Here is a 105,755-nt window from a genome sequence, read left to right on the forward strand (position 1 = left end):
AACTGTCAAACGACCGGTCGCTATGACACGCACTGACCACCAGGGGGAAGATGCTCAATGCAGGAGCTGCCCCCAGCCTGCAGGCCCCAGGCCAGCCAAGGCAGGTGCAAGCTGACCCCCCCCCCCACCCTCCACCCCCTGCCATCGCCCCACAGAGGGAGGCGACTGGGCAGCACCAGGCTGGCCAAGGCAAGTGCCAGCAGGGGCCCCCCAATCACCCACCGGTCTTCCCACAGATTAGCCCTGATCACTGGCCAGGCCTAGGGACCCTACCTGTGCACGAATTTCATGCACCGGGCCTATAGTTGTAAATATGAAGTGTTTTAGAAAGATTATTGATAGGGACTGTCATTAAAAAAAACTATACTCAAAAAAGTGAGTATAGAATGGAGAAAATATTTTCAAATCAAATATCTGATAAAGTCTATCCAGAATATATAAAGAACTCTTAACTCAGCAACAAAAAGATGAACCCAATCGAAAAATGAGCAAAGGATCTGAGTAGACCTTTCTCCAAAGAAGTCATACAGATGGCCAGCAAGTACATTAAAAGATGCTCAACATCATTAATTATTAGGGAAATTCAAATCAAATTCAAAATGAGATTTCACTTTACACCCAGTGTGATAGTTATAACAGAAAAAAAAAAAAGGAAAATAAGTGTTGGCCAGGATGTAGAGAAATTGTAACCTTCTTACATGGCTGATGGGGATGTAAAATGGCACAGCCACTTTGGAAAACAGCTTTGCAATTCCTCAAAAAGTTAAACATCTGTTACTAGCTACTGGATATTCTACATGCAATTACATTTTTAAATGCACACCCGAGAAATGAAAACATTCAAAATAACCACCAGATGGCACTGTTATTTAAATATTCAAAATATAATACCACAAAATGTTAACAAAATTGTGATAAATTATAACCTGATTTGGATTAAGGCAAAAATAGCATGAGGTCTCTGTAGGACTCCCATAAAGGGGAAATAAAAAGAGGTATTCATTTGAAATTCCTTAAAACTGCATCATTAAAATAGTACATGATACTCTACTTCATTTTTATATTATTTAAATTATCATAAAATAGTCAAGCTTGTCTTCACTTTGTGACTCCTAAAGTCTATTAAGTTTAACTCTCCAATATTAAAAAGTAATTCTCAGATACATAGGAAATTGAAAATGCCAGCTTAAATTGAAATATCAAAAGTTAAAACATTGAAAACTTTAATATTAAATTATCACAAAAGGACTCTTGTAGAAGAAAAAGACTCTTCATACCCTGGCCCCTTGTATAAAAATATACTTTTTAAGTGTATAATGAAGTACCATTCACATTTGTTGACCATAACCCACGTAAGGAAATACATTTTTATCCAGACCCAAAATCCAGTTTTCTATTCTATTTTAATCTCTTATATCTTATCCTGTTCTTTTTAAATTGATCATAACCTAGTAAATTATTTTGATGACTCATTAATGGATCGTAACCTACCCTTTGGAAAGTATTGCTTTAGCCCAGCTGGCTTGGCTCAATAGTTAAGCATCCACCTATGAACCAGGAGGGGGCATGCAGGAGGCAGGCAATCAGTGATTCTCATCATTGATGTTTCTCTCCTCTCTGAAATCAATAAAATTATATTTCAAACAAATAAACATTGCTTCAGTGTGTTGTAATTTTTGAACTTGTCTTTTAAGATATCTTAGCCCTCTCCAGTCAAATATAAAATTACTAATTAATGGTCAGAGGCCAATAGGATGTGACTAAGAGCAGGTGGAGGCTTTCAATGGCTTTGAATGTCAGGGATCTCAAAACTTTCCATTTCCTTCATCCACAAAACAGCCCACCCTAGTTCAGAAGCTTAAATGGGGAAATCCTCGGGATTTAGAAGGTATGACAGTTGTTTCTGATAATGTACCAAATCTTCCTCATAGGACTCCTAGTTTGCCTTTTGTTGCTCAATGAATTATTGCCAGTCATTATTTAATAACTAACTATTGGATATGAACCTCACTGCTGTATTTTAATGTCTACATATATCTGGTAATACATCATTCCAACAATCTAGAGTTAATCATTGTTAATAGTTTGGCATATATCCTTTAAGATTTTGACATTTTTATATAGATGTTGATCATTTTTAAAGCATAGGGGAGATATCTATAATAAAAAAAGCATAATATGCTAGACTGGACATCCTTCCGGACAACCTTCTGGATGAAGCCAGGGCTGCGAGGGAAGCCTGGGTCCCGGGTGCCTACCAGCAGCCAGAGGAAAGCCCGGGTTCCAGGTGCCTGCTGGTGGCCGAAGGGAAGCCCAGGTCCTGGGTGCCAGAGAGAAGTGGGTGCTGGCAACCGGGGAAAGGCCTACTCTTGCACGAATTTTGTGCATTGGGCCTCTAGTCTATATAATAAAAGCCTAAGCAACCGTTATGGCAGAATGACCAGAACAACTGGTCGCTATGATGTGCACTGACCACCAGGGGGCAGACACTCAATGCAGGAGCTGCTCCCTGGTCGTCAATGCGCTCCCACAGGGGGAGCTCTACTCAGCCAGAAGCCGGACTCACGGCTGTTGAGTGCAGCAGCAGTGGCAGGAGCCTCTCCCACCTCCGCAGCAGCACTAAGGAGCAGGGAGCTGAGCGGTAAGGAGCGAGGGGTCTGTGACAGGGCACAGGCCAGGCTGGGGGGAACCTCAGTGCACAAATTTCATGCACGGCCTCTAGTATACTATGTTGTTTTGGAACTGCTTTTATTTTACTCTGCTTCATAGACATCTTCCCAAGTTTACACCTAAAAGTTTATCTTAACGATAGGTGCATAGTTTTCTTTTATAGGAATGTACTCCATATTAATTTTACCATTGTCATATTTGATGGACATTTAAGGTATTTTAAAATTATCTTTATGATAAACAACATTGCAATAAAAGTGTTTGTGCATATATCACTCTTTGCTAATCATATTACATTTCCTTAGAATATGTTCCGGGTTTGCTCAGAAGATATACACATTTAATACTCTTTAGCTAAAGATTGTACCAATTTACACCAAGATTTCTCAACCTTGCCACTATTGACCTTTTGGGTTGGATAATCCTTTGTTGTATAAGTCTAAAAGTGTACCGTAGTGTGTTTAGCAGCATTCCTGGACTGTATCGACTATATGCTATTATTTTTTTTATTTATTTATTTATTTATTTATTTATTTATTTATTTATTTATTTGCCTTGTTAATCCTCATCCAAGGATATTTTTTCATTGATTTTTAGGGAGAGTGGGAGAGAAAGGAAAAGACAGATAGAAACATTAATGTGAGAGAAACACATGGAATGGTTGCCTCCTGCACGTGCCCTGACCAGGGCTGGGGCCGGGGAGGAGCCAGCAACCAAGTTATGTGCCCTTGACTGGAACTGAACCCTTTGGTCTGCAGGTCGACACTATCCACCAACCCAAACCAACTAGGGCTCCACTATATGATATTATTCCCCTCTCCTAGTTTTCTTTGTTCAGTGTGGTAAAATATACATAACATAAAATTTACCATTTTAACTATTTGTAAGGGTATATTTCAGTAGCATTGAGTACATTCACACTTGTCTAACCAACACTATCATCTATCTCCATGCCTTCCAGTTTTAACAACTAAAAATGTCTCCAAAAATACTAAATGTTCCCTGGAAGGCAAAATTGTCCTGGTTGTTTACACCATCACAGAGTTGAATGAGAAAGCCAAAATGTCAATATCATTAAAAAAGGAGGAGGAGGAGAAGGAGCAGGAGGAGGAGGAGGAGGCGGGGAGGAGGGGCTAAGGATCTGCAATAGATTAAAGGAGACTAAAAAGACATTACAATTAAATGCAACACATGATCTTGTACTGGATCCTGTATAGAAAAAAAATTGGTATGTTAACACAATCAACAAATTGGAATATTTACTAAATTAAAATATTGTGTCATTGATAAATTTCCTGAATTTGATAACTGTAATGTGGTTATGTAAAAGAATGTCTGGGTTCTTAGTATGAATATGAAGGGGTAAAAGGAAGTGAATATGTACCAACTCTCAAAAGTGTGTGTGTGTGTGTGTGTGTGTGTGTAGAGGGAGAGAGGGTGCTAAAACAGGTGCTTTGGGGTAAAGATATACGAAATCTTTAATTATTACAATTCTTCTGTAAACTTGAATTCAAACTAAAAAGTTTTGTTTTAAGTGAATGAGAATGCTTATTGCTGAGACTATAGATTGTCTGCTCATGCTTTTCAACTCTGGTTCCCTGCTAATTTTGTTCATCAATGCTTCAGAAAAGGTAGCCATAACTACGGCTCCAGATAACATATTAATTAGTCTAGGTCAGTGGATCTCAAACTTCAGTGTCATCTGAAGAGCTTTGCAAAAAATGGATTAATGGGCCTGACCTCTGGAGTTTCTGGTTCACTAGGTCCTGGACAATACAGTTGAAGAATTTGTATTTCCAACAAGTTTCCAGGTATTGTGAATGCTGTTGGTTGGGGCACATAAAGGTGTTGGCCAGAAGTACCCAGCCTTGCTTGCAAATTGGAATCACTTAGGGATCTTTAAAAAATTCTGATGCCTGGATCTTACTTCCAGGCATTCTAATTAAATAGGAAGTAAACTCCCAGGTATTTCTAATACTCAGCCAAGATGGAGAATCACTGATCTTGGTCAATGTCATCTCATTCCCCTTGTCAATGCCTTGTTCAGAAGTGGGTGTATTATCCAGTGTGACAAATGCTGGGAAAAGTTTTCTTACCTCTAAGAAAGACCACAGAATTGTCACTTGTAGATGTTATTTCTGTATATGATGCTTGGAACTGCTGCATCTATTCTGCAACTATAAGAGGAAGTAGCCTTCCCCTTTCCTATAGCTCTTTCAAAGGTAAATTTTCTCCTAGAATATACATGAAGGAAAGGTTGGGGTTGGGGGCAGCTGTCTCAGAACCCTCCTGCTAGTTTTCTAATACACTCACTGCTCCAAGGTACACTGTGGGTTTTCCTCACTTTGAGGATGGCCATATCTTAGAATTCCAGGAAACATTTCCCTCAGTAGACAAACCAATCCCTTGCATGAGGGCTCGCAGGAGAGTGGGTGTGTGGATCATGCTACGTTTCCCTTTTTTGCTCTGTTGGTTCATTTACTGCTGCACCATTCCCACGCAACTCTTTGCCAATGAGATGAGTTGAAGCTTACAAAAGTGAATTAGTATACATCACTGATTTTTAATCATTGTGCTGCAAGAACTTTTAAAACATACAATACCTGACTATTTAGTTAGGGGCACTGACCTCTTTTCCCTTAGATTGTCAAATAAAAAAATGACAACAGTCAACACAATAGCTGCCTGGTGTGAATTAATCAAAATTATACCTTTTTGTTGTTGGATGGACAAAAGTATATTTCTGTTATGCCACAGAGTTTTAATTATTAGTTTATGTGTGCCATGGGATGAAAAAGGTTGAAAATCGCTGCTATAGCTATAAAAAATTAACTTTACATGACAACTGCTATGTGAGAGACTACTATTTGCCTACCTATTATACATTCTTCACTTCTTACCAACATCTATTATTAGAGGTGGCACTATGCCCAGTAAAAACACTGCATCTCCCAGCCTTTCTTGCAACTAGGAGTGACCATGTGACCAAATTATGGCTCTTGAGACATAAGTGGAAGATTTTGGACTTCTAGGGAAGCTTCTTTAGAAAAGCTTCTAACCATTTTGTGAGCTTAAGAATTAAAGCCATAAAAAAAAAAAATGAAAGCCATATGCTCACATAATGGAACAAAAAGCAATTGGCATCTTTGATGAACATGGAATGTCATAACAACCCTGAAACCACTACTTCTAGAATTTTGCATGAAATAAAATTTTACCTAATTTAAGGCACTATTATTTTTAGTTTTCTGTTATATGTATCACAATCTAACCCTTAATGATACTCAAGGCAAAAGTATAAAAAATTATATAAACCATTGCAGGGGTCCCTCCTGAACGTAATACCCAAGTCTCTACTTTGCTCTGGCTTCATCTGCTTTCATCTCTGCTTTCATGCCTGAGAGCATGAATTTTGTTCAAATTTCCTTCTTTAAAATGCGCTTTACTATCTCCACCCCTTTTAGGAGATCCCATACTCCACTCACACATCGATTGGTTGCCTCCTACGTGAGTCCCAACTAGGGCCCAGGCTGGGGAAGAGCCTGCAATGAAGGTAAGTGCCCTTGACCCAAAATGAACCTGGAATGCTTTGGTCCGAAGGCCTGATGTTCTTTTCACTGAGCCAAATCAGCTAAGGCTGAATTATTCATTCTATTTAGACTATGGCTTTAGCAAGAGAGTCCAAGGTGGGTGTGGTTGCTAAGCCCAGTGCCCTTGGACATATTTCCACCTAATTCTTCCTGGTGTCCTCACTTAATAGTAACTTTTATGTCAAAGTTCCTCTGCTCACTATAAAAATAGCATTTTAGCCCTAGCTGGTTTGGCTCAGTGGATAGAGCATTGGCCTGTGGACTGAAGGATCCCGGGTTCGATTCCAGTCAAGGGCATATGCTGGGTGTGGGCTGGATCCCCAGTAGGGGGCGTGCAGAAAGCCAGCCAATCAATGATTCTCTCTCATCGATGTTTCTATCTCTCCCTCTCCCTTCCCCTCTGAAATCAATAAAAATATATTTAAATAAATAAATAAATAATTAAAATAAGTAAAAGTAGCATTTTATTTTGCAGAACAATGTCAGTCTTCTTTTATCTTCTAGCTTTCAAACTGTTCCTACCACCAGGCATTTTTAAAAAAGAATTTAAAAAAGGGCATTCAAAGTTAGCTTAAGAATCAGGTCCATGATTGAGCCATCTCTTAATGGCCACTACTTTGCTATACAAAGATCAAGCTTTGGAATTACCCCCATGTCTTTACTCTGTGCCAAATTATTCTTGAAGGTGTCATCCTCCTACTAACCTCTCCTAAATTAAATTTTATTGTTGAAAGTATTACAGATGTCCCCTGTCTTTCCCCACTAAATTAAATTTTTGATTAAGGTTTCAGACTCCCACTGCTCTCGTTGGAGAGGCTACATAAAGACTTAGGATCCTCTGACACAGTAATCCTCTACCTCCATGAGTGAGGAATGGGGTAGGAATGGGGAGGAGATGTGCTTTTCTAGTTAAATTAATAACATATTCTCACAAATGTTCCAGGTTGTTCTTTAGCTTTGTTTTTCTGTGACTGACCTTTTGCTTATTTGCCTGTTCAAGGTTAGGTATTTGCCTTCCCTGTGGGCTCATCAGTTATGGTAAACATTTTTTAGAACCATATTGGGGAGGGATAATAGCTCTATCCATTTGTCTGTCATCGCCGGAACCTTTCCACTGACTTTGTAGACTGTGATCTGCTTTTGGCGTAAGGCTATTGTTTCAACAAAGGACAAATAAGGAAAAAGAAAATAAATATACTCTAACCAATATATTTGGCTCCTTGTTAAGTACTTATGTCAAAAAATTTAGTGACCACAGTGAAGGCTTTGTTCTAACTGTAAAATAAAATTTATAAAAATAAATAAATAAGTACATAAAAATAAAATATATATTTTTAAAATCCCCACTTAATTAGAGTAATGAGTTTTAATCTCTTCCAATCTAGTTTTTAAATGCTGTAGAGGAGTAGTGCTATAGCTACAGAGTTTTCTGGGGAAAGATTTTTAATTCATTGAAGTTTCATTTAGAAAAATAACAGAATATATAAAGACTCAGGAAACAGATAACCCATTATCCTTTCTAAAAAGAAAATCTTAAGGATATAATTTTGCCTACTGGAAGGTGAATTTTAAAAACTACAATATTGTCAATGAGAACTCCCCTAAACCAATAATTATATCTAAAAATATGAATATTTATAAAATGTAATGTGATAGTTATAATTTTTTATAGAAAATTTACATAATGTGAAACTAATACTCTGACAAAATTGGTAATAAAGGAGAGAGTCATCAGAGTTGTTGTGAGGGCTAATTTTTTATTTCTCAGAGTGGAGTCAATAAATATCTTGTACATTTTTGCTCCTGAAGTTGATGATTTATGTATGTTATTTAACACTTAAAGATAATTATTAGTGGAATCAACACTAGATCTTCTAATTTATCAGAGAAAGTTGCTATAATTCTGATACTAAACTTTAAAAAGTAGAAAGGAGTTCTGCTGAGCTGTAAAGAAAGGAAAAGTTTTAAAGGAGGAAAAGGGGCAAAAAAAGGTAATTATTAGTAAAAGATGCATTGTCTCAGGCTGGGTCACTCTCTTAAGGGGAACGGAAAGGTTTTATCTGGTAACTAGAGGCCTGGTGGACGAAATTTATGCATGGGTAGGATCCCTAGGTCTGGCCGGCGATCAGAGCTGATCGGGGCCTTCAGGCTGCCGGCTGGGGCCTTCCTTCATTCCACACCACCCCCTGGTGGTCAGTGCACATAATAGCAAGCGATTGAACTCCTGGTCTCCTGGTTGAACTCCCAAGGGGACACTTTGCATATTAGCCTTTTATATATATAGACTAGAGGCCCGGTGCACAAACATTTGTGCACTCGGGGGGGGGGTCCCCTCAGCCCAGCCTGTGCCCTCTCGCAGTCTGAGACCCCTCAGGGGATGACCACCTGCTGGCTTAGGCCCGCTCCCCGGGGGATTGGGCCTAAGATGGCAATCAGACATCCCTCTGGCAGCCCGGCAGCCCTCGGGGGATGTCCACTTACCAGCGGGGAGCAGGCCTAAGCTGCAGTCGGACATCCTTAGCGCTGCTGAGGAGGCAGGAGAGGCTCCCGCCACCACCGCTATACTGGAAGCCATCAGCCTGGCTTGTGGCTGAACAGAGCTCCTCCCATGTGAGAGCACCCTGACCACCAGAGGGCAGCTCCTGCATTGAGTGACTGCCCCTGGTGGTCAGTGTGTGTCATAGTGACCAGTTATTCCCAGTCCTTCTGCTGTTAGGGTCAGTTTGCATATTACCCTTTTACTATATAGGATAGAGGCCTGGTGCACAGGTGGGGGCCGGCTGGTTTGCCCTGAAGGGTGTCCCGGATCAGGGTGGGGGTCCCACTTGGGTGCCTGGCCAGCCTGGATGAGGGGATGATGGCTGTTTGCAGCTGGTCACACCCCTTCAGGGTGGGGGTCCCCACTGGGGTGCCTGGCCAGCCTGGATGAGGGGATGATGGCTGTTTGCAGCTGGTCACACACCCTTCAGGGTGGGGGTCCCCACTGGGGTGCCTGGCCAGCCTGGATGACAGGCTGATGGCTGTCTGCAGCTGGTCACACCCCCTTCAGGGTGGGGGTCCCCACTGGGGTGCCAGTCTGGGTAAGGAGCTGAGGGCTGTTTTCAGGCTGGCGGGTGACTGAAACTCCCAACCTCTCCTTTTTTTCTTTTTTCTTTTTTCTTCTGGGATTTATTTACCTTCTATTGCTGTCAGTGGAGCTGAGAGCTGGCTTTAGCTCTGAGGATCGGCTCCAGCTCTGAGACCTTGGTTTGTTTGGCTTCTATAATTGAAACACTGTTGCAACTCCAGCTCTGAGGCCCAGCTGGCTGAAAGCAGGTTTCTGGGGTTTGTTTAGCTCCTATAATTGCAACATTGTTTCTTAGACTGCAGCTGAGAGGCTGGCAGCAGCAGGAGGGGAACCTTGGCTTTCTCCATCACTAGAGCAAGCAAGCCTCCTGTTCACTTCAGCTCCCTGGCTGCTGGCTGCCATCTTGGTTGGCAGTTAATTGGCATATCGCCCTGATGAGCCAATGGGAAGAATGTCGGAGGTATGGTTAATTACCATGTTTGTCTATTATTAGATAGGATTACCTCACTAGTGCTGACTAGGTAATTCCAGGTTAACTGCTTAAAGGTTAAATTCCTAGGAGTGGTTGAAACTGCAATTAGATTAGGATTAAGTCTTGGTTTGCTAATGTGGGGCTTAGCATAAGTGACTCCATTTTAGGCCTGTTGTCTCTTTTTTTAACACTGGAAATAGAAAAAAAGTTTCCATTTGGTGTTAGTATGCCTTTTACACCCACGCTTGGTAATCTCCCTTTTTATAAAAAGGAGAAATAGGTCTCCGGTCCAGAGTCTTCAAGAGATAATAGTATCTAGCTAGAATTTTTTAAAAATATATATTTTATTGATTTTTTACAGAGAGGAAGGGAGAAGGAGAGGGATAGAGAGTTAGAAACATCCCATTCGGCTGTTTCCTGCACACTCCCTACTGGTGTTGTGCCTGCAACCAAGGTGCATGCCCTTAACCGGAATCGAACCCGGGACCCTTTAGTCCGCAGGCCGACGCTCTATCCACTGAGCCAAACCGGTCAGGGCTCTAGCTAGAATTTAATATTGTTTACATTGTATTCACTGACAGCTCTTATGGCAAATGATACTGGTTTTCCATTTATGATAATGATATAAAATTTCCTTTTAAAATAAAATAATTGCTCTGGCCAGGCAGCTCAGTTGATTAGAGCATTGTCCTGATATGCCAAGGTTTCGGGTTTGACCTCTAGTCAGGGCACAAACAAGAATCAACCAACGAATACATAAATAAGTGGAACAACAAATCTATGTTTCTCTCTAAAATCAATTTTAAAAAGTGAAAAAGTGGCCGGAACCGGTTTGGCTCAGTGGATAGAGCGTCGGCCTGCGGACTGAAAGGTCCCAGATTCGATTCCGGTCAAGGGCATGTACCTGGGTTGCGGGCACATCTCCAGTAGGAGATGTGCAGGAGGCAGCTGATCGATGTTTCTCTCTCATCGATGTTTCTAACTCTCTATCTCTCTCCCTTCCTCTCTGTAAAAAATCAATAAAATATATTTTAAAAAAAAATAAAAAAAATAAAAAAATAAAAAGTGAAAAAGTGATGTTATAAAAAATAGTTGAAAAAAAAGTAAAGTGATTTAGAGAAAAATGTTGAACAAACAAGAGTAAAGATGATACATGGATAGAACAAGAATCATGGAGATGGTATTGGAATGACCCAAGTTTGAGAAACTGCTCCAGGCAGATGTTTGTTAAGTGGGCCTGTTATTACATTCATGGTGATCTGAGGGTTTTCTGCAAAACTGTTTCACATTTGTGTTTATAATGTTATATAATTATATTCTAGATCATGTGGATAACTATCTTACAATAAAGTGAGGCCATGTAAATTTAGCGCCTACCTTTGTATATACATTTGCTTCCTCACACATTAGTGCCACTTTGTCATGGGCTAATGAGAAAAAAACAGAGAGCTTGATAGGTAAATGATGCATCTGATTCACATAGAAGGCAAGTGATATAACATTCTAAGAAATGCAGGTATATAGAAAATTTTTAATACAATTGAGTTATTGTCCCCATTATGATGAAGTTATATCCATGCAGATATTCAGCTAATACTAGTATACAAAGGTTGGCCCTCCTAATCATGGACAACATCTATTTTGAATGGTTGGTGTTCATTTAGTACCAGTTATTAATTAAAAATGTTGAGTATCACCTGTATCACCTGGTCAAAGAACCTTTTCTGTAGGAATCAGCACTATATTCATGTTGTGAGCAAGGATTTTTTGTTTTAGCCAGATAATTTTACCTTTTAAAATTAACAACTGTTAATTTAGATTTCTATTGATTTAAAATTTTTACATTTAATTTAAAAATCTATTTCAGTTTATTATTTATAAAATCTAGTCTTGTTTCTAAATATTTAACAGCCATTATAAGAAAACTAAGTCAATGCTGAAGAGTATCTTCTTTTTCTTAAAAATCGAGGTTACATGGGGTATATTCTTTTTTTTTTTTAATCCTTATCCTAGGGTATGTTTAGAGAGAGAGAAACATATATTTGAAAGAGAAACATCGATGGGTTGCCTCCCTTAAGTGCCCCAACCGGGATGGAATCCACAACCTAGGTATGTGCCTTGACCAGGAATCAACCCACAATCTTTTTTTTTTTTTTTTTTTTAATGTTTTATTGATTTTTTACAGAGAGGAAGGGTTAGGGATAGAGAGTTATAAACATCGATGAGAAAGAAACATCAATCAGCTGCCTTCTGCACTCGCCACTGGGTACGTGCCTGCAACCAAGATACATGCCCTTGACTGGAATCAAACCTGGGACCCTTGAGTCCGCAGGCCAACGCTCTATCCACTGAGCCAAACCAGTTAGGGCAAACCCACTATCTTTTAGTATATGGGATGATGCTCCAACCAACCCAGCCACCTGGCCAGGGCTGGGTGTATTCTTTAAAAACAAAACAAAACTATAGTTAAAATCTGTAGGAGAGTAGGGCTATAGCTTAAGTTTGTTTTCAAAAATATTTTTTTTATTGATTTCAGAGAGGAAGGGTAAAGCAAGACAGATAGAAACATCAATAATGAGAGAGAATCATTGATCAACTGCCTCCTGCATGCCCCACACTGGGACAGAGCCACAACCCCCACATGCACTCTGACCAGGAATCGAACCGTGACCTCCTGGTTCATAGGTCGACACTCAACCACTGAATAGCTTGAGTTTTTATCCTATATAAATTTCAACATGTGCATTTCAACATATTTAAATTGTACCTAAAAACAAAAATGAGTGGTGGAGAAGAGTAAAGATATAGACGAAACAAGAACGTCAGAATATTGAGGTAGACAGTCCTGAAGTAAGACTATCAGAAAACAAGTGAGAAGAAAGAAATTGTTGTAGACACTTAGGTTGCCATTGAGAAAAAGTAAAAAAACAACAACAATGTAAAGGGGCAAAGCAAAAATTCCATTATCAGTTCTCAAGAAGTAGATGGCCTAAAGATAAATCTGGAAAAGTACATTCTGCAGGCTCAGGTGGCAAAAAAAAAAAAAAAAAAAAAAAAGAAAGAAAGAAAGAAAGAAAGAAAGGAGAAAAGCTAATGGGAATATATTCTACCTTGGATTTAGAAATAAACATATACTAAGGGGTCCAACTCTTGGTGCAGGGGCTGCAGAAAAATCTTAACCCTTTACATCAATGATTCTCAAAATTTGGTTCCAATACTATCATCAATAGCAGCCTTTTCTGGGAATCTGCTAGAAATGCAAATTATTGGGCCCCATCCCTGGGTCAGAAATAATCAATTCCTGTTTAACAAGCCCTCCAAGTGATTCTGATGCATATTAAAGTTTAACTACTGCTCTACATTGACAATTTATCAGTGATTTTAAATGATCAGTGATTGGTAGTTGGGAGTCATTAAACTATTCCATTTATTATGTTTGAAATAATAATTCCTTAATAAAAGGTCATAAAATAGAGGACAGTCACATATTACTTGTAAAATTAAAAAGAAAAACAGATCCATATATTTGAGAAATGGTAGAGTAATGCTTCTCAAATTGTGGTGAAGGACCATTTTTTAAAAAATTCCAATCTTCTGTGTCCTAATACTTTTGCAAAAAAACAATAAAAATAAATAACTAAAATAAAAACAAATACAGAATATTAATCCTACATTTTTATTAGTAGATTCAATAGAAATATTTCTCTGTCAAGTTGCTATGAAAGTTTCTAGACACTTATTCTCATACTAGAAGCCCTTTGCATGAAGATTCGCGCAATAGGCCTTCCTTCCCCTGGCTGCTGGCACCGGTTTTCCTCCCGACACCTGGGACCCAGGCCTTTGGTCCGGCCGCAGCGGAGAAGCCAAGCCTCTTCAGTCTTCAGTCTTCACTCTGGCTTTACTCCGGCCGGAGCCTTCAGTCTTCGCTCTGCGCCTGCATATGCAAATTAACTGCCATCTTTGTTGGGTTAATTTGCATACTCATCCTGATTGGCTGGTGGGTGTAGCAGAGTGATACCAATTTGCATGTTTCTCTTTTGTTAGTGTCAATTCCATTCTTTTGGTAGGGACTAGTAGCACTTTACTACTATAGATCAGTTGGTGCTGATTCATGATCTACACTAAATACATGATTCTTGAATGATGTTCTGCTTTGTAAGCTCATAATTGTAATACAAAATAATAAATATAAACATATTGCATGTGCTACTGTTTTAAGTACTTTTTATGTATCAATTCCTATAAACTTTCCCAAAAAACTATCAGATAAATACTACTTATTATCCCCTCTTTATACTTCAGGAAACTGCCGCCCAGAGAGGTTAAGTAACTTGCCTTAGTTCACTTTTAACTAGTGATGGTCTATAAACTTTTTATTTTTTGTTTTGCTAAAAAATTCTGACAAATCAGGAAATGGGGTTTTAGGAGGGGTGGTGATGCAAAGGAAGGAAGCCATGGGGTAGATAACAGTAGTGTCTCCATCCCATGCCTGATATCATCTACTGAAGTAGACAGACTGGCATATTCAGAATGGGTGGGTGAGCCCTCTACCAGGTCTGTTCAATGTAGATGTTTATCTCATCAAGCAGCTCACTAATACTGACCTCAAAGTGATCCTCCATATCACTGAGGATCTTAGCATCACTCTCACCTGACACAATTATGATGGCCAAGCCTTTGGTGCCAAATTGGCCTGCTCCGGCCACATGATGTGGGTAGGTCTCACAATACTCACGTATGTCGTTTTTAAAGGCAGTATTCAACAGCTTCATGTCCATGCCTCAGCCAAATAGGTTGGTAGCCACAGGAATTTATCACCGAAAATCTTTCAACTGCTGATACTGAGAAAGCCTCTCTTCCTGGGGCAACCCATAGCGGATGGCAATGGCTGGTTAGTTCTCCTCCACCAGGAGCAGGGCCAGGGCAGTGTAATGCTGCATACTGCTTCACAATATTTTAAGATTCTAACTGGCAAATCTGGTTCTAGCTCACACTCTTCACCACCATACAGTACTATTCATTTTATTGCCTAGGCAGAGGTGTTGCTCTACTTAACTCAAATTATTCCCTTTTTCTAGTTCTTTGATAAATAAAGTTAGTGAATAGGATTCTCTTTTTGTGGGAGTGGGGGGTGCGGGGTGGGAGTCTCAGCTTGAAATTAAGCAGAATCAAATATACTCAAGCATATCTGAAGAGGTGTGACGACCTTTATTTCCAGGAGATCTACTTGTAAGTGGGACCCAGGAAACACCTTGATAAGAACCCACTGCCAGAGCAGAGAGTGGGATGTGCCAGTTTTAAGGACAGAAGCCCAGTAGTTAAGGGGACTGATGTAGTGATAATCACTCTGATTGTTCTCTGGCCTAGCCCCACAGACTCATGCCTAAATACTAAAGGATTTCCTGTGAATAAAAATAAAAAGGGCTGTTTTATTAAAAACTTGGAGGCACTGGGACGTAGGTGGTATAGTATGACAAAAGGACAGAAAAGAAATTCTCCTCTCTTCAGAAAAGTGCTCCGGAAAATTGGCATGGGCTGCCATTTCCTACTATGGACAGTGACAGGAGACAGCACCTTCAGCAACATGGGGACCCTCTGAACCAGGCATTGGACATGTTAGAGCCACACACAGAATGAGGAAAATGGGCATGACTCTTAGTGGTGGGAGGTCAGTGAGTATATAGGAGAGGCTTTCAAGCCTTCTCCCCACATAGCGGGGAAGGGCGTGGCAGGAAGAAGACTCATAATTCAACAGATTGGGCAAGGTCTGTCAGACTCAGTGTCTGTCAGCTATTATAACTAGTTTGATTTACCACGATGCTACAGCGTGAAAAATGTGAATTATAATCCCACACAGTTTCCTTAAACCTTTAAAGTCTGTTATTCCTTAACTACTGAACAACCAGTATTAAGAAAACTCTCTGCAAGATTTCTTATTATTGTTATATTTTGTCTTACTTATAGATTCACAGGAAGTTTAAAAAGTAGCACAAAGAGGTCTGCGTACTCTTCACCTAGTTTCCTCCAACCCAGTTTCCTCCAATAGTTAGCATCTTGACATTGGTATGATCCACAAATCTTAATGAGATTTTTCCAGTTTTATATGCACTTGTGTGAATCTAAAATTCCATGCAATTTTATCATGTGTACAGTGTATAATCAAGATATAGAACTGTTCCATTACCACAAACATCCCCCTTGCTACTCCACTGTAGTCACACCCAACCCCTTTTCCCCCCATACCCTCCCACTCCTGGCAACTACTAATCTATTATCCCTCTCTATAATTTTGTCATTTTGAGAATCCTATCTAATAATGAGGGAATATGCTAATTGACCCTTACACCATCGCAAAGATGGCAGCGCCCACAGCCAATAAGGAGGGAATATGCTAATTGACTACCATGCCCTCAAAGATGGCAGTGCCCACAGCCAATAAGAAGGGAATATGCTAATTGACTGCCATGCCCTCAAAGATGGCAGCGCCCACAGCCAATAAGGAGGGGATATGCTAATTGACTGCCCTGCCCTCAAAGATGGAGGTGCCCACAGCCACCAGATGGTGGAGCCCAGTCCCCTCAGACCCGCCAGGGCACCTGCCTCCGGAGTCCCCCAGTCCCCTCAGCACCCCAGCCACCCAGGGCTGCTCGAGGCTCAGGTAACCATGGCCGGCCAAGGCTTGCGCTGCCGGCAGTGGCAACAGCAGAGGTGTGATGGGGCGTCGCCTTCCCTGATCGCCAGGTCACCTCCCGCCCCTGAGGGCTCCTGGACTGTGAGAGAGGGCAGGCTGGGCTGAGAGGCCCCCCCCACCCCCCCACTCCCGCTCCAGTGCATGAATTTTCATGCACCGGGCCTCTAGTCTACACTAATAAAAGAGAAACATGGTAATTGGCGTACGACCGCTACCCTTCCCATTGGCTAATCAGGGAGATATGCAAATTAACTGTCAGCCAAGATGGCGGCCGACAGCCAGGCAGCTTGAAACTAACATGAGGCTTGCTTGCTTCAGTGACGGAGGACTCCAACATTCCCGCCTGACTTGCCGGCCTCTCAGCTGCAACTCTAAGCAACTATGTTGCAAATGTAGAAGCTAAACAAAACCCCAGAAACCTGCTTTACTCAGCGGGGCTTCAGCCAGCCGGGCCACAACATTGTATCAAATACAGACGGTAAACAAAGGCCAGAAACCTGTTTTCAGCAGCCGAGGCCTCAGAGCTAAAGCTGGCCCAGAATAAAAAAAAGAAAAAAGAAAAAAAGGAGCGGTTGGGAGCTTCAGTCACCCGTCAGCCTGAAAACGGCCCTCAGCCCCTCAGCCAGACTGGCCAGGCACCCCAGTAGGGACTCCCACCCTGATCCAGGACACTCTTCAGGGCAAACCAGCCAGCCCCCACCCATGCACCAGGCCTCTATTCTATATAGTAAAAGGGTAATATGCCTCCCGGCACCGGGATCAGCGTGACAGGGGGCAGCACCCAAACCCCCTGATCGCCCTGCGGCTCTGTGTGTGACAGGGTGCAGCGCCCCAACCCCCTGATCGGCCCTGCTCTGTGGGTGATAGAGGGCGGCGCCCAAACCCCCGCCCCCCACGGGCCCTGCTCTGTGTGTGATGGGGTAGAGCCATAACCTCCCCATCGGCCCTGCCCTGAGTGTGACAGTGGCGGCGCCCCAACCCCCTGATCGGCCCTGCTCTGTGGGTGATAGAGGGCGGTGCACCAACCCCCCTGATGGGCCCTGCTCTGTGAGTGACAGTGGGGAGCTCCTCAACCCCCTGATCGGCCCTGCTCTGTGGGTGATAGAGGGCGGTGCACCAACCCCCCTGATGGGCCCTGCTCTGTGAGTGACAGTGGGGAGCTCCTCAACCCCCTGATCGGCCCTGCTCTGTGTGTGACAGGGTACGGAGCCCCAACCCCCCTGATGGGCCCTGCTCTGTGCATGACAGGGGGTAGCGCCGCAACTTCCCTATCGACCCTGCCTTGAGTGTGACAGGGGGCAGTGCCCCAACCCCTCAATCGGCCGTACCCTGAGCATGACTGAGGGTGGCATTGCAACCTCCCAATCCGCCCTGCTCTGTGCGTGACAGGGGGTAGCACCGCAACTTCCCTATCGACCCTGCCTTGAGTGTGACAGGGGGCGGTGCCCCAACCCCTCAATCGGCCGTACCCTGAGCATGACTGAGGGTGGCATTGCAACCTCCCAATCCGCCCTGCTCTGTGCATGACAGGGGGTAGCGCCCCAACTCCCCAATCGGCCCTGCTCTGAGCCTGACCAGGGGCTGCACCTAGGGATTGGGCCTTCCCTCTGCCACCCGGGAGCAGGCCTAAGCCAGCAGGTCGTTATCTCCCAAGGGGTCCCAGACTGCGAGAGGGCACAGGCCAGGCTGAGGGACCCCCTCCCCCCGAGTGCACAAATTTTTGTGCACCGGGCCTCCAGTGTTATATAAATGGGATCATGTAGTATGGAATCTTTTGAGGTTAGCTTTTTCACTCAGTATAATATCAGAAGTTTCTATTTTAGGGAATACAGGTTAATGATTATGACTTTATATTTGTCTTGGATAAAATGATATAAAAATGTCTACCTCCCCGATTTACCTAATAAATGGTCTTATTTCTGACCTATACTGGTATTTTTACATTGCTTTTTTGTCTCAAGGAGTCCTAACTGTAAATATAAATAGGGTAATGTTTGTTAAATATTAACTACCACTGCATACTGGAATACCTTAAGGTAAATGTTCAAAGTTGTATGTTGTCCAAACATCATAAAGGTGGGGGGTATCGTTTATCAGATAAAGGTGTTTCAGAGGAATTTCTTAGACAAATTAAAATAAAAACACAAGGAAGGCAAAATGTTAGACAATTTATAAACTACATTATTATGACTGTTTTTATTGATTTCAGAGAGGAAGGGAGTGGGGGAGAGAGAGATAGAAATATCAATGATGAGAGAGAATCATTGATCGGCTGCCTCCTGCACACCCCACACTGGGGGTCAATGGAGCCCAAAACCTGGGCATGTGCCTTGACCGGGAATTGAACCAATAGCCTCTTGGTTCCTGGATCGATGCTCTACTGCTGAGCTACACCGGCCAGGCTAACTGTCTTACATTTCAAAAGTATAGAGCAATTAGCAATACGGAATGCTACCTTCTTCACTGCCGGGGTCCAACCCCAGCAGGTCCAGGGGTTCCCAAAGGCGTAGACGGAGTCGGCGAAGAAGAAGGAATGACACGGAGACAGCGTTCAGTTGATCAGCAGCCTCGCCAGGATCTCTAGCCAGGATCTCCATCCAAGTTCTGGTCTGGATCTCCAGCGAAGTTCTGGTTAGGATCTCCAGCCAGGTTCTGTGTCCATGTTCTCTTGCTAGGTTCTCCAGCCAGGTTCAGTCACCAGGTTCTAGTCAGGTTCTCTTGCCAATTTCTGTAGTCAGGTTCAGTCCAGGATCTTTTGCCATGTTCTCTCCCTAGGTTCTGAGGCCAGTTTCTGTCCAGGATCTTTTGCCATGTTCTCTCCAGCGAAGTTCTTCTGTCTCTAGAGAACGTTCTGTGTAGGTTCTGTGCCTAGGTTCTGTCTCTCTTGGTTCCGTATTCTAAGTTCTGTGTCTTGCTGTCTTATTACATCTGTATTTATACCAGTTGATTCAATCCTATCAATCTCTATTACAAAGGTTAGGGCGTTTCTTATCTCCATTCCAGGGAGTAAAGATTATGTAGCTTAAGCATGATTGTTCGTAGTTAAAGTGATTAATTACCCACCTGGCACTAGTTAAGAGGTTTTATTCCCTCCCTAACTTCAGGGGAAAATCCCTACCTGGGGAAACAACCTTTCTCAGAGAGGAGACCTTGGTTAAAACACATAGTGCCAAGAAGGTGAGCAAACATATTAAGAACAGTATGCCATATATGCCAGGTCCCTTGAAACAGCAAGCATGGACCGGCTCCCGGCACTTCACCATTAAGAAACAAGCAGTATACAGAACAGAAAGCTTCCATGCCACGCCAGGTCATGTGAGTGATATTTGATCACTCAGAAACTCAGAAACTTTTACTGAGGACATGGTTTTTCCATGCCTTCTGAATTCTGGAATAGCCAGGATTCTAAAAGTAGTCCTAGAAGACCTAAATTCCATCCTTTCCCCTGTTTTTGAATCACAGGGACTCACAAACCTATGGAGCTCAGTCCATGAGAAGTCTTGAATTTAGAACCAAAAATTAGGGAAGAGAGAAAGGTTTCACCTTTTTGTTTTCTTTGTCAACTGTTTTCTTGTATCTAGGCTTCTGTTATTAAAACTACATGCTAAGTGGTTAGGAAATGTCATACAGTTTTGTTCACTTTAGTCAGGTACATTGTCTTTACAGTGGAGACTTTTCAGAGTTATTGTTAATAATAAGGACAATGAATTTCAGACAGACTTTCACATTTATCTTTTTTATTTTTGTTAATTCTCATATGAGGATATTTTTCCATAGATTCTTAAAGAGAGTGGAAGGGAGAGGGAGAGACAGAGAGAAAGAAACATCAATGTGAGGCACATCAATTGATTGCCTCACGAATGTGCCCCAAGCAGGCTGGGGATTGAGCCTGCAGCCAAGGTATGCCCTTGACAGGAACTGAACACGGGACCCTCAGTCAGTGGGTTGACACTTTATCCACTGAGGCAAACCAGCTAGGGCAACATTTATTTTTTAATATTGAAATTTGTTAGCTATCTTAAGGAGTAGGGCTAAGAGAAAGACAAATCTTGTTTAAGTAAAGTATAAATTGACACAGCCTTTTGGGAATCATTTTGGCAATATTTATCATATTTGAAAATGCTTATACTCTGTTCTGCAATTCTACTTCTAGGAATCTATTTTTTCAAATATAATCATATGTATGCAAAGATGTTCAGACATATGTGATATTCTTTGCAATATTGTTAGTTATTTTAAATAATTAGAAGCAATGAAAATTTCCACTTTTTTGTAAAATGTTAAATCATGGTACATGGAACTAGGAAATACCATGAAAGATTAAAAAAGAATGAAGTATATGAAAAATACTGATGTGAAAAAAAAATCTCCAAAATTATCAAATGAAAAGAGCAAATGAAAAATGGTGAGGGTTTGGTTTGGAAGGATGCATAGAGAATTGTTATACTGGTTATCATGGGCAAGGGGTGGCTTGTGAAGAAAAATAATTATAACTTTTTAATATTTAATACTTTGAAATTTTCAAAATGAGCATGATTATATATATATATATTTAAATATATTTTTATTGCCTGTAGAGAGAGAGGGAGAAGAGAGAGAGAAATATCGATGTGAAAGAAAAACATCAATCAGTTGCCCCCTACAGGGATGGAGTCGGAGACCTGGGCATGTGCCCTGACCTGAATGGAATCTGGGACATTTTTGTGTACAGGAGGATGCTCAAACAACTGAGCCACACCAGCCAGGGTTATCATTATATTTTTTGTATAATCAACAGAATATATCCCCCAAACAACAACAGCAAAACTGTTATCAGCTACTTATCTTGCTGATATTTTTAATATCCATCTGGCAATTTACAAACTGCAACCTAATATTTGGCTTAACATACAAAACAAAATATATTCGACCTTTTGGAAAGAGGGACTGAGATCAGATACAGTACCTTAAAGGTACCTGAGATATCTGAAAATTGTTATTGACCAATAAATAAATAAATAGACTGAACCACAGAATCCATTCAACCATGAAGGCTGGAACCTGATTTTCTGGGTACCCCTGCAGTGCTTGACACATAGTAAACAATAAATATTGGCTGAATGATGGATAAATAGCTCAAATCTTTTTAGTAGCACCTACTTATTTAAAAGCATACCTGTGTGACATTTCTCTCATCTTTACAGTTCAATATGTATTTCTATTTCCCTTCTTCTCTAAAATCAATTTAAAAAAGTTAAATAAATAAAAGCATACCTGTTACTTGCGCTTGTCACTTGCTTTTCAAATTGGGGGGCAGAGAGGGAGCAGCCCTTTCTTTCTGCTTAGGAGGCTAGGAATTTGGTCCAGGACAGAGTTTAGTGGCTCACGTTTTGGTGACCTGTGACTTGAAAGCATCATTCAATTTCAGAACTAGATAGAAGAGGGAAATTATATATATATATTATATATATATATAATATATTACGTAAATTTATATATAATATACATAAAATTATAGATATACATAATTTTGCTCAAACCAGAGGAAAAGGCTCTAGTAGTGGCTGGGAATATGGGCCAATCACCGCACTCACGTCTAAATCTTTATGTGAAAAACGGGAATCACTCCCTCATAGATTTGTTGCTTGTTTTTTTTTTTTACATGGAGAAAAAAGGAAAACTTCTATAAAATGCTGGTATTAGGGTGGTCATTCCATATTGTGCAACGAATGTTTCAAGATAAATTAAATCTCAGACTGTGGGGTCGAAAAGCCCCCGGAGACGAAAACTACAAAAAAAAATCAAATGTTCCCCAATTCGGTGAAGTCTCTTTCATCTCATTCGCCGTCATCGCCACCACACCTAGCGGGCAGGTGCGGGTCCCACCGTCCACTCCCAGCGCGCAGCCGGCGGGCCCCGCACCGGCTGGAGTTCGCCCCCGCGGGGGTCCCGAGCCCGGGCTTCCTCGAACGGCAGCGCCCGGGACGCGGAGGACGACAGCGCACGCCTGGCCTCCGTGCTTGGCCAGGGCCGAGCCGCCGACAGTCTCGCCCACCCGGGATAATTACGCCGCGGTTCGGAGGCTCTCGCGGGACGTCCTTACCTACTCTCCGGAGTCGGGTTCCCAGGTTTTCCCAGCCGGTAGAGGGAGGTACCGAAGCCAGACGGCCGAATGCGGGCGGGAGGGCGGGGCGGCGCAGCGGGAAGCACAAGGCGCGCGCTCCCGCGGACTCCGGAGGGAGACGGCGGGCGGGGCGCACGCGCGCGCCGGGGCGAGAGGCGGGGGGCGGGGTCTTAGGAAGCCCGCCGGCAGAGGGCGCGCTGGAGCCGGGCTGGAGGTCGGCAGGGGGCGTGGCCAGGGGAGGGCGTCAACGCCAGGGGGCGGGGCGGGGCGAGGCGGGGACGCGCTTGCGGGGTGGGGAAGGCGGGGGCGCGGCGGTGGCGGGAGCGTCCCTGGTTTCCGCCCCTGTTTCCCACTCTCCTTCCACCTCCGACCCGCCGGGGCTGTGGACAGGCTCCGCTGGCCCGTCCCCCGGAGCCGCCCCGCTGCTGCCGCTTCCTCCCTCCGCTCGCCGTGAGCCCGGCAGTCTCCGCACTGTGCGCTCCCCCGTCTGGGCCATGGATGGGTAAGTGCTCGGCGGTGCGGCGGTCGTGCGGGGCTGCGCTTGTCCCGCTTCCTTTCGGCTCAGGTCCGGACGCGCCGAGGCCGGGAAGCTGGGTGCGGCACCGGCGGTCGGAGGAGCGGCCCCGGCCGAGCCCGACGGCCGGGCTTCCGGGCGCCTCCTAGGGGAGCTCGGATTGCGGAGGGGCGGTCCGCCACCGCCTCGCCTTCCCCCCCGTAGGGCGCCCCCGTAACATCCGCCCCTCACACCGGGAAGTGGAGGAGAGCCCGGTGGAGCCGCCCGGGGGTTGGGGGCCGGCCTCCGCGCCGAGGGTCGGGGAGCCCTGCCCGGCCTCTCGACACTTCCTCTCTGAAAATGGTGCGCGGCGCTGGGGGAGGCGGAGGCGGCGCTCGGGGCGGGCGTCCTCCCGCTTGGGGAGTTGCTGTTTACCGGCGAGGTGGGGCGAGCGCCGGAGCTGCCCCTGGCGGGGAGGCGAGCGGCCGCGGGGAGGCGGACGGCGAAGTGCACGCGTCGGTACACGTCTGGGCGGCGACCCGCTGCCGGAGCCAGGGCCCCACGCGGGTTTCGGCGTGCGGGGGCACCGGCCGAGGTCCCCGGGCTTGTGCCGGGAGCTGAGTTAACGATCGCTGTACACCAGGCGTTTGGAGAACCGTGGCCGCCTCCCCCCGCCCCCAGGAAACTTCGTGAATCCCCCTGCCATGTATGCAAAATATTGTATAAGTGCCATTTCCGGGGAGCCTTCAAACGCTCTAAAAGTTAATGAGGTCTGTGATCAAAGTCAAGAGATTTAGAATAACCGACATAAATATTTCTCTTGGGGATTCAGCGATATGGGGTGGGACCCGACAGATATTTTCATATTTATTTAAGGAAACAACTGGATGAGGATCTTCCTGAATTGAAGGTCGTAGTATATGTACATCAAGAATTTTTAAAAATGTCCAGCTCTTGTTAGCACCTGCAGATCACTTATGTAGGCATTCGAAGCTTCGTTGGGACTTTGACGTGCTTTTGATGATACGATTTCTGTAAACCCCTCGGTTGTAGAATATGCAGAACTTGTTTGAAACAGTAGAAGCCGTGTACATGTTGCCAGATAGTCGGTGATTGCTGTCATGCTGTGTAAAGACCGTGGAATCTTACAACAGTTTTTACCTTCATTGGATTTCATTTATCCTACTTTCGTAATATTAAGTCTAAATGCTATATTGGATTAACTCATTTGAATGCATATTGTGCGCTGCTAAGAGACATTAGACAAAGTTCAGTTTTACATTTCATTTATGGTTGGATGTTCTTTCAAGTGTTTTTTATTTAATTGAAACTTTATTGTTTAATTGAAGCTTCTCTGGGAGATTTGTTGAAAACTCATTATGTAAATAAAATTTGCTATTTTGTGTAATTATGCCACTGGTTTTAATTAGGAAGGCTGTGAAATTAGTATTTCATTATGTATAGTGAATTGTAAAGCGGTTTGACTTGAGATATGAAAGTAGGTTAGGTTTTTGTATTGGAAAATTTAAAATAGAGGGTAATATAGAGGACTCTTGGGTTATGCATTTTGCCTGTTAAGTTCTTGGACAACATGAAGTGCAAGCTTACTGTTTTGGACAGTGTTTTAAGTTCTGTTCACTCTATATGCGATTTTAGAGCTAAGAATGAATTTAATGATTTAAATAAGGGCAATAAGGTACTGGAAGGTAAGTTCATTTGGGAGATCCAGTACGTGCATGATTTACTTTGTAGCAAGACCTATACCACAGTCTTTTTTTTTACATAGACTTTTTTTTTTATGCACAAACATCAGTTATTTATCACATTTAAAATTTAGACAAATGAATTGCAATTTTCAAAAGTCTATAAGGAAAAATAAATCTACATGGTTATAGTTTAAAACAATTGAATTTGCATCATTAAACAGTCCAAAGTCATAAATTTGTTTACTTTTATTAAGTAATGATATTGTGTGTTATTAACAATATATAGAACTTACAGTTTTCTTTTGAAAGCTATGTAGACAAACTTAAGGGAAGACAGTTTCTTTGGAGTTAGAAGAGATGGATTTTTGTTCAGCAGAACTTTATAGGGGTTTTTACACCTTGGTATTAAGGAATGTGGTTTTGACACAGTGAATTTTGGCTTTCAGGAGGCTAATTAAATTTCTACATTTTCCCACAGCCTGAAAAAGGTCCCTTTTCATTATTTTGAATAGTTAGAAAACAACAAACCACCAGTCAATATCTTTCTAGTTCCCCCTCAAATCCCACTGTCTTGTGTGTGTGTGTCTGTGTGTGTGTTCATTTCCTCTTGAGGTAATTTATATTTAAAGTTTTTTCCTAGTTAACTTTTATTTAAATATACAATTTATTTTAAGTTAAATTAAGTGTTACTATCCTTAAAGTTTTATATTTGTTTCAGATGTATATCATAGTGGTTAGACAATTATATAATTTACCAAGTGATCCTCCAACACAGATTTGATGTGGTAGATTTTATTTAAAAGCCAGTCTTTGAAAGTTTTGATATCTGAAATTTGATGTGTTCTGAGAGACTATGTTAGCTGAATTTTGGTGAGCTCTTTGGGTGGTATATGCAAATTTGCAAAATAGCTACTATTTCTGTAAATCCACTCACTGGTTTTGTTTCATTTAAAATTTTAGACTGGTCATTTATACCAGTGATTTAAGAGAATGAACTTTGGTGATTTTGAGTTTTGGTTTGGATTTGTTAAAAAGAGGTAAATGGATAAACATAATCATTTTATTAAAGCACAACTGTACTCCCCTAAATACTAAAGGAGAATTTGATTTATTAGTAGTTTCTTACATTTCTATTGAAGCTTTGCTTTTACATCATGCTTTTGCTAGGCTGTCCCATCACTTTTCTTTGTATTAACATTTCACAACTCATTGCATTCTTATTTTTATTATTTTTATTATAATGCTTTTTCTTTTTTTTTCTTTAATCTTATTATCTGTCTTTTAAAAACTTGTTCTCTAACTTTGTTTTCCATTTTCTCTTTTACTTTTTCCATACAGTGTTGTTACAGATCTTATAGCAGTCGGTTTAAAGGTAGGAATCTTTTACTATCCTTTAATAAGCATTTTTAAATTTTAGTTTTGGCATTTTTTTTCCAATGGTGAAATCATCTCACCTGTTCATAAATGATATGTTTTATTGTCTGATAATAATCTCTTATTTTCGCTTAGCTCCATACTACATGCTCTTATAGCAATTTTTGGATTTTACATATTTATTAAGAGAGGCCACAATATTATCTTGTGTATCTAAAATGTGAGCAAAAGGTTTAGCCCAAAGTTTCACTTGAACTATCATAGTGTGTGTTTATTTTGTTTTGTTTTGTTTTAGCAAATGTAACCTAGGTTCAGATTTATTTTGCTATCGTGTCCTTTTTTAATATCTTCTCTTGGGTATGCTTTATAAGTAATACAATTATAACAGCAGCCGAAGTTTCTTCAATTTCTACTGTGTGCCAGCTGCTTTACATGTATTTTCACTAATTATTATAACAGTTCTTCAAGGTAGGTATTAATATTCCCATTTTAGAGATGAAAAAATAGGTTCAGAAAATTTGTATTCAAGGCATAGTGCACCAGAGTTTACCCATGTCTTCCTGGCTCCAGAGCCTGGCTCTCCACCCCACCCCACCCCCATTATACCTAGCTGCCAGTAATGAGGATTCTGTCTTAAAGGAGGAGAGCTGGATAATTAATATTTCTCAGTAACACTCCTAAGTTATAAGTCATTTTAGTTTTATCAAAGTCTTCTCATTTAGTGGATTCTAAAGTATAAATCAAGTCAGCGGTGTTCAACAACATGAGGCTTTTACAATATAAATGGGCGTTTTAAGGTTCCCTTTAGCTGGTGTTTGGTATAGCTGAGTTGAGAACTTGGTTCTAGAAGCCACTTACAGTTCAGATCAGTGTAGAAAATAGAAATAATTCATAGTTTTATTATATGTATTTTATATAACATTGTTACGTTACTTTTTATCTATCATCTCTCTCGCTAGCAGGTTCCACACTTCCCCCATTTGCATTTATTGGGTCTGTTGGTGACATTTATGTTCTTAAAACACCTTAAAAAATAAGCATAAGTACAGCATACAGCATTTGAGATTAACAATGGTATGTCCAAGATTATAATTGGAACTGTTGCTTATATTATCTTTCGAAGTTGGTGGAATTACTTGCTTTGGCAAATTTTGAGCATATTTTATAACTTGAAAATAAATGGAGGAGCCTCTTTTGGTGGGATGTTTCCTCCCGGCCCCCCTTTGTTTTTTTCTGATACACTTAAGTCATTTTCTCATTTTGGGGTGATAGAGATTAGAAACTGCAGGAAGGAATATTTAAAGTGAATGTTGTTTTGGTCTTATCAGAAATGTAATTTATGATTCTAGAGTTTGGTAAAAAATGAATACATGAGGCATTTTAAAAACAATCATTTGGATTGAGGAATTATGCTTGAAGGATTGTCATGCCTGTTTTCTTGTGGAGAAAAATATATTTTGATGATAACTAAAAGAAAAATTTGAAGCCAGCTCAGGGCTTCTGGCTGAGCAGCACTCTCCCTGTGGGAATGCACTGACCACCAGGGGGCAGCTCTTGCGTTGAGCCTCTGCCCCCTGGTGGTCGGTGCACGTCATAGCAACCTGTCGTTCGGCTGTTCGATCTGCATATTAGCCTTTTATTAGATAGGATATAAACCAAAATTAGTGAATTTAAATAAGTCTTTTAAAAAGTCGGTTATTTTTTCTTCCTCTATTTGCTGTGTGAATATAATGACTAAACAAATAGTTGTAGCCAGTGCCAAGAGTGGATTCCATATGTTGCTTTTCAGGGGTCAAGAGTTTGGGATCCTTGCTCATACTTGATATTGCCAGTCTTTACATTAGCCATTCTAGTGGGTTTAACTAGAATTTGCATTAACCTTTTGTACTTGCACCCTTTCATGTGATCTTTAGCCATTCACTTACCATTTTTTTGTGAATGTTGTCTTTTGCCTATTCATTTCAAGTAGGTTTCTTATAGATAACATATAGTTAGGTCTTTTTTAAGCCACTCTGACAATCTCTGTCTTTTAGTTGATATATGTAGACCACACTTCAGGTATGATTAATTTAGTTGGATTAATATTTACCTTTTACATAACTGTTTTCTATTTATTGACTTGTTTTTATTTTCTTCCCTTATTATTTTTTTGCCTTCTGGTTTTCATTGAATATTTTATGTGATTTTTTTATCGCCTCTTAGCATATTAATTATACTTCCTTTAAGCATTTTTTAGGGTGGTTGCAATATACATTTACAACTCACTTAAGTCCACTTTCAAGAAATAACAGTATATTGCTTTGTGTGTAGTGTAGGTACAATACTTTTTTTTTTTAGAAATGTCAGTCATTTTTTTTTAATTGGTACAATACTTTAGAGCATTCCCAATGCCTTCTTCTTGTCCTTTATGACATTGTTATTCTTCATTTCACTTAATCATATGTAATCATATGCAATAATCACCAAATACATTGTTAATATTATTGCATTAAATGAAGTTATCTATAAGATCATTTAGGAGTAAGTATAAAATAATTTTATTTTACCTTCATTTATTTCTTCTCCAACAGTCTTTCTTTCCTTATGTAGATCCAAGTTTTTGATTTATATAATTTTGCTTCTCCCCAAGGAATTTTTTAAAACGTGTCTTGCAGAATCTACTGACAATAAATTCCTTTGGTTTTTGTCTGAGATAGTCTTTATTCCTCCTTTACTTTTTTTTTTTTTTTAAATATATTTTATTGATTTTTTACAGAGAGGAAGGGAGAGGGATAGAGTGTTAGAAACATCGATGAGAGAGAAGCATTGACCAGCTGCCTCCTGCACACCCCCCACTGGAGATGTGCCCGCAACCAAGGTACATGCCCTTGCCTGGAATCGAACCTGGGACCCCTCAGTCCCCAGGCCGACGCTCCATCCAGTGAGCCAAACCAGCTAGGGCTCCTCCTTTACTTTTGAAGGACACTTTTTATATAGATTCTAGGTTGGTGGGGTGTTTTTTTTTCCTCCCTTAACATTAACTTTAAATATTTCACTGCACTTTCTTACTGCTTGTATGGTTTCTGATGAGAAAGAAACATTTATAATTCTTATCTATATTCCTCTATAGATAAGGTGGGGTTTTTTCCCAAGACTTTTCTCTTTGGTTTTGGTTTCCTGAAATTTGAATAATATGCTAAGGTATTTAAAATTTATTGTGGTGACAGTGGTTAATAGGATCATATGTTTCAAGTTTACATCTCAATACAAGATCTGTATATTGCACTCTGTGCCCGGTGGGCACACAAATGCATCCCATTCTTCGCTAATGTAACTGGTATCTTATTGTCAATATGTAAAATACATTGCATATTGACTTTGTAACTTATGATATTGCTATGTTACTAGTTTTTGTTTTTTGGTTTTGTTTTGTTTTGTTTTGTTTGTTTTATCAGCACAGAAGTCTTTTTTATTTTTTCCCACTTATCATGCCATGAATTCATAGGGAATGGGTCCCAGCAGCTCAGGCTCCTTTCCATTGGTTCTCACAAAGTGTGCTTCTCTGGGTGGAGCGGGCTGACGCTTCAGGTGAACCCAGGTACCTTTCTCTTTGGCTTCCTTCTTTTTCTGATCATTTTCTTTCACACGTTTCAGAAAGCTATCTCTGCTCTTAGAGTGCTTAGTATGCTCAGTACGTACATTAATTCTCTTGGCAAGAATCTTGCCCTTAACTTGCTTGTTCACAATAATGCCCACTGCATGCTGGGTGACATTGTAGACTCTTACAGTTTTGCCCTGGTAACATTTGTGGGGCATTCCTTTTTGAACAGTGCCCATTCCCTTGATGTCCACAATATCACCTTTCTTGTAGATTCGCATGTATGTGGCCAAAGGAACAACTCCATGTTTTCTAAAAGGCCTAGAGAACATATAGCGGGTGCCTCTCCTCTTTCCCTTTGTGTTAGTCATTTTGGCGAATTATTGGAAGATGGCGGTTCCGGCCGAAAGGCTGTTACTAGTTTTTTTAATTCCTTAGAATTGTTATGTACATGATCATGCATCTATGAATATTATTTTATTTATTCCTTATCAATCTGAATGACTTATTTTATTTCTTGTCTTAATGTGATGTTTCGGACCTCCAGTATAATGCTGATAGAGATGATAACATCCTTAATGTCATTCCTGCTTTGAAGGGAAAGTAGTCAGTCTTTGTTAGTTGTACATTTTTCTTGGATGCCTTTTTTCAGGTTCAGAAAATTCTTTTCTATATCTCATTTGCTATTTTTGGGTATCATGAGTGGATGTTGAATTTGGATCTTTCAAGATTTGTATATTTTAGCTAAGATTTGTATATTTTAGCATAAAGTTGTTCACAATATTTCCTTATCCTTTCAATTTCCCTTGGATCTGGAATGATTCTATATTTTTAGTCCTGATATTAGTAATGTGTGTGGTTCCCTCCCCCCCCCCCCCCCCACCCATTGGTCTAGTTAGAGGCTTTTCAATATTACTGATCTTTTTAAAAGCCAATTTTTGGTTTTACTTCTGTATTGGTTGATTCTTCTGTTTAATCGGTTTTACTCATTATTTCCTTCCTATTTATGTTGGGCTTAATTTGTTTTTCTTGACTTGAGTTTTTTTTTTTGTTTTGTTTTATAGCCTAAAACAACATTTATTATTGTTAAGATTTATCTAACATTTTCTGTGAGTCTGGAATATGGGCCTGCCATAGCTGGGTCCTCTGGCTCTGGGGCTAACCAAGGTATTAGTAGATGAGATGTTGCAGTCATCTTCTGGGGACGAAATCTACTTCCAAGCTCACTCAGATGGTTGATGGCAGAATTATTTACTAAGTCAAATGATTAATTATGAAGGTAAATTATGAAGATAGAATTTTTAGACATGCATAGCCCTAGAACGTTTACTTTCTGTTTACCTTCATTTAGGTAGTTGTTTTAAGGATGTACTCCTGTAAACTAAGAACAAGGAAGACAGAACTTAAAAAAAAAAAAAGAGCCAATCCAGAATAATAATGAAAAGAAGACTCAAGTTAACAGCTGTTCTGAAGGCCTACAAAGCATTCCAGATTGACACAGGAGGAAAGAGGGTTTTAGGAAGGAGATCTTGGGAAGAAAAATAGGGACTAGGTAGAATGAATGGTGTCATGAAGATTTTGGGTAAAATTTGATGACATAATAAAGGACAATGATGTGAGGAAAATAAAGGCAGTTAAAAATCTCATGGAAAGCAAAACTGAAAAAAAGAAAATCATGGTCTAACTAGGAACCAAATTAGAATGTGGCATAATGTTAAGAAATTGATTTGTTGAGCATCATCTCATTCACCCGAAAGGTCACTCACTGGTTTGATTTCTATCCAGGTGATGGATTCAGTCCCCAATTGGGGTATGTACAAGAGGCAACTGATCAATGTTTCTCACTCTCCCTCTCTCTAAAAATCAATACAAACAAAGAATTCATTTGATCTTGATTCTAGGAACAATCTTTCAAGTGATCTTAAGGTTGTAACAGACCATAGAGTAAAAAATGAAGTATGTCAGGGTTACATTTCCTTACATAGTGATAACAATGTAAATGTTTATTAGTTTTCCACTTTGAGTCAACCTTTGGACAGGACACGAATCGACAAAGCCCAGAATACTGCTGTTGCAGGGCAGAATGTAATAACCATAAAAAAATAAAATAACGGAGGGACAGAAGGAGAGAACAGATTACTAGCACTAATAGCTTTGTCTTTCAAAATGGAGAATCAAGAAATAATTTCATATTGACAAAATAAGCAATAAACTGTAAGTATAGTATTTAAAGTTCAAAGATCTGTAGTAATAATAGCATAATATGCAAATTGACCGAACAGCAGAACGACTGTCTGGATGACCACGCTGTGACATGCACTGGCTCCAGGCCAGCTAAGGCGGGTGCAATGTGATTGGTCAGGGGGCCCTGCCATCACTCCATGACCGCCCCGCAAAGGGTGGCCCAGGCCACCCTTTGCGGGGTGATTGATTTGGGGGCTCTGCAATCGATTGCCCCAAAGAGGGAGGCCCCGGCCATTCTCTGCATGGTGATCGATTGTGGAGCCCCGGCCAGGTGGGCAGGGCCTCCCTCTACTGGGCGATTGATCGCGGAGCCCCCCCATCGGTTGCCCCAAAGAGGGAGGCCCAGGCTACCCAGCCTGCAGCACTGTGGTGAGTGGGCGGGGCCTCCTGGCTGGTGGCCACAGAGGGAGGCCCATGCCACTGGGCTGGCGGCACTGTGGCAGGTGGGCGGGGCCTCCCTCTGTGGGGTGATCTATCTGGGGGCCCCACAATCAATTGCCCCACAGAGGGAGGCCCAGGCCAGGCGAGGGATTGCTCTCCACACCTGTGGCCCACGGAGGGAGGCGACCGGTGTCAGGGGGGTGGGGCCAGCTGCCGGCAGCCTGGGGAAGGAAAGCCCTGATAGGCCCTGATCACCGGCCAGGCCTAGGGACCCTACCCGAGGGGTCGTGGATTGGGAGAGGACGCAGGCCGGGGTTAGGAACACCCCCCCTACACACACGAATTTCATGCATCGAGCCTCTAGTAGTTACGTAAGAATTAAAATTGCTAGCACATATTTCAAACAGGACAGAAAAAAGGAAGTGTAAGAGATAAATTTTAAAGTTTTCACACTAGAGGTTAGTTTATTTTTAAAGTTGATAAGTCAGAAATAGTGTTATAAGCATATATTTGGGTTATGGAGATGACCATTGGATAATTAAATTGTGTAAAGATTTGGATATGAGTGGAGAGACTTGCTTTTATCATATAAACTCCTTTGTAACATTTGATGTGTTATAGTATGTGTATTTGATAAAAATAAAATTAATAAGTTAAAAGAACAGAAGTAATTCAACAAAAAATAAATTTAACTATGTGTATATAGGGAACTTTTGTTTCTAGTGTTATTCCCCCACAGGTAGCAATTTTATTAGTTTTTTTGCTTACCTGTCTAGTACCTTTTTAATGCAAATAAAGGCAAATATACATATTTTTTCTTTCAATTCTAATACAAAAGGTAGCATATTTATACTGGTCTGTGGTTCTGCTGTGTGGTCAACTTGCATATTATGCTTTTATTATTACAGATCTTTGAACTTTAAATACTACACTTACAGTTTATTGCTTATTTTGTCAATATGAAATTATTTCTTGATTCTCCATTTTGAAAGACAAAGCAGTAATCTGTTCTCTTCTTCTGGCCCTCCCTGTGTACTGGTCTACATTTGGATTTTTTTTCACTAAAACATAAGGAATCTTCCTCAACCCCCCCCCCCCAACCCCCCATTCTAATTTTTAACAGCTGCAAAATATTTTGTGGCTATAGAAGTTATTTATTAGTTCCTCTATTGATGGACTCATGTTAATGTCCAGTATTCTAATAAAGTTTCTTATGAATAATTGTGTTCATCTTTCATTTTACATATATGCTGTAGTATTTGGGAAGTGGAGTCCCAGCATGGGATTGCTATATCAAAGGTTAAAGGTGTCTCTAGATAAATAATGACAGATATACCTCCACTAGGCTAGTACTATTTTGCGCAGTACAATTCTTGCCAAGATTATCCTGTTGAACTTTTGTTTTTCTTCCGGGCTTATTGATGATAAATGTTATCTCATTTTAGTTGCATTTTTTAATGGGTGACATAGAGAATATTTTTATATCTTTAAGGGATATTTTAAATTCTTTGTCTTTGGGATGCAGGTTCTTATTTTTAATTTTTCTGTCGGCTGTCTTTTTCTTTTCAACTTTTAGAAACTTTTTATAAATTAGGGAGGGAAAGTTGGCCTCTGTAATGAATTGCAGATATTTTCCCCAATATGTCATTTGACTTGCTTATGAAACGTTCTGCCATGAAGGTGTTTGATTTTTGGATTATTGAAGTTAGCAGTGGTAGTAGTAGTAGTAGTAGTAGTAGTAGTAGTATAGCTCTAGATTTAGAGTCATATGCTCTCCCATTCAAGGTTATGAAGGAACTCACTGATGTTTTCTTAATACTTGTATGATTGTTTTTCACATTTAGATCTTTTGTTTTTAATCTTTATTGTTGAAGGTATTACATAGGTTCCCATTTTCTCCCACTGGCCCCTTATTGCTCGCCGCCATCCCCTACCCCAGCCTTCCACCCCCCTATTGTCTGTGTCCATGGGATATGCATATATGCATACAAGTTCTTTGGTTGATCTGTTCCCACCCACCCACTCCCGCCTTCCCTCTTAAGATTTCAGTCTTATTTAGATCTTGATTTATTTATGTTTTATTCTAGTGTGTGGCATGAGAAATAGAGTTAACTTTATATTTTTCCAAATGGCTACCTAGTCCAAATAACAATTATAAAGTCCATTTTCTCCACTGTTAATTGATGATATACTCTGGTACTTTACCTTTTGCTAATGTAGCATCATGACCTTGGGTATAAAACTGGTTATTCTAATTGTCAGTTCACCTGAGATAGAACACTAAGACAGAGGAGGGAAACTTCCTTTTAAATAATATATGTTAAATTCTTTATGTATATTTTTGCCTGGAATCCTCACAACTACACTATGAGAAGATGTTTGTGTTTTTCCCATTTCAGATGTGGAAACTGCGATACAAAGATAGCAAGTAACTTAGTCATCACATAGTAAGAAGTAGAGCCAGGATTTGAATCCTGAAGGTGTGACTCCTTAATTAAGCTGTGCCCTATCTCTGGTCTTATGGAGGCAGCAGGGAGCCTCAAGTTTTTTACTCTTTCAAATCCTTTGCTAATGCAGCAGCAACAGCATGACTTTGGAAATAGAATCTTAACTAAAGAAGTGTGTCTAGGTTCTAATCTTACCAGAGAGCTGCTTATTTTTAAAAAAATAAGTAAATAAAGACTAGCTTAGCCATTTGAGCTTGGCAAGTGCAGAAAATAGTTTATGTATCAGGCTAGAGACTGTTCTTAGAAAGGCTGCTTATAACTTTACAAGGTTGGCCCTTGGTTGGAATACAGTTTTACAATGATAAGTAAGATAATCATTGTGCCTAGACTGTGTAAATAGTGTGGTTTATACTTTCTTTCTAGGAGTCTGGAAATTTGGTACAAGCTTGGCAGGGAGTGTCTATGTGACCAGCCCCCAATAAAAACCCTGGGAAGTGAGTCTCTAATGACCTTTTCTAGTAGATACCGTTTCCACCTGTGTTATCACAAATCATTGCTGGAGGAGTTAAGTGTAACCCATGTTCTCTGGGAGAGAACTCTTAGAAGCTTACACCTCGTTTCCTCTGAATTCCCCCATATGCCTTTCTCTTTTGCTGATTTTGCTTTTTATCCTTGCACTGTAATAAGTCTTAGAACACAACTATATGCTAGATTCTGAGAGTGCTTTTTAGAGAATTATTGAACCTGATGGTGGTCTTTAGACTAATTCTAGTCACTGACACTAAATGTTTGTTGTGATTTGGGCAGTAGGGGACGTGTCTGTGCATGTGAAGCGGTGGAGAGAGGGAGAGAATGAATGAATGTACACAGAATATGAGAGCTCTATAACTTTGGGAGGTTAGGAGCCACAGTAGCTGGGACTAACAGCAGAGGAGAGTTTTCTTCTTTACATGCAGAGGAAATACTGGCAGAGTAACTGGTTTCTGCTCAGTCGCTATTGCAGATCAGAACTTCATTCAGCAGCTATACTGCTAGTGATGACATGTTGGAGCAATAGCATCAACAGCCAACGAGCAGTAGTAGTTGAAGAGAATCCACCTTTTAGACTAATTTAGCACTCTTGAGATTTCAGAATTTGTCATTCAAGAAAGGGTTCTTGCTTAAGAGAATAAGACATTTTTTCTGACAAGTTGTATACAGTCTTGGGTGAAAGAAGAAATAGTCAAATAAATAATTAGTCATAGGTTTTAACACCTTTCTCAGTTATTCATAGAATAAGTAGACAGAACATCAACATTCTGTTCACCAGCTCCCCCTCCAGATTTAAAAAAAAAAAAAAGGGATTTTATCCCTATCCTGCTAGGTATCAGTATACAAGAAGTTATTTTAAATGGAAACTCTGCATATCTATTATAATATTAGACCAATTTTGGTGAAACTCTATGTAGTATCACTTTTATTTCTGTTTATGGAAAAACATAGTAACAGCAGGATGAACATGTTTTCTGTTCTGGGAAGTGTTCACAAAGGTTCATTAGACTATCTGCTAGAATTATAGAGGAGGCAAACTATCTTGGTTTCAATTTCAGTATTTAAGATACTTTTCTTTAAAAAAAAATTATAGTTATAGGATCATGGAAAATTGTGAAGTATTGCCCTAGCTGGTTTGACCCTGCGGAATGAAGGGTCCCTGTTTCGATTCCAGTCGAAGGCACATGCCCAGGTTGCGGGCTTGACCCCCAGTAGGGGACGTGCAGGAGGCAGCCAATCAGTGATTCTCTCTCATCATTGATGTTTCTATCTCTCTGTCCCTCTACCTTCCTCTCTGAACTCAATAAAAATCTATTTGAAAAAAAATTGTGAAGTATTTTTGATAATCTCTTTTTTATACTTATAGTATCTTGATAGACTAAGACAAATGATCTTATTCTTGAGTTTCATATCCATTTTAGGTATGATCTGAAATTTAACCGTGAGTTAATGGTTTATTTTCAGAATCTTTCTTACATGTTATTTTAGTGGCTATTTCTAAATTGTGTGGATTGCCTTTTATCATATTAATAATCTCACTTTAATGTTAAATAAAACCACTTAACATCAAATTTGATAATGAAACACTTTATTTGTGCTGCTTAATTACAGTATTCTTTTGCTTTGTTGGCCCTGTGTATTTAATTATTCTTCAGCAGGAGAGAGCTTCAATAATTGATACTTGAGGCAGTGAAGCTGATTGGTGTGTTGACTTAGCCAGAGAGCTAACATGTCCACAGAACAACTGCTGTACTTGTGTAAATTTACGACATGTTTCTAAGGAGACTGTTGATCTAGCATTGTTCATGCACTTTCCCTCTCACCCCCACCCCCATGTCGTCTTTATTATTTGGCTTGTTAAAGCCTTTTATATGATGGTAATTTGTTGACCTGCGATACAATCTTTTTTCTCTCTCTTTTTAACAATTTCCTTCTCTTGGTCATCTATAGTCACTCATCCAACAAGCTTTTCTTTCTTTCTTCTTTTTTTTTTTTTTAATGCTTTCGTTCTGCTTATCTTCCATCTCTTAAACTATGATCTCTTATAGCAGACTTAGGAGAGAGGTACTTAACTTTACGTAGGTCTGCATTGCACTTCCTATACTATAATGGAAATTACCTTTCAGACACTTTTTGCTTATCTATGAAGGGATGCCTTCTGGACCACCATTGTATAGAAGGACAGTGAGAGGTGATGGTGTAAGATAGGGATAAGCTCTGAGAATGAGCTTTGATATTTGACAGCTTGATCAATCTTTTCTGCTCTTGAGAGTTGAACATAGGTGATGGTAATGACTGTTCTAGGCTAGCAAGAAATCTCTCAAGGAATCCTCTGGCTCAGAATGATATATCCCATCATAGTTGTGTGTGTGTGTGTGTGTGTGTGTGTGTGTGGTTTTTTTTACCTTTTATTTTAAAAAAATAAGAGTTTCACAGCAAGTTGTAAAGATACTATATAGGGAGGTATTGTGTACTGTTCACCATTTCCCCCGATTAAGATGGTTACATCCTATACAATAAAAGCCTAATATGCAAATCGACTGAATGGCAGAATGACCAGTGGAACAACTGACCAGGGGGCAGACGCTTAACACAGGAGCTGCCCGCAGGCCCCAGGCCAGCCAAGGCAGATGCCAGTGGGGGCCCCCCCGATCGCCTTGCCAGCCACAGATCCACCCTGATTGCCAGCCAGGCCTAGGGACCCGAAATTCGTGCATCGGGCCTCTAGTCTTAATTGTAACACACTATCAAAACAAGCATATTGACATTGATTCAGTGCCTTTGCATAATTCTGTTTCATCTCATTGCTTGTGTAGATTCATGTAACTGTCACCACAATTAAGATATAGAACTAATTCATCACCACAAATATCTCCCTAATGGTACCTTTTTATAATCATATACCCATTCTCCCCACAACCATCTCTGCCCTCTGGCAACCATTGGTCTGTTTTTTATCTATAATTTTATCATTTTGAGAATGTTATATAAATACAACCATATAACATGTTTTTGTTTTGAGCATATGAGCTTTTGATATTGATATGTACAATTAGGTGTTTTTTTTAAAATTTCAGTTGCTGTTTACATTTAATATTATTTTGTATTAGTTTCAGTTGTACAGCATACTGTAGTTTAGTTTTTTTAAAAACCATGAAACTGTTTCCAGTGTTATTTTACATTCCTATCAGTAATACATGAGAGATCCAGTTTCTTGCACATCCTTGCCTACATTTGATAGTCATTTTTAATTTTAATTGATTAAGTATGTGGTGATATGGTGCTATCGTGATCTTAATTTTCACTTGAAGTGATCTTTTTGTGGTTTTAATTTGCATATCCTTTTTTAAAAAAATATATTTTATTGATTTTTTTACAGAGAGGAAGGGAGAAAGAGAGGGATAGAGAGTTAGAAACATCGATGAAAGAGAAACATCGATTCAGCTGCCTCCTGCACACTCCCCACTGGGGATGTGCCCGCAACCAAGGTACATGCCCTTGACCGGAATTGAACCTGGGACCCTTCAGTTCACAGGCCACTAAACCAGTCAGGGCTGCATATCCATTTTTTTTAAAAATTTTAATTAAATCTTTATTGTTCAGATTATTACAGTTGTTTCTCTTTTTTCCACCCGGTTCCCACCCCACACTCTGCCCTTACCCCCTCCTCCCCAACTGTCCTCGTCCATGGGTGTACGATTTTTTTCCAGTCTCTTCACGCACCCCCAACACCCCTTTCCCCCAAGAATTGTCAGTCCACTCCCTTTCTATGTCCCTGATTCTATTATAATCACCAGTTTATTCTATTCATCAGATTATTTATTCACTTGATTTTTAGATTCACTTGTTGATAGATTATGTATTTGTTGTTCATAATTTTTATCTTTACCTTTTTCTTCTTCTTCCTCTTCTTAAAGAATACCTTTCAGCATTTCATATAATACTGGTTTGGTGGTGATGAACTCCTTTAGCTTTTTCTTGTCTGTGAAGCTCTTTATCTGACCTTCAATTCTGAATGATAGCTTTGCTGGGTAAAGTAATCTTGGTTGTAGATTCTTGCTATTCATTACTTTGAATATTTCTTGCCACTCCCTTCTGGCCTGCATGGTTTCTGTTGAGAAATCAGCTGACAGTTGTATGGGTACTCCCTTGTAGGTAACTGTTTTTCTCTTGCTGCTTTTAAGATTCTCTCTCTGTCTTTTGCTCTTGGCATTTTAATTATGATGTGTCTTGGTGTGGTGCTCTTTGGATTCCTTTTGTTTGGGGTTCTCTGCGCTTCCTGGACTTGTAAGTCTATTTCTTTGACCAGGTAGGGGAAGTTTTCTGTCATTATTTCTTCAAATAGGTTTTCAATATCTTGCTCTCTCTCTTCTTCTGGCACCCCCATAATTCTGATGTTGGTACACTTGAAGTTGTCCCAGAGGTTCCTTACACTATCTTCATATTTTTGGATTCTTTTTTCTTTTTGTTTTTCCGGTTGGGTGTTTTTTGCTTCTTTGTATTTCAAATCTTTGACTTTATTCTTGGGATCCTCTAGTCTGCTGTTGGATCTCTGTATAATATTCTTTATTTCAGTCAGTATATGCTTAATTTCTAGTTGGTCCTTTTTCATATCCTTGAGGGTCTCACTAGATTTATGGAGGGTCTCAGTAAATTTATCAGTGGTTTCTAGAAAATTCTTGAAAAACCTTAAAAGTGTGGTTTTGAACTCTATATCCAATAGTTTGCTTTCCTCCATTTCTGTCACTTGTAACCTGTTTCTTTGTCTCCGCATTGTGCCTGCTTCCCTGTGTTGATAGAGTGGCTTTGTGTGCTAGGGGTCCTATAGGGCCCAGTGGCTCAGCCTCCCCAGTTACCTGAGGTGGACACTCTTGGTGCACCTCCTTGTGGGCTTTTTGCACAGTCTTATTGTAGTTATGCCTTGATTGTTGTAGGATCACTGGGAGGAATTGACCTCCAGGCCGATTGGCAGTGAGAATCAGCTGTGTCTGCAGTGGGAGAACTTCTGTGCTGAAGACACCCCTCTGGGGCAAGACTTGCTTCAGTGGGGCTTTGGTGCTCACTGAGTCTGCACCCTGAGTGTGTCCCTTATGGATCTGAGGAGTAGTAATCTGGATGGTCCCCCTCTGACCACTGGGTACACTGGCTCTTGGATCTAAGGAGGTGCTAATTTAGCCTCTGCTTGAGGCTACTTAACACATTGTGTGCGGGAAACGTATTTATACATTTTATGTATTTATATGTTCTACCAGTTTAGTAGAGCGCGGGACACGTATTAATACGTTTTTTTATAGACTAGCGGTAGAATGCGGGTAACATATAAATACGTAAACTAAAGTTATCGTAATTTTACTGAATGTTGCCATTTGCGCAAAAAATTAGCCACCTGTTAGCGTGCAATAAAAACTACCCGCAAACAATGTTTTAACAGGAGCTATAGAGAGATCTGCAGATTCCTCTTCTTTGTTTGGGGTTTGGAAGTGCCCAGATGAGGCCCAGCTGTGAAGCAGTGCAAGCTGCTGTGGGGCCTTGGGCCTTCTTTTGGATGTTCTGTGTCTCTCTGACCCAGCTGCAGTTTGTTAGGTAATTTTAGATTGCAAAGGGCCAGGCCATTCATATACAAAAGCCTCTTCTCACAGTTTGGGTGGGGTGGGGTCTCAGGGAATCAACAGGGCGGAGCAAACAGCTATGGCTGATCCTCAGCCCTGCCCAAGAGGCCCCGGGTTTCAGTGTCCTGCCGTAATGGCTGCAAGCACCTCAGAGAAAGCTGCCCTTGAGTTCCACCCAATGCCAGACAGTCCAGTTTCTCCCCGTATGAGTCTGGGTCCCCAGAGACTCCCCCGGAACTGGAGTTCAGAGCCGTCAGGAGCTTGAGACTCCTTCCCGATTGAAAAAGACAACCTTGTCCTCAGTTGCCAACCCTTTCCGCGGGTGCCTCCATACCTCTGCACTTTATTTCCACACCTCCTCTGAGTCTCAGTGTGCTTTTCTCTTTCCTTCTAGTTGTAGAATTTCCACTCAGCCAGCCTTCCTGTGGTTCTGGATGATGTCTGTTTTGTCTTTTAGTTGTATTTTTGAAGTGGTTGTTGCAAGGCAGCAATTTCAGGTATTTACCTATGCTGCCATCTTGGTTTCTCCTGCATATCCTTTAATGATTAATAATGCTAAGCATCTTTTAATATGCTTATTGGCTATTTGTACATCTTGTTTTGCAGACGTACCTGTTCAAATCATTGCCTTCTTAAAAATTGGGCTATTTGTTTTTAATTATTGAGTTGTAAGAATTTGTATGTTCTGAATACTAGTCCCTTGTAAGTTACAAGATTTTCAAGTATCTTCTCTAATTCTCTGGCTTATCTTTTCATTTTCTTGATTGTGTCCTTTGAAATACTATAGATTTGATTTTTTATGAAGTATAATTTATCTGTTTATCTTTTTTTCTTTTGTCACTTGTGCTTTTGGTGTTAAAAAACCACTTCTGTAACCCAAATCCATGAACATTTACCTCTATGTTTCCTTCTGAGAGTTTTATAGTTTTACGTTTAGGTATACACTCTTTTTGAGTCAATTTTTGTATATGGTGTGAGAAAGGTATACAACTTCCATCTTTTGCATTTATATAGTTTTGATGTATAATTTAGTTTTGACTATATTTTTGAACTCTCTTTAAATGCAATAATAGCATGCATTCCTTTTTTAAAAAACATTTTTATTCATTTCAGAGAGGGAGGGAGAAGAAGAAGGAGAGGGGGAGAGAAACATCAATGATGAGAGCGAATCATTGATCGGCTGCCTCCTGCATGCCCCCTACTGGGGATAGAGCCCACAACCTGAGCATGTGCCGTGACCTCCTGGGCCGATGCTCAATCACTAAGCCATGCTGGCTGGACATTCTTTTGTGACTTTTATGTTTGTGAGATTCATTTATGTTATTGTGTGGACCAACAGTAGTTCATTCTCATTGCTATAAATTGTTGAATACATTTACAAAAGTTTATTCACCTATTTTACACTTAATGCCATTAGGATGTTTCCAGTTGGCTAGTAGAAATAATGCTGCTGAGAACATTCTCAGATGTTTAGGTGCACATAAGCAGGCAATCTCTTGTGTGTATCCATAGGAGTACAATAAATACATAGGGATCCTAGGATATTCCATATAATAAAATTTAGTAGATTGGGTCATTTTTCCAAAGTTGTCCCAATTTACACTCCCTCTACCAATATGTAATAGTTCTGTCACTTTACATTCTTATCAACACTTGATATTTCAGTCTTTTTAATATTCTAGTATTTCATTGTGGTTTAAACTTGCATTTCCCTGATGACCAAACTGGTTAGGCATTTTTTTGGTATATGTTTATTGGATATGGTATTAGTCATTTCAATGTGGCTGAGAAAAATACATTTATTTACTTACCATGTTGGTGGTCCTTACGTAGCTATACATGTTTTTGTTCTAGGAATCATGCTGAAAGAGCAGCCCCTGTTTAGGATATATTCTTGTTTCAGAGGTAAAGGGGGAAAAATAGTAGAAAACTACTATCTTTTGAAGATTCTGTTTGGATTTAGTGTAGGTCATGTCCATTCATATTCCATAGGCCAAGGCATATCTTAAAACCATACTCAGGGTCAGTAGACCAGGGAGGTGTCCTCCTTTCGCAGGAGGCATTAAAAGTCACATGGCCATTGTTGGGGATGAATAGTTTTTTCACAGAAAAAGCAGAGGGCACAAATACTCTGGAATAGTAATAAAGTCTACCATCTTATTTCTGAGGTGCTTATTCAATTCTCTTGTCATGTTCTGTTATTCTTGACTGTTTCTTATTAATTCCTTGTGGGGAGTTTTTCCTCCTTTTTTCTTAGTAAGTTGTGGATATAAATATTTTGTTGGGTATAGATAGTGAAGATATTTACTCTCATTCTTTGACTTGCCTTTTTAATCTGCTAATGATGTCTTTTGTTAAATAAAATTTTTTAAAGTTGAGATATATTTGACATATTTTAGTTTCAGATTAAGTATACAACATAATGATTCAATATTTGTATATTATTGTAAATGAAATTCTGAATTTCATTGTTGTCTAGTTTATTGATATTTTCCTTTATAATTGTTTTTGTTTCTTGTTTAATAAATGTTTCCCTACTCCAATATTATAAAGATAGCTATTTTCATTATTTTCTAGAGTCTTCATTATTTTGCTTTTTACATTTCAATCTGTAAACCACATAGAATTAATGTTTAGTTGACATTTTAACATAATCCTTCAAGTCTAGAAAAGAGCTAAAATGATCTCTAAGTGGTTTCTAAGATCAGATTAACTCAATTTACATATAGAAACATTGATACTAAATTCACGTATGTATAGAAGGTATAATCTGTTTTCTAATATAAAAACATGTTGGGCATATTTAAAATTTATTTTATCTTAGAGCTTACTTAATTTCTTTCTCCCAAGCTGTCTTTATAAACTTATAGTGAAAGAACCAAAGAGGATAATTTCTAGATGTGTAGTACAGAAATTGTTTAAATAATTGTGTTTCTATTAAGCAAACACATTAGTAGTTTGCCTTTCTTCAGCAAAGACTGAAGTTGTTCCTTGCAGAGGAGGTACTAACATCTAAACATTAAATATATGTTGTGGCACTTTTGCTTCTGTAATATTTGTAGGATAGTTTGGGGATTAAGTTTTATCATCTAGTAGACCAAAATATTTGTTCTTAAAAATTGACCAAGTTAAGCAAATAGTAACATTTTAAATAGGTTAGTTTTAACACTGTGCACAATATTTTTGTTGTTGTTAATCCTCACCTAAGGATATTTTTCCATTGATTTTTAGAGAGAAGGGAAGGGAGATGGAAAGATAGAGAGAAACATCAATGTGAGAGAGACACATCGATTGGTTGCCACCTGCAACCGAGGTACATGCCCTTGACCGGAATTGAACCCTGGACCCTTCACTCCGTGGACCAGTGTTCTATCCACCGAACAAAACTGGCTAGGGCTGTGCATAGTATTTATTATCCTTCTTAAATGTAAACTTAAATCTTGGTAATAGATCTTAGGGTTATAATGAAAAGTCTATGTGACTTTTCCTTTGGCATTGACCATTCAGGTTTGGAATTGGTCAAAACTCTTACCTGAAAAATAGAGTAAGTATTTACTTAAATGGTAGTTTAAGAAATAGTACACATTAAAGATCATTTTGAAGATTAATGGATGGAAAAAATAATCAGTGAATAAAAGAATTTGGCCAGTATAGAAATAAATTACATCTTTGTGTTCAACCTAAAAAAGAAGGTATCAAAAAACCAGAATTCTTAGGGAGTGCTGCACAAAATATTTGCATTCACATATATTACAAAAACTTAACATACTTAATATACTAAATATTCTTAATGTACTAAGTGCAATTAAAAATATACTACAGCCCTAGCCGGCTTGGCTCAGTGGATAGAGCATTGGCCTGTGGACTGAAGGGTCCCAGGTTCGATTCCGGCCAAGGGCACATGCCTGGGTTGCGGGCTCCATCCCCAGTGTGGGGTGTGCAGGAGGCAGCCAATCAATGATTCTCTCTCATCACATCATTGATGTTTCTATCTCTCTCCTCCCTTCCTCTCTGAAATCAATAAAGAAATATAAAATATATTTTATTTATAAAATATAAAAAAAAAATACACACACACACACATACACACACACACTACAGAAGCAATGTCAGGATGGAAATCCTAAATATGGTTTCTGGTACTTCACATGTAGCATGTCAGAGGATTGGGTTTAATCAAAAAAGGTTCAGGATTATGCCTCCAGTTATGTGATGGCCATTCTGTTTTTTAATAACTGTCATGTACATATTCAGTAATTTTTCTTTTCTGTAAACTTCACTTCCAACCTTTAGCCTTTGTGATTCTTGAGTACTTCCCCTTAAATGCCTTGATATTCAGGTGAAGTAATTTACTGACTTTTATGTTTTTAGTAGTAAATATGGATTGTTATTTGAGATTTGTTTTATTAACAGACTATTACTCTTGCTTTTCAGCGGGGATCTGATGAGCTTCTTTCTTCTGGCATCATTAACGGACCTTTTACCATGAACAATTCTAGTCCTTCTATAGGTGTGTATGGTGAGTTTTCTTTTTTTTTTTCTTTTCAAAATCTGAAATGTCTTTTTCTCCATGGGTTTACCCCCAATTTTTTACAGTGTTCTTGTTTTGCTCATCTTATAAACATGTTGAAGTTCCACTACCTATATATATAAAAGGCTAATATGCAAAGTATCCCCTCAGGAGTTTGACAGGGAGACCGGGAGTTTGATCGCTCGCTAAGATGTGCGCTGACCACCAGGGGGCGGTGCGGAATGAAGGAAGGCCCCAGCCGGCAGCTGGGGAAGGGAGGTCCCGACTGGCAACCGGAAGGCCCCAATCGGCCCTGATTGCTGACCAGGCCGAGGCACCCTACCCGTGCACAAATTTTGTGCACCTGGCATCTAGTTTATGTATAACAAAAACTAAAATTTATTGCAGTAAAGTTCATATATGTGAAATTAAGAGTTATAGTTCTCATAAATTTTAAAGATTAATTTGGGTTTAATTTGATAATTCCTTTTTAGTTTGATGTTCTGTGTGCTACACAGTTGTGATAAGGCTATCAATAAGTTGGTGACCCTTCACAATTGAGTAAAAGAACTAGGTGCAAACTCTTGTAGTATTGAATGATGATGGATTTAGAATAGAAGTGTTAAAATTTTAATATGCCAACATGATTTTTAAAAATTGAAACATACCTTGGGAGGGGATGGGGAGGAAGGAAGGGAGTAAAGGGAAGGAAAATGGGAGATATCTATAATATTATCAATAAAAATATATATATTTTTAAAAAATTGAAATGTAATTCACATCCCATAAGGTACCACTTGATTTAAAAATATTTTTGAAATTTGGAGACTGGAGACTGTAAAACAAGTTGGGAAAGTGTAACACTGGAGGGAGAGTGAGCCGTTAAGAGACTGTTTATACAGTAGCAGTAACAATTATGACGGAGAGAATTATAGAACTTACGGAAGGTGAAATTGATAGTTATTGGTGATTACTGTTGGTGATTAATGTTTGAATAAGAGATTCCATTGATGATTTCCAGGTTTTGGTCTTGGAAAATTGAATAGATGGTGATGCCACTCTTTATATTAGAAAATGTAGGAAGACCAGAATTGGACAGCATAGCAGGTTCGGATTTTTATTATTGAATTTGACTTTCTCTGGAACATCCAGATGGAAGTGTCAGGTAGATAGTGGGTTCTTCTGGTCTCAGCATTGTGAGAGACATTTGGAAGTGAATATCATACACACTGGCAGCTGAAGCCATGAGAATGGAGAGTCTCAGAAAAGGTGAGATTTTTATCTAGATGTTTTTGGAGTTATAGGGAGTTAGGGAACAAGTGGACCTCAATTTCCAGTCCCTGAGGTACATGGGGTTTGGGAAAGTGAACAGCCTTTATGTGAGGACACACTGAGAGAGGTGGACCAGGTTTAGTTAAGGCAAAAGATGAAAAGAAAACTGAATGAAGAAATTAAAAATATATGGAAATTGGTCAGCCATGATACATTGCTCTTAAGGAAGCATGTCAAACTCACAGCGAGTTTGACATGCTTGCTCTAGAGGACTAAATGGAAAGATTTTGTAGGCAGAGCAACAGCATAGGATTTGTTCATGTAGAAGTATGGACCATGTAATACGGGCATGAGACTAAATCAGCTTTCTCAAACTTGAGCTGGCATCCAAATCACCTAGAGGGCTAGTTCAATAAAGCCTGATTGCTGAGTTCATCCCTAGAATTTCTAATTTATTAGATTAAGGGTCGGTCCTGATAATTTGCATTTCTGCAAGTTCCCAGGTAAAGGTGATGCTGCCATTTGAGGAACCATACTCAGAACTACTGGATAGAGGATAAGCTAGAATATGAAGTTCTTAAACCTTTTGATCTGGTGGGCTTAAAAAAAAAATTCTGCCCTTATTCCCCAGAGTTATAGTATATCGAGGGTAGGGCCTATATGTTTGTTCTTATTTTAAAGATTGAGGTCAGGTAGTCTTTTTGATCTTGGTTGATTGATTACTTAAGAAAGAAGTACGAGATCTAGCTTTAGCAGGCGGCAGTTTTTGTTTTTGTACTTTGAATTTCTTCTTGTATCCCATTTCCTAAGTTCATTGTTTCTTTTCCTGAAGCGCATGTCCTCTTTAATAGCTGTTTCAGCAGAGCTCTGTAAATGGTAACCTCTCACACTGACTAAAAATGTCCACTTCACTATCGCTATTGAATGATAGCTATTTAGAATTCTAGGTTGATAGTGATTTTCTCTCAGCACTTTGAATGTACTATTTTACTCTTTTGGCTTCTGTTGTTGAAAAGTCTATTGTCAGTTTATGTTATTACTTTGTAGATAGTTTTCTCTGTAGTTATTCTTAATATTTTGTCTTTATTTTTGTTCTGTGGTTTCACTATGCCTAGGTATGCATCACAAGTTCTCAACCGTGGATGCTCAATAAAATAGCTTAGGAAGCTTTGAAGAAAATACAGATGCCTTGACTTACCCCACACCAATTTTAAAATCTCTGTTGGGGCTGGGGCTGGGGTGGGTCTAGATACTGTTTTTTATTTGTTTTTAAAGCTTCTTAGGTGATTTTATATATATAGTTTGTGCAGCTGGAGTTGAGGACCATTGCTGGAGACTAATTGCCTCCTTCTGGATTTCTGTTTTATGAAATGGTAAAGGAAATCCTTCAGACTTGAGGAAAATGATACCAGGTGGAAACTTGTGTACAGTGGTAATTATGTGGACACATGACTTTCTCCCTTTTTTTTTTTTTTTAGTTAATTTAAAAGATAATTGAGGGAGGATTCTGGGAAGATGGCATAATAAGAAGCATCAGGAATCATAACTGCCTACCTAGACAACAATTGCACCGCCTGAATCTGTAACTAATTTGGAACTCTTGAGTCTGTTGAAGGCTTGCAAGTTTCAGGGGGAAATTATGGTTAATTTTCAGATCTTAGCACAGTAGCTGCTACCCGTCCCTGAACCCCCCCCACCCCCACCCCAGTCACATGGAGGCAGCTGTATCCCTGTTTCAGGAGTAGCTTACAACAGCTTGTGGGAGCTAGGATGGTCAAAAAAAGACCTTGTCCTTTAACTTTTGGGGATCTGTGCTCTGATAGATAATTGCTTCATCTGATACACACTTGCAAACAAAGAGGCAGGCACAAAACAACAATGAGGTACCATCTCACACCTGTCAGACTGGCTATCATCAACAAATCAACAAATGACAAGTGCTGGAGAGGATGTGGAGAAAAAGGAACACTAATGCACTGCTGGTGGGAATGCAGACTGGTGCAGCCACTATGGAAGACAGTATGGAGTTTCCTCAAAAAACTACAAATGGAACTCCCGTTTGACCCTGTGGTCCCTCTTCTAGGAATATATCCCAAGAAACCAGAAACACCAATCAGAAAGGATATATGCACCTCTATGTTCATAGCAGCACAATTCACCATAGCTAAGATCTGGAAACAGCCTAAGTGCCCATCAGTAGATGAATGGATTAGAAAACTGTGGTACATCTACACGATGGAATACTATGCTGCTGTAAAAAAGAAGGAACTCCTACCATTTGCAACGGCATGGATGGAACTGGAGAGCATTATGCTAAGTGAAATAAGCCAGTCAATGAAGGAAAAATACCACATGATCTCATTCATGGATAATAAAGACCATTATAAACTTTTGAACATTAATAGATACAGAGGCAGAGCTGCCTCAAACAGATTGTCAAACTGCAGCGGGAAGGCCGGGGAGGGTTGGGGGGCAGGAGGGAGGGGGGTAAGAGATCAACCGAAGGACTTGTATGCATGCATATAAGCATAACCAATGGACATAAGACACTGGGGGGTAGGGGAGGCCAGGGGATTGTCAAGGGCGGGGGGGAAAAAAAGGACACATATGTAATACCCTTTGTAATACTTCAAACAATAAAAAAAAAAAAAAAAAGAGGCAGGCAACCATTGTTCTTGCCTCTCCTGCTTTGTTGCAAGCAAGGCCTCACTCCCCCCAAGTGACTACCATGAGACTTAAAGGGCCAGTGCTCTTCTCCTTCCCCCACTTCATTTTTCCTGTTTATTTCCTTTTGGGGACCAAACATTAAAAAAGCAACTGCATCTACAGGGAAAATTAGAAAGTGGTCATATAGGAAAAGGCTCCGGTGAAACCTGAAAAGACCTTAGTTTACGCAGCAGTCTCATTGTTGGCCCAGAGACAGCCTATAATAATAAAAAAAAGAAAGACAATAAATAAAAATAATTCAGAACCTGGAAAGCCTCGCAGAAGGGGAAGAATCTGATTTCCAGAGTTACCACATTCCCAAATTTGATGAAAAACGTGAATACAAATATCCAAGAAGTTTAATGAACTCAGGTAAGATTAACTCAATGAGACCCACACTGAGACACATTATAGTCAAACTTTCAAAGGACAAAGAATCTTGAAATAGCAAGAGAGAATAAACTCGTCACATACAAGGGATCCTCAGTAAGAATAAGGGCAGATTTCTCATGAAGAGCTTTGGAGGCCATGAGGCAGTGAGCCAATGTTTTAAAAGCATTAAAATAATAAAACTGTCAACCTGTAAAAGACTCCTATATTTGGCATAACTGTCAGTCAAAGGTGTTTTTTGTTTTTTATGCTTATTTTTTAGTTTAAATAAATTTCTTTCTGCTACAGAAAGAAAAAATTATAGATTAATATCCCTCATGAATGTGGACACAAACATATTCAGCAGGATAGTAAATCAAATATCTTATATAATACTAGAGGCCCCGTGCACAAAAATTTGTGCGGGGGGGGGGGGGGGGACTGGTGTCCCTCAGCCCGGCCTGTGCCCTCTCACAGTCTGGGACCCCTTGGGGGATGACCACCTGCTGGTTTAGGGCTGCTCCCTGGGGGGTTGGGCGTAAGCTGGCAATCAGACATCCCTCTGGCAGCCCGGGAGCCCTCGGGGGATGTCCATTTGCCAGTGGAGAGCAGGCCTAAGCTGCAGTCTGACATCCTTAGTGCTGCTGAGGAGGTGGGAGAGGCTCCCACCACCACCGCTGTACTGGCAGCCATCAGCCTGGCTTGTGGCTGAGCAGAACTCCCCCTGTGGGAGCGCACTGACCACCAGGGGACAGCTCCTGCATTGAGCATCTGCCCCCTGGTGGTCAGTGTATGTCATACTGACCAGTCATTTTCAGTCATTCTGCTGTTAGGGTCAGTTTGCATATTACCCTTTTTATTGTATAGGATAGAGGCCTGGTGCTTGGGTGGGGGCTGGCTGGTTTGCCCTTCAGGTTGGGGGTCCCCACTGGGGTGCCACTGGGATGCCTGGCCAGCCTGGGTGAGGGGTTGATGGCTGTTTTCAGGCTGGCCACACCCACTTTAGGGTGGGGGGTGCCCCACTGGGTGAAGGGCTGAGGGCCATTTTCAGGCTGGCCAAGCCTCCCCAGCAACAGAAGCTCCCAGCCTCTCCTTTTTTTCTTTATTTTTTTCTGGGATTTATTTACCTTCTATAATTGAAACTTTGTAGCCTGGAGTGGAGCTCAGAGCCAGCCAGGGCTTGGCTTCCTCCATCGCCAGGGGCAACCCAAGGCTCCAGCTCAGTGGCCGCGGCCTGCTGAAAGCAGGTATCTGGGGTTTATTTACCTTCTATAATTGAAACTTTGTTGCTTTGAGTGTAGCTTAGAGCTGGCCATGGCAGGCGGGGAACCTTGGCTTCCTCCATCACTGGAGCAAGCAAGCCTCCTGCTCATTCCAGCTCCGTGGCTGCCAGCCGCCATCTTGGTTGGGTTAATTTGCATATCTTGCTGATTAGCCAATGGGAGACATAGCGAAGGCATGGTCAATTACCATGTTTGTCTATTATTAGGTAAGATAAGCCTAATATGCTAAGTGTCCAGTCATCCAGTTGGCTGTTCAACCAATCAAAGCGTAATATGTTAATGATATGCTAAGGCCGCTCAACTGCTTGCTATGACATGCACTGACCACCAGGGGGAAGATGCTCCAACCAGTAGGTTAGCTTGCTGCTGGGGTCCAGCTGATCGGGACTGAGCAAGACGGGCTGGACACACCTTGGAGCCCTCTGTGGCCCCTCCCCAGCTGGCCGACCTCCCACATCCTTTCCCGGCCCCGACCGTGCACCAGTTGGGTCCCTCAGCCTGGCCTGCGCCCTCTCACAATTGGGGACCCCTTGGGGGATGTCTGAGAGCCGGTTTCAGCCTGACGGCAGAACAATCAATCACTATGACACACACTGACCACCAGGGGTTAGACACTCAATGCAGGAGCTGCCAGAAGCCGGGCTTACGGCTGGCAAGTGGAGCAGTGGTCGCAGGAGCCTCTCCCGCCTCTGCAACAGCACTAAGGATGTCCAACTGATGACTTCGGAGAATGGGCCTAAGCTGTCTGTTGGACATCCCCCAAGGGCTCCTGGAATGAGAGAGGGCGCAGGCCGGGCTGAGGGACCCCCCTCTCCTGAGTGCACGAATTCCGTGCACTGGGCCTCTAGTATACATATAATATGGAAAAAGAGGGGCAATAATATATCATGATCAAGGAGGGTTTATATCTGGAAAAGGCATTTTAAAAAATTCAATTCCCATTTATGTTAAAAGCCTTAGCTAATGAGGAGTAGAAGGGAACTTTTTCAACCTGATAAAGGTATGAAACTACAATAAACGTTATACTTAGTGGTGTAAGACAGTGCTTTACCTCTGAAATTAGGAATAATGCAAGGATGTACAATACAAGGTCAACATACCAAAATTGTATTTCTGCATACTATCAATGATTAATTGCTACATAATTTTAAAGTGTTATTTACAAGTCCATTAAAAATTATGAAGTATGTATGGCTAAATGCATCAAAATATGTGCATGACCATTCCACTGAAAACCATAGAACGTTGCTGAGAGAAAGTAAAGAAGGCCTACATAAATGGAGAGATATCATGATGTGTATAGTTTGGATGGGTCAATTATTAAGAAGAGAACTCTTCTTAGTAAGTACCTGATTTCAAGAATTCCTGTAAAGCTATAGTAATCAAGACAGTGTAGGAATGGCACCCTATGGTTTAATTGAGGAGCTGATGATTTTGGAAGGAGGACTGACTAAAAGGGGCACTAGGGACCTTGTGGGGATGGTGAAATTTTCCTCTCTCTTGATTATTGTGTTCATATGGGTGTATATGCGAGAAGTTATAAAACTGTAAAATGTGGGTAGATTTTATTTTATCTAAAGTATACCCTAATGTTGAATTTTTTAAAAAATCCATATTTACAGGGTAGTTTACCTCATAGATTCCTCCAGTTTTGAGATGGGAATATATAATTTTTAAAAAGCCTCTTCCATTTATCTCTTTGGAACATGACTAGTAGGCATTCAGTAGTTTTCAGTATATTGTTCAATAAAATACAAGGTTGATGTAAGCTAAGTATTTTGAATACTTATTTTCATAATACAAATTTTGAAAAGTGTGATGTATCCTTTTATACAAAGAACTAGAGGCCCGGTGCACAAATTCATGCACAGGTGGGGTCTGGCTGGCCTGCCTGGATCGGGCCTATCGGGCCAGGCCGGCCTCGGGGAGGGGCCACAGATGGTTGGTGGGCCGGGCTCACTCCTGATTGGGGTTAGGGGGGCGTATTGGGAGTGGGGCCAGTTGGCCCCTTCCCCTGGTCGAACTCCCGGGGGCGAGGACAATTTGTATATTAGCCTTTTATTATATAGGGTAAATCTTCAAAGATATGTATTCAGTATAATAGAATTTCCTCATTTCCTGTTGACTTTTATTGAATTATGGCTATATGGTTGCTAATATATATTTCCCACTTTCAGATTATTATACTTATCAAATATTTAGATACAGCCATTTTTGGGTCATAAAGTAACCCAAAATTGATTTTTTTATTTCATAAAGTAACTTTTTTGATTTCAGAAAGTAACTTGCCAAGACTGGATATCTGGGCATAGCCTATGCTCATAATATAGCTATGGCACTTTCATAATGATATAGAACAATTAACCTACAGTGGTGATTTATAATTGCACATTTTTTAAAATAAAAATGTGTTACCACGGGTCTTTATTTGATAGTGCAGCACAAGCCCAAATAGTTGTAGTATTAATCTTTATTCTCACACATAGTTTTACAGAGATTATGTATACCTCTGTAAAACAAACGACCTTCTTAATGTTCTTTCATTTGTTTTAGAATAGTCTGGGTAAACTGATATAAACCTCTTGCCTTTAAAATGTTTTCCCAGTATTTAACAGGATTTTCTGGCTAAGACAGCACAAGGCGGTGGTGTTTTAGTCTCGCCATTTAGACCTACAGGGAGCACGCAGAAGGCACCCTGCTCTTACTCCTACCCAGGGTGTGATGTTCGGTGTTCTTCAGTAGTGACAGAATTATAAGCCACGTAAATGTGCACATACATTGAAAATTTATAATGTAAATTTGCTTGCTTATTTCTAGGAATGATAAGACAAACGCTTTGAGATTTAGCCCTAGTTGGGTGGCGCAGTATACACCAAAAGGTAGCAGGTTCGACGTCCAGTAAGGCAGTGCTTCTCAACCTTCCTAATGCCGCGACCCTTTAATACAGTTCCTCATGTTGTGGTCACCCCCAACCATAAAATTATTTTCGTTGCTACTTCATAACTGTAATTTTGCTACTGTTATGAATTGTAATGTAAATATCTGATATGCAGGATGTATTTTCATTGTTACAAATTGAACATAATTAAAGCATAGTGATAAGCACAAAAACAGTATGTAATTATATATGTGTTTTTCCGATGGTCTTAGGCGACCCCTGTGAAAGGGTGGTTCGACCCCCAAAGGGGTCGTGACTCACAGGTTGAGAACCGCTGCTGTAAGGGCACACACATACTAGGTTGTGACTTTGACCTTGGTCGGAGGCAACTGATGGCTGTTTCTTTCTTCCTCTCGAAGGAAAAAAAAAAACTTGATTATAAAACCACACATATATCCTTGGGTGAAGATTTTTACAAGGTTACATTTAAATTTTAGTTTGAATTTTTCACCTGTTAGCCATTTATAAAAATCATCTCTGAACCTCCATCTCTGCATGTGCTGAAATTAAGATTTAACTGAGTATATTTCTATATGTCAACTAAAATAGGGCAGTGTAAATGAAAACAGTGTGAAAACTAGGAATGAATGGACAGAGTCTTTAGAGCAAGAAAATTACATGGTACACTATTTTAGGTTGATAATGTAGGATCTGAGACCAGGCAAAAGAGGAGTGAGACGAGAGAAGTAGAAGGGGACAAGATCGTAGATGAGGTTGGTGACATTAAGAGTGGAGATGAAAAATATAATTAGTCATTTTGGAGGGAAAACTTACTTCATGGTGATTGATGAGAAAGAAGAGGGAAAAGAAGGAATCTCTTGCCTACCAGATTATCAACATCTGACTGCCAATTATTTTTCACAGTCTGGCTAACCATTTGCTATACACAGACACAGAATTGTAAGGACTTCTAAGAATTGATAGTCTTTTGGCTCTGTGTAGGATGCTGCCTGCATTCATGAACATAGAGAATTTGGGAGAAAATGCTAGTTTGGTTAATAAGTCAACTTATTCACCTGTAAGCAAGTAGAGTTCCATGCCACAGATACGGGTATAAAATAGTATTACCATAATTTTTATGTGGTACTCAATGAAATTTATTTATTTAGGAGCACAGACATCTGATTGTAAAGTTCTATTAATATTTGGGAAAATGATAATTTTAGGCCTTTTGAAAGATAATGTTTTCTTCCTAATAGTGCTAAGTATGGTATTTAGTATTTAAGAAAAAACACACATAACTGTAGTGAAACCTTTGGCTTTCAGATAATTTGCATTCAGTTTTATACAGTGCTATATCTGGGGGAGAGGGACATTTCTGGATCATACATATATAAATTTGAGTATTTGTTACAGAAATGTCAGTCTAGTTATTGTCAATGTTAAAATAGTAGGATTAAGATGAAATTTGTCTGTGAACTGGGATAATTATTTTACAGCAGTGGTTTTCAAACTTTAAGGTTGCATCAGAATCATCTGGAGAACTTGTTAAAGCACAGGTTGCTGGGTCCTGCCTATAGTAGATCTAGGGTAGAGCTGGAAATTTGCATTTTTAGCAAGGTGATCATGCTTAGGTTAAGAACTACTATTATATAATAAGGACTAAGATTATCCTCAGAAACCACAATTTAGCCTCAAAAAATAACTTTAAAAAATAAATAATCTCTAAGAAATAGACTTAATTTTCATAAACATATAGCTCAAATCCAAAGCCCCTTAGGGTATGATAAATACAAGATTTTTGTTATAGTGTTCCCTAAAAGCTATTGTTCGTACTTATTTAGCAACAGAATAAATTAGAAAAATATATTTTAAAATACTCTAAGGACATTATAAATGTTCTCTATTCACAACAAATAGTTGACTATTTTGAGGTATTTGGTGCTTCTAAATATGTAATTAACTTACCCAGTAATTTCCTTGAAATTAAACATGCTTACATTTTTAAAGATTTTAATACCTGTGTGAAAAAACCAAAAACCTCTTCACTCAAAGATGAATGGTCCTTTTCTCCTCTTACCCCATGTATCCCATTATCCCCAAAATTTCAAAACCTGAAACTCTTGGAGGATCAGTATTGTCACAATACATATGATTAATATAGTATGTCAACCCAAATTAGTTTCAGTAATTTTTTTAAAATCTTATTTTTTTAGCTAATGGGAATGACAACAAGAAATTTAAAGGAGATAGACCTCCCTGTTCGCCTTCCCGTGTTCTCCATCTTCGCAAAATTCCAAGTGATGTCACCGAAGCAGAGGTCATATCATTAGGTCTACCATTTGGCAAAGTAACTAATCTTTTGATGTTGAAAGGAAAAAGCCAGGTATGTAATATTTAAAGATTGACCCATCATTATATCTCTGGGTATTAGTGTTAAAGATGATTTTTATTTTTTTGAACTTTTCTAAATTGCATTTTCTAAATTTCATTCTATTTACATAAAGTAGTTTTTAAATTATAATTTTTTGTGTATGACAAGAAACAACAAATAAAAATATTAACATTGGTCTTTTTCCCTTAATAAAAAAAATTGTATTTTTAATTACAAAATGGCTTATGAAAATATCTTGTGATTACCAAAAGACCCCAACAGAAAAAGAGAGAAAATATAAATTATACCTCATTTGGCAAATTATAGGACATAGAAGTTTTCCAAAATCTATATAGAAATATTTATACTATTTTAGTTATAGAATTAATAAGTAGCTTCTTTGATAATTTCAGAAGTTAATAGGTTTTTCTTAAGATGAATATGCTTCTGTGGTGATCATTTCAAAAATATAGTACATGTCATATTGATATAATCGCATGCTTTCTTGTTCCATTTCAGACCTCACTGGGATGAATATTTTAGTTCTCTCCTAGTTCTCTTTTACATTGAGAATTGTTGCAAAGAAGCGGACAACAAATTGAGCTAGGCCCTAGACATTGTGTAGTACATTGGGATATGTCCCTATGTTTCTTACACTTCTCATGAATAAGTTTAAGAAACACATTTTAAATGTATTTATAAATAAGTTGCTTGATTAGCAATAGACTTGCTAGAGGCTGGATGATGATGTCTAAATTATGCCCAGACCTTTAGTAAACTATAGACTAACATCCCTGTTTAATTCGGACGAGATTATTAAGATCTGTAGAAGTTAAATAAGGTGTTAGTCCTTGTTTTGTCTGCATACTTAATCTTCCATCTCTTGGAGATAGTATATGTACCTAGATCTTTATTTTAACACAGTTGCCTTTGTTGAGAATACTAGGTTTGCATGGTTTGAAAAGAGCCAACATGGCCATGTCTAATGGTTGTGGTATGTGTAACAGCCATGTATCATGTATATTATCATATTTCAATAGTATATCTGCAGTGATGGCAAACCTATGGCAGGCATGTCAGAGGTGACACGCGAACTCATTTTTTTGGTTGATTTTTCTTTGTTAAATGGCATTTAAATATATAAAATAAATATCAAAAATATGTCTTTGTTTTACTATGGTTGCAAATATCAAAAAATTTCTATATGTGACACGGCACCAGAGTTAAGTTAGGGTTTTTCAAAATGCTGACACGCCAAGCTCAAAAGGTTTGCCATCACTGCTATACATTATGTCAAATGGCTGTGAGAGGCAGCAGGCTACATCATACTTTCCTCTGTTGCTACTGTTGGTTCTGGGGTTATATTTATCGGTAGTGCTAATTGACTTATGTTGATTGCTTGTCTTTTGTTTATAAACACTATTTGAAAAATATCTTGTCAGTGATACACTTTAGCAGGAGATTCAGATGTGAGTCACTAGAACTACTTTTAGGCGTAATCTTTCCCATGGTACTTGGAAGTAGAGTGTTGAGGGCATAATGGGGATTATTTTCACCAGTCTTTCTGTGGGTAGTAATTTGATTTTCTTTCCACCCACATTATGAAAATTGATCCTTTTGACTGGATACTTTAGAAAAACAGAAATAAAACCTTTACTGGACAATTCATTAAATATGAATTCTTAGGTTTTATATGATTTCAGGAAAAAACTTCTTATGACAAGAATCATGTACTATTCCAAATACATTGTTTAGTTTTTCCTTTGTGTGACTGATGTTAAACATTGAGTTAATTCTTAATATGTAGTAAAGAGTTCATAGGAAAAGACCCTCTCCTCATATAGTGAATATAATTAAAATACTACAGTTGTTCAATTTTTTTTTGTTGAAAAGATGATTACAAACAAGGTAGGAAATACTGCCATAACTATTTTTACCTTGATCATTTTTATCCTTTTTTACAAATACTAGAAAAAGTATATTACTGATACAACTGGATAGTGGATTTAAAGTGTATTGTGGGTTTTTATACCTTTTAGATAGTATAAATGACTCAAAGTCTAAATGACTCAAAGTCTGCTTTATTTCTTGAAGATGAAGGAATTTTATTTGTTTATTGTGGATCAGTTAATTAATGGTATTTGATCCACTGTTGTTGGCTAGCATCACTATTTAGTAGAATGTTTTTAGTTCATTTAATCAATTCAGTTGTGACATTTGATTAATTCAGTTAAGCATCATATTTAACATTTATTAAGTTAATAGCCTAGAATATTTGCCAAATGGAAACACTTGCCAACTAAGTAACAAAGAAAGTTAAATTTATAGATACGTGCCATTTCCTGTGTTGAATAAATTTTGTTGTTAAGTACATACTTTACAAATAAATTATAAATGTTTTATGTATAATTTGAATTGCTAACTAAATGCTTTATTGTAGTAAAAATGAATTGAGTTGTCTAGAAATTTGCATTGATTTAAAATGCATTTTAAATTCAAGATGAATGAACCATTAAGATAGGTGGCAAAACCTGCCGCCTTAAAGCTTTGTAAGTATCTTATTCCTGTCAGATAAGTTATAGGAGTCCTGATAGCCAGAAGAAGCCATATATAGAATAAGATATAAATACCAAGGTTTGTCTTCCATCTTAACTCATCCTATGTTACTCTGCAAATATTTATTAGTAGTACAATGATTACAGATAAAAAAAATTTTGCTTGAATGATTTGACTTATTATGGGAAGTTCTTCTGTTTCCCTGATTTGAACAGTTGAGCCTCTGCTCCTGAATGCTCTATTTAATTGTATTCATAAACTGTTTAATAAAAGGATAAAGAAGAACAGATGGCCATGCCCCATCTCTGAGACTGTTTTAACAAAGAATGTTTTAACAAAGAACTGTTAAATCTCAACTCCTGAAAGCATCCATTCATAGTGGTGATGCACACATTTTTAATATATATATTTTGATTTCAGAGAGGGAGAGAAAGGTAGAAACATCAGTGATGAGAATGAATCATTGATCAGCTGCCTCCTGCACGCCCCCTACTGGGGAGTGAGACAATCTGGGCATGTGCCCTGACCAGGAATCAAACCATGACCTCCTGGTACAGAGGCCAATGCTCAACCACTGAGCCACACTCGCCAGGCCACACATTTACTTTTGCCTTTTTAATTCTAGATTTAGGAAAAACAAAAATAAGAGAAAAATCAAAAACTACATAAATCATCGAATCAACTGGCAATTTTCAATACCAAATTCTTTACTGAACTCAGCTTTTCAAGTATGTTCCCAATTAATATCAGCAATACACATTGAAGCAAAAGTCTTTTCATTCTCTTCATCACATTGAAGCAAAAAAATCTTTCCATCCCCTTCTTTCATGAGAACAAATATACAAGTACTATATATATGCACAGATATATGTGTGTGTGTGTGTGTGTGTGTGTATGATTTATTTATTTACTTTTATTTTTTTGGCCTGGTCCTTGCCTTGTGGTGAGTGGCTTGAGTTGGTACAAGGTGGGGCTGCATGTGTGTAAGGGGCAGAGATGGATTGGTAACCACAGGATACCTAGTCTGTGTGTAGAACAAAAATCAATTTAGTTATCCAGAGATAGCTAACGAACATTTTGCTAATATTTTGGTGTGTGCCCCTTCTTTATTCAGATATATTATTGTCTATGTATATAATTTTTTAAAAAAATATTTTAAAAATATTTTTAAAATGATTTTTTTACAGAGAGGAAGGGAGAGGGATAGAGAGTTAGAAACATCGATGAGAGAGAAACATCGATCAGCTGTCTCCCACACACCCCCTATTGGGGATGTGCCCACAACTGAGGTACATGCTCTTGATCAGAATCGAACCTGGGACCTTTCAGTCCGCAGGCCGATGCTCTATCCACTGAGCCAAACTGGTTAGGGGATATGTATATAATTTTATTTAGGTTGACAATGCATGAGTTTAGAGCAACCTAGAGTGACAAAATAGTTCTTAGCTGTCTTTCAAAAACCATGAGTTTTCACTTTACCTTCTTGTGTTTATTGCAGGCTTTCTTAGAAATGGCTTCTGAGGAAGCTGCTATTACTATGGTGAATTATTACACTCCTGTTACTCCTCACCTTCGAAGCCAGCCTATTTTTATTCAGTATTCCAATCACAGAGAACTTAAGACTGACAATCTACCTAATCAAGCTGTAAGTATTAAAGGCATTTTTAAAAATAGCTATAAGCACCTATGGTATAATAGCTTAATATTAATTTTCTGTTTCAGAGGAAAAACAAAAAGGTGTTTGGTTTTTTTAATCCGTCTTAGCATGACTTATTAGTAAAGATTGTGTATGTAAATTTTTTTCCTGAAAGCTTAAACATAAGAAAGTGAAGCCATGTTTGAAGTTTAAAGTTATGGTGTTAAAAATGGCAGATATTTAGTTTTCTCATGAAACTGTTTACATGAGAAAAAAAATTTACATTGTTATGTATCTCTTAAAATCTCAGATCTAAAGGAATTTTAGAAGTCAATCCTTTCTTTTACAGAATATATAACAAAGGCATTGAGAAGTTGAGTGATGTTTCTATTGTGATGTTACGTAACTGAATTTAAGATGTTAATAAGAATTTGTATAGATATATTTAGTAAATGATTTATAACTTCAAGATGAATGTGCAATGTAGAATATCAACATTTCTTAGCTATTTTCCAGTTTTTATTTTGGTGTAGTTCATGTTGAATCTTTTGTGTCTTTTCAGGTTGATTTAAGTAATTAAAATAGTAATTTGAAGATTGTTTGTTATGTCAAGTGCATAATGTTTGGCCCCTATGTTCTTGCTCTAGGCAAAAGAACTCCTCCAGCTCTTGATTCTGTGTTGAAAGTTATTTATAATGTAAGCTGTTGAATTTAAATTATAGTTTTCCATATTATTAAAAATGGACATTTCCTGTATACAATCTTTAATTTGTTCTAAGAGATACTAATCTATATATATAAAAGCCTAAGCGACCTTTATGACCGAACGACCGGTCGCTATGACGTGCACTGACCACCAGGGGGCAGACACTCAACGCAGGAGCTGCCTCCTGGTGGTCAGTGTGCTCCCACAGCCATCCTCCCCCATCTGGCCAACCTCCTGTGGCCCCTTTCCCCGGCCGGGCCCCGGGCTTAGATGGGGAGCCAGGGGTGCGTGGCAGTGGACACGACCTCTTTTCCAGGGGTCCAAGGGCCTGCTCCCTCCTTGCGGCTGGCAGCCAACCTCCCGTGCCCTGTCCCTCCCCCAGGCCAGCAGGCCCCTATCGGCCCGCTGCCCACCCTCTGCAGTGGTGGCACAGTGGCAAGGGAAGGAAGAGGGGGCAGGTGGGCAACCATGGCGGGGCTCCGGTAATGGCAGTGTCGATATTTCGCATCTGTTCCTTCTATACCCAGCCCAGTGACTGTTGCCTCCTCTCCCGACCCTGCCGGGGCCTTTGGGCCCCAATTAGCCTGTCCCTGATCACCGGCCAGGCCTTGGGACCCCACCCATGCATGCTTTGTGTGCACCGGGCCTCTAGTGTCATATAAAAACTATATAAGCATAAGAGTAAATTAAATATTAGATATTTTTAAATAGTGTAGACTTTTTTAAATGAAAAATTGCCTTATAAATTATAAATAAGATACATGGTCATAGTAAAACATTAAAACAACATAGAAAAGTTTTTTTTAAAAAAGCAATTTAGTTACTTAGAGATAACTAGAATTTTGCTAACATTTTTGTGTGTGCCCCATGTTTATTCAGGTATGTTATTGTCTCTGTGTGTGATTTTACAAAAATGGGACTCTAATGTTTTGAAAGCTATTATTTTCTACTATAATATGTCAGACATTGTTTCATGAGAACAATTATAGAATTTCTTTATAATTTTTAAATGACTGCATAGTATTCCCTTCTATAGGACAAATATAATTTATCCTGCTTCTTTTTTACCCCCAATGTTTTTATTGATTTTTAGAGAGAGAGGAAGGGAAGGGAAAGGGAGAGAGAGAAACATTGATTGATCGGCTGCCTTCTTTATGCCCCCTACTGGGGATCGAGCCCTCAACCCAGGGAGTGTCCTGACCAGGTATTGCTTCCTGGGTCTACGCTCAACCATTGAGCCATACTGACTGGGCTATCCAGTTTCTTTATTACAGACATTGAGATTTTTTCCAATTTTATGCTTTTACAAATAATACTCTAGTAACATTCTTACAATATATATCTTAGCACACGTGCAGCATTATCTTATTTGCATTTCTGGCAATGAAATTGCTGGGACTGAGCATATGCATATTTTATATTTTGATATCTGTTGTATTATTGCTTTCTGTAAAGATTATGTCCCCACTTTGGATGTCACTGATAATGTATGAGCAATTTTCCTGTCTTTGTTAACATGATAGATGAGAAATTATATCTTATTGTTTGCTGATTTTTATTTGATTACTCATAAAGTATTTATAGCATTTTCTGTTAATGTGGGTTTCCAAAACCCCCATTTAAAAAATTGCAGTAAAATGTATATAATATAAAATTTACAATTTTAACCATTTTTAAGTATGCAGTTCAGTGGTTATTAAGTACATTCACATCCTGCAACCCATCACCAACATCCATCTCCAGAACATATTCATCTTCCCAAACTGAAACTCTGCACATTAAACACTAACTTCCATTTTCCTCTCCCCTTAAACCCTGGCAACCGCCATTTTACTCTCTGTCTCTTGTAAGTTTTGTCTACTTTAGTAATACAGTTTTTAAAATATTTTAGTACAACAATCATATCTCTTAAGATTGTATTAAAGTATCTAATTTTGATACCATACTCACACAGACCTAGCTAAGCAAAATTTAAAAAAAAATTTTTGCCTGTATTCTCCTACTTTTACATTTTAGTTGTTTGTATTTTAATATGTAAATCTTTATTTTATTAAATATTTTTGGAGTAGAGAGTAAGGGTTAGGTTTTGGTCTTTATTTTACTCCCAGTGACCAGTTTCACCTTTGTTATTTAACTTAATATGTTTTATTTCTCCAGGTATATTAGAATTACTTTGATAACTTCTATCCCCAAAAACACAATTGGAATTGAATTTATTTTATAGATTAATTTAAAGATAATTAACGTATTTTTATTGCTCACTGATCTTTTAAAGAGGAAATTATATTTTGTTTCCTGTCTTTTAATTCTCCTTTATGTAAGTTTTCTCATTAGTGTGATTCCTAAATATATTAGTATGTCTTGAAGAAGAAATAAACAATTTAATAAAACTCTTAAAGATAGGATTATTCTAAAGGGAAACAGTGAGAAATCCCAGTTGCTTGGCAACCAAAGCCAGCCCAAATGACCTAGTTTATTCTTCGATAGCCTTGATTTCTTCCCAATATCCTTTCTATTTTGTTACTTTTGTGCAGTTTTTATGCATTGATGTTTCATAAACTATAATAATTTGTCTTTTATTCAAAGTTTTACGCCAAAGCTGAATTTAAAATTGAAGGTAACTGTTTTCATATGCAAAATGTATTAGATAACTTTTATTTTGACAGTTCTGGGAAGCTGATAAATTAACTGTTTCATTCTCTTTTGTTCTCTGAATCAAGATATCCCAAAACATGCACATAAATTCTTTTCCAGCTTATGGACATACTTGCCAAAGGGTCAGGTGAATATCAAGTATTTTTGTCCCTTGAGTTAAATTAAAATTATAGCTAAAAATTTTATATTTTAAGGTACATCATCTGAGAAATGGTTGTGTAATAGCAGTCAATTATTGTATTGACAGTTTTTCTTGAACTTGTGCGTGGAAGTTTATAAATCCACAAAGAGATGACGATGGGAAGATTTTTCTCTAAAAAGTCATCAAACTGAACACTTAAAATCTCTGCATTTTTTTTTAATCTCTGCATTTTTATGTATACTCATTTCCCTCTCAATTTTAGAAATGCCTTCACAGAATCTAGGCATGTTTTAATTTTACATGAAGTACATTTCTCTCCCATGCCTCAATAAAAATTTGTTCGTTTCATACTGCTGCTATTTCCTTTATTTATAGTTAGTGTAACCATTCTAGAGGGTTTGTTGTGGAACATTTAAATAGGATCTCTTATAATAGGAATTCTGTGTCATAATTTTTATCATCAGATTCACAGAATCTCTTCATATTAAGAAGACATTTCTCATTTCCCCCCAACTTTTCAGTAGTTCTCAGTAAAGAGTATGCCTCAATTTCATTTTTTTAACTAAAATGTGTGGTATTATTTTTTTCAGGCGTTATTTTCTCAGATATTTGTTGTCAAAAGCATTTCTTGCATCTACTACTCTGAGACCTTTGCACTCAGTGCTCAATAATACAGGGTATATTGAAAACTCCAGAATGATTAGGACAATTTATACCATGGCTTTTTATATTTCTCCACTATGATATCCTGTATGCCAAAGAGGAAGGAGTGAAGAGTAATACTAGCAACCAGAAGCATATATGTAGAATTGCTTAATATAAAGGATAAATAGAATTTTTGGAGAGATAATGAAGTAAAGTCAGTGAGGTTAAGTTTACTTTTGTTTGTGCAGGCTTAATTTTGATAGATTTAATCATCTTAATCTAAGAAGAAAAGGAACCATACTTAGAACTTCACTGTGATGATATCTTCCTAGACAAATAAATTTCAAAATAAAAAATTCAGTTCTTCAAGTTGCACTAGGCACATTTCAAGTGCTCACTAACCATATGTGGCTAGTGGCTATCACATTGGACAGTGTAGATAGTGAACATTTTCATCATCACAGGAAATTCTGTTGGACAGCACTGTATTTTATCTTCCATGCCTCTACTTTTGTATGTGTGTGCGTGTGATACAATTGTAGTAACTGCTTTAATCCCTTGTCTGCTAATTCTAGCCCTATGTCAATTCTGGGTCTTTTTTGATTGATTGACACCACCACCACCCTCTTTCATTTAATTATGGGCTCAAAATGGTGGAAGTCTGAATCAGTTTTCAAAGTTGAAAGAAGTAGAACCCTGTTTTCTTACATAAAATCTTACTGGGGAGCCCAGTGTAAATAGATGGCATAAACCACCATGTTGAAATGGAATTGTAGTACTCAGTGTCCACATGTAATTGGCTTTCCAAGAGCATAGTTTTAAAAACCAATGTCATAAAATATTCAAATAATTATTTATATATTATTCTCAAAGATGATGATGCTTTAGAAATTGAATGTTTGACAGTTGTTTTACCTGATACATAAAAATTTGTATATGGCATAAAAATGCTACTAAAAGGTATAAATAAAAGGTTTATACAGTCATGTGCCACTTAAAACAGCAGGGATATGTTGTGAGGAATGCTCATTAGGTGATTGTATCATGTGAATATTATAGGGTGCATTTACACAAACCTGGATGGTATAGCCCAGCCGTGGGCAAACTATGGCCCGCTGGCCGGATCCGGCCCATTTGAAATGAATAAAACTAAAAAAAAAAAAAAAAAAAAAGACCGAACCCTTTAATGTAATGATGTTTACTTTGAATTTATATTAGTTCACACAAACACTCCATCCATGCTTTTGTTCCTGCCTCCGGTCCAATTTAAGAACCCATTGTGGCCCTCGAGTCAAAAAGTTTGCCCACCCCTGGTATAGCCTATTACACACATAGACTATATTGTATAGCCAGTTGTTCCTAAGTTATAAGCCTGTTTAGCATATTAATGTACTGAATACTGTAAGTAATTGTAATACAGTTGTTAGTATTTGTGCTTGTAAACATATCTAAAAATAGAAAAGGTACATTTAAAATACTATATAAAAGCCCTGGCTGGTTTTGCTTAGTGGTTAGAGTGTTGGCCAGAGGACCAAAGGGTCACAGGTTCGATTCCTGGTCAGGGGCACATATCTGGGTTGCAGGTTTGATCCCCGGCCCCAGTTGGAGCATGTGTGGAAGGCAACCAGTTGATGTGTCTTTCTCACATCAATGTCTCTCTTTCTCTCTCTCCCCTCCCACTCTCTGTAGGAATCAATGGGAAAAATATCCTCAGGTGAGGATTAATACACACAAAAAAATACTAAGTAAATAAATAAAATATACTATATAAAAGGTAAAAAAAAAAAATGCTACACCTGTTTAGGGTACTTATCATGAATGGAGCTTGCAGGCCTGAAAGTTGCTCTGGATGAGTGAGGGAGTGGTGAGTGGATGTGAAGTCCTAGGACATTATTGTATGCCACTGTAGGCTTTATAAACACTATACACTTAGGCTACACTAAATTCATAAAGCAACATAAAGTTAAATAAAGCACAAGAGAACATGATGCAGTAAATATGAGGTATGTGAGACTGTTGCCAGCATAATATGGCATACTGTTTTTATAGCAAACTTTTTTTTAAATAAGTAGAAAGAGTACCCTCTAAAATATTAAAAATTGTAATACATAGATAAGCCAGTAGCATAGTTGTTTATTATCATTGCCCAGTATTATGTACTGGCAGTTAACTTCATGTGCTATAGTTTTATACTAATGGCAGCACAGAATGTTTGTTTACTCCAGCATTTCCACAGACACAAGAGTAACATTGTGCTATGACATTATGACATTCAAGATGTCACTAGGCAATAGAAATTTTTCAGCTTCATTAAAATCTTATGTGACCACCATCATATGTGCAATATTTCCTTAATGTTGTTATGCAGAGCAAAATAAATGTCCAACTATTAAGCATACAGAAAGTAAAAGACAGTCTTTCACAAAGGTACTTATTTTAAATATAAATGTTATTTATCATAGCAAAATGTTGGAAAGCTACTTACTTCACAAAGTGATGGTATAGTAAATAGTAAAGTAAATACTCAAATCGTGAAAACAAAACAGAAGTGCTAATATTATTTATTTTAATTCTTACCTGAGGATATGTTTTTATTGCTTTTTTGAGAGAGAGAGAGAGAGAGAGAGAGAGAGAGAGAAATATTAATGGGGAAGAAACATCGATCGGTTACCTCCCATATGTGCCCAACCAGGGATCAAATCCACAACCTGTTGGTGTATAGGATATTGCTCCAACCAACTGAGCCACCTTGCCAGGGCAAGAAATGTTAATTTAAAACAACATACAAAGTACTGTGATCTTTAAATTTTCAAGTAACATTATGTGAAAATGAAAGTAACTGGGGGTTTTCATTTTGTTGTACAAACATTTTATCAAAATTCTTAAGCAGTGATAAGCATGGAACAAAAGATTGATGAAAGCTTGCATTTAATTTCAATAATCATTAACTGTGCCTTTTTTCTTTCAATTTTCCCTTCGCCTACTTCATTTTTTTAAATAATGATTTTAAAATTTGAGACAATGGCAAAATTAGAAAAGTGTTGAACTTTTGATTTCTTGAGGCATTTGGGAATAAATTGCTAATCTGGTCTGTCTTCATTTTCTAACACTTTTATCGTGTTTTGCCTACAAACAGGTATTCTACACAACCAGAATACAGTGGTTAAAATTAGTAAATTAGTCTCCTTTAATCTGAAACAGTTCCTCAGTTTTTCTTTGACTGTCATGACCTTGATACTTGAAAATTAATAGGCAATTTATCTTTTAGGATGCCCCTCAAATTGTGTTTTTCTGATGTTTCCTTGTGATTAGATGTAATGGATACTATATATCTTTGATAGGAATATCACAGAAATTATGTTCTTTTTTCCTCATTGCTTTGTATCAGATGGGACATAATTTAAATTTGCTGCATTACTGATGATGTGCTCTTTGATCACTTGATTAGGCTGGTGTTTGCCTGACTTCTCCACTGTAAAGTTAGTATTTACAAAGCGGGGAGGGGGGGAGGAGAGTATTTGAAGAAAGGTATTTTAAGGTAATGTAAATATATTCTTCCTTATCATCTGTCAGTCTATATCAGTATGGACTAAAGGTTTCCTGTTTTATGTGATGGGCTATTATTATAATTATTATTATTTCATTTTCAAATTGTCCTATATTTGGCAAGTGGGACACCCTTAGAGTTGTCTTCTGTGTCCTTTGGCATCTCTCTATAATTTGTGTGTGTATATATATCTATAATAATAAAAGCATAATATGCAAATCGACTGAACAACTGAACAGCAGAATGTCTGTCCAGACGACCTTCCAGATGACCATGCTATGACACGCACTGGCGCCAGGCCGGCCAAAGCAGATGCGATGTGATTAGTTGGGGGGCCCCGCCATTGCCCCACGATGGTCCCGCAGAGGGAGGCTCAGGCCACCAGCTGGCAGGGCAATCGATCAGGGGTTGGAAGGGCCTCTGTGATCATGCAGCCCCTGCCAGGTGAGCAGGGCCTCCCTCTGTGGGATGATCAATCACAGAGCCTCATGATCGATCGACCGCCCCCCCCCCCCCACTCCCCACAGAGGGAGAGGCCCAGGCTATCTGGCTGGCAGCACTGCAGCAGGTGGGGGCCCTCCCTCTGCAGGGTGATCAATTGTGGGCTCCTGAACTGCGAGAGGGTGCAGGCTGGGCTGAGGGACCCCCAGACCCCCCGAGTGCATGAATTTCGTGCACTGGGCCTCTAGTGTGTGTGTGTGTGTGTGTGTTTAATTTTTTTCTTTTTAATTAATGAATTTTTTTATTGATTTCAGAGAGGAAAGGTGAGAGAGATAGAAACATCAATGATGAGCAAAAATCATTGATTAGCTACCTCCTCTACACCCTAACTGGGGATCAAGCCTGCAACCCAGGCATGTGCCCTGACCAGGAATAAAAAAACAACGCACCAAACAATAAAAACAAAAGGCCATGCATTCAGTTTTTGCTTTCCGTACTCCACATTGGGAACTTGACTTGGTTTCTTTTAGTGGAGTATGATATTTAGAAACTTGTCTGCCTAAACCTGCTTGGACTCTAACATCCCATGCCCGGTTATCTCTCCATTGTTAACATTCTTATGCCATTGAGGCCTTCATAAACCTCTTGTTCACCATACTCAGACTGTCTTTACCACATTGGCTACTCACTCCATGTGGACCCCTGCCTGGCTCTCCTTGGGCTCTGACATTCCTGGCCAGTTTACTCTCTTCTGGATGCCTTTCTTACCCTTTTCATGCTCTTCAGGTTCTGATATCCCCCAGTGAGCCACCCCCACATAGAGAAACCTTCCTTACCTTGTTTGGGCTCAGGTTCCCCTTGCTAGGCAACCCTACCACATGGATGCTCTCCTAATATTGCTCAGGTTCTGATGCTTCATGCCAGGATGCCTTCCTGTAGGGATGCCCTCCTTACCTCACTGAACCACAGCTCCTTTCCTCCATATTTACATTTATTATTTGCCACCCAAAGGCTTTAGAATTTAATTGTTCAGAAAGAGTTAAGGCTACTTGAATGGTTTTTAAGTGGTCTTTAATATTGTTTTCACATTGCCTTTTTTTCCTATTTAAATATTTTGAATAAAAGTCAAATATATTACTTTACATTAATTAATTTTTTAGGATTCATGTATTGCTTCTGTGTAATTAAAGTACTCATTTTGGATTGTTTTGTAGCGAGCCCAAGCTGCACTGCAGGCTGTCAGTGCTGTCCAGTCAGGAAATCTGGCCCTTCCTGGAGCTCCCACCAATGAAGGCACAATGCTACCTGGGCAGAGCCCTGTGCTCCGGATAATTATTGAAAACCTCTTTTACCCTGTTACTCTGGAAGTTCTTCATCAGGTAAGGAGGGACCTTCTTAAGAAAGCAGAGTCAAATGTGCCTCTAACTTTAGGTGTTTTATATCTTTAGTTTTTTGGGTTGTTGATTTTGTTTGATGTATTTGTTTAAATTTTTAAAAAATTTACCATGTTTCATGCAAGAAGCAGTATCAATTAGAGATCATTTTGATACCCCCTGTTTTCTAACTTAAATACTTGATTTTAAACGATGTGTAAGACCTTCTTTTTTTTTTTTTAATTCCTAGACATGAAAATGAATAAAGTATAGAATCTATAAAAAGCACTGGTGATAGTTATTCCTGACAAAGTAAGATCAGTATAGAAAAGAACTAATTTATTCCTGTTGACTCTTTATATTTGAGTATTTTTATTTTTAAAACTCTGAAAGGAAGGTATACAACAATTCTTTACATGTAACATGGAAATATGTTAGTGCCGACTGATGCCCAATGTAGCTTTCATTGACTACCCGTAATATGCCTAACCTGTCTTGATAAAAGACATCCTACCATATTTTGGCCTGCTATCAGTGTATATAGAATTTAAGGATTGGGAGGTCACCTCGTTGTAATTTTAGAGTGAATAAAACTGAAATTCAGATAATTGATGCATTGTAGAGAGTAATTGAAGAGCCAATTAGAACTCAAGCCTCCTAATGTGAAGTCCCATGCTTGTTATATTTTTAATACTCCATATGTACATACCTTCAAAGTTTAACATGTAGTTATTTGTTAATCTGTATACATAAATATTTGGCATCTAGCCCAACAACTTCAGTTAATTTTGTCCCTTTTAGCTGCATAATGATTTCATTTCATTATAGTTGTCAATCCATGTATTAAAATACTAAAACATGTTATTTGCTTATTTTCATATCTGTATCTCAATATATATTACCAGGATAAAACCAGGTCAGTCCATGATTATTTAACTGCTTTTCTGATCTTTGTATTTGTACTAAAAGTGAAGAGTCATTGAAGTATGTATGTGCATATGTATTTAAGAATTGAATAGGGGAACTCTCGGAACTTCCTGCTCCGCTTTGCTGTGAACATAAATAATGCGGTTTACGATGGAGGAATGAATGGAGGAAAAACAAACAAAAAACCAAAAAACAAAAAACAAAAAAAAGAATTGAAATGCTCTTAACTCTATTCTCACATTTTACAAGTAAGGAAACAGGCCTTCTTTAGAAGTTACACTAGGTTTCCGCAGCCACTGTGCTAACTGGCGATAGAGCTTGGATACATTCCTAATGCAACTCCTGTGCCATGCATATAAATATCAAAACATACCCTTTATTAGGCCCACTGTGATCCCTGTGATAGTTTTCTGAGTACCATTTTCTTAAATATGCGTTTGTAAAGCATGTCCCAGGGAAGGCTCTAACAGAGGCATCCATAGCCACTTCTGTTCCCTGCAAGGGTTCAGGAATTGCTCAGGTGATCGCTTTCTTTTTCCTGGTGGATTTTCTTCTCTTTGTTTATCCCACAAAATGGCCCTGAGCACGCTGTGATCCATCAGCAGTGTTTGTTTGGTTTTGGTACTGTAACCCTGTAGCTACTGCTAACGTACGCTGTGTTACAAAGGACATTCTTGGTCCTGTGGCTCAGCGTTGCCATCTGTCACGGTGAGTTTAGCCAGGGTCATGTGGTGCGGTCCTGTCGTTCCATTTATTATCTTCATGACAGCAGTAACAAACCTTGTTTCTCTCCCAAAAGATCATGGGTTCCTTCCGGTGAAGAGTAGTAATTCTGAGGATCCTCAGTAGTAACTTTGGGGGTGGGACTCTCGGCCTTCAGTTATAGCACTCTCTTGTTTCATGCTCCTTCCCATTGTTGTTGAAATCAAACCACATTCTTTACCAAGGCCCTTAAGGCCCCCACATGCAGACCTCTCCCCATCTCTTTAACCCCATTTCCTAATACTTCTCTGCTTATTTACCACCCTGACTTTTTTGGTTCATTGATCTTCTCCCCTTCCCTCCGGCTTATTCCTGTCTTAGTCCATTTTTATTTTCTATTATTTAAGCTTAGAACACTCTTCACTGAGATAGTCACTTAACTGGATTTTACATAATTAGGTTTTCACTTTATTCACCTCCTCAGAGAGTCTTTCTCTAATTACATTAACTAAGCCCTCTCCCTCTAGTATCCTATCTCATTAACCAGCTAAAGTGTAGTGTAGCCTAAGCATTAAGGATACAGGGTTTGGAGCTGGTTTGAATCCTGGCTCTACCACTTACTACCTCTGTAATCCCGGGCAAGTACCTTAGCTCATCTATGCCTTTTATTTACTTACTGGTACATAATGGAGATGAATTAAGATGGTCTCTAATACCTTCATTGTGAGGTTTATGAGTTAATGCACTTAAAGCACTTAGAACAGTGCCTGCTACATATTAAGTGCTCAAGAAAGTTTATCTTTAATTATCAGATACTAGTAAATTTCACTGTAAGGAAATGAGATTTAATTTCATAAGTAATCGCATAAAATGCAATGAATATTGAGATGGGATCATACATGGAAATGTGGAGTTGCTTGCACCTGTTACAATTAGAGGATTGTTTTATATTCTTTGCTGAAGAGTTGGCATTAGCTAAACTTCTCTTTAACATCTGTAGAAGCTTGTGGTTGTTCCTTTAGCTCAGGGTAAAGGCGTTGAGATGGGAATGGTGCTATTTCAGATGATGGACGTTAAGAGAGATGTTTTTAATATGTCATTTGAGCAAAAGCTTGAAGGATGTTAGGGTGTAAGTTGTGTGTTCGTGGTAGAATGATGGTCCAGTCAGAAAAAGCAGCAAGTGCAAAGTCCTGAACATGAGGGTGTGCTTAATGTGTTCAAATATCAGAAATAAGGCTCTGTCAGTGGAATATAAGTAGGAACTTAGTAAATAAGAGGGTCAGAGAAGCAGTTAGGAGCCATATTCTGTAAATAAAGATTTTATTATCTTACATGTAAGTAAGATGGGAAACCATTGGAGGATTTGGGGAAGAGGGGCACGTTTATGTTTTAACAGAGTCACTCTCGTTGCTGTTATAAGACTACAGACAATAGTACAGTGAAGGCCTGGGGATGGGGAGGAAGCTGGGTGGAAGGGGTCAATGAACAAAAAGGGACATCTGTAATACTTTCAACAGTAAAGATAAATTTTTTAAAAAAAGAATAAGCTGTAGGCGTAAGTGAAGGCTCTTGTCATAATCGTGTAAGAGAGGGTGGAGACTGGGGTAAGGACGTGGGCACTGGAAGTAGTGGTTACGGATATATTTGGAAGGATTTGCTGATGGGTTGAGTAGGTGTAGGTTATGAAGAGGAAGAGAGTAATCAATATTGTCTTCCAGATTTTACCTGTGAAATGGTAAAGTAGAGCTATCTTATACTAAAATAGTAAAGACTGAGGGGAATAAAGATTTGGGGCAGGGGAAGGTAGGGCAGGAATCAAGAGTGTGTTTTGGACATGTTTGATAGATCTATTAGACATCCTAAGCAGGAGATGTTGAATAGACAATTGGCAGATAAACCTACATTGGCATAAGAATTCTGGGCTAGAGATTTGGTAATCATCATCTTATGGGTGGTAATTTAAGGCCATTGGATTGTATGGCATCACCTAGGATAAAGGACTGATCTTTTTGAATTGCAGAATAAAGATAAATAACTTGCAAAATCTATTATGGTATTAAATAAAAAATTAAAACTAGTAATATAAAATTCTGGTTCTTAAGTCTTACTATTTTGTTGGCTACAAAAACTATTACAAACAAATTGTGTTCGGTGTGCCTGATATTTTTTAAAGTTCTAAGATGAATATACTTTTTACAAGTGAATACCAGTGAGCATTTTTAGTTTCTGGCAAGTTCTACCTATATAAATATCACCTTGAAAATTAATTTTACCAGAATTTGAGCTTCAGTATTTCTTTAGTCCCATTTTAAAGTCCAAAAGAACACAACGTACAGGAGATATCGAGTTGAGTCTATGCGTTTATATTTATGACATCAAAATAAATATATTAGGAAAATAAAGTCAGAGATGTTATAGTCAATATATTAGGAAAATAAAGCCAGAGACCTTATAATCAATAAAAATAAATCTGAATATATTGAACCTTCCTGAATGTTAATCTTTTGAAACCAAATCGTTTAAAATTTAGTATTTTGATAATTATGAAATAATGTTAAAAATCACACTTTAGACATTCCTAGATTCTTAGATATTGGTGCTCTTAATTTACTTTATTCAAAAGTATCAGATTGATTGATTTCTGCAGCTATTCTCTCAGTACGTAAATACAATCCAGGGGACTCTAGAGAGCTATCTGTGGTTAGCCAGTTAAGTCCATTTATATCCTCTTAGCATTTTCAGATAAAAATCACATACCTGTCAGTGAGGATATCTGTAGGTTGTTTTCCAGATTAAATGAGAGAATGAATCTAATTAGCATATTATACTTTTATTATTATAGATTTAAAATTCTATTGCTACTCATTTATTTGGTGATAAAAACACATAGTTGACACACTTATACAGATTGATGGTGCATGGTGTGTGTGTGCACACAACTTCACAGTATTACCAAGGATGAAAATTAAGAAAATATAAGTAAGACCTTTTACCAAGAATGCTTATACCTATATCTTAAAGAAAGATGCAAAATAAAATTCAAACTGAGAAGGTAAATTTGGTGTTTTATGAATATCAAGAGTATTATCTAGGTGGGGTGGATGGGAGTCAGTGAGGTTTGAAAAGGGGGAACATCTGTAATACTTTCAACAATAGAGATAAATTTAAAAAATACTAAAGTAATGACATTTTGGGGGGGGCATAGGGGGCGCAGAATATTATCTAGGACACAGGTTGTACTGAGAAGATACCTGTGACAGGACAAAAATTTTCATTAAAAGAAAAAAGCAAAATAATTTCCTTAAGTTTTACAAAACCCAATTAAATGAGGAATTAAGGTACCAAAGTTCTAAACCCTGAAATAAGACCATAATGAAATTAACTACAGTTTTTTAAAAGTTTTTAATTTCAATAAAGAGCCCTCAGACTATCTAATTTTAAGGAATGGCATTTTCTGGTAAGCCCCTTCCAAGACATTGGTTTCACAAATCTTGAATGATGTTATTTCCTGTAAGAAGTGTTTGACTCTAAGCTAATTATATGTTAAGAATGTCTTGTCAAAAATGACCATTTGGACTTTAGAATACTTTATTTTGGGCATGGTAAAATACACATAAATAAATTTTACCATTTTAAGACATTTTTCATCTTTCCATACTACAACTCCTGTACCCATCCTATCTAATACAGAGGGAATATTCTAGTTGACCCTCACACCATCACAAAGATGGCAGCACCCACAACCAATAAGGAGGGAATATGCTAATTGAGTGCCCGACCTCAAAGATGGCAGCACCCACAGCCAGTAAGGAGGGAATATCCTAATGGAGTGTCCCAACCTCAAAGATGGTGGTGCCCACAACCAGTAAGGAGTGAATATGCTAATTGACTGCCACGCTCTCAAATATGGCAGTGCCCACAGCCACAAGATGGTGGCGCCCAGTCCCCTCAGCCCCCTAGCCCCCCAGCCGCCCAGGGCCGGCCGAGACGCAGGCAAGTCTCGGATGTCGGCTGCCCCAGCCGCCCAGGGCCGCCCAAGGCTCAGGTAACCCGGGCTGCTTGAGGCTTGCACTGCTGGCAGTGGCGGCAGCATAGGTGTGATGGGGCATCGCCTTCCCCTGATCGCTGGGTCACCTGCCCCTGGGGGCTTTCAGACTGTGAGATGGAGCAGGCCAGGCTGAAGACCCCCCCCCCCCCCAGTGCATGAATTTTTATGCACCGGGCCTCTAGTCCTATATAATAAAAGGCTAATATGCAAATAGACCAAATGGCGGAATGACTGGTCACTATGATGCGCACTGACCACCAGGGTGCAGATGCTCAACACAGGAGCTGCCCCTTGGTCAGTGCACTCCCACAGGGGGAGCGCCGCTCAGCCAGAAGCCAGGCTTATGGTTGGCAAGCGCAGCGGCAGTTGTGGGAGCCTCTCCTGCCTCCGCGGCAGCACTAAGGATATCCGACTGCTGGCTTAGGCCCACTCTTTGAGTCCCTGCCTTTAATCTTTTTGGGTAACTTCCCAGAAGTGGAATTGTTGGTTCATATGGTAATTCTGTTTTTAAGTTTTTGGGGTTTTTGAAGAACCATCATGAATATTTTCCATAGTGCACAGGGTTCTATTTTCTCCACATCATCTCCAACACTCAGTATTTTCCTTTTCTTTGTTTTGCTAATAGCTATCCTGTTGGGTTTGAGGTGGTTGGTATCTCATAGTTTTTATTTGCATTGCTTTAATGATTAGTGATGCTAAGAATTTTTTCATGTTTTTATTGGCTATACAGTCATCTTTTTTCGTAGAAATGCCCATTCACGTTTTTTGTTCATTTTTAAATTGGGTTTTTGTTGTTGAATTGTAATTATTTATATTCTGGATATTAACCCCTTATCAGATATATGATTTGTAAATATTGTCTTTCATTTTGTGGGTTGCCTTTTCACACTGTTCATAGTATTTTTAATGTACAAAAGTTTTTAATTGTGATGTAGTCGAATTTATCTATTTTTCTTTTGTTGCCTCTGCTTTAGGATATTCTTTCTGATAATTAGAAAGCAGAGCCATTTGCCCTATTAACAATACTCAGACATAATCTTTGATAATAGGAAATTTTTACCAGCTTAGGGAATACTTATCTTTTTATTCTTAGAAGTAGAGGACAAGTTTCTGGGTCATTAAGATCCAAACTTAAAACGGGATGTCAGAGGAAAACAAAATACATTGTAGTAACCCTGGCCGTGAACCTTTGTTTTGGTGAAGTAGAACAGTATTGTAAGAGCATTGATAACAAGAGATCTGTCAGGAAACCTTCCCCGAACCTTTGTTTATTCCTCTTCTCCAATACCACTTGGACGTCTCCAACTTCAATTCTGGTTTTCTCTCATCCCTTTTTCTTTTTTAAATTCATAACCTTTTTTACAACTGAACATTGTTATTTATTTGCTTAGTTACCATATGTCTTTTCTCATAAGGGCAGAGACTCTTGTCTCTGTTTTGTTCACTGCTGACTTTCCAGTGCTTAGAACAGTACTCTGTGAGTCTTTGAATTAATAGAGCAGTCTCTATTGAACATCTGTAGTTTGTCTGTCTCTAAAATCTCAAAAAGTTAGAGGCGATTCTCAGAGGGAAATAGTTGATCAATGTGACTCTTCCACTTCCATTCATATACTTCTCACCCCATTATCTTATAATATTAATTATTTTCTATTGTAGACTCCCGTTTTAGTATTGTGCCACTTATGACATACTATAAAGTAGGTTAAATATTTGAGTGCCTAAGGTTAGGCACTGTTTTAAGCCATGCATGGGTGTTGAAACTTTAACATCTTAGGTTTGATTTAAATTATTTTGGTACCAGCAATTTTAACAGAGGAAATTATTTTCATTTAAAGATGGGATTCATGAGTCAAGCTGTATTTATAAAGATATGTGAGTTTAAGTTTTTCCTTAGATTTAACCTAATGTGAACTTTTTTTCAGATATTTTCTAAATTTGGCACAGTCTTGAAAATTATCACCTTTACAAAGAATAATCAGTTTCAAGCCTTGCTTCAGTATGCTGACCCATTGAATGCACAGTATGCCAAAATGGTAATTATTAACATTTTTTCATTTTTCAGTTGTTAATCAGTCACTTCAGTGATACCAAAGGAAGCCTTTATGTCTTCTCTCTTCCTCCCATTTACCATGTGTTTTTTAATTGTAGTAAGATAAACGTAATATAAAAATTATCATTTTCAAATATACTGTTTCATATGGTCTTTTTTATAACAAGCTAAAAATTACTTTGTTCATATGAAATGGTTTCAAAGCACCTATTATAGCTCAAGTTCTCTGGGACTCATTTCTGTTTGTCATATTTGAAGTCTAACATTGAGCACAGTGCTCCTGATATAATCTAACTAATAAAGTAAAATTATCCTTGCCCTTATGCTTTCATTTACTTCTATTAAATTATCCAAAGATTGATTTCACTGTTTTTACAACTGTATTTCTTGTTGAATCTTATGAGCTCTGAGTTGGTGAATACATTAAATCTTAGGAAACCTGCTGTGTCAACTCATAGTCTTTTTTTTTAGTTCAGGAGTGCTTGATGGTTGACAAGATATAAAATTCCACAGTTTGGTTATATTTGACCCACCTCCTATTGAGATCTTACCTCTCTAAGCAGAATTCTGTCTTCCATCAGGGTCTGAATTGTTTCTGAGTTCTTTTCAAAGGTAGGGATAAAGTTAGTTGTACTTTTGTGTGCCACACAGTGTCTGCCTCTTGATTAGGGATATGGCCTTTATATTTGTGCCCTCTTCCTCCACATACATGTAATTCTGTGCCTTTATAGTGGCATACTCATCAATAAACTATTACAAGTCAGGGTTTTTTGTATAGTTTTGTCTTGGTTTCTCATATTTATTTTGATAAATTTCGGCATTTGTGGAAGTCAGAAGTGACTACAAATATTCCTTTGGTAAATTTTTATTATTATGAAGGGGGGGATTACTGATTTTTAGTCTTGTTCCAGAACTGACTTCAAATTTCCCTCAGTTTATTATTTATTTATTTTTATTTATTTACTTATTTTGTTAACCCTCATCCAGGGATATTTTTTCCCACTGATTTTTATTTTATTTATTTTTAATATATATTTTTATTGGTTTCAGAGAGGAAGGGAGAGGGAGAGAGAGATAGAAACATCAGTGATGAGAAAGAATCATTGATTGGCTGCCTCCTGCACGCCCCCTACTGGGGATCGAGCCCACAACCCAGGCATGTGCCCTTGACCCGAATCAAACCCAGGACCCTTCAGTCCGCAGACCGACTCTCTGTCCACTGAGCAAAACCGGCTAGGGCCCATTGATTTTTAGAAGAGTGGAAGGAAGGGGGAGAGACAGAGAGAAGCGTCTCTGTGAGAGAGAGACATCCATTGGTTGCCTCATGCTCGCTCCTTGCCTGGGGTGGGGGTGTCTAGCCTGCAATTGAGGTACATACCCTTAATCTGGAATGGAACCCGAAACCCTTCAGTCCTTGGGTGGATGCTCTAACCTCTGAGCCAAATCGACTAGGGCCCTCAGCTTGTTACTCAAAGTGCTAAAAAATAAAGTTATAAGAGAAAAAAATATGATAGATATTTCATGTATTGCTTTTCTAATAAGTACCATTTAGAAAGGCTTTATTTTATCGTAACCTGTATAAACTATATTAAACTATACTCATTCTTTAAAAAGAATTAAAATGAAATGTAAAAATATCTGTAAACACTTTTTGTGGACAAAATAATCATAATATCAGCTCATACAATGTACAGGAATGCATAATAGTTTTCCAAGCCTTTACATTCCCTCTCTAATTTGATCTTTACCAGAGACAAGATAGGGATTATTATCCTTATTTTACAGATGGAAAAACTACAGTTAGACATTTACTTTTTCTCTCTTAGGTGCACATAGTGACAGAGGTAAAAGTAAATAAAGGTCTTTGGCTTTTAATCCAGTGCTCTCTGCTTTATACCTGATAGCCATTCTTTGTCAAAGTAGAGACTACTTGATTTATCAGTGTTGTTGTCTTGCAAAACATCAGTCCCTTTCTTACATGCTTTAGGCACTGGATGGCCAGAATATCTATAATGCATGCTGCACTCTGCGTATTGACTTCTCCAAGCTTACCAGCCTTAATGTGAAATATAATAATGACAAAAGCAGAGACTTCACTCGCTTAGACCTTCCTACTGGTGATGGCCATCCATCCCTTGAATCCCCTATGGCTGCTGCTTTTGGTGAGTAGTTCTGTTTTGGGTCACAAAGCAAGTTTTCCGAAGTTACACATTTCATTTATTAATCCATGTTATGTCAGTTAGCCTTTTTCTTCTTACATTCTCCCAGGTTTTCTAAGGGATAGCAAGGATCGTAGAACAAAATTTGTCGATTAATTAAATTTTAATATTTGTAGATTCTGTTAGTTGGCAAAACAAGTAAATATCTGACATTGAGAATTACAGATTTATTTTCTAACGTAAATATTATTCATTCTTTATCAACCATTCAACAGTGTACTTCAAATTAATAGTCTTTTACACATTAACATTAGTTTAAATATGTTGGTTTATAGCCAAGAGAATATTGGCTTAAGTGCTCCTGAGAGAAATCCTTTTTTAAGTAGTGATATATTAAAATAAGGATCTAAATTAGTGGTATGTTCTTCCTTTATTCAAACAAAAGTATTTGTTTTGTTTTGTTTTTTAAACATCAGAACTTCCATCTTTACCTTAAGTTTGTGGGAAGTTGCATTTTTACATTAATAAAAATAGTCTTCTGAATTGTCTCTGTAAATGTTGCTCTGAAGGGCTTCCTTCTTGTATTTAAAACTAGTTCTCAATACATTTATACGTACTTTTAAAATAAAACTTTATGTTAAGGAAAAAGCAGTGGATGGCCCGGTTGGATATATCACTAGGTTAATGTGTGCTACTTTTTGGATTTGCAACTTTTGAAAGTGTGGTTTATATTTAGATAAAGTAATAATTGTATTACCCTTTGTGATTTTCCCAAATGACACCATAAAATATTGTTTATTGAGACCGTAAGTGATATTTATTCTATCTTCATTTCACAGATGAGAACAAAAACAAGCCTTATTAGCCAAATGGTTGTCTAAAATTCTCGAGAAAATACTTTGTAACTTTTATTTTTCTTTTCTTTTCTTTTTTTAATATATTTTATTGATTTTTTACAGAGAGGAAGGGAGAGAGGGATAGAGAGTTAGAAACATCAATGAGAGAGAAACATTGATCAGCTGTCTCCTGCACACCTCCTACTGGGGATGTGTCCGCAACCAAGGTACATGCCCTTGACCGGAATTGAACCTGGGACCTTTCAGTCTGCAGGCTGATGCTCTATCCACTGAGCCAAACCGGTTAGGGCTGTAACTTTAATTTTCAAGTATAAAAGCCTTTTGTTCTTTATAACTGAAAAAAAGTCAAGTGAACTGTTAAGTTCATGTTCCTAAAGTTGTTGAAGTTTCTGTTTTGGTCTGACCAATTTGTGTGTTTTATTTGTTACCAGCCTTTACTTACATGTCTGATTCTGCAGAGCCAAAGGTCTTTGTAATTACTGTTTCAATAACACATGATAGAAATTGAGGCTATCATTCAAGTTTGCCAAAACTGGCTGTCAAGTGCAGAACTACACTTACTCCAATAACAGAATATATACTGCTAGTGTAATTAATGTTCTGCATTGTGAAAAGAGGACATTTAAAAAATACAATTAAGAATTTTGGTTTCGCCCAGACGGGTTTGGCTCAGTGGATAGAGCGTTGGCCTGCGACTCAAGGGTCCCAGGTTCGATTCCGGTCAGGGGCATGTGCCGTGGTTGCGGGCACGTCCCCAGTGGGGAGTGTGCAGGAGGCAGCTGATTGATGTTTCTCTCTCATCGATGTTTCTAACTCTATCCCTCTCCTTTCCTTTCTGTAAAAAATCAATAAAATATATTTTAAAAAAAAAGAAGAAGAATTTTGGTTTCTGAATATAAAGTGTCAGAATGTTAACATCCTTTTTCATTGTGTTAATAAATTCATAGTTGTTGCAAAGTGATGCCTACATCCTAAGATAAGTGATTCATCAGAGAACAATGCTTTTTTATGTATTGTGTGGAAGTTTACTATTCCCTCTTCAGAAACACCACACTCTTGACCTTTTTCCTACCTCAGTGTATTCTTTCTCTTTTTTAAAGGTTAACATTTAAAATTTCTAGGGTTACGTTTTAAGCACTTTGTCCCAGTTTTTAGTGATACTTACAGGGTCGTACAAAGGTGGGTTTACAGTTGTTCATATGGAAAAATAATACAATAATTAATAAATAGTGATATAGGAATAAACTGTTTTGTGTACTCACAACTGTAAACCTACCTTTGCCCCACCCTGTATTTTATCAATAGAAAAGCTTATGAGACATGTAAATATATTTTAATACTTATGTAATTGTTACCTAGGTTAAAAAATCAAATATTTATACATACCGAAGAAGCACTCTTTGTACCCTTCTCATTAATTGTGCTCCCACTCTAAAGATAATCAGTCTCAAATTTTATGATAATCATTCTTTTGCTTCTTAGCTTTTTGTTTTTACTTTGTTGTTGGTTTTACTATTTATTATGCAGCCCTAAGTGCTAATTTATAAAATGTCTTTTTCTATATTCAGAACCTTACATAAATGGAGTTATGCTATTTGTTTTTTGTGTGTGTGACTTGTGAGTCATTCATATTTATATATGTGACTGTTGCTTATTCATTCTCAATACTGTCAAGTGTATAGATTCCCATTGTGTGATATACCACAGTTGTGTTTATCCATTCTATTGTGGATAGACATTTGGGTTATTTTAGTTGGAGGCCATTATGGCCAATGCTGCTCTTGATTAAAGAGGTTGAACATATTTTTATTTGTTTATTGGTCATTCTCCCTTATGAATTTGTCTACCTCTTTTGCCTAATTTTATGTTCGGTTTATTGCTTTTTCTTGTTTATTTGCAGGATTTTTTTTATCTCTCAAACACTTTTTTGGTTATATGTGTTAGTTATATGCATTTCTTTTATTTTTGGCTTTATGGTATTTTTATGTAGTCAGATTTATTTGCCAGTTTCTTTTCTTTTCTTTCTTTTTTTTTTTTTAAATATATTTTATTGATTTTTTACAGAGAGGAAGGGAGAGAGATAGAGAGTTAGAAACATCGATGAGAGAGAAACATCGATCAGCTGCCTCCTGCACATCTCCCACTGGGGATATGCCCGCAACCCAGGTACATGCCCTTGACCGGAATCGAACCCGGGACCTTTCAGTCCGCAGGCCGACGCTCTATCCACTGAGCCAAACCGGTTTCGGCGCCAGTTTCTTTATGTTTGTGTTTTTTGTGTCTTGTATAAGAAATCTTTTGTTGCCCTGACATCATAAAGCTATATACTTCTATTCTAAAATTTATAGTATTTTAGTAACTTTGTTTTGAAATAATTTACATTGCAAAAATAGTACAAAGAATTGCCTTATATCATTCATTCATATTCCTCAATTATTAACATGCCACATGTGCTTTATCATCTCTCTGAGTGTGAGAGTGTATGTAAGTAGGTAGGTAGGTTTTTTTACCCGCCTGAGTCACTGGAGAGTAAGTTGCAGGCATAATGCCCCTTTACTTCTAAATACTCATTGTGTATTTTCTAAGAACAAGGTCATTCTTACCTAAATAGAGTTAAGTTATCAAAACCAGGAAATTAACATTCATATACTACTATTATCTAATCCAGCCGTGGGCAAACTATAGCCGGCGGGCCGGATTCGGCCCGTTTGAAATGAATAAAACTAAAAAAAAAAAAAAAGACCATACCCTTTTATGTAATGATGTTTACTTTGAATTTATATTAGTTCACACAAACACTCCATCCATGCTTTTGTTCTGGCCCTCCGGTCCAGTTTAAGAACCCATTGTGGCCCTTGAGTCAAAAAGTTTGCCCACCTCTGATCCATAAACCTTTTAAATTTTTGACAGTTGTGAAAATAATGTTCTTTTATAAGAGAATTTTTTCTGGTAAAGATCCAAACCAGTATCAGGCCTAATTTATTTGTCATATCTTTTTAGAGTCCTTTAATTTGGAACACTTCTTTGTCTTTCATGACCTTTTCATTTTTTAAGAGTTCAAGTCAGGTTTTGTGTAGAATGTCTCTCAATATGAGTTTGTGGTGTTTTTTGCTGAAATAATGTGTCTTTCTCAGTTTATTATGTCAAGAGACACATGATGCCAGTTTATTCTATTCTTGGTGATAGTACCTTTGGTCATATGGGTAAGGAAGAAACTTCCCTTTTCCCTCAAAGTCCTTCCAGCTGGTCTGATAATCAAATCTACGTGAGGCAAATTAGCAAGAAATAATAGCCAGACGTAAGTGCATACGTACACAGGGGAGCCCCACATTCATGAGAGACCGAGAGACCCTACATACATGAGTGGGTCAAAGACAGAAAGAGGAAATGAGGTATATATGAACAAATGAGGCAATATGACATTCTGCATTGGGGCTTCAGAAGGGAGGAAGGTCATCGAAGGGCAATAGAGCGGATGTGAATTCAGTAACTAGTAGTTTGCCCTGCCATATAGATAGATCATAAAATGTTATTTCTGGTGATAATTCTTATTATATGCAAGGCCTCTAATTTAAATTTTTCTAGGGAGTTCAATGGTGGCAGACGTTTCTCTTGAATCTGCAGGGTCTCTGTTGCCTTGATCTCAGAATAATCTGCATACCATAGAGGCATGTCTTGAACCCCTATAAGCACTTATTAAAGTGGTTTCTGACAGGTTTCTTTTGGGGTTTGTTATTATAAATAACAATGCTAAACTGATTTCAATGCTGTCTATTAATTTATCTGGCCTTAATTGCTATTTTGGGTCTACATTTTCCAAATGCAAAATATCTATTCTTAATCATCCAAATCTTAGAACTTTTCCTTAAAGGTTTGTATAAACTTTTCATAAAGATATTAACATATTGCCCAACAGGTTACTTTGCTAAAATGTTTTTTGTTTCTGCTTATTTGAGGAGCACATTTATGGAAACGTAATAAATAATTCTTTTTTCAAATTTTAACAGATATCGTTATTAATCATTATATTCTACTGGGAAACAATTATTTAAATTTTGACCCTGATAATTGGTTGCCAGTTCTTATATTTATCACTATTTTGTGTTCTGTGATAGTTATCTCAAAATTTTCCTCATTTTTCTAAAACCTGCTGGTCTGACTCAGACCCCTCTCAGTAGGCATCTGTACTGGTCATTTGTTGTGTTTAAAAAGAATCTCTCTTGTCCCCCCAAATCTCTGGATTTACAGCAATTAACATTTATTTCTCTCATAGCATCAACACTTAGGCACCTGTGAATCTGCTTTTGCAACCTTCATTCATATACCTTTGTAATCCAGGGCTTGGGCTGAAGATGTCACTCCATTGGAGACATGCATTCTTATGGCAGAAAGTAAAAATAAGAGAGCTGTTTACACTATAATGCCTCTTAAAACTTCTATACAGAGGCAGCATGTCTGTGTGTTCCTATGACATGATCAAATGCAGTGGGAATTGCATAGAAATGCATGCTCCTTCAACAGGAGGCACTGCAAGTCACATGGAAGGGGCAAGTGAATATTTGGCAACAGTAATAAAATGTACCATATTTCTTCTTTTTTAAAAAAATATATTTTATTGATTTTTTACAGAGAGGAAGGGAGAGGGAGAGAGAGTTAGAAACATCAATGAGAGAGAAACATCGATCAGCTGCCTCCTGCACACTCCCTACTGGGGATGTGCCCGCAACCCAGGTACATGCCCTTGCCCGGAATCGAACCTGGGACCCTTGAGTCCACAGGCTGACGCTCTATCCATTGAACCAAACGGTTAGGGCTGTCATATTTCTTTTTATGTTTAACTTTGTATTGTAAATTTTTATAATTACTCATATCCATATTGAAGTCCCTTTGTTGTCTTTCTTTATGCCTTTACTATAGTTATTCTATTGTAAAGATGAATCATTTTACCTATGATCTTCCGTTGACTGGAATGTAAGTTTAGCAAGGACAGAGATTCTTATCTGCTTTGTTCAGTGCTTCCTTAGTGCTAAATAGGCTTGGCTCATAATATGCTTTCAATAAATATGCTTCCCTTCTAATTACATCAGTTATTCTGTCATTTATTTTGTGTTTTCAGTTCTCTCTGCTAGCTCTACCTCTGAAGTCTCAATAACTATATTTTCTTGAATTATTTTAATAAATCACAGCTATATATTCAACTAATTCTGTTAAATCTCTTTCATGAAGAGAATAAACTTACATAAGCTTTTAACTCCTCTGGAAAATACAGCCTATATTCTTCTATAAATATATTCATCACCCTGTTATTAAAAAACAAAACCCTCCCTTTGGCTCTCACAATCTAACTTTTCACTGCTGCTATAAAACTGTTCTTTATCTTTCACATTTCTCATTCTTTTTAACCTCTGTTGAACCCCTTCTCCAAAATAACTTTGATTCTCTAGATCCCAAAGAACTAGAATTCACTTTTTTTCCTAGTTCGACGGCTGTTTTTTTTTTTCTCTTTTAGAATGTCCCTCTTCTTTCCTCTGCTATTTAAGTGTACCAATTGATATTCCCAGGTTTTGTTTTTAGCTCTCTTAGTTTTTTGTCGTGTGCCCTTTTCAGTGGGGCTCTCATTCATTCGGCTCATTTATTTCTACACAGATGATTTATAAATCTCTGTTTATTGTTATTCTGAGTTTGCCCCCTCGTTTCCACTATTGGACATTACCATTTGAAGGTTTTTACCTCCACCTTGACATGTCCAAAACCAAATTGTTTTCCTATTAATACTGACTCCTCCATTGGAACTAAGTCCTGTTTTTGTTGATGATGCATAGTCACCAGGTTTCTGAAAGGAAAGGTACCAGCATTTGTTTAGCATCTAGTGCACACTAAACACTTTGCTTTTCAATGCATAACACCTAGCTCAAGTTTCACCTCCTGAGAAACCTTCTCCAAAAAATCACAGTGAATCCTCTGTGATCCTTTCTTCTTAGACCACTTGTAATGCATTTGTATTTAAACCACTAGATCCTCAGCATATGAATCTCCTCAAATTATATGTTTAGTTTGTAAACCTCTCAGAGGCAAGGATTTGTATTTCATATTTCCTTTTTATCAATTCAGTACCCCATAGGTATACAACCTAATAAGTTTTTATTGACTTTTACATAGAAACAATCCTTTAAATAAGGGCAAGAATTTCAGCCTAATAACAAACTAATAACTCAAAACTAAATAACAGCTAAGCTGTACTCTACACCTTGAACTCAGTTGAAAGGGGTTCGCCTCTGGAAGTGGCAGAGACTCTACATTAGCGATCACCTATTGAATAAATTTTTACTTCACAACAGAATTCTTTATCAATAATATGCCCTTATATAGCCATTTTATATTGCTTTGATAACCATATTTATAGAAGGTAATATATTTATTTTAGCTTCTCTTTTCCATTAGGTGCACCAGGTATAATTTCCTCACCATATGCAGGGGCTGCTGGATTTGCCCCAGCCATTGGATTTCCTCAAGCTACAGGTGATTTTTTTCAAAGTTCAGTTTGAATTGATTTTTTTCTGATGTCCTATATTTTTGATAGAGTGGAAGGGAATGGGCGGAGGAGGGTGTCGAAGAGGAGGGAGAGGGAGAGAAACATTGATAGGTTACCTCCTGCACACGCCCTGACACATTTTCTTCTTTATTTATTTTGCTTTTGCCTTTATTTATTTATTTATTTATCAAGTGTTGTAATCTTCAGATAACTAAAATATGAAATGCTTTTGATGTTTTGAAAAGGTCTGTCAGTCCCAGGTGTTCCTGGAGCTCTTGGTCCTCTCGCACTCACCTCCTCTGCTGTCACTGGAAGGATGGCCATTCCTGGGGCTGGTGGTATACCAGGAAATTCTGTTCTGCTTGTCACCAATCTCAATCCTGATGTGAGTTGGAAAGCATTGTAACATAGTCTTTCAGAAGAGGTCTGTAGTCGCTTCTGATCTAGAGTTGTATTCAAATAAATTTTAAGTTTATTTTAAGAATATTTATTAAAATTCATCACTAGTATATATAGAGGAAGTATATAAAATAAATGCTTTAAACAAAGTCACCTGTTATTATTACAAGTAAACTTATTTTAAAGTTTTACGTATATTAGTCAGACACCTGTATTTTGTATTATCCTTTCAGCTTATCACACCACATGGGCTGTTTATCCTATTTGGTAAGTTTCTTTTTTTTTCTATTTTTAGTATTATCTATGATATGGATTGAATACATTTCATCATTCAGTAATATTTATTGACTGTCTCTGTGTGCCAAGTAGTGTGTTTGACACTGAAGATAGAGTATTAGTAAGTAATTACAATAAAATTTTATTTAAAAAGGGAATGTATAGCTGGGAGTCCTAACCTAGCTGAGGTAATCAGAGATGGTATGCCAAGAGAAATTATAGTTAAAACTGACTTGTGAAAAATCATAAGCATTAACCAGGCAGAAAAAGGAGGGCAAATATCCTTTCACAGGCATTAGCAGTGAGAGAGCTTCTGGAGCAGGGAAGTGAAGGAAGTCAAATGGAGAGTATAAGGGACAGACATGTTGAAGCTGTACACGTGGGTGGGACACATCATGAAGAGCTTGTAAGCTAAGTTATGGAGCTTGGTTTTAACCTAAGAACCATGGGAAACCATTGAGTAGTTTTAAGCAGGAGAGAGGAATTATGAGCTTCAGGTTTTACCAATTTCCAAACTTTCTAATAGTGTTTTTCTCAGTTAAAAAAATCTAGCACAGCCCTAGCCAGTTTGGCTCAGTAGATAGAGCATCGGCCTGAGGCCTGAGGACTGAAGGGTTTCGGGTTTGATTCCGGTCAAGGGCACATGCCTGGCTTGCAGGCTCAGTCCCCAGTGGGGGGCATGCAGGAGGAGCTGATTAATGATCCTCATCATTGATGTTTTATCTCTCTCTCCCTCTCCCTTCCTCTCTGAAATCAATAAAAATATATTAAAAAAAATTTAGTACATACTCCTAATTTATATATGACTCATTATTCATACACTTCATCCATATTCAGTGTAATCATTATATATATTGTAATATATACAAATATATGAGCAATTCCATAAGCAGTATTTAATATCTTAAAGATTTTTATTAATGGTGAAACTTTTTCATAAAAACTTTTTCATTAACGTTTAGTGAGAAATATTATATAATATGCTTCATTATTTTCAGAAATCTTTTTTATTTTCATTCAATATTCTAAGGTCTGATTCTAAATTCACTTTATTTTAGTACTTGATCTGAATGGTTGTCAAACTGAAAAAGAAACCTCATATATATATGTGGTATAAATGGAAGTGTTTCATTGTTGCTACACCTAATTATGACACTAATTTTTCAGTTTAATTCACTAATTTTTGTTGTACTTTGAAAAATTCCATTTTTCCTCTTGTTAAATTAGTTGATCTTGAAACTATTGCGTGAGAATATTTTTAACAAATGGAGTTAAAACTCACTTCCATTTAGAATTGTAAATTCTTGAGTGGATAATAGGTGTTTTAAGCTGTGTTTTTGGGGTGTCATTTATAGGTACACAACAGTACGGAATTGTGCAGTCATTATTATCAAAGCCCAGTTTTAGAACATTTTGATCATCCCACAGAGATCTTCCATGCTCATTTGCAGTAAAAGTTTTTATTGATGACACATTTCTGTTTTCAGTAATGAAATCATATATTAATGATACATTTTTATATCTCTTTCCTAGTCCAAGCACATTTCTTTCTAAAAGTAGTTAATTTCTCACTCACTTAAAAAAATATCACCCTCAGCTTGAAGAACAAATTGTGTGTGGGGGGTTGTTTTTAAAAAAGTAATAGCTATTTCAGCCACTTGTCATTTCTGAAAAGAACAGAAAATTGGAATAATCTTTTTGTTTTAAACTTTAAAAGTACCACTCATCTCTAAGTTCAGTTGCTCTTAGGTGCTTGCCCACAAGATAATCAGCACTCCTTTGTGTGCCTTGAAAATTTCCATAGTTGTTTTCATCACATTACAAAGTATGGTAATGATGCAACTACTTAAGGGTCTTATTTTTGTAACATTGGTGATACCTGTTAGCACATAAACTGCAGTATATTTTAATATGCTGAACGACAAAAATGAGAGAATGTCCTTTATATTACAGAAACTTCTGCCTATAATTTTATATATATGTTAAAAATTAGTAAAATGTAGTGTTTCATATTGGTTTTATATATAAACAAACCAGTGTTTAAAAACGTTTATTTCCTTCCACACCCCAATGAATCATTTTGCCTGTTCTTTGGGATGTAGGACCCACTATGGGGAACACCAGTGTAGAAAACTTGGATGTAAAAGATCAGTTAGGAGGCTGTTGTGATGATAGCTTTGATGGTAATGAGGATGGGAGGAAGTAGGCAAATGTGAGAGATATTTAGACCATAAAACCAATCAGTGCTGGTGATGGATTGAATGTAAGAATTTAAGAAAAAGCCTGGCCAGCATGGTACGGTGGTTGAGCATCGACCTATAAACCGGGAGACCACGGTTCAATTCCTGGTTAGGGCAAAGGCCCAGGTTGTGGGCTTGATCCCCAGTGTGGGGCATGCAAGAGGCAGCCAATCAGTGATTCTCTCTCATCATTGATGTTTCTATCTCTCTCCCTCTCCCTTCCTCTCTGAAATCAATAAAAATATATTTTTAAAAAAAGAATTAAGGAAAAGGAAGTCAAAAGCTGAATCCCAAGTGTCTGACTAGAGTAAGTATTTGGTTGATGGTAATAACTATGAACAGAGTTTGTGAACACCGAAGTAGGAAGAGGAAAGGGGAGATCGGAACATAGAAGGGATACAAATTTGGGAGCATGTGTATGAAATAGCTCAGGGAATATATACAGGGTCGGGCAAAAGTAGGTTTATAATTGTTCATATGAAAAATAATACAATAATCCTATATAATAAAAGGCTAATGTGCAAATTGTCCCCTCAACTGGGAGTTTGGCCAGGGAGTGGGGCCGGCCTGCCAACTGCCCGCAGCCCCTCCCCCTGGCCTGCCCTGCCCCCGATTGGCCCCCCTCACCCTGATCAGGGGCTGGCCGACCAGCCAACCTCCCTTGTGCCCTCCCCCCATCCAGCCTGACCCGATGGGCCCCCATCAGGGCGGGCCAGCCAGACCCCACCCGTGCATGAATTCGTGCACTGGGCCTCTAGTTAATAAATAATAATACAATAATAAACTGTGTTTCATGTACTCACAATTGTGAACCTACTTTTGCCCCACCCTGTATAATAAGGGAAAAGAAAACTTCTTTAAATGTATTTGTAAATACTACACAGACATTAAAAATTGTTTTGTTTTGTCTTTTTAATTAGGAGTATATGGTGATGTACATCGAGTGAAGATTATGTTTAATAAGAAAGAAAATGCTTTGGTTCAGATGGCAGATGCAAATCAAGCTCAGCTAGGTACTGATGATTAATAGTAGTAACAGTGGTGACCTCCCCCTTTTTATGTGAATTTTTCTATAAAATGAGCAAACTTACAGCTAGTAGAAATATACTTTACCAAAGAGTATTTCTTTGTGGTAGTATCTTCATTATTTGTATCTGCTTATGTTTTATAAAGATTGAAAATATTTATTACTCTTTGAAGTTCATTTTCTACTTGTTGCTATTTAGAACTTTGACTCTAGGGTTTTTCTCTAAGTTTAAACTATTAAACATCACTTGCTTTGTTTAATTTTATTATATTTTATTATTTATTTGTTTTTGTTCCAAATTAAGTTTTCTAGAACTGTTGCATGGCATAAAAGTTTGGGCAAATTTCATAATGATGGCACACGACAGTGTTATTCTATGGCCTCTCTGTTCAGTGTTACAGTGGCTATTTAAAATGTTACTACTTGGAACTTTTGTAAAAAATACTTTGCTTGAGATTAAACTAATTTATTCAGTAACCGTTTCCTGAACACTTGTTATGTTCCAGGCACTCTGGAACTTCCTAGGAAGAGAGTTGTTTTTTGTTTGACTGCTTTTCTTTTGTTATTGTAAAATAAATTATCTAACACATTTCTATATATAAGAGTTTTAAAGTTTAAAACCATTTTAACCCACAAACTGACAATATAATTTTAAATGACTAAATAAAAAGATTTTATGATAATTTAGACAAATTTTATAGAGGCTCTATCTTAATACCCAAACTTACCTTATTTTCTTCCTATGCATCAGCAATGAACCATCTGAATGGTCAGAGACTTTATGGAAAAGTGCTCCGTGCTACACTGTCCAAACATCAGGCCGTTCAGCTTCCTCGAGAGGGACAAGAAGACCAAGGTCTGACTAAGGATTTTAGTAATAGTCCTTTGCATCGCTTTAAAAAGCCTGGCTCTAAAAACTTCCAGAATATTTTTCCACCGTCAGCCACTCTGCATCTTTCCAACATCCCGTATGTACCTAATTACTTATTATCCTTCTGTTGGTTAATAATTAACAATTATTATTATAAACAATATGTTTTAGGGGAGGTAAAAACTCTGAAATTAGCCCTAGCTGGTTTGGCTCAGTAGATAGAGCGCCGGCCTGGTGACTGAAGGGTACCAGGTTCAGTTCCAGTCAAGGGCACATGCCCAGGTTGCGAACTCAGTCCCCAGTGCGGGGTGTGCAGGAGGCAGCTGATCAATGATTCTCTCATCATTGATGTTTCTCTCTCTCTCTCTCTCTCTCTCTCTCTCTCTCCCTCCCTCCCTCCCTCCTGCTCTCTCTCTCTTCCCCTTCCTCTCTGAAATCAATAAAAATATATTAAAAAAACAACAACAACTCATTATTCTAATGCAGCAATTGCCCCACTGACGAATTTCTTGTGAGAGGATTAATTTATTATTATGTCTTAATAAGGTTATATCTTCAGTTGTACACTGCAAAAGTAAGGATAGCAGTATTTTTAAAAAATTTTTTACAAGTAGAAAATTAGCAACTAGTTACCTTTCAGTTATAAAAGGGCATAAAAATAAGTTTATGCAGAAATATTCCATTGGCACATTGGTTCATTCCTTTGCATAGATATAAAGACTTAAGTAACCAACATAGCAAAGTCAAATAATTTATGGTTTTTTGTTTTTTTTAAATCCTTTCATGGGTATGTTTAGAGACAGAGACAGACAGACAGACAGAAAGTCAGAGAGACATTGATCAGTTGCTCTCGTACGTGTACCGAGGGGTTAGAACTTCTGCAAAAGTTAGGTATGTGCCTTGACTGGGAATTGAATCCCAACCAACTGAACCTCCCAACCAGGGCAAATAATTTATGTATTTAAGAATTTGAAGAATTTTTAATTTTTTTATCTATAAGCTGCAAAGCCATATATAATGATTAATTTTAACTAATATGTTAATTATTCTTTTTGTGTGTGATCACTCTATTAACTGGTGTTGTAGCAGACTTGTTCTTTTTTTAAAAATATGTATATATTTTTATTGATTTCAGAGTGGAAGGGAGAGGGAGAGAGAGATAGAAACATCAATGATGAGAGAGAATCATTGATCGGCTGCCTCCTGCATGCCCCCTAGTGGGGATCGACCTGCAACCCAGGCATGTGTCCCTGACCAGAATCAAACCTGAACACTTCAGTCCACAGGCCAACACTCTATCCACTAAGCCAAACCAGCTAAAGCCAGACTTGTTCTTTAGTTGTCTTCTAAGTCTGGGATTAATAGACTACCCATGGTCCAAAACCATCTGTTTTGGTATGGCCCATGAGCTAAGACTGACTTTTATATTTTCAAATTGGGGGTGGGGTGGGGAGGAGGGGCAAAAGGGAAATAATTTGTGATTTGAGAAAATTATATAAAATTTAAATTTCACATTGCATAAATAACGTTTCATGGAGCACAACCACACTTGCTCATTTATATACAATCTATGGCTGCTTTTGAGCTATAACATCAGAGGTGGAGTGTTGCAACAGAGACTGTATGGCCATCAAAACCTAAGGTATTTACTGTGTGGCCCTGTATAGAAAACATCTGAGCCCGGCCTTGGTGGCTCAGTGGTTGAGCATTGACCTATGAACCAGGAGATGATGGTTTGATTCCTGGTCAGGGCACATGTCCGGGTTGCCAACTCGATCTCCAGTGTGGGGGACGTGCAGGAGGCAGCCAGCCAATCAATGATTCTCTCTCATCATTGATGTTTCTATCTCTCCCTCTCCCTTGTGCTCTGAAATCATATCCTGGTTTAAAAAACAACAAAAAACCCTGTTTTATTTGTTTGTTTTAATGGTAGCAACTCCTGTTCTAATTCTTGAATTCCTTGGCCAACAAAGATGGCAGTTTTGTATAATTTAATCAAATACATGAAGGGGATAAGCTTTGGAAAGAGGGAGGTAAAAGCTGTGGGAAGTGGTTGTATGTGTGCATGTGTGTGCAAATTTAAAGACTCAGGGAATGAAGAATGGTGAGATTTTGGATTGTTACTAAAAATGAGAAAAGGAGATGAATAAGAATAGAAAATAATTACTCAAAATAGTATTGAATACTCAGGCTCCAAGCTAGTCTCCAGTTAGCCTAGTTAGAGAAACCTTGAATCTGAATTGGGCAGGACTCTAACCTCAGGCCCGCTTGGAAGCTAGAGGAGCCACTTAAGAAAAAAACAAACTAGATTTGTGGATCTAGAAATTTAGCAGCTCATCACTGTAAAGTCTGTAGAGTGGCAACATATTTAGATACTGAGGCAGGCTCCTGTCGTTACCTTTCCCGTTACCTTCAAGCTGGTCTCAAGTAACTGCTGTAATAAAAGTTATGTGACTGCCGTCTCTCTTACTAAGTCAAGAACTTTCACCTTTTCCCTTAAAAGAAGCATTTTATGGCTTCTCTTTGGCATATCTGAATTGCCAGCATCACTGCTTTTGCACTTTGGCGCCATTAATAAGTAAAACAAGGGTGACTTGAACACAAGCACTGGAATACTGTGATCGGGGGTACTAGTGACTAACAGGCATGTACCGTATACTGTTTGGAAACACTGGACAAAGGGACGATTCATGTTTAGGCACAGTGGAGCACGATGGCAGATTTCATCACACCACTCAGAATGGCACCCAATTTAAAACTTCTGAATTGTTTATTTCTGGAATTTTCCATTTAATGTTTTTAAACTGCTGGTAGCTGAAACTGTAGAAAGTGAAACTGGGGGGTGGGGGGGGCTACTGTATTCTACTTTTTGTCTCTATCAATTTATCCGTAATAACCTTTGAGATAAGGTCATGAGTTTCATTTTATCAATGAAACTGAGAGGCTCGGGTTAAGTAACTTACTTCAAGTGACGTACCAAGTGAATGAGAAATAGAATGGGAAGACAGACCTGTCTCCCTGCAGAGCCAGCTGTTTTTCTGCAATACCGGCCTTGCTGGCAGTTGTGAAGTGAGTCTACTTTTAGTCAGTTGACTCTGGAGCGATAGGCCACTCACTGTATTAGTCATCTGCTTCATAACAGATCACCCCAAAACGGAATACAGTAATTAACGTTCATTATCTCATACTGTAGCTGTGAGTCAAGAATCCAGAAGTTGCTTAGCTGGATTGTTTTGGCTGAGAGTCTATCATAAGGTTGCATCTGAAGATTTAACTGGGCTAGAGGACTGACTTCCAAAGTGGCTCATTCATGTGCCTAGTTATTGACAGGAGACCCTCAGTTCTTGTCACAAGGACCTCTCCATGTGGCGGCTGTAGTGTCCTCATGAAATAGCTGGTTTCCTCCAAAGCTAATGATTCAACAGAAGGTGAGATGGGAACTGCAGTTACATGTGTAATTTCTATTGTACCTTTAAAGATTACAGAGGGCATCCCTATTCAGTGTGGCAAGGGTATATTTGAGGGCGTGAATTCCAGGAAGCGAGAGTAATTGGGGGCCATCCTGGAGCCTGGTTATTAACACATATTCATAATTATCCTGAAAGCAGTTTAAAATGTAGAACGCTGGCCAGCTGGAGTGACTCGGTTGAGTGTTGTCTGGTGCACTGAAAGGTTGCCAGTTCCATTTCCAGTCAGGGCACCTCTGGGGTGCAGGTGTGGATCAATGGGCAACCAAAAAGGAAGACGAGCAGAGATCTCTCCGCGTCTCAGAAGAGGCGAGTAGGAGCTCTTCGCAAGCACGGACCGTGAGATCGTCTCGTCGCTCTCTTTCTTTTCGCACTTCTCTTTTCTCTCTCTCTCTCTCGCTGCGGAGATGAGTCCTCTCTCGCCATCTCCCTCCAACTGATTCTCCCTTCTCTCTCTTCTCTCCTCTCTCCCTTTTCTCCTTTCTCGTCCCTCTCTCTCTCTCTCTCTCTTCCTCTCCCTCCCTCTCTCTCTTCTCTCTTCTCTCTCTCTTCTCTCTCCCTTTTCTCCTTTCTCTTTCTCTCTCTCTCTCTCTCTCTCTCTCTCTCTCTCTCTCTCTCTCTGTCTCTTTCCCTCTCCTCCCCCCCCCCCCCCCAAGCATGTCCTTGGGTGTGAATTAAAAAAAACAAAACTAAAGTGCAGAACTCTGGACTACAGTGGACTACAGTCGATAAGTTAGAACTAGCTTTGGAAGTACTAGAGTTAATTACTGAAGTCTGTGATATGAGTACTAATTCCTTTGAAAGAATAAATACAGGGGTGGGCAAAAGTAGGTTTATAGTTGTAATACAAATAAATAGTACAATAGTTCATAAATAATAAAACAAGAATAAACTTTCTATCCCTTTGCACGCCATAAGCGTCTGTAGACACAAGGATGGTTTCCATTTTGAATGCGTGGCAGTTAACTGGCTAGTACTCACAACTGTAAACCTACGTTTGCCCATCCCTGTATAGAAAGATATTCTTGGTATTCATGTACCTGTCCACATTGTTTGCAAAAGACTTAAGACAAAATTCTGTTTTTTGAGGACATGTATGTGGTATGTGTCAACCTCGAACATCTTCAGGGACAGTTCCAAATCATGTCTTCATTGCATGGCTTTAGTTAGTCTCTATGAAATGTGAGGTACTCTGGAGATTTAACAATTGCAAGTTAATCTGCTTCATTTGAGAATTAGGGCGCTAAGATACTTGGTTGACTCTGATGTTTTCACAGACCTTCTGTTACGATGGATGACCTGAAGAACCTTTTCACAGAAGCTGGGTGTTCAGTGAAGGCTTTTAAATTCTTTCAGTAAGTCCTTGCTTTTAAGAAACACATTAACTTTATTTAATATGGTATGCAAATTTTAGGGTCATTTCAAGAAGTCTTCTAGGGTGGGGGAGAGAAGGTTTATAGACAAAATTAATTCTATACCCTTTTTAAATTTCTTATCCCATTTTTAGGAAAGATCGCAAAATGGCCCTTATTCAGTTGGGATCTGTGGAAGAAGCGATCCAGGCCCTCATTGAGCTTCATAACCATGACCTTGGAGAAAATCACCACCTCAGAGTTTCCTTCTCAAAATCTACAATCTGACTTTCTGTGAATTTTTCTTCTAAGACTGGACCATAATAGCAGTAAAATGTTCAGACATAGACTGAAGCAATTCAAGACCAATTCTGCCTCTTTTACAAAAATGATTTTTTTCTGAGTTTGCTGTTTAAGTATATTCAAAAAATTAAGGAATGTTTTCCCCCCTGCCAATATGTGCTCAAAGGGGTGTTTTTCTTTTATATCTTAATTTCTATGAAAATAATCTTCAGGAAAAAAATTTTTTTTCAGTAATTCACTTCCCCATATTAAATTGGATTTCAAAAGGACAGACTCTTTTAGTTTGGGACCAGATCAGCCTTATACATTTCTAAACTCCTTTGTACTTTAAAAAATTAAATATAACAACTTTTAAAATTACTTGATATAAGTAATTTCAATTTCTTACAACCAAGTTTTTAACTTTATGCTTCAGAATTTGTTCATGTATAAATTACATCAATTATTTGGCATATATTGATGGTTATACATAAACAAATTGGTTTGTGTTGGAAGCAGATTTATAAACTTCATGTTCTCTTTCAGTTTTTTTTTTTCCCACTGGTAAGACACTCCTATGAATATTGCATATCTTTAATTTTTTAAAAGTATTTGGAGAAATGAAGCATCTCAGCTGTCCCAAGGAAATTAAGTGGAATCCAACCAGGATCAATTAAGGTGTCAGAAAAATCAGTAACTTTCTTTGGAAAAATCATGTTTTAAATTTCAAAATGATACATTTGCTGAGTAATATAATATGATCTTAGAAAACTAAAAAACAATTCTACTTATAAACTACTTTTTTATAATTGTTTTCAGAAAAAAGTTTACAGTCTTAAGGAAAATATTCAGGTCTATCATGGTTTGACAGATTTTTAAAAGTTATTTTTGGTAAGGTCTTCTTTTAGAAAAAAATTAAATCTCAAGGGTTTTTTGTACCACTATAATCTGTAATACTTATTCAGAATTACTGTGTATTTACTTAATTTCTAATTATGTGCCTTATTATGTGCTTATGATACAATAGGTTAGAGTTTTATCTAAGTATCTTGAAAGCTATATTGTGGGCTTGGTGAGTGTTTCCCTTTTCTTTCCCTGTTTTGGTAAGGATTTTAAAGGATTTTTCATTGCTATTTTAAGTAGTTTTCAATAAGTGATCATTTTTATCCAAATTTATGGTGCTTTGGTGCAGAGATGGGGTGGGGAAGGATAAATGGTTTAGACAATAATTCACTGTACACCTGTAGGCCTCTTCACATTTGACCAATAGCAGTCATTGCCGTTATGGCATACTGATTTGGAGCTATGAAATGCAATCTCAGTTTCTGGATCTTGTCAAATCTTTATCATTCATCAGATTTTGTCTCAGGATTACTTGATTTTTCTCAGTACTCAAGCAGAACTTGCTTTTCTTTGTTAATGTAGCTTCATTACTGAGTGCCCACATATGTGGAGTATGGCAGAATGGGTTCCTTCTCATTCTCGGTCCCATTCCCTTTTTTGGTTGAATGTAAGAGTGCATTTTAATGTGGCTTCAGTGATTGTATAATGTAAAATTGTTTCTTTTTAATGAGAAACTTAGCTTTTGTTAATTTCTCCTTCAATGCTTGATCAGATTTTTTAAAAGCGGGATTTGTCAAAAGGGACATTTTTGTCCACCACTTTTACACTTCTCAGATTCTCAGAGTGGCTCATCTCACCTTTAAGAGGAATATCTCAATCTCTTTGCTATATTCCAGCCATTTATTTGAACACAGGAAGGGTTCTACAAAAGAAGTTTTACAAAAAATTGGAGACAGAGGAGATATTATAGGTTGTTAAAAAGCAGAATTCACTCAACACTGAGCAATAGAAGGTAGGTAGAATTGGAAGGAGACTACTAAATTGAGACCTTTTGGGTGCATCAATTTAGCATTGGCTGAATAGATAGGTATAATCACTTATCAGATTTTTTATTTTTTTCACTTACGAGATATATTTTTAGCTAAACACTGAGTAAAGGGGAAGGGGAAAATGTCTTTGAGACAGCTCCCAAAATTTACTTCCTTTTTCCCTCCATACAGGCACTATTAAAGTTTTTAGTGACAGGTTAAATTGGATTCTTTCATTTGCTTTGAGTTACGAATTTCTGTGTAGTTTAAAGTCATGATTCTCATAATCAGCGTGTAAGTGTAGCAAAAGTGTAGCAGAAGGGAGATCATAAGGGTGTTGAATGTAATTTTGAAATAGAGCATGGCCTTTAAATCTGAGAGAACGTTTGAATCCTTTTCAGGGATTTGTGATGTGTGTTTATATAAGTGTGTGTATATATATATATGTATATATATGTATATACACACACACACGCACATACACTCTTCTGATGTTGTACATACATATACACATTACATACCTTTTAATTTATTGACAAAGAAAATCAAATTAAGATTTGGAAAAGTGAGATATTCTTATTTAAAGTAGTGTGTTTGAAACCATCAATTTGTGTCTAAAATTAGCTGTAGCACATGGATGTTATCTATACTGGGCTATTTGCTGTTTGACTTCTAGAAGTCTACAGTGTTTGTGTTGGCATAGTTTATGTAAAAAGATTTTAAAATATCAGGGTAGTGGAAAAATTAGATCTTTGTATTTTTGTTTTTGGCATGCATGTATTAGATATCTTCTAAGTCATGTTTTCACTGTTCAGCTGACATAGTATTCTATTTTTAAGCTTATTTACTTTATTTTAAGGAGTATGTCTTATCACTTTTGGAAGTGTCTTCACTTTTACACAAAGTATATATATTCAGGACTTTTAAAAAAATAGCAGTACATGTTTAACAAGTAGCAATTTATGCCAAAAAGTTTTTCTTTGAGATTTAAGTAAGTTGCAGAGCAGTAAAATGTGTTTTGTGTGAAATACAAATAGAAAAATGACCCAGTAACTAAATTGTTAACTTATCAATTAAGAATATCAGCATTTTACCCAATAGCTCCTACAGAATGCCATAAATCCTTTAAGACTAAATATTGTAATCTTTTATTTGTAGTAATAATATTTCTGATTTTTTTTTTTTTTGTCAAAAGACGCAGATATCATCATTTTTAGAGACGTATTTCTTTCTGCTTGCCTAATTCCTTATGGGAGCAGGGCAGTGCCTACAATAGTAATCTAGGTTCTGCCTCAGTTGTTAGAAGTAATGCTAATGAATGTCTCTGTTCGGTTTCATGTAAACATTTCAAAGCTTCCCTGTCCTTTGGCAGCAAAGTTTATATATACACTAGAGGCCTGGTGCACAAATTTGTGCACCAGTGGGGTCCCTCGGCCTGGCATGAGGGATCAGGTGAAACCGGCTCTCTGACATACCCTGAGGGGTCCCAGATTGCGAGAGGGCGCAGCCAGGCCGAGGGACTCCACTGGTGCATGATCGGGGCCGGGGAGGACTCCAGGGCATGTCTGGCCCGTCTCACTCAGTCCCAATCGGCTGGACCCCAGCAGCAAGCTAACCTACCAGTAGGAGCATCTGCCCCCTGGTGGTCAGTGCACATAATAGCGACTGGTTGATCAGTCTACTGTCTGCCCCCTGGTGGTCAGTGCACATCATAGAGAGTGGTTGAGCAACCTTAGCATATCATTAGCATATTACTCTTTGATTGGTTGAACAGATAACCAGACACTTAGCATATTAGGCTTTTATTATATAGGATTAAGTAAATTATCATGTAATTTCTGTTCCCACTAAATATTTTTGGACAAAAGATAACAAGCTCAAAAGTATGTGCCCTCCACCCCCAATGAGTCACTTACAAAACCTGAAGTTTGCCAAACTATTAGCCTATCTCTTAGAAAACTTAATGTGTACTGCTATTTTTAAAACCAAAAAGACAGCATGACTATGCGTAAAAGCATTTTTTCTTAGCCTTTCCTTTGTCTTGATCTGTTGTTATCAAGAATACTGCCAGACTTAAAATATTCTACTATTGTCCTCAAAGAAATACAGTTTAGATTGCACAAAACTTTTCCTTTAAAGACAATATAACTCAGCTGTCTTTTAAAAGAGCTGTGTTGTTATCTAACTATTTGCAGTCTTTTTTCAGAGCAAATTCTAACAGTTAGTTGTGAATTGTTTAAAAAAATAGAAAATAACTAAAATATTAGTTTTAGGGGTTTTATAGAGGGAGAAAAACTAAACGGGACCAAAGTTTATGTGCCTTCTTCAGTAGTCTTAATTGACCTTTTCTTCCTATTCAAGACTAAGGTAGTATCAGTATTGTGGTTTTCAGGAAGGATGTACTATGTAATTTTAAAAGAATGTTATCCCGCAGACTATTCATACAAGGGAAGAATTGTAACTGTAAATGCAGCGTCAGTTACACTTTTGCCTTTGTTGCATAATATTTATTATATTGCATTGTGCAGGTTCAGGAACAGAACTGCTCGCTTTCGATCTTTGTGGTAGTCATCTTAGTTTCTGTAACCTGAGGCATGTGTTCCAGAGAACAGGGATATTTGTCTGGTCCAGTGACCTTGGTGATACTAGTCACAACTGAAAGATGCTTATGGCAAGCTCGATTCAGCACTGTAAACAGATTTTTGTTCTTGTATTATTTTCAATTTTTGAATCTATGTAGTAGTTGTAATAACAGATATTTAAATAGCTATTTTTGATGTCAGACTCTGGCCTTTTCCCCCATTTCCATTGTTACCCAGGTATTTGAAAAATTCATCCCACATCCAGAAAGTACTAATTGTAAAGATCGCTGACCAAGCAAAGTTTTGCATCAAAATGTCACCTCATTGCTCTGACCAAAGACTGACTTCTGGTTGTAACTCCTTTCTATTAAGCATTTTTTCCCAAGCTCCCTTCTGAAAGAAGACCCAGCGCAGAGCGGCCTTTACTTTCTATTTCCTGTTGGTGAATAGACTACTTGATATTACTTAGAGAAAATGGGAGTTTAAATGTGAGCAGAGTGGGTTAGGATGACAAGGGTTGGATGGGCATTTTCAGTACTGTACTTAAGAAAAAAAAAAAATAGCACAGCTAAGGAGCCTATGACATTGTCTCGTGTTTTGCGTGGTCTGTTCATAAGATTCCCTTTTTCAGTTTATAAGAATGTTCATCTAACAGAAGAAGATGCTGTAAATATTTGTAACAACATTTTTTTTAACCAGGCCAAAAAAGAAAAAAAAGGGGGGTTTGGGGAACAAGTTAACATATAAAGTGGTTTTATATAAAACATCGATTATCTTGTATATTTTGATAAGCAGCAGTACCAGCTTCATTTGTAACACAGTTTGTGGCATTGGGAAAAAAGGATTCTGTTATTGTTGATGTGAACTATGTTATAAATGCACAGAGATGATAAAATATTAAAAAAACATATTTTCTAAATGCGTCGTGCATGGTTAATTCAAGCTTCTGTACACTACAGTGTATTCCATTCTCGTTCAGTTTGTATGTTTGCCAACTATTACTTGATATCTCTAATCTCTTTTCCTAACAAGTATAGCATTGTAGCATGCCTTTTAATAAATGTCATGACATCTGTACGCTCTTAAAATTTTTTCTGTGTTCTTGTCTGTACTTTGGGTTTCCCCTTGTCTTACCTGTAATTCTAATGATGTTATATTCTTTAAAAATTTTCATAGCCATACATCTAAACTTGTCATATTTAGAGAATAGCGAGCACATATCTATATAACTTCAAAAACTGAAAAACCTTAAGTCTGCTAACCACCTTTTAGAATTAAAGAACAATGCCCTAGTGGGTTTGGCTCAGTGGATAGAGAGTTGGCCTGCAGACCAAAGGGTCCGAGGTTCAATTCCGGTCAAGGGCATGTACCTCGGTTACAGGCTCCTTCCGGGCCCAGGCCCTGGTCAGGGCTTGTGCAGGAGGCAACCAATCAATGTGTTTCTCTTACATTGATGTTTCTCTCTGTCTTTCCCTCTCTCTTCCACTCTCTCTAAAAAAAAGGCAATGGAAAAATATCCCCGGGTGAGGATAAAAAATAAAATTAAGGAACAATTCTCATTTGCGGAGCAAACTGCTTTTCTAATTGTCCTGTAATGCAACTTTCTGTATGGCACCCCCACCCCCACCCCTTTAGTAAAGTGCACGTTGGCACACTTGCATGAGTTCACTCCATCTCTCTTCACCTCTCTCCCTCTCTCTCTCCCTCTCTCTCTCTCTCTCTCTCTCTCTCTCTCTCTCTCTCTCTCACACACACACACACACACACTTGTTATATGTGCAATGCCAAACAAGAGTTGGAACACTTTTTCTAGTCTAGTTCAGTTTTGGGCTCTCCTAAGGGATTAGTGTCCATAAATTTTGAGACAAGAGGTGTGATCTCAAACCATGTTTGTGTCCTTTTTAATTAAAGAGTAATACAGTTATCAGCTGCCTACATACTGCTTGTCCGTAGATAAATGTTTTGTGTCTGGGTTCTCTTAAAGAAATATTGGATTGTAGGAGTCTCGGATCTTTGGAAGAAAATTTATTTTTAATGGATTGGAAAATTAGGTAAACCTTGATCTTTGCTGGCTCACCTGTAAGCTCTATTATCTCCATAAATGTAACTAGATCAAAAATTTTTTTTTAAAGCATAAGAGACATTTTTGTCAGGAAAAGATAAAGTAACCCTATGGCCAAGGGAGGTTTTACAAACTTGACCATGAATGCTTATTTACACATCACATTGCTTATAACCATGACCAAGAATCATGCATTTTTTAGGATAAATGGATCTAAGCTCGCCTAGTTCAGTTCACACTTTTACAGGTAAGTGGCACAGAGAAGGAGGCGACTTGCCCAAGGCCACGTGCCAGTTCGTTGCGGAGTCCGGACTAGAAACCAGATCTCCTTGAGATTACCCACTACACTCCATCACACCCAGGGATTGTGCTGTGAGGGTTACGACCTTGAAGGTCTGTACATGGAATTGGGATGTTTATACTACCATACCCAGTCGAAAGACTGCACAAGTGGTGGTGGTGTTTCTGCTGAAGGGTAAAAATGCCTACCTACTTCTGAACATTTTAAATGAAAAATGTAACTTCAAGTTGTAAATCTGAGAAAACTAACTTTAAAAAATGTAGTTACTATTTGTCTGAGTTTGCTAGGGCTGACGTAACAAAGTATTCCAGACGAGGCAGTTGAAATAACCAGAATTTATTTTCTTAACAGTTCTAGAAATTAGAAGTTAAAGTCAGGTGCCAGCAAGGCTGGTTCCTTCTGAGGCCTCTTTCCTTGGCTTAGAGATGGCCCTCCTGTCCCCGTGCCTTCACATGGCCTTTTCTTCTCTTTGTGCCTGTGCCCTAATAAGATACACCAGTCATATTGGATTAGGGCCCACCCATCTGACCTCATCTTATCGTAATTACCTCTTTAAAGACGCTATCCCCAAATATAGTCATATTCTGAGATACTGGAGTTTCGGACTTCAATAATTTTGGGGGGGGGGGGAGGGGGGAAGACACGATTTACCCCATAACACTAATAAAAATTACTCATTCAGCTCCCCTCGTACTGATTGTACCAGCAATTGAGCTAGGTGCTGGGCAAGATATAAAGAGTTAAGAATATGTTGACTTACCTCCTAGAATTATGCTATACAGTGGAAATGTCAACCTAAATCCATAAATCAAATAGTCTTGAACTCTTGCCTTTGATAGGAAGCCCCCAAAATGTATCATGAGGTCTCTAGGCAATTTGAGTCAGAATATACTAGTATATGGTTAGTGCTAACATATAGCTAATTAATGTAGGAATATACACTGTTCAATAATTTTCTACTCCACTCTTAGAAATAAGCTATTTCAGCAATGATCACTTCTAAGACATATTCTGTAACTTGAACAGTGCAGGAATCATCAAGAAGGCACCATCAAACAAGCTGTGCCCAATTTTTAATGCTCAACATTTGTTAAGTGAACTGTGGTGCTGGCTCAGGAATATTTAAGTGTTAAATCCCGTGTGCTTACAATTTGCATGGTTGTTCCTACATCAATGATTTTTTTTCTGTTGTCCTATTTCAACTTCTAATGAAAAGTTGTCACTGTGTGTTTCTATCCAAACAATTTATGCTGAGCTGATGGGAATCTAATAACAATTTTGTTGGAATCACTGCATTCATAAACTATTGGGTTTGGATGTAGATCTTCCAATTTTGCTAGAATAAAGAAAGTATAATTAACCAGGAAAAGTTGATACTAATGTTTCATGAAGATTTTTATTTCTGTTTTATTCCTATGTTCCAAAGATATACTAGTAGACAGGGTAATGGGAAAAATTCAATGGTTCTGTTGGGATAAATTGCCCTCGGATTAAATAAACTATGCTCCAGGTTAATTATCTGCTAAATCCTTGGTCCTAGAGAATACAAATATCAGATTCTGACCTGTTAAGCAATTATCTTTAACCAAATGAAAACCGGTATTATATTAGTATTAGACAAAGTACACTTTCAGGCAACAGGTACTGGTAGAGATAAAGAGATTTTATAATGATATTTATAATTATGCAAGTGAACACAATA

At 38.3% G+C, this 105,755-nt stretch overlaps 2 protein-coding genes across 9 annotated transcripts; one reads left to right on the forward strand and one right to left on the reverse strand.

The window, feature by feature from the left end:
- Nucleotides 1–22,902: 22,902 nt before the first annotated feature.
- On the forward strand, nt 22,903–100,401 carry PTBP3 (polypyrimidine tract binding protein 3). 8 transcript variants are annotated; one of them, XM_036330009.1, is made up of 16 exons: nt 22,903–23,095; nt 26,131–26,164; nt 45,390–45,474; nt 56,190–56,359; nt 60,402–60,552; nt 61,187–61,236; nt 69,890–70,054; nt 77,648–77,758; nt 79,763–79,937; nt 87,233–87,310; nt 87,569–87,708; nt 87,956–87,989; nt 91,159–91,251; nt 92,017–92,233; nt 96,881–96,958; nt 97,111–100,401. In XM_036330009.1, exons 1-16 carry the CDS (start codon nt 23,088–23,090, stop codon nt 97,241–97,243), a joined length of 1,722 nt encoding a protein of 573 aa, XP_036185902.1. In that variant the 5' UTR covers nt 22,903–23,087; the 3' UTR covers nt 97,244–100,401. The 8 variants fall into 8 exon arrangements, with proteins under 8 accessions (XP_036185902.1, XP_036185896.1, XP_036185894.1 ...); XM_036330001.1 differs by lacking the exon at nt 61,187–61,236 and having other exon boundaries at nt 22,906–23,095; nt 60,402–60,548; XM_036330002.1 differs by lacking the exon at nt 61,187–61,236 and having other exon boundaries at nt 22,906–23,095; nt 45,390–45,465; nt 60,402–60,548.
- On the reverse strand, nt 29,592–30,147 carry LOC118667180 (60S ribosomal protein L21-like). Its single transcript, XM_036330010.1, has one exon. It carries the CDS (start codon nt 30,112–30,114, stop codon nt 29,632–29,634), a length of 483 nt encoding a protein of 160 aa, XP_036185903.1. The 5' UTR covers nt 30,115–30,147; the 3' UTR covers nt 29,592–29,631.
- Nucleotides 100,402–105,755: the final 5,354 nt, after the last annotated feature.

This window comes from Myotis myotis, unplaced genomic scaffold, assembly GCF_014108235.1.
Source record: "Myotis myotis isolate mMyoMyo1 unplaced genomic scaffold, mMyoMyo1.p scaffold_m19_p_12, whole genome shotgun sequence".
Taxonomy (NCBI): Eukaryota; Metazoa; Chordata; class Mammalia; order Chiroptera; family Vespertilionidae; genus Myotis; species Myotis myotis.

Bases quoted from the DNA above. Each gene is read 5' to 3' on its own strand.
- PTBP3 (XM_036330009.1), top strand. The intron at 77,759-79,762 runs GTAATTATTAAC...TACATGCTTTAG, and splicing joins ATGCACAGTATGCCAAAATG to GCACTGGATGGCCAGAATAT. The intron at 91,252-92,016 runs GTACTGATGATT...CCTATGCATCAG, and splicing joins TGCAAATCAAGCTCAGCTAG to CAATGAACCATCTGAATGGT.
- LOC118667180 (XM_036330010.1), bottom strand. From the start codon at position 30,114: ATGACTAACACAAAGGGAAAGAGGAGAGGCACCCGCTATATGTTCTCT.